Source organism: Ranitomeya imitator, chromosome 2 (assembly GCF_032444005.1).
Source record: "Ranitomeya imitator isolate aRanImi1 chromosome 2, aRanImi1.pri, whole genome shotgun sequence".
Taxonomy (NCBI): Eukaryota; Metazoa; Chordata; class Amphibia; order Anura; family Dendrobatidae; genus Ranitomeya; species Ranitomeya imitator.
The window spans coordinates 502,598,400-502,742,578 of record NC_091283.1 but is presented as its reverse complement, the minus strand read 5'-3'; the positions used below and the strand labels follow the sequence as shown (position 1 = coordinate 502,742,578).

Genomic DNA, 144,179 nt, shown 5'->3' with positions numbered 1-144,179 from the left:
CCGAGCCTTACCATGTGCCCAAACAGTGGTTTACCCCCACATGTGAGGTATTGGTGTACTCAGGAGAAATTGCCCAACAAATTTTAGGATCCATTTTATCCTGTTACCTATGTGAAAATGAAAAAATTGAGGCTAAAAGAATTTTTTTGTGAAAAAAAAGTACTTTTTCATTTTTACGGATCAATTTGTGAAGCACCTGGGGGTTCAAAGTGCTCACTATGCATCTAGATATGTTCCTTGGGGCGTCTAGTTTCCAAAATGGGGTCATTTGTGGGGGAGCTCCAATTTTTAGGCACACAGGGGCTCTCCAAACGTGACATGGTGTCCGCTAATGATTGGAGCTAATTTTCCATTTAAAAAGCCAAATGGCGTGCCTTCCCTTCCGAGCCCTACCGTGCGCCTAAACAGTGGTTTACCCCCACATATGAGGTATCAGCGTACTCAGGACAAATTGGACAACAACTTTCGTGGTTCAGTTTCTCCTTTTACCATTGGGAAAATAAAAAAATTGTTGCTAAAAGATAATTTTTGTGACTAAAAAGTTAAATGTTCATTTTTTCCTTCCATGTTGCTTCTGCTGCTGTGAAGCACCTGAAGGGTTAATAAACTTCTTGAATGTGGTTTTGAGTACCTTGAGGGGTGCAGTTTTTAGAATGGTGTCACTTTTGGGTATTTTCAGCCACATAGGCCCCTCAAACTGACTTCAAATGTGAGATGGTCCCTAAAAAAATGGTTTTGTAAATTTCGTTGTAAAGATGAGAAATCACTGGTCAAATTTTAACCCTTATAACTTCCTAGCAAAAAAAAATTTTGTTTCCAAAATTGTGCTGATGTAAAGTATACATGTGGGAAATGTTATTTATTAACTATTTTGTGTCACATAACTCTCTAGTTTAACAGAATAAAAATTCAAAATGTGAAAATTGCGAAATTTTCAAAATTTTCGCCAAATTTCCGTTTTTATCACAAATAAACGCAGAATTTATTGACCTAAATTTACCACTAACATGAAGCCCAATATGTCACGAAAAAACAATCTCAGAACCGCTAGGATCCGTTGAAGCGTTCCTGAGTTATTACCTCATAAAGGGACACTGGTCAGAATTGCAAAAAACGGCAAGGTCTTTAAGGTCAAAATAGGCTGGGTCATGAAGGGGTTAATGAGTACTTTTTCCATATTTATGCTCGGCACTGATGATTTAGAGTCATCCAGCAACTAGAGGGGTTAAAGTGGTAAAAGGAGACACATGGTGGATAGCACAGTCCCAGGGGATTCTGGAAAAGTTGTTGTGTCCAGGTTCTGCAGGAGAAAGCAGTGTCAGACTAAACTAAGATAAGCTGCCAAGTCCAGTTCTTCCATAGAAGTGACTGCTGTAAGCGTAGAGGCAGTCAGGACAGCCAGGAGAGATCTTTGTTGCCTCAAGAAAAGAGAGTAAGGGCTCATTTCCACTTGAAAGAAAAACGGACGAGTGCAATCCGATAAAAAATCGTATTGCACTCGGACCAATGTTATTCAATAGGTGACATTCCATTTGCGATTTTTTTCTCAGCTGAAATCGGACTGAGAAAAAAATCGCAGCATGCTGCGTATTGCTGCGATTCTCGGACGAGACTCGCCAATGTAAATCAATGGGTGCGAGAAAAAAATCGCACAGCACTCGGACCATGCGAGTGCTGTCCGATTTTTACGCACCGGTGTCCTTTGAAAAGCCGGCGATTCAGCGCAGTGTACAGTAAAATCACACTGGATTCTTGAAAATCAGCACAAATAATTTCTAATATCCATGTATTCGTACCGAATAATGAATCCAATGCAAGTCGATGGGAATGCCGAATATTTTTCTCCTGGACCCAACAAACAGGTCTGGGGGCATGGGAAAAAAGCTGAAATTGATAGGAAAGAGCTAAAACTAAATGGGAACAGCATGGAGAAGATGCCTTCATGCCTTTCTAACTCACGTATGGTATTTGGGAATAATGTTGTCAGACTATTGCGCCGGTTTTACGGATTTTTAAAAAGACCTACCAAACCAAACCAAACCAAAAAATTATTTTAAAGGGAAAAATGCTAAGAAACATTATTTCCTTCATAGTTACATGTATATAACGCAAGATATTATAAGGAAAAAAATAAAATAAAAATTATACCTCTCTTTTAGCATATGTTCAAACAGAGCGTTTTGGCTTTTGTTTTTTACTTTAACATTTGTGAGGGCTCTCACTCCAACATTTCAGAAGACCCTACCTCATGCAAAATAGTTAGCAAGAGAGTGGAATACATATATTCCCCATCCCTTTACAATGCCCATGCGAATTTTGGGCATAGCCCGCAACCACCACCATGGAAACTGCCCAACCAGGCAGAATGTATCTTTTGCATAGTTTTGAGCAAAAATTGCGTGATTACAAGATATGTCCCAGAGAGTGTTGAGGTCTGTGGAGTGTATTACTCAGGTGACATGCTCAGGTAAAGGCCTTAGCGTGGAAATGATCATGTTCCAATATGTATAAAGCTGCAGCCTGAATAGGTCTGTGGAGCGTATTAACCCAGACTCTTAGACATGCTTAAAATATACAGAAACTGGGCAATACCCCACCACCATTTTTTTAAGTGTTACAGAACTGCAACACAGAACTAGGATATAAGGGGGAAAACTGATCCTGCACTGAGACTAGGCTGATACCCAACGATGGAGTGGGTGACCTATTCCTTGCGAATAGACCCACCGACGATCCTAGGTTAATCTCAAGCAAAGACCTATAGATAGGGGGAAGGAGGTCCTTAAAAGATCTAAGGACTGGGTATAAAATGGGTCTTATATGACCTGCAGCTAAATTAGTCTGTAGGTATTCCTTTAAGGCTTCCCTATCGGGAATCGTCAGATTAAATAAACGACTCTTAGGAAGTGTGGCACCTGGGACAAACTCAATAGCACAGTTGTAATCTCTATGGGGTGGTAGAGCTTGCGACTCAACCTCCGAAAATACCCTCCAGAAATCCTGAATGGCTTCACATAGCTCCTTCTTCACAACAGCAGCAATGTGAACATTACAACAATTACCATAACACCCATGACCCCAGGACCTTATAGTACTAGACGACCAGTTCAGCAAAGGATTGTGCATTTTTATCCAGGGTAAACCCAGGATGACTGGGCAAGGTAATTTAGCAAGGACAAACCAGTCTATACACTCCTGATTAGTGATGAGCGAGTATACTCGTTGCTTGGGTTTTCCTGAGCACGCTCGGGTGATCTCTGAGTATTTGTTTGATTTACAGCTACTAGACAGCTTGATTACATATTCCCTAGCAACCAGGCAACCCCCACATGTACTCAGCCTGGGTAATAGCTGTAAATCATTCAGCTGAGGTGATGAAAACTTAATCTCCGAACACTAACAAATACTCGGAGATCACCCAAGCGTGCTCGGGAAAACCTGAGCAACGAGTATACTCGCTCATCACTACTCCTGATGTTCCATATTCACAATAAGTGGGAACCCAGTAACCTTTCGAACAGAAATAGGAGATGTCGATGGTTCAGAATCAAACTTATATTTGTCAAGCAATTGTTGATCAATCAAATTAGGTGCAGAACCACAATCCACCATTATCTGAAAATCAATGGAATGACCATGATATGTGGTATTACCAGAAAAAAAAACTTCTGCGGACCGTAAAAACGCAATACGAACTGAAGTGTTACTCCTACTGACCTTTTATTTTCTTTCCTTATGCGAACCTCACATTGCTTAATAAAATAGTCAGCCTTACCACAATACAAGCAAAGCCCTTCAGAAAACCTCTTCTCCCTCTCCTGGGAACGAGAGTACATCGCTCCAAGTTGCATCAGTTCCCAGCTGTCGACGGGGCTATCCTGAGAGACTGGGTTCAGCATTATAAGAGCCTTCTCTTCATTCTGTCTGCCTCTCAATCTTCTATCCACATGGATAGCTAACTGCATAGCAGTTTCCAAAGTATCGGGTGCAGGATATGCAATGAGCAAATCTTTAACTCTTTCACTCAAACCTGCTAAAAACTGACTCTTGAGCGCTGGGTCATTCCACCTGACCTCTGCGGACCATCATCTGAACTGGGTGCAATAACTCTCAGCATCAACAGAACCCTGTTTAAGCTGTCTGAGCTCAGCCTCAGCTGATGTGACCCAATCAGGATCATCATATAACAACCTCATATCAGAAAAAAATGCTTGTACTGATGTCAAACAAGGATCATCAGGATGTAATGAAAATGCCCAGATTTGGGGTTCACTTCGCAATAAAGACATAATAATCCCCTCATGCTGTAATTCAATCCCTGAGGATCTGGGTCTAAGACGAAAATATAGTAAACATGCATTTTTAAATGTAACAAAATTCCTGAGAATTATTCGGAAACCCTTCCAGGACATGAGATACTGCAACCTTCCTCTGTGCCACCTGGAATCCAAAATGCGTGAAATCTCAAACTCGCTGTCCTCATCAACTGGAGGAACAGTCGGCATCGCCTCCTTATCTGATGTGTCAACTTTCTTCAATAAAGATACATGAAAAACTAAATTAATTCTCCAGGACGAGGGGATGTCTAATCTCACTGCTGCAGAGTTGACAACCTGAATCACTTTGAAGGGTCCAACAAACTTAGCCTGAATAGGTCTGTGGAGCGTATTAACCCAGTCTCTTAGACATGCTTAAAATATACAGAAACTGGGCAATACCCCACCACCATTTTTTTTAAGTGTTACGGAACTGCAACAGAGAACTAGGATATAAGGGGGAAAACTGATCCTGCACTGAGACTAGGCTGATACCCAACGATGGAGTGGGCAACCTATTCCTTGCGAATAGACCCACCGATGATCCTAGGTTAATCTCAAGCGAAGACCTATAGATAGGGGGAAGTAGGTCCCTAAAAGATCTAAGGACTGGGTATAACAGGTCACCTCCTAATAGAAAATAAAGAGAGGCCTGCAGAAACCAAACAAAAACGGAAACTAAGGATAGCAGGACTGGGGGTCCCAGAACTGCACAATATCAAACACAGAAAGCTATCAAAGCACCTAGCCAGAACTCTAGTGGATTAACACTGTTGTCCAGCAAGGAGTGGGAGGCAGGTGCTAGGTAATAAAGGGTGATACAATCACCTGGAAACCAAACACAACAAGGATCCCTAAAATATAACTTTTAATAATTAAAGCTAAAAACTGTTTGTTCCAATATAAGAAACATAGGTATTTAAGAAAAACGCAGCTCATAAAAGCAAAATACAAACTAACTTGCCCTGTCAGGTGCCCTATTACTGGTCCCTACCTGACAGCGGAGGTTGGCACCCTAAGTTTCTGCGGTAGGCGCCCCCGCTCCTTGATGACTGGCCCTAATAGCCCTAAATAAACCCTACATTCCCTAGAAGAGACGTACCAAATACCACTACCCCAGAAAAAATGAAAGAAATATAAAAAATCAAAAAAATACACAAATTAGAATTGAAAAAATCAAAAAAATTAACATAGCAAAAAAAAAAACACATATTTGCTATTTGCCACCAGATAAAAAAGTCCCTAAAAGGGAATAATAGAAAAAAATCACAGCCCAATGGGTAAGAATAATACCAATGTCTCATTTATCCAAAAAATATCAGCGGGCCACTCCATCCCATATTTATACTTTAGGATAAACATATAATTCTGTAAATCCAATGACGTTCCCTAAAAGAGACGTACCCAATACCAATACCCCGAAAAAATGAAAGAAATATAAAAAATAAAAAAAACTGCAAAACTCAGAATGGAAAAAATAAAAAAAATGAACATAGCAAAAAAACACAAATTTGTTGTTTGCCAGCAGACAAAAAAGTCCCTAAGAGGGAATAGTAAAAAGTCACACCCCAATGGGTAAAAATACCAATGTCTCGTTTATCCAAGAAATATCAGCGGGCCACTCCATCCCACATTTATACTTTAACCCCTTAGTGACAGAGCCAATTTGGTACTTAATGACCGAGCCAATTTTTACAATTCTGACCACTGTCACTTTATGAGGTTATAACTCTGGAACGCTTCAACAGATCCTGCTGATTCTGAGATTGTTTTTTCGTGACATATTGTACTTCATGTTAGTGGTAACATTTCTTCGATATTACTTGCGATTATTTATGAAAAAAACAGAAATATGGCGAAAATTTTTAAAATTTTGCAATTTTCAAACTTTGTATTTTTATGCCCTTAAATCAGAGAGATATGTCACAAAAAATAGTTAATAAATAACATTTCCCACATGTCTACTTTACATCAGCACAATTTTGGAAACAAATTTTTTTTTTGTTAGGGAGTTATAAGGGTTAAAATTTGACCAGCAATTTCTCATTTTTACAACACCTTTTTTTTTAGGGACCACATCACATTTGAAGTCATTTTGAGGGGTCTATATGATAGAAAATAACTACACCCCTCAAGGTTCTCAAAACCACATTCAAGAAGTTTATTAACCCTTTACGTGCTTCACAGGAACTTCACATTTTAATTCAGAACCATTTTTTTTATTTTCACAAGTGTAAATACAGAAATGTAACCATAAATTTTGTTATGCAATTTCTCCTGAATACCCCAATACCCCATATGTGGGGGTAAACCACTGTTTGGGCGCACCGCAGAACTTGGAAGTGAAGGAGCGCCGTTTTACCTTTTCAATGTAGAATTGGCAGGAATTGAGATTGGACACCATGTCGCGTTTGGAGAGCCCCTGATGTGCCTAAACAGTGGAAACCCCCCACAAGTGACACCATTTTGGAAACTAGACCCCTTAAGGAACTTATCTAGATGTGTGGTGAGCACTTTCAACCCCCATGTGCTTCACAGAAGTTTATAACGTTGAGCCGTGAAAACAAAAAATCACATTTTTTCTACAAAAATGATCTTTTTGCCCCCAAATTTTTATTTTCACAAGGGTAACAGGAGAAATTAGACCACAAAAGTTGTAGCGCAATTTCTCCTGAGTACGTTGATACCCAATATGTGGGGGTAAACCACTGTTTGGGTGCACCGCAGAGCTTGGAAGAGAAGGAGTGCCGTTTTACTTTTTCAATGTAGAATTGTCTGGAATTGAGATCGGATGCCATGTCGCGTTTGGAGAGCCCCTGATGTTTTTTCCACAAAAAAGATATTGTAGCCCCCAAGTTTTTATTTTTACAAGGGCAACAGGCGAAATTGGACCACAATAATTGTTGTCCAATTTATTCCGAGTACACTGATGTGCCATATGTGGGGGTAAACCACTGTTTGGGCGCACGGCAGAGCTCGGAAGGGAAGGAGCGCTGTTTTGGATTGCAGACTTTGATAGAATGGTCTGTGGGCGTTATGTTGCGATTGCAGAGCCCCTGATGTACCTAAACAGTAGTAACCCCCCACAAGTGACCCCATTTTGGAAACTAGACCCCCCAAGGAACTTATCTAGATGTGTGGTGAGAACTTTGAATGCCCAAGTGCTTCACAGAAGTTTAGAATGCAGAGTCGTGAAAATAAAAAATTTTTTTTTTTTCCACACAAAAGATTTTGTAGCCCCCAAGTTTTTATTTTCACAAGGATAACAGGAGAAATTGGACCCCAAAAGTTGTTGTCCAATTTATCCTGAGTACGCTGATGCCCCATATGTTGGGGTAACCCACTGTTTGGGCGCACGGAAGAGCTCAGAAGGGAGGGAGCACCATTTGACTTTTTGAGCGCAAAATTGGCTGTCGTGTTTGGAGACCCCCTGATGTAACTAAACAGTGGAAACCCCCCAATTCTAGCTCTAACCCTAACCCCAACACACCCCTAACCCTAATCCCAACCCGATCCATAATCCTAATCACTAACCCTAACAATAATCACAACCCTTACCCCAAAACAACCCTAATGTCAACCCTAACCATAACCCTAATCAAAACCCTAAATCCAACACACCCCTAATCCTGATCTCAACCCTAACCTCAAACCTAACCCTATTCCCAATACACCCCTAATCACAAACCTAACCTTAACCCTAATCCCAAACCTAACCCTAATCCCAAGCGTAACCCTAATTCCAACCCTAACCCTAATACCAACTCTAATCCAAACCCTAACCCCAAATCTAACCCTAACTTTAGCCCCAAACCTAACCCTAGCCCTAAGGCTACTTTCACACTTGCGTCGTTTGGCATCCGTCGCAATCCGTCGTTTTGGACAAAAAATGGATCCTCCAAATGTGCCCGCAGGATGCGTTTTTTTGCCCATAGACTTGTATTGCCGACGGATCGTGACGGATGGCCACACGTCGCGTCCGTCGTGCACTGGATCAGTTGTGTTTTGGCGGACCGTCGGCACAAAAAACGTTCAATGCAACGTTTTTTTGTACGTCGCGTCCACCATTTCTGACTGCGCATGCGTGGCCGTAACTCCGCCCCCTCCTCCCCAGGACATAGATTGGGCAGCGGATGCGTTGAAAAACTACATCCGCTGCCCACGTTGTGCACAATTTTCACAACGTGCGTCGGTATGTCGGGCCGACACATTGCGACGGCCCCGTACCGACGTAAGTGTGAAAGAACCCTAACCCTAAATTTAGCCCCAACCCTAACCCTAGCCCTAACCCTAGCCCTAACCCTAGCCCTAACCCTAACTCTAGCCCTAACCCTAACCCTAGCCCTAACCCTAGCCCTAACCCTTACTCTAGCCCTAACCCTAGCCCTAACCCTTACTCTAGCCCTAACCCTAGCCCTAACCCTAGCCCTAACCCTAATCCTAGCCCTAACCCTAGCCCTAACCCTAGCCCTAACCCTAGCTCTAACCCTAGCCCTAACCCTAGCCCTAACCCTAGCTCTAACCCTAGCCCTAACCCTAGCCCTAACCCTAACCCTAATTTTAGCCCCAACTGCTCTTCTCCTGTCGGCCGGCAGATGGCGATAGATGGCGGGCACACTGCGCATGCGCCCGCCATTTTCTTTTCCCCGGCAGCCAGGAGGAGCAGCAGGAGGACCCAGGGACACCGGTGAGTATGATAGGGTCCCCGAATCCCCCTATTTCTCTGTCCTCTGATGTGCGATCACATCAGAGGACAGAGAATTACACTTTGATTTTTTTTAATTTTTTTTTTGTGCGGTCGCCGGTAAACAGTTAATTACCGGCGATCGTAAGACAGGGGTCGGTAAAACCGACCCCGATCATGTTCTTTGGGGTCCCGGCTACCCCCAGCAGCCGAGACCCCAAAGATTCTCCCGGTGCCGGCCGGGAGCCACGAGGAGCATCGGGGGAGATAGGTGAGTATCGGGGGGCTACCTGGGACCCCTTTTCTCTGTCCTCTGATGTGCGATCACATCGGAGGACAGAGAAATTAAAAAGAGATCACGTTTTTTTTTTTTGCGATCGCCGGTAAGCGGTTAATTACCGGCGATCGCAAATGCGGGTTGGTAAAAAAAACCCCGAATCATGTTCTCTGGGGTCTCGGCTACCCCCGGCAGCCGAGACCCCGGAGAAAATCCAACTCTGGGGGGCGCTATTCACTTTTTCCACAGCGCCGTTAATTAACGGCGCTGTGGTTTAAGTACCCTTAGTGGCCGCCGTTAAAAGGCGTATCGGCGGTCACTAAAGGGTTAAGAAAAACATGTAGTTCTGTAAGTCCAAAGGTTTCTCAATAGTCAAATGACTCCCAGATTTACGATGTTCTCAATAGGACAGTGGCCCACATCAGCACAGAGACATCCCAGCAAAAAACAGGGGACCACCAGAGCAGGTTAAAAAACTGTGCAAAAAACACCCCATAGTTCAATACTGTATTAAACGCTTCTACTCATCTGCGTCCCAGAGGCGTTGTGGGTGGTTATACGATCATACAGCTCCGTTAGTCTCCTGCCGGGATATCCTCCCTATTCTGCCCGATGCGTTTTTCCCCCGTGGGAATCCTGGGGGTTCATCAGGGGACATGGAACAATGCCACAGAGATATAAAGGTGCTCCTTCTGAGCTGCGATTTCAGGCTGACCTGTTGTCTACTGTGCCTCATGATTATCTTCCACCTCTTCAGACATCAATTGACCTTCCCCAAGTTCGTTTCTCCTGGCCTTGGTGCTCAAATGTTTGTGCCTCACTGAACTCCACCTCCTCATGACTCTCTTTAGTGGTGCGCTTTCAGAGGCCCGACAAATTACAAGGGAATGTAAACAGTTCCTCAGAGTGGCCAGTGATGGGGTCATATGTCTCCTGGGACTCTTGATGGTGGGAGGAAGAAGGACCAGGTTGAGGATTCAGAGGCCCAGCCTCTTGGTTACTGAGACTGGACGGTGAGGAAGACTTTGTGGTGTTGCTTGTCAACACACTGGAGCCTTTGTCTGCCATCCATCCCCGAACATCCTCGCACTTGAGTTCGTTAGAGGTATAGCGCGCTGACCAAATTTTGACAGGAACCTAGAATGAGATACTGTCACCTTTGGATCTGTCACATAGCCTTTTCAGGCACCACCACATCCCTTTCTCATCTTGAATGCGTTATGTTTATGAAACCAAAGAATACTTACTTTATTTTTCACAAGTACCCTTACAAAGGTCTTATATACAAATTAACTGTATCTAGCAATGTGTGGCTATTTGTTTGGAGATTGGCTTGCTGACACACTCCAAATATGGAGTAATGAAATTATTACCCCTGCTAAATTGTCACGTAAGATTTTGTGTACCTGGATTGTACCAGTTGCACAACTGATAAAGATTTATCTATTTTTTAAACCAATAGAAAATTATGATTTTTTTTAATCGGCTTACTGATACATTCGTAATGCGGAGTAGTGAAGATTATTTCCCCTGCTAAATTGTCACATAATATTATCTGTACCCGGATTACACCAATCACGCAACTGCAGGATAAAGATACACTATTTTTTAAAACAATAGATAATTATGATTTTTTCAATCGGCTTGCTGACACACTTCAAATGCGGAGTAATGGAGATTATTGCCCCTGCTAAATTGTCACGTGCAATTATAGTAACATAGTAACATAGTTAGCAAGGCCGAAAAAAGACATTTGTCCATCCAGTTCAGCCTATATTCCGTCAGAATAAATCCCCAGATCCACGTCCTTCTAAAGAACCTAATAACTGAAAGATACAATATTGTTACGCTCCAGGAAGGCATTCAGGCCTCACTTGAACCCCTCGACTGAGTTCGCCATCACCCCCTCCTAAGGCAAGGAATTCCAGATTCTCACTGCCCTAACAGTAAAGAATCCTCTTCTATGTTGGTGGAAAAACCTTCTCTCCTCCAGACGCAGAGAATGCCCCCTTGTGACCATCATCTTCCTTAGTATAAACAGATCCTCAGAGAGATATTTGTATTGTCCCCTTATATACTTATACATGGTTATTAGATCGCCTCTCAGTCATCTTTTTTCTAGACTAAATAATCCTAATTTTGTGAAATTCTCTGGGTATTGTAGTTCCCCCATCCCCTTTATTAATTTTGTGTCCTCCTTTGTACTCGCTCTAGCTCCATTATATCCTTCTTGAGCACCAGTGCCCAAAACCTTACACAGAACTCCATGTGCGGTCTAACCAGGGATTTGTACAGAGGCAGTATAATGCTCTCATCATGTGTATCCAGACCTCTTTTAATGCACACCATGATCCTGTTTGCCTTGGCAGCCGCTGCCTGGCACTGGCTGCTCCAGGTAAGTTTGTCACTAAATAGGATCCCCAAGACATTCTCCATGTCAGATTTACCCAGTTGTTTCCCGTTCAGTGTGTAATGGTAATATTGATTCCTTCTTCCCATGTGTATAACCTTACATTTATCATTGTTAAACCCCATCTGCCACCTCTCGGCCCAAGTTTCCAACTTATCCAGATCCATCTGTAGCAGAATACTATATTCTCTTGTATTAACTGCTTTACATAGTTTTGTATTATCTGCAAATGTCGATATTTTACTGTGTAAACCTTCTACCAGATCCTTAATAGATATGTTGAAGAGAATAGGTCCCAACACCAACCCCTGTGGTACCCCACTGGTCACAGCGACCCAGTTAGAGACTATACCATTTATAATCACCCTCTGCTTTCTGTCACTAAGCCAGTTACTTACCCATTTGCACACATTTTCCACCAGACCAAGCATTCTCATTTTGTGTACCAGCCTCTTGTGTGGCACTGTATCAAACACTTTGGAAAAATGAAGATATATCACATCCAATGATTCACCTTGTTCCCGTCTATAGCTTACCTCTTCATAGAAATTGATTAGATTGGTTTGACAGGAGCAATTCCTCATAAACCCATGCTGATATGGAGTTAAACAGTTATTCTCATTGAGATAATCCAGAATAACATCCTTCAGAAACCCTTCAATTCATTAAATCGTATGAACATATATTTTAACATATAAGAATGAATAACAAACAATAAACAGTGATTGAAAGGGGACAAAGGAAAAGAAATCAGAGTCTAAATTATGTAAAATATATTGACCAAGAGATCTAGATGTAATTTGATTGTTTGGTCGTCACAATTGTTAATCCTTTAGCATTACCAAGGGTGCACCACGTGGAGGCGGACTAACATTGCACCCCAGAAACCCTTCAAATATTTTACCAACAATAGAGGTTAGACTTACTGGCCTATAATTTCTAGGTTCACTTTTAGAGCCATTTTTGAATATTGGTACCACACTTGCTATGTGCTAGTCCTGTGGAACAGACCCCTTCGCCATAGAGTCCCTAAATATAAGAAATAATGGTTTGTCTATTACATTATTAGTTCTCTTAGTACTCGTGGGTGTATGCCATCCGGACCCGGATATGTATTTATTTTAATCTTATTTAGCAGGTTTCGCACCTCTAAATAAGATTAAAATAGATAAATCTCCGGGTCCGGATGGCATACACCCACGAGTACTAAGAGAACTAAGTAATGTAATAGACAAATCATTATTTCTTATATTTAGGGACTCTATAGCGATGGGGTTTGTTCCACAGATTATCTGTACCGAGATTGCACCAGTCGCACAACTGCTAGTCAAATATTAGGTATTTTAAGTGGAAAATAGCAGAGAGTTGCAGCATTTACTTGCAATGATGAGAACACCCAGCTGCCTTCCACCCACCCTCCCTCTGTCCTATTAAATCTCTCTCTACTAAATCCCCACCTAATGAACAACTAATCTTGACAATCTTCAGCTCTTAAAAGAGCTTTTTGGATTAAATAACACTCACTATAACCTCATATCATTCTCCCTACGTTACTTTCACTCTCTCTACTCTAAAACTACGCTCTCCCTACGCTGTTTCCAGCTGCAATGTGTGCAAGATGGCGCCAGTAGCCTTTAAGTAGTCCCTATGATGCTGGAAGGCCAGCCAATCACAGTAATGCCACAACAAAGATGGCGCCGGCATTACTGTGATTGGCAATCCAACCCAGCAGGTTAATTGGCTGCAAATAAAGCACCAAACATGCTGGGCAGGCCACTCTAATATACTGAAGCGAATACTTAATTACTCACTAAGTAATGAATAGCCCAAATACCATACTATTCGTGCGAGTAGTACTATTCGTGTGAGTAACGAATAGTGACGAATGTATTCGCTCATCATTAGTTTCTACACAATTTACTATAAACTGTTGCCATCAGGTTGGACAATTTAATTAAGCCATGTTCTAGCCTCAAAAAATTAGTTTGTGACTGTCTAAACATGAATAATAGCAAGAGATAATACCGTATTTTTCAGACCATTAGAAGCACTTTTTCTGCAAAAAATTTGGGGGAAAATGGGGGTGCTGTTATGATCTGGTGGTTAGGACAAATAGTGGACTTGGTAGTTAGAGCACCAGAAAAGACCTGATAGCACATTAATACAGGACAAGCTCTGGGAAGTGGAACCTCTGCTGACCGCAATCCCTAATCCTATCACGCACACTAGAAATAGCCGTGGAGCGCTCCTATCATGACCTAGGCGCCTCGTCACAGCCTCAGAACTAGCTAGCCCTAGAGATAGGAAAAATAAGCCTATCTTGCCTCAGAGAAAATTCCCCAAAGGAAAAGGCAGCCCCCCACATATATTGACTGTGAGTAAGATGAAATCACAAACACAGAGATGAAATAGATTTAGCAAAGAGAGGCCCGACTTACTAAACAGACAGAAGATAGGAAAGGTCACTTTGCAATCAGCAAAAAACCCTACAAAAGCCACACAGAGAGTGCAGGGAAAAATACCTTCCGCACAGACTAACGGAGCGGAGGCGCCCCTCTGCGTCCCAGAGCTTCCAGCAAGCAAGGCAAAATTCACATAAGCATGCTGGACAGAAAAAATAGCAAACAAGAAAAAAGCAAAGCAAAACTTAGCTACTGCTGGAGGAAACAGGTAACCAGGAAGATCCAGGAGCGAACTAGACCAATGCTACAACATTGACAGCTGGCATCGGACAAGGATCCAAGTGGAGTTAAATAGGGCAGCCCACTAACGAATTAGCCTCGTCACCTGTAGAAGGAAACTCAGAAACACCCACAGGCATCAGAGAAAGTCCATAGACAGAACCAGCCGAAGTACCATTCATGACCACAGGAGGGAGCCCGAAAACAGAATTCACAACAGGGTGCGTCCTATAGTCGGAATATACCATGCTTACAAATCCTGTGGCAGCAATCCCGATATAGCCTCCCTTCCCAGGCTAGTGCGGCGGTGGCGATGCTCTGTGGTGCGGCACTGGTGAGGCTCTGTGGTGTGGCGGCGGTGACAGGGCTTTGTGCTATGCAGGGGGCTCCGCCGGCATTTCTTCACAGCCCGGAGGCCCCCTGCAGCTCCGTTGCTGCGATGCGGTGACCTCCGGGAAAATGGCTGCTGGGGCAGCGCATGCTCAGATTCAGATCTCGGCAACGAGATCTCATTGCTGAGATCTGAATCTGAGCATGCACCGCCCCCGGCGACCATTTTACCGGAGGCCATCACATCGCAGTAGCAGGGGGCCTCCGAGCTTCGATGTAATGCCAGCGAAGCTCCCCCACACACCACAGATCCCGGCTGCCACCCCAGCACCGAGCGCTGCTGCTGCCCCAGCCCCGAGCGCTGCCGCCCCAGCACCAAGCGGTGCCGCCCCAGCACGGAGCGCTGCCACCCCAACACCGAGCACTGCCACCACCGCACCAGCCTGGGATGGGATTTCCCAGAGGCCACCGCACCAGCCTGGACCACGGAACGACCCCTGTGACCACTCCTCCACCTGTGCTGATCCCTTCCCTAGTAAGCTGAAGACGGACTGTAAGACGGACCCCCATTTGACATATTATTTTTTTTCCCTATTTTTCTTCAGAAAATTTGGGGTGCGTATTATGGTACGAAAAATACGGTAGGTAAGTAAACTATTGTTGTTGCACTGTTATTGTTCTGTCCACGTTCTCCCTGTTGTTACCCGCACATGTTCTAAATAAAGGATTGGTGTTTTTCAGGACCGGTGAGTGCTCTTCTTATTTTTCTTCATTTTGGACTTTTGGACTTTTACCAGGCATATACGGCACAGCAGCGGCAAGTAGCTGTGGAGATTTGGGGTTTTCAAACAGTAGTGGTGCCATGTTATCTTTTCATCATTTTTCGCACTGCAAAGTTTGTTAGCTACATAATTTTTGGTTAACTCCTGTCTTCCGCTATTTGTCACACATATACCTGCACTTTACTGCATTGTGTTCTGTTAACCATTTATTAATCTTTATGTACTTTAGACTGAATATTATCAACTGTTCATTAGAAAAAAAGTAATTGAATAACAGATACTCCAACTTTATGTATGAGATATGGAGATGAAAGCGAGAGAGACTATGGTAGATTAACTGAACAATCACACTAAGTAATCAGGAAGGAGCTATTCAGGTGTGGTATCTCTACAATATTATTGCAATATTTCCTTCTAAAGAATTCCTCCCACACTTCATTAGCCTCCCACACGTTGGCTTCATAAAATGTTTCCCAAGTGGGTATATGATAGATAATACATAGCTCTATATACAGCAGATGGTGCGTCTGCTTCATACCATTACTCCCAAAGTCCAGGTACAAGAGGGCCCAGAGCATGTTGCCCCCTCTTAACCTCTTGCAATAAATTGTACTTTTAGACAGTGGTGTACCCAGTGGCGTAACTAGAAAGTTATGGGCCCTGATGCGAACTTTCAAATGGGCCCCCCCCCCCCAACCATGCAAAATATTTTCCACCCAAATTCAGATTTTCCCTATTCATTTCACACACTATAGCTTTATTGCAAAGTTGTATAGTGTGACCTCAGTGGCGTAACTATCCGGTGCCCCATCCTGGTATATATCTGTCCCCCGTACTGCCATTGTTATGTAATTTATAAAAGAAAATAATCCATTATACTCATCAGGGGCTTACATAGAAGTCATGGGGACCCATTTAAGAAGTATAATGCACCCCCATAGTACTCCTTATAATATAATGCACCCCCATAGTCCTCTATATAATATACTGCACAGTTCATAGTCATCCATATAGTATAATACACGCTCCATAGTCATCCATATAGTATAATACACTCTCCATAGTCATCCATATAGTATAATGCACTCCCCATAGTCCTCCATATAGTACAATAGTATAATACACTCCCCATAGTCCTCCATATAGTATTATACACTCCTCAGTCCTCCATATAGTATAATACACTCCTCAAAGTCCTCCATATATTAAAATACACTCCTCATAGTGCTCCATATAGTGTAATACACTGCTCAGTCCTCCATATTATTATTATTATTTATTGTTATAGCGCCATTCATTCCATGGCGCTTTACATGTGAGGAGGGGTATACATAATAAAAACAAGTACAATAATCTTAAACAATACAAGTCATAACTGGTACAGGAGGAGTGAGGACCCTGCCCGCGAAGGCTCACAATCTACAAGGGATGGGTGATAATACAGTAGGTGAGGATAGAGCTGGTCATGCAGCGGTTTGGTCGATCGGTAGTTACTGCAGGTTGTAGGCTTGTCGGAAGAGGTGGGTCTTCAGGTTCTTTTTGAAGGTTTCGATGGTAGGTGAGAGTCTGATGTGTTGTGGTAGAGAGTTCCAGAGTAGGGGTGATACGCGAGAGAAATCTTGTATACGATTGTGGGAAGAGGAGATAAGAGGGGAGTAGAGAAGGAGATCTCGTGAGGATCGGAGGTTGCTCCATATAGTACACTCCTCAGTCCTCCCTATAGTATAATACACTGCTCATAGTGCTCCATATAGTATAATACACCCCTCATAGTCCTCCACATGGTATAATACACTCCTCAGTCCTCCATATAGTATTATACACTCCTCATAGTCCTCCATATATTAAAATACACTGCTCAGTCCTCCCTATAGTATAATACACTCCTCATAGAGCTCCATATAGTATAATGCACCGCCATCGTCATCCATGTCGTACAATTAACTTCTCATTGTATAATGCACACTATAGTCCTTCATATAGTATTGTATATGTATTCCCCATAGTCCTCAATACAGTATAACGCAGCCCACATATAGAATAATGCAGCCACCCCACAGAGTATAATGCAGCCACCCCACAAAAGTATAATGCAGCCGTACCATACAATATACCGTATATACTCGAGTATAAGCCGACCCGAGTATAAGCCGACCCCCCTAATTTTGCCACAAAAAACTGGGAAAACTTATTGACTCGAGTATAAGCCTAGCGTGGAAATGCAGCATTTACCGGTGAATTTCAAAAAATAAAAATAGATCATTCTTGCCCCATAGCTGTGCCATATAGTGCTCTGCATGTTCATTATTGCCCCATAGCTGTGCCCCACATAGTGCTCTGCACCATTCATGATTGTCCCTATAGCTGTGCCCCATACAGTGCTCTGCACCGTTCATTATTTCCCTATAGCTGTGCCCCATATAGTGCTCTGCACCGTTCATGATTGTCCCATAGCTGTGCCCCATATAGTGCTCTGCACCGTTCATTGTTCCCTATAGCTGTGCCCCATACAGTGCTCTGCACCGTTCATTGTTCCCTATAGCTGTGCCCCATATAGTGATCTGCACCGTTCATTGTTCCCTATAGCTGTGCCCCATACAGTGCTCTGCACCGTTCATTGTTCCCTATAGCTGTGCCCCATATAGTGCTCTGCACCGTTCATTGTTCCCTATAGCTGTGCCCCATATAGTGCTCTGCACCGTTCATTGTTCCCTATAGCTGTGCCCCATACAGTGCTCTGCACCGTTCATTGTTCCCTATAGCTGTGCCCCATATAGTGCTCTGCACCGTTCATTGTTCCCTATAGCTGTGCCCCATATAGTGCTCTGCACCGTTCATTGTTCCCTATAGCTCTGCCATATAGTGCTCTGCACCGTTCATTGTTCCCTATAGCTGTGCCCCATATAGTGCTCTGCACCGTTCATTGTTCCCTATAGCTGTGCCCCATATAGTGCTCTGCACCGTTCATTGTTCCCTATAGCTGTGCCCCATATAGTGCTCTGCACCGTTCATTGTTCCCTATAGCTGTGCCCCATATAGTGCTCTGCACCGTTCATTGTTCCCTATAGCTGTGCCCCATACAGTGCTCTGCACCGTTCATTGTTCCCTATAGCTGTGCCCCATATAGTGCTCTGCACCGTTCATTGTTCCCTATAGCTGTGCCCGATATAGTGCTCTGCACCATTCATTATTTCCCTATAGCTCTGCCATATAGTGCTCTGCACCGTTCATAGTTCCCTATATAAAGCTGTGCCATTGCCGCTGCTGCTGCAGTAAAAAAAAAAAAAGCCATACTCACCTCTCTTGATTGCAGCTCCCGGCGTCTCGTTCCGGCGCCTCCATCTTCCCGGCGTCTCTGCGCTGACTGATCAGGCAGAGGGCGCCGCGCACACTATATGCGTCATCGCACCCTCTGACCTGAACAGTCAGAGCGCAGACGCCGGGAAGATGGAGCGGCGCCCGGCGGCTGGAACGCGGACAGGTGAATATTACATACTTACCTGGTCCCGACGTCCGGCTCCTCCTGCCTGTCACAGCTGGTCTTCGGTGCCGCAGCTTCTTTCTCTAATCAGCGGTCACCGGCAGCGCTGATTAGAGAAATGAATAGGCGGCTCCACCCCTATGGGAGGTGGAGCCGCCTATTCATTTCTGTAATGAGCGGTCCCACGTGACCGCTGAAGAGGGGAAGAAGCTGCAGCACAGAAGACCGTGGGACAGCAGAGACAGCGCGAGGATCGCTGGGACTAGGTAAGTATACCTCAGCGCCCTCACCCCCTCACCCGCCGACCCTGCCACCCACCTTGACTCGAGTATAAGCCGAGAGGGGCACTTTCAGCCCAAAAATTTGGGCTGAAAATCTCGGCTTATACTCGAGTATATACGGTAACTAGCTATTGAACCCGTTCTACGCCCGGGTGGCGAGCATTTATATTAGTATATGGTCTCCATCCTGTCATGTGCTGTTCCTATCCTGCACCCCCATCCTGTCATGTGCTGCTCCCATCCTGCGCCCCCATTCTGTCATGGGCTGCTCCCATTCTGCACCCCCATCCTGTCATGTGCTGCTCCATCCTGCGTCCCCATCCTGTCATATGCTCCCATCCTGCGTCCCCATCCTGTCATGTGCTCCCATCCTGCACCCTCATCCTGTCATGTGCTCCCATCCTGCACCCCCATCCTGTCATGTGCTCCCATCCTGCACCCCCATCCTGTCATGTGTGCGCCCCATTCTGTCATATGCTGCTCCCATCCTGCACCCCCATTCTGTCATGTGCTGCTCCCATGGTGCGCAACCATTCTGTCATGTGCTGTTCCCATCCTGTGTCCCCATTCTGTTGTAATGTGCTGCACCCATTCTGCCTGTTCCTGTTTCCATTCTGCCATATGTTGCTCCCATCTTTATCTCTCCGGCTCTACTGCCCGAGTGCGGGTGGCTGTGCTGGGTGCGGGTGGCTGTGCTGGGTGCGGGTGGCTGTGCTGGGGGCGCTGTGCGTGGCTGTGCTGGGGGCGGCTGTGCGTGGCTGTGCCGGGGGCGGCAGTGCGTGGCTGTGCTGGGGGCGGCTGTGCGTGGCTGTGCTGGAGGCGGCTGTGCTGGGGGCGGCTGTACGTGGCTGTGGCGGCTGTGCGTGGCTGTGCTGGGGGCTGCTGTGTGTGGCTGTGCTGGGGGCGGCTGTGCATGGCTGTGCTGGGGCGGCTGTGCGTGGATGTGCTGGGGGCGGCTGTGCGTGGCTGTGGCGGGGGCGGCTGTACTGGGGGCGGCTGTGCTGTGGGCGGCTGTGCGTGGCTGTGGCTGTGCTGTGGGCGGCTGTGCGTGGCTGTGATGGGGCGGCTGTGCGTGGCTGTGCTGGGAACGGCTGTGCCGGGGGCGGCTGTGCGTGGCTGTGGGCGGCTGTGCGTGGCTGTGCTGGGCGCAGCTGTGTGTGGCTGTGCTGGGGGCGGCTGTGTGTGGCTGTGCTGGGGGAGGCTGTGCGTGGCTGTGTTGGGGGCAGCTGTGCGTGGCTGTGCTGGGGGCGGCTGTGCGTGGCTGTGCTGGGGGAGGCTGTGCGTGGCTGTGTTGGGGGCAGCTGTGCGTGGCTGTGCTGGGGGCGGCTGTGCGTGGCTGTGCTGGGGGCGGCTGTGCGTGGCTGTGGCTGTGCTGGGGGCGGCTGTGCGTGGCTGGCTGTGCTGGGGGCGGCTGTGGCTGTGCTGGGGGCGGCTGTGCGTGGCTGTGCTAGGGGCGGCTGTGCGCGGCTGTGCTGGGGGTGGCTGTGCGTGGCTGTGCTGGGGGCGGCTGTGCGTGGCTGTGGCAGGGCGTCTGTGCGTGGCTGTGCTGGGGGCGGCTGTGCGTGGCTGTGGCTGTGCTGGGGGCGGCTGTGCGTGGCTGTGCTGGGGGCGGCTGTGCGTGGCTGTGGCTGCTGGGTGCGGCTGTGCTGGGGGTGGCTGTGTGTGGCTGTGGCTGTGCTGGGGGCGGCTGTGGCTGTGCTGGGGGCGGCTGTGCTGTGCTGGGGGCGGCTGTGCGTTGCTGTGCTGGGGGCGGCTGTGCGTGGCTGTGCTGGGGGCGGCTGTGCTGTGCTGGGGGCGGCTGTGCGTTGCTGTGCTGGGGGCGGCTGTGCGTGGCTGTGCTGGGGGCGGCTGTGCGTGGCTGTGCTGGGGGCGGCTGTGCTGGGGGCGGCTGTGCGTGGCTGTGCTGGGGGCGGCTGTGCGTGGCTGTGCTGGGGGTGGCTGTGCTGTGCTGGGGCGGCTGTGCGTGGCTGTGCTGGGGACGGCTGTGCGTGGCTGTGGTGGGGGCGGCTGTGCATGGCTGTGGTGGGGGCGGCTGTGCGTGGCTGTGCTGGGGGTGGCTGTGCGTGGCTATGGCTGTGCTGGGGTGGCTGTGCGTGGCTGTGCTGGGGGTGGCTGTGCTGGGGGCGGCTGTGCGTGGCTGTGGGCGGCTATGCGTGGCTGTGCTGGGGGCGGCTGTGCGTGGCTGCGGCTGTGCTGGGGGCGGCTGTGCTGGGGGTGGCTGTGCTGGGGGCGGCTGTGCTGGGGGCGGCTGTGCGTGGCTGTGGCTGTGCTGGGGCGGCTGTGCGTGTCTGTGCTGGGGGCGGCTGTGCGTGTCTGTGCTGGGGGCGGCTGTGCGTGGCTGTGCTGGGGGTGGCTGTGCTGGGGCGGCTGTGCGTGGCTGTGCTGGGGGCGGCTGTGGCTGTGCTGGGGGCGGCTGTGGCTGTGCTGGGGGCGGCTGTGCGTGGCTGTGCTGGGGGCGGCTGTGCGTGGCTGTGCTGGGGGCGGCTGTGCTGGGGGTGGCTGTGGCTGTGCTGGGGGCGGCTGTGCGTGGCTGTGCTGGGGGCGGCTGTGCTGGGGGCGGCTGTGCTGGAGGTGGCTGTGGCTGTGCTGGGGGCGGCTGTGCGTGGCTGTGGCTGTGCTGGGGGCGGCTGTGCGTGGCTGTGCTGGGGACGGCTGTGCTGGGGGTGGCTGTGGCTGTGCTGGGGCGGCTGTGCGTGGCTGTGGCTGTGCTGGGGGCGGCTGTGCGTGGCTGTGCTGGGGGCGGCTGTGCGTGGCTGTGCTGGGGGCGGCTGTGCGTGGCTGTGCTGGGGGCGGCTGTGCGTAGCTGTGGCTGTGCTGTGCGTGGCTGTGCTGGGGGCGGCTGTGCGTGGCTGTGGCTGTGCTGGGGGCGGCTGTGGCTGTGCTGGGGGCGGCTGTGCGTGGCTGTGCTGGGGGCGGCTGTGCGTGGCTGTGCTGGGGGCGGCTGTGTGTGACTATGGCTGTGCTGGGGGCAGCTGTGTGTGGCTGTGCTGGGGGCGGCTGTGCGTGGCTGTGCTGGGGCGGCTGTGCGTGGCTGTGGCGGCTGTGCGTGGCTGTGCTGGGGGCGGCTGTGCGTGGCTGTGGCTGTGCTGGGGGCAGCTGTGCGTGGCTGTGCTGGGGGCAGCTGTGCGTGGCTGTGTTGGGGCAGCTGTGCGTGGCTGTGCTGGGGGCAGCTGTGCGTGGCTGTGCTGGGGGCGGCTGTGCGCGGCTGTGGCTGTGCTGGGGGCGGCTGTGCTGGGGGCGGCTGTGCTGGGGGCGGCTTTGCGTGGCTGTGCTGGGGGCGGCTGTGCTGGGGGTGGCTGTGCTGGGGCGGCTGTGCGTGGCTGTGGCTGTGCTGGGGGTGGCTGTGGCTGTGCTGGGGGCGGCTGTGCTGGGGGCGGCTGTGCTGGGGGTGGCTGTGGCTGTGCTGGGGCGGTTGTGCGTGGCTGTGCTGGGGTGGCTGTGCTGGGGCGGCTGTGCGTGGTTGTGGCTGTGCTGGGGGCGGCTGTTGCTGTGCTGGGGGTGGCTGTGCTGGGGCAGCTGTGCGTAGCTGTGCTGGGGGCGGCTGTGCGTGGCTGTGCTGGGGGCGGCTGTGCTGGGGGTGGCTGTGGCTGTGCTGGGGGCGGCTGTGCTGGGGGTGGCTGTGGCTGTGCTGGGGGCGGCTGTGCGTGGCTGTGCTGGGGGCGGCTGTGCTGGGGGTGGCTGTGGCTGTGCTGGGGTGGCTGTACTTACTGCCTGAGTGCGGCGCTGGCTATAATAGATACAGCACCCTTGCAGCCAGCACAGCGAGGGCTGACTCCGCCCACTCGCGTCACTGGTCACATGCCTGTGGTGACATCATGGAAGGTCCTGGAGCTCCGCTGGGCTCTGCAGCTACCCTGACTGGAGCTGAAGAGCACGGAGCCTCCATGGCCGGTATATTAGGGGGGGATGCAGGGATGTGTGGAGCCCCCATGTCCGCTATATTATGGGGGATATGCGGGTGTGTGGAGCCCCCATGGCCGGTATATTATGGGGGGGGGGGATAAGTAAGTTCGGCTGCGTCACTCTGGTCCAGACTGCGCAGGTGCGGTGCGTCGCGCTTGCGCAGTCTATAAAGTCTTCGGACAGAGTGACGCTCCCACCGTTATATTATAGAATGTAACCCCAATAGAATATAATGCAGCCCCCCTCATAGTTTAATGCAGCCCCTCCATACAGGTGCAGTTAGAAAGACATGGGCAAATGGGGACTATGGGGCAGGGGAGAAGGACACAAGGGGGCTAGGGGAGACAGGCACAATGGTGACACAGGGGGGCTAGGGAGCAAGGAAGACAGGCACAAGGGGACACATGTGGGCTAGGAGGCAGGGGAGAAGGGCACAAGGGGACTAGTGGGCAAGGGAGACTGACACAAGGGGACACACAAGGACAAGGGACACAAGCACAAGGGGACAAAGGAGACAGGCACAAGGGGACACACAGGGACTAGTGGGCAAGGGAGACTGACACAAGGCTACACACGGGAACAAGGGACACAAGCACAAGGGGACTCATAGGGACAAGGAAGAAGAGGAGAAGGGCACAAGGGGACACAAGGGGACTCCGAGGGCAGAGTAGATAGGGATGCAAGTAGACTTGGGAGCAGGGAAGATGGGGGCACAGGGATTACGAGGACAGGGTAGATGGGGAACATACGGTGAGAAAGGGGACAGGGGAGACTTGAGAGTAGGGCAGACAGGTCACATGGGGACAAGGGGCTGGGAATGCATGGGGGGAGCAGGAGGACTCAGGGCATGGGAGATGGGGAGCATTGGGAGACCAGGGGAGGAGTGACAAGGTGCATACGGGGGCCTGGAGTAGCACAATGACCTGAACCTGGGGACCTACGAGGACATGCGGCACGGGAGAGCAGGGAGGAAACGGGGCTGGTGTCACAGGGGGCCGGGGACACTGGGGGCCGAAGATGGCGACACACGGGCAGCAGACACACCTCACTGCCGCTGGTCCCATACACCTTCATGTTCATCCCTGGATCCTCCACATGGCTGAGCGGCTGCGGCATGCCCCTCCTAGGCGGATCGGTCCACGTGCCCCCCGCCAGATTCAGAGCCGAATGTTCCTTGGACCCAGCAGCCACCACAGGCTCTGCCAATATGGCGGCCACCATCACCTGTGCAGATGCTGCACTGCCTGGGTCCTGCAGAGAGCGGGTGCGCGATGAAGTGATGTGATCAGGTACCCGCAGTGTCAGAGGCAGAGGGGAATGATGGGAGAGGGAGCGTCAGCTGACACTCTCTCCTCCATCATTGCTTTGAACTGTACCGGTGTCATAGACGCCAGTATAGTTCAATGCAGTAGTGGGGGGAGTCGGGTGCCTTTGACGTGCCGGGCCCCTGACCTGCCAGGGCCAGTCGCAGCGGCGACCACAGCAACCGTGGTAGTTACGCCCCTGCCTCACACACACACATACTACAGATCACACACACTACAGATCACACACACACACACACACACTACAGATCACATACACACGCACACACTACAGATCACTCACACACACATACTACAGATCACACACACACACTACAGATCACACACTACAGATCACACAAACACACACACACGATACCAGCTCATACACACATCTCACACTCTCCTCTCTGGTACAGGGGAGGTTGATATAAACGTGCAGCTCCTCAGCTTTTCCTGACTACAGCAGCTCTGTCCTGTCCCGCACCTCCCCCTGCTCTCACCTTCTGTCCCAGGGCTGCAGAGCAGGAGAAGCTGTCTCACCGTGCTGACTGGAGCTGCTTCCTATCTCTCACATGCCCTGGCTGCCCCCTCCCCCTAGATACACCTCTGACTGTTGCCGTGAAGGAGAAATCTCCTGCACTGCACCATGGTGTTGGGTGCCTCGGACCTTCCGGGCCCCTGACCTGCCAGGCCAGGTCGCAGTGGTGACCGCTGCAACCATGGTAATTACACCCCTGGGTGTACTGCCAGTGGCGGTAGTCAATGCAGTGACTATGTGACCAGTTAGGGGGGGCATGATGCCAGCGCCGGCATCACACTTTAAACTGGATGCTGATAGAGTTGAAAGCAATGAGAAAAGAAATATGGGGTCGTTATCCCCTTTACCCCCAAAGGTAGTTTGCACGTTAATTACCTTGCCAATTTTTACAACTCTGACCACTGTAACTTTATGTGGTTATAACTCTGCAACGCTTCAACAGATCCTGGTGATTCTGAGACTGTTTTTTTTGTGACATATTGTACTTCATGACAGTGGTAAAATTTATTTTATATGATTTGTGTTTATTTGTGAAAAAATGGAAATTTGGCAAAATTTTTTAAAATTTCTCAATTTTAAAATTTTTCCTTTTCATGCCCTTAAATCACAGAGATATACAGTACAGACCAAAAGTTTGGACACACCTTCTCATTTAAAGTTTGGACACACCTTCTCATTTTTCGGTATTTTCATGACTATGAAAATTGTAATTCACACTGAAGGCATCAAAACTATGAATTAACATATGTGGAATTATATGCTTAACAGAAAAGTGTGAAACAACTGAAATTATGTCTTATATTCTAGGTTATTCAAAGTAGCCACCTTTTGCTTTGATGACTGCTTTGCACGCTCTTGATGAGCTTCAAGAGGTAGTCACCGGGAAAGGCTTTCACTTCACAGGTGTGCCCTGTCAGGTTTAGTAAGTGGGATTTCTTGCCTTATAAATAGGGTTGGGACCATCAGTTGTGTTGAGCAGAAGTCTGGTGGATACACAGCTGATAGTCCTACTGAATAGACTTTTAGAATTTGTATTATGGCAAGAAAAAAGAAGCTAAGTAAAAAAAAAAAAGAATGGCCATCATTGCTTTAAGAAATGACGTGTCCCCATGTGCAGTGGCAAAAACCATCAAGCACTACAAAGAAACTGGCTCACATGAGAACCGCCCCAGGAAGGGAAGACCAAGAGTCACCTCTGCTTCTGAGGATAAGTTTATCCGAGTCACCAGCCTCAGAAATCGCAGACACATCTCTACAACAACTGTTAAGAGGATATTTTGTGCAGCAGGCCTTCATGGTAAGATAGCTGCTAGGAAACCTGTTGTGAATTCTGTTTTCGGGCTCCCTCCTGTGGTCATGAATGGTACTTCGGCTGGTTCTGTCTATGGACTTTCTCTGATGCCTGTGGGTGTTTCTGAGTTTCCTTCTACAGGTGACGAGGCTAATTCGTTAGTGGGCTGCTCTATTTAACTCCACTTGGATCCTTGTCTGATGCCAGCTGTCAATGTTGTAGCATTGGTCTAGTTCGCTCCTGGATCTTCCTGGTTACCTGTTTCCTCCAGCAGAAGCTAAGTTTTGCTTTGCTTTTTTCTTGTTTGCTATTTTTTCTGTCCAGCATGCTTATGTGAATTTTGCCTTGCTTTCTGGAAGCTCTGGGACGCAGAGGGGCGCCTTCCGCTCCGTTAGTCGGTGCGGAAGGTATTTTTCCCTGCACTCTCTGTGTGGCTTTTGTAGGGTTTTTTGCTGACTGCAAAGTGACCTTTTCTATCTTCTGTCTGTTTAGTAAGTCGGGCCTCTCTTTGCTAAATCTATTTCATCTCTGTGTTTGTGATTTCATCTTACTCACAGTCAATATATGTGGGGGGCTGCCTTTTCCTTTGGGGAATTTTCTCTGAGGCAAGATAGGCTTATTTTTCCTATCTCTAGGGCTAGCAAGTTCTGAGGCTGTGACGAGGCGCCTAGGTCATGATAGGAGCGCTCCACGGCTATTTCTAGTGTGCTTGATAGGATTAGGGATTGCGGTCAGCAGAGGTTCCACTTCCCAGAGCTTGTCCTGTATTAATGTGCTATCAGGAATTTTCTGGTGCTCTAACTACCAAGTCCACTATTTGTCCTAACCACCAGATCATAACAGAAACCACTGCTAAGGACAGGCAACAAGCAGAAGAGACTTGTTTGGGTTAAAGAACACAAGGAATGGACATTATACCAGTGGAAATCTGTGCTTTGGTCTGATGAGTCGAAATTTGAGCTCTTTGGTTCCATCCACCGTGTCTTTGTGCGACGCATAAAAGGTGAACGGATGGACTCTACATGCCTGGTTCCCACCGTGAAGCATGGAGGAGGAGGTGTGATGGTGTGGTGGTGCTTTGCTGGTGACTCTGTTGAGGATTTATTCAAAATTGAGGGCATACTGAACCAGCATGGCTACCACAGCATCTTGCAGCGGCATGCTATTCCATCCGGTTTGCTTTTAGTTGGACCATCATTTATTTTTCAACAGGACAATGACCCCAAACACACCTCCAGGCTGTGTAAGGGCTATTTGACCAGGAGGGAGAGTGATGGGGTGCTATGCCAGATGACCTGGCCTCCACAGTCACCAGACCTGAACCCAATCGAGATGGTTTGGGGTGAGCTGGACAGCAGAGTGAAGGCAATGGGCCAACAAGCGCTAAGCACCTCTGGGAACTCCTTCAAGATTGTTGGAAGACCAACTACCTCTTGAAGCTCATCAAGAGAATGCCAAGAGTGTGCAATGCAGTGATCAAAGCAAAAGGTGGCTACTTTGAAGAACCTAGAATATAAGATATAATTTCAGTTATTTCACACTTTTTAGTTAAGTACATAATTACACATGTTAATTCATAGTTTTGATGCCTTCGGAGTGAATGTACAATTTTCATAGTCATGAAAATACAGAAAAATCTTTAAATGAGAAGGTGTGTCCAAACTTTTGGTCTGTACTGTATCACACAAAATAGTTAATAAATATCCATTTCCACATGTGTACTTTACATCAGCACAATTTTGGAACCACATTTTTTTTGTTAGGATGTTATAAGGGTTAAAAGTTGGCCATTGATTTTTCATTTTTCCAGCACAATTTACAAACCCATATTTTTAGGGACCACATCACAATTGAAATCACTTTGAGGGGTCTATATCACAAAAAATACCCAAAAGTGACACCATTATAAAAACTACACCCCTGAAGGTGCTCAAAACGACATTCAAGAAGTTTATTACCCCTTCAGGTGCTTCACAGGAATTTTTGGAATGTGGAAAAAAATGAACAGTTAACTGCTTTTCATAAACTATTTATTTCAGATACATTTTTTTTTATTTTTACAAGGGTAACAGGAAAAAATGGACCCCAAAATTTGGTGTGTAATTTCTCCTGAGCATGCCGATACCCAATATTAGGGAGAAAACCACTGTTTGGGTGCATGGCAAAACTCAGAAGGGAAGAAGCGCCATTTGACTTTTTGACTTTTTGAATGCAAAATTTGCTTGAACAGTCAGTGGATGTCATGTCGCATTTGGAGAACCTCTGATGTGACTAAACAGTGAAAATCCCCCACAAGTGACACCATTTTAGAAACTAGACCCCTCAGAGAACTGATCTGGATCTGTTGTAATTACATTGAACCCTCAGGGGCTTCATAGAAATTTGTAAAGCTGAGCCGTGAAAATATTAAAAATCACATTTTCTCACAAATATGTTTTTAGCCACAAATCTTGCATTTTCATAAGGGTAAGAAGAGAAATTGCACCATACAATTTGTAGTGCAATTTCTCTTGAGTACGCTGATATACCCTATATGAGAGAGAAAACTCCTGTTTGGGTGCGCGGCAGGGCTCGGCAGGGAAAGAGTGTCAATTGACTTTTAGAATGTAAAATTTCCTGGAATCACTAGAGGACGTCATGTTCCCTTTGGAGAGCCACTGACGTGCCTAAACAGTGGAAACCCTCCACAAGTGACCCTGTTTTGGAAACTAGATCCCTCAAAGAATGCATTTATATGTGTGGTAAGGATCTTGAACCCCCAGATGCTTCACAGAATTTTATAACATTGAGCCGTGAAAATAAAATAATCACATTTTCCCCACAAAAAATGTCATTTTGGCCTTAAATTTTGAATTTTCATAAGGATAACAGGAGAAATTGCACCATACAATTTGTTGTGCAATTTCTCCTGACTACCCCGATACCCCATATGTGGGGGAATACTACTTATGAGGCACAGTGCAAAGCTCAGAAGGGAAGATACACCATACTGGAGTTCAGATTTTGCTGGAATAGTTTGAGAATGCCATGTCAAGTTGGCAGAGCCCCTGAGGTGCCAGGACAACAAAAAACCTATATGTGATCTAATTTTACAAACTACATCCCTCAATGAATTCATCTAGGGGTGCAGTGATCATATTGACACCACATGTGCCTCACAGAATTTTATACCATTGAGTGGTGAAGAACGAATAAATTATATTTGTACCACTATGTTGGTTTTTCCCCAAGATTTTAATTTTTCTAAGGGCTAAGAGGGAATTTTTTTTTTACAACAAACTGAGGTCCATTTTTTCCTGGGTGCGTCAATACTCTACATGTAATCAGGAAATATTTTTCAAGCACAGTACAAAGCTCAGAAGGCACGGAGCACCAGATTTTACTGTTATGGTTTGCAGACACCATGACCCATTGGGAGAGGCTCATGAGGTGCCAGAACAGCAGAAACCCCCATAAGTGACTCCATTTTACATACCATACCTCTCAATGAATTCCTCTAGGGGTGCAGTGATCATATTGACACTACAGGTGTCACAGAATTTTATACCATTGGGCAATGAAGAAAATATAACTACATTTTTACCACCTAATTTTTTTTTTTAGCCTCAGATTTTACTTTTTCACACAAGAGGTGGGTAAAAATGTCATCATAATTTGTCCCACAATATCTTCTGAATGTTGAAATACCCCATATGTGGCTGTACAGTACTACTTAGCCATAAGGAGACACTTGGGAAGGAACAGAGCTTCCTGGAGCGCAAATTTTCCTAGAACAGTTTGCAGACTCCATATACAGAGCCCCTAATTGCTAGAAGAGCAGAATCCCCCCTCAAGTGGCCCCATTTTGGAAATTATACTCCTTTGTGAATTTATCTTCAGGTATATTGCCAATTTTGACTCCCTGGGTGTCACAGGGTCCTTCTCCGATAACACATAATCAACAGAGCAAGGGAATAGTGAACAATTCCAAAAGCTTTATTTAGGCAAAAACATGAAAGGTCCATATACGATCCACCACACAAACGATAACATAGTCCAGAAGCCGAAGGCAGTTCAGTAACCGGATAAATGTCCAAGGAGATGAGAGTCCAATAATCCAGCAGACAGAGGATAAAAAATGGTCTATATGCTTCCCCTTCTCTCTGACGTGCTGTGTTCACATCATCATTCCACACAAGACTGATCTCTCAGCTCATGTCCTCCCCAGCCTGCTCCTTATGTCCAGGCGTAGTCAGACAGGTTGGGGTGGTTTTCAGGCCTCCTAGACCTGACAAAGGTGCCTGGGAATAAGGCACTACAGGGCGTCATTGTTTCAACAAGCTAGTTCAATATGTCATTAGCTTATTAGCAAACAGATTTATTCACTGACCCTGTGAGAAGACAACAATGCAGTACTGATATCAGATGGCAACCACAGCCATTCATCAATTAACAAATAACTCCTTCTACAAGAGAACACCATGAAAATAAGTAAAATAGAAATATACACAAAAATGATACCCACATAGCATATCACACCATCACACTGGGTATTGTCAAAAAAGAAAAGAAGCAGAGAATGCTGCAGAAAATTGCAAACTGCTGTTGTAGTGACCAGTATGCTGTAGTGACCAGTACGTTGCAATCACCAGTACGTAAATTCCCAGCTCGTGTTTCTGGATACATGCACCCAGGGCCAGACTGGGACTGAAAATCAGCCCTGGCACACAAACCAAAGCAGCCCACATGCAAATCAATTAAATAGGAGTGTATCTTTTCAATGCAGCATTTTCTGTACAGCTTGCGGGTGAGAACAGTAATAGAGTTAAGTAGGTGAAAAATGATAATATACGCCCCTCCTTGTCATTAGAGATGGGAGATACGGCATTCTATGACTGTGCCTGTCCCTGCTGACATTTTTGGTTTTGAAAAAAAAATAACAGCATGCTGCGAGTGGTCCTGGAATTCGGATCACGAGCACCCATACAAGTCTGTGGGTGCGTATTACACATCGGACACATAATATAATGGCCCCACATATAATCCTGCACATAATATAATGGCCCCACATATAGTCCTGCACATAGTATAATGGCCCCACATATAGCCCTGCACATAATATAATGGCCCCATATATAACCATGCACATAATATAATGGCCTCACATATAGTCCTGCACATAATATAATGGCCCCACATATAGCCCTGCACATAATATAATGATCCCACATATAGTCCTGCACACAATATAATGGCTCCACATATAATGGCATAACGTATAGTTCTGCACATATAATGCACATAATATGTGGCCCCACATATAGTCATGCACATAATATGATGGCCCCACATATAGTCCTGCACATATAATGGTCCCACATATAGTCCCCCATTTATTGTACCCCATTTATAGTATGATATAGTATGATAGCCCCACATATAATCCCCCATATACAGTATGATGGCCTCACATATATCCCCCATATAGTATGACGGCCCACATATAATTCCCCATAAACGGTATGACGGCCCCCACATAATCCCTCCATATACAGTATAATAGCCCCACATATAATTCCCTATATACAGTATGATGGCCTCACATATAATCCCTCATATACAGTATGATGGCCCCACATATAATCTCCTATATATAGTATGATGGCCCCACATATAATATGGTGGCCCCACATATAATCCCCAATATACCGTATGATGGCCCCATATATAATCTCCCATATACAGTATGATGGCCCCACATAATCCCCCATATATTAGGATGATGGCTCCACATATATCCTCCGCCCCCATATAGTATGATGGCCCCACATATAAACTCCCCCATATAGTATGATGGTCAAACATATAACCCCATATAGTATGATGACCACAGATATGAACCCCATATAGTATGATGGCCCCACATATACCCCCCACCTATAGTATGATGTCCCCACATATAAGCCGGCCACATAGTATGATGGTCAAACATATAAACCCCCATATAGTATGATGGTCAAACATATAACCCGTCATAGAGTATGATGGTCAAACATATAACTCCCATATAGTATGATGGCCCCACATATACCCCCACCAACACATATAGTATGATGGTCCCACATATAAACCCTCCATATAGTATGATGGCCCCACATATACCCCATACACATATAGTTTATGTGTCTATGAAGTGCACATAGTACATCACCCAACTTTCCACATAGACCGTCCTCTGCTCCTAGCATTCACATGGTATGCCTTTCAGCTAACCCCAGCTTACCCTGTTATTTATGACCTTGTTTACTCTGGCTTGATTGTATGCATCTGGTCCACCCTTAATTCTCTGACCAAGATGAGCAGAGACTACTCCTCTCTGCTTCACACCTGAATGCACTTAGTTGTACATATATTGCATAGCACAAGTCTGCAATGACTTTAGTCTGCAGTGTGATTCCTATAAGTGTGTCCTAGAAGTGTGAATATTAATTTAGAATTAAAACCAGAATTGAACCAGAAGGGAACTGAAGGTAACTGGCCAGTCACTGTAAACCCGATTAAACCAGACTAGGGGATTATGGTCCATTAGGAGGGAAAACTGTCATCCATACAAATATGTTTGTAACTTTTTGAGTGCCCATACTATTGCCAGGCACTCCTTCTCGATGGCCGCATAGCTCACTTCACGGGGCAGTAGTTTCCGACTCAGGTAAGCTACCCGGTGTTCTTGGCCATTCGGCCCGACTTGGCTCAGTACTGCCCCCAATCCAAACATAGAAGAGTCTGGGCCTCCTCTGAGTGTAATTCCGCCTCCGCAGCTCGAGCTTGTCTCCGGGTGGTCACAAGATATGTCTCAGCTAGAGGGGCAACTGAGAAGGCAGACAACATGGGCCCCAAGTCATTTCCCAGCAAAACGTCTGCAGGCAAATCCTCCATCAAGCCGACCTCAACAAGGCCATCCCCAACTCCCCAGTTCAGGTGAAACCTGGCAGTGGGCAGTCGATGTATGGCTCCCCCTGCTACACGGACTGCCACTGTCCGGTCCGTCTTCTCTTGGTCCCGGACGAGATGCGGCTTCACAAGGGTCAAAGTTGCTCCGGAATCTCTTAGTCCCTGCATGCGTTTCCCATTAACCCACACAACCTGTCGATGCTGTTGTCGATTATCTGCCCGGGCTGCCTGCACGGGGTCTACTTCATGCAGCACTTCCTCCATATCTTCCACCCCTTGGTTAGTTGTAGCCCCCAATGCCGGGTCAGCTTCGCCTTGGTAGCAGTTTACAGCGGCCCGGCGGAAGGTAGCTGTTCCCGCCTTTGGCCACTGGGTATGCTGAGTCCAGTTGGGACATTGTCTTTGCAGGTGGCCCAGCTGACGGCAGGTGTGGCATCGTGCCCCAGGGGAACTGTGGTAGGCCGGGTTTCTAGCTGGTCGCCCTACAATCTTCGGTGGTTTGGGGCCCTCCAGGTCCATGGGTGGACCCCTAGTGACCATCTTTGATCCGGACAACTGAGGCCTCCTGGCGTCATGATGTTCATCGGCCAGACGAGCGGCTTCCTCAAGAGTCATTGGCCGCCTGTCCCGAAGCCATTCCTGTGTCTCGGGGTTTAGTCCATTAAAGAATCGTTCTAACAAGAAGAGCTGGAGGACGTCCTCCTTAGTGATTGCTTGGCTCCCTTGTACCCACTGTAGCAGTGACCGCCGTAATTTACAGGCCCATTCAGCGTGGGTATCGGTTACTCGTTTTATAAGTCCGCGGAACTTTTGGCGGTATGCCTCTGGTGTCAGCGCATACCGGGCCAAGATCACTTCTTTGATCTGCTCTGTTATGATAAGGTAATTCAGTACCACAATGGACATAGGAGTCAGAGCACATACAGTGACCTGACAATAACCCAAAAACATAGAACGAGCTCTGAGACGTGGAAACTCTGCTGACCGCAATCCCTAATCCTCTCCAACACAACTAGAGGCAGCCGTGGATTGCGCCTAACGCTCCCTATGCAACTCGGCACAGCCTGAGAAACTAGCTAGCCTGAAGATAGAAAATAAGCCTGCCTTGCCTCAGAGAAATACCCCAAAGGAAAAGGCAGCCCCCACATATAATGACTGTGAGTAAAGATGAAAAGACAAACATAGAGATGAAATAGATTTAGCAAAGTGAGGCCCGACTTTCTGAACAGAGCGAGGATAGGAAAGGTAACTTTGCGGTCAACACAAAACCCTACAAACAACCACGCAAAGGGGGCAAAAAGACCCTCCGTACCGAACTAACGGCACGGAGGTACACCCTCTGCGTCCCAGAGCTTCCAGCAAGCACGAGAAAACAAATAAGCAAGCTGGACAGAAAAAAACAGCAAACAAAAAGCAAAAGCGGAACTTAGCTATGCAGAGCAGCAGGCCACAGGAACGCTCCAGGAGGAAACAGGTCCAATACTAGAACATTGACTGGAAGCCAGGATCAAAGAACTAGGTGGAGTTAAATAGAGCAGCACCTAACGACTTCACCACATCACCTGAGGAAGGAAACTCAGAAGCCGTAGTACCACTTTCCTCCACCAACGGAAGCTCACAGAGAGAATCAGCCGAAGTACCACTTGTGACCACAGGAGGGAGCTCTGCCACAGAATTCACAACAGTACCCCCCCCTTGAGGAGGGGTCACCGAACCCTCACCAGAGCCCCCAGGACGACCAGGATGAACCATATGAAAGGCACGAACAAGATCAGGAGCATGGACATCAGAGGCAAAGACCCAGGAATTATCTTCCTGAGCATAACCCTTCCACTTAACCAGATACTGGAGTTTCCGTCTTGAAACACGAGAATCCAAAATCTTCTCCACAATATACTCCAACTCCCCCTCCACCCAAACCGGGGCAGGAGGATCAACAGATGGAACCACAGGTGCCACGTATCTCCGCAACAATGACCTATGGAATACGTTATGTATGGAAAAAGAATCTGGAAGGGTCAGACGAAAAGACACAGGATTAAGAACCTCAGAAATCCTATACGGACCAATGAAACGAGGTTTAAACTTAGGAGAGGAAACCTTCATAGGAATATGACGAGAAGATAACCAAACCAAATCCCCAACACGAAGTCGGGGACCCACACAGCGTCTGCGATTAGCGAAACGTTGAGCCTTCTCCTGGGACAAGGTCAAATTGTCCACTACATGAGTCCAAATCTGCTGCAACCTGTCCACCACAGTATCCACACCAGGACAGTCCGAAGACTCAACCTGCCCTGAAGAGAAACGAGGATGGAACCCAGAGTTGCAGAAAAACGGCGAAACCAAGGTAGCCGAGCTGGCCCGATTATTAAGGGTGAACTCAGCCAAAGGCAAAAAGGACACCCAGTCATCCTGATCAGCAGAAACAAAGCATCTCAGATATGTTTCCAAGGTCTGATTGGTTCGTTCGGTCTGGCCATTAGTCTGAGGATGGAAAGCCGAGGAGAAAGACAAGTCAATGCCCATCCTACCACAAAAGGCTCGCCAAAACCTCGAAACAAACTGGGAACCTCTGTCAGAAACGATATTCTCTGGAATGCCATGTAAACGAACCACATGCTGGAAGAACAATGGCACCAAATCAGAGGAGGAAGGCAATTTAGACAAGGGTACCAAATGGACCATCTTAGAGAAGCGATCACAGACCACCCAAATGACTGACATCTTTTGAGAGACGGGAAGATCTGAAATAAAATCCATAGAGATATGTGTCCAAGGCCTCTTCGGGATCGGCAAGGCTTAGCCCGAGCACAAATCCCACAGGACTGCATAAAGGAACGCACATCCCGCGACAGAGATGGCCACCAAAAGGATCTAGCCACTAACTCTCTGGTACCAAAGATTCCAGGATGACCAGCCAACACCGAACAATGAACCTCAGACATAACTTTATTCGTCCACCTATCAGGGACAAACAGTTTCTCCGCTGGGCAACGATCAGGTTTATTAGCCTGAAATTTTTGCAGCACCCGCCGCAAATCAGGGGAGATGGCAGACACAATTACTCCCTCTTTGAGGATACCCGCCAGCTCAGATAAACCCGGAGAGTCGGGCACAAAACTCCTAGACAGAGCATCCGCCTTCACATTTTTAGAGCCTGGAAGGTATGAAATCACAAAGTCAAAACGGGCAAAAAACAGCGACCAACGAGCCTGTCTAGGATTCAACCGCTTGGCAGTCTCGAGATAAGTCAAGTTCTTATGATCAGTCAAGACCATCACGCGATGCTTAGCTCCTTCAAGCCAATGACGCCACTCCTCGAATGCCCACTTCATGGCCAGCAACTCTCGATTGCCCACATCATAATTTCGCTCAGCAGGCGAAAACTTCCTGGAAAAGAAGGCGCATGGTTTCATCACCGAGCAATCAGAACTTCTCTGCGACAAAACAGCCCCTGCTCCAATCTCAGAAGCATCAACCTCGACCTGGAATGGAAGCGAAACATCTGGTTGACACAACACAGGAGCAGAAGAAAAACGACGCTTCAACTCTTGAAAAGCTTCCACAGCAGCAGAAGACCAATTGACCACATCAGCACCCTTCTTGGTCAAATCAGTCAATGGTTTAGCAATACTAGAAAAATTGCAGATGAAGCGACGATAAAAATTAGCAAAGCCCAGGAACTTTTGCAGACTTTTCAGAGATGTCGGCTGAGTCCAATCATGGATGGCTTGGACCTTAACAGGGTCCATCTCGATAGTAGAAGGGGAAAAGATGAACCCCAAAAATGAAACCTTCTGAACACCAAAGAGACACTTTGATCCCTTCACAAACAAAGAATTAGCACGCAGGACCTGAAACACCGTTCTGACCTGCTTCACATGAGACTCCCAATCATCCGAGAAGATCAAAATGTCATCCAAGTACACAATCAGGAATTTATCCAGGTACTCTCGGAAGATGTCATGCATAAAGGACTGAAACACTGATGGAGCATTGGCAAGTCCGAATGGCATTACTAGATACTCAAAATGGCCCTCGGGCGTATTAAATGCAGTTTTCCATTCATCGCCTCGCTTAATACGCACAAGATTATACGCACCACGAAGATCTATCTTGGTGAACCAACTAGCCCCCTTAATCCAAGCAAACAAATCGGATAACAACGGCAAGGGGTACTGAAATTTAACCGTGATCTTATTTAGAAGGCGGTAATCTATACAAGGTCTCAGCGAACCATCCTTCTTGGCTACAAAAAAGAACCCTGCTCCCAATGGCGACGATGACGGGCGAATATGCCCCTTCTCCAAGGACTCCTTCACATAACTCCGCATAGCGGCGTGCTCAGGCACAGACAAATTAAACAGTCGACCTTTTGGGAATTTACTACCAGAAATCAAATCGATAGCACAATCACAATCCCTATGCGGAGGTAGGGTATCGGACTTGGGCTCATCAAATACATCCCGGTAATCAGACAAGAACTCTGGAACCTCAGAAGGGGTGGATGACGAAATAGTCAGAAATGGGACATCACCATGTACCCCCTGACAACCCCAGCTGGACACAGACATGGATTTCCAATCTAATACTGGATTATGGACTTGTAGCCATGGCAACCCCAACACGACCACATCATGCAGATTATGCAACACCAGAAAGCGAATAACCTCCTGATGTGCAGGAGCCATGCACATGGTCAGCTGGGTCCAGTACTGAGGCTTATTCTTGGCCAAAGACGTAGCATCAATTCCTCTCAATGGAATAGGACACTGCAAGGGCTCCAAGAAAAACCCACAACGCCTAGCATACTCCAAGTCCATCAAATTCAGGGCAGCGCCTGAATCCACAAATGCCATGACAGAATACGATGACAAAGAGCAGATCAAGGTAACGGACAGAAGAAATTTTGACTGTACCGTACCAATGGTGGCAGACCTAGCGAACCGCTTAGTGCGCTTAGGACAATCAGAGATAGCATGAGTGGAATCACCACAGTAGAAACACAGCCCATTCTGACGTCTGTGTTCTTGCCTTTCAGCTCTGGTCAAAGTCCTATCGCACTGCATAGGCTCAGGTTTAAGCTCAGGTAATACCGCCAAATGGTGCACAGACCTACGCTCACGCAAGCGTCGACCGATCTGAATAGCCAAAGACATAGACTCATTCAGACCAGCAGGCATAGGAAATCCCACCATGACATCCTTAAGGGCTTCAGAGAGACCCTTTCTGAAAATAGCTGCGAGCGCACCTTCATTCCATTGAGTGAGTACGGACCACTTTCTAAATTTCTGACAATATACCTCTATCTCATCCTGACCCTGACACAGAGCCAGCAAATTTTTCTCTGCCTGATCCACTGAATTAGGTTCATCGTACAGCAATCCGAGAGCCAGGAAAAACGCATCGATATTACTTAATGCAGGATCTCCTGACGCAAGAGAAAATGCCCAGTCCTGAGGGTTGCCACGTAAAAAAGAAATAATGATCCTAACTTGTTGAACTGGGTCACCAGAGGAGCGAGGTTTCAAAGCTAGAAATAGTTTACAATTATTTTTGAAACTCAGAAATTTAGTTCTATCTCCAAAAAACAAATCAGGAATAGGAATTCTCGGTTCTAACATAGAATTCTGAACCACAAAGTCTTGAATATTTTGTACTCTTGCCGTGAGCTGATCCACACATGAAGACAGACTTTTAATGTCCATCGCTACACCTGTGTTCTGAACCACCCAAATGTCTAGGGGGGGAAAAAAAAGCAAAACACAGTGCAGAGAAAAAAAAATGGTCTCAGAACTTCTTTTTTCCCTCTATTGAGAATCATTAGTACTTGGCTTCCAGTACTGTTATGATAAGGTAATTCAGTACCACAATGGACATAGGAGTCAGAGCACATACAGTGACCTGACAATAACCCAAAAACATAGAACGAGCTCTGAGACGTGGAAACTCTGCTGACCGCAATCCCTAATCCTCTCCAACACAACTAGTAATCCAGCCGTGGATTGCGCCTAACGCTCCCTATGCAACTCGGCACAGCCTGAGAAACTAGCTAGCCTGAAGATAGAAAATAAGCCTGCCTTGCCTCAGAGAAATACCCCAAAGGAAAAGGCAGCCCCCACATATAATGACTGTGAGTAAAGATGAAAAGACAAAGGTAGAGATGAAATAGATTTAGCAAAGTGAGGCCCGACTTTCTGAACAGAGCGAGGATAGGAAAGGTAACTTTGCGGTCAACACAAAACCCTACAAACAACCACGCAAAGGGGGCAAAAAGACCCTCCGTACCGAACTAACGGCACGGAGTTACACCCTCTGCGTCCCAGAGCTTCCAGCAAGCACGAGAAAACAAATAAGCAAGCTGGACAGAAAAAAACAGCAAACAAAAAGCAAAAGCGGAACTTAGCTATGCAGAGCAGCAGGCCACAGGAACGCTCCAGGAGGAAACAGGTCCAATACTAGAACATTGACTGGAAGCCAGGATCAAAGAACTAGGTGGAGTTAAATAGAGCAGCACCTAACGACTTCACCACATCACCTGAGGTAGGAAACTCAGAAGCCGCAGTACCACTTTCCTCCACCAACGGAAGCTCACAGAGAGAATCAGCCGAAGTACCACTTGTGACCACAGGAGGGAGCTCTGCCACAGAATTCACAACACTGCTCATAGTCCATACAGTATTCATCGGGTACCGTGCGATAGGCATCCGCTGCCCGGCCTGTCAGCTTGCTGGCCAGAATCTGAACCCGTTCCTCTGGCTTCACTTGATGAAGGGCACACTGCTGCTCAAAGTCCTGCAGAAAGCCATCAATGTCTTCCTCTGCCTCCCCCAACTGTCGGAAGGCATTATACTGGATCTTTTTGTGGCTTACGGTTGAAGGTACCTGGGCTGAGGCCAGAGCTCCCCTTGCTCACTGACTCTCCTCTCTCCGCTCTGCCATCTCCATCTTGGCCAGCTCCACTTTGGTCCACTCTGCCATCTCCATCTTGGTTAGCTCTATCCTGGTCCGCTCGGCCATCTCTTCCTTCAGATCAGTACGCACATCAGCCATCATCTCTCTTATGATCTCTACTGCAGGGTTTGGGCCATAGAACGCCAGTCTGTTCTTCACCTCCCTCTGGAATTCAGTCTCCTCCACGTTCACATTGGGGGGCGCTGCACTGTCGTGTTCCATGATGGCTGCTATCAAATCCGCTTTTGTTTTGTTGCTGGCGATTAACCCTCGGGCTTCCATTCATTCCTTTCCTCCTGTAGAAGGGATATCACATCCCGCTGTCTGCCACCATTGTAACGGGGTCTACCAAGCTGGGGTACCTCTTTCAGTACCACTCCGTTTTTCTTGAGGTCCACTCTGCATTTGCTAGATTCTGAATGAAGGACGCTGGCAGGAATTTCTTGATTACATGAGAGCATATAAAAGCTGACTGCTTCTCCACACAGAATATATAACACAGATACACAGGGCCGGCCAATAGGAAAACAGCAGGCCAGACATACATTACAATAGCCGCAGGGGGCCGGAGCCTGCCGCTCTTTACTGTGGGAATTACAAAGGTGGGGGGAGGTCAGAAAGAGAATATCTTGTCGAGGGGCGCAGCCTGTGGACTGATGCATTTCACATGGAAACTATTATACATACATATACTGCATAACATTCTTGGTGCTGGGGGGTTCTGTAACACTACCAAACTTTCCTTCCTCGCCATCACCAAAACCTGGCTCACCCCTTCTGCCACAGCCTCTCCTGCTGCACTTTCATATGGTGGCTTCCACCTTTCTCACACACCCCGCCCCACCAGCAAGCATGGCGGAGGAGTTGGTTTTCTCCTGTCAGATAACTGCTCCTTCACCCCAATCCCAATGCCACCCTCTGTTACCCTCCCTTCCTTTGAGGTGCACTCTGTGCGCATCTATGCCCCCACCAACCTCCAAGTGGCTGTCATTTACCGCCCCCCAGGGCCAGCCACCACCTTCTTTGACCACTTCACCACCTGGCTACTTCATTTCCTTACTGCGGACATCCCCACTATCATCATGGGCGACTTCAACATACCCATTGACACTTCCCTCTCAGCTGCCACTAAACTTCTATCTCTCACTTCCTCCTTTGGCCTTACTCAATGGTCTTCTGCAGCCACTCACAAAGATGGTCACACATTGGACCTCATCTTCACCCGCCTCTGCTCCCTATCTAACCTCTCTAACTCACCTCTTCCTCTTTCTGACCACAATCTACTCACATTCTCTTCCCTCTCCACTCCTTGTCTACAATCCCAACCCCACAAACTTACACACCCTCGCAGAAATCTTAAACTCCTTGATCTACATTCACTCTCTGAATCCCTCCTCCCTCTCACAGACATAAGCTCCCTACACAATGCGGATGATGCTGCCGCTCTATATAACACCACAATAGCTGCAGCTTTGGAATCTCTTGCCCCTCTCACACATACCAAAGCTCGCAAAATCAACAGACAGCCCTGGCACACCAGACTGACCAAAGAACTGAGGCGAGCTTCCAGTGCTGCTGAGCGGAGATGGAAAAGATCCCACTCTAACGAGCACTTTATCACATTCAAACAGTCCCTCACTAATTTCAAGACCACAGTCACCACAGCAAAACAAACCTACTTCTCATCTCTCATATCCTCCCTGTCTCACAACCCTAAACAGTTATTCAACACCTTCAACTCTCTCCTCCGTCCCCCAGCACCTCCTCCCTCCTTACTCATCTCAGCTGAAGACTTTGCCTCAATTTTCAAGCAGAAGATTGAGAACATCAGAGACAGTTTTAGTCGACAACCCCCAGAGCCCTTCCTCACAACTACCCAGCCCTCCACCTTGAAAACCAACTTCTCCACCATTGCAGAAGATCGACTCTCCACTCTACTCTCAAGATCGCATCTCACCACCTGTGCACTTGACCCGATCCCTTCCCACTTCATCCCAAACCTCCCCACAGTCTTCATCCCAACTCTAACCCATCTCTTCAACCTATCACTAACAATTGGTGTCTTCCCCTCAAGCTTTAAACATGCCTCAATCACTGCTATCCTCAAAAAGCCATCTCTTGACCCATCCTGTGTATCTAGCTATCACCCTATATCACTTCTCCCCTATGCCTCAAAACTACTGGAACAACACGTCCATCTTGAACTGTCCTCCCATCTATCTTCCTGCTCCCTCTTCGACCGCTTACAATCAGGCTTCAGGTCACACCACTCCACTGAAACTGCCCTAACTAAGGTCACCAATGACCTATTAACTGCCAAGAGCAAGCGATACTACTCTATCCTCCTCCTCCTGGACCTGTCCTCTGCCTTTGGCACAGTGGACCATTCCCTATTACTTCAGACCCTCTCATCCCTTGGCATCACAGACTTGGCCCTATCCTGGATCTCGTCATACCTATCTGACCAAACATTCAGCGTCTCCCATTCACACACAACCTCCTCACCTCGCCCCCTATCTGCCGGAGTCCCGCAAGGTTCAGTTCTAGGGCCCCTGCTCTTCTCCATTTATACTTTTGGCCTGGGACAGCTCATAGTATCTCACGGTTTTCAGCATCATCTCTATGCTGTTGACACACAGATCTACATCTCTGGACCAGATATCACCACCCTACTAACCAGAATCCCTCAATGTCTATCCGCTATTTCATCCTTCTTCTCCGCTAGATTTCTAAAACTTAACATGGACAAAACAGAATTCATTGTCTTTCCCCCATCGCACACGATCCCCCCAACGAACCTATCCATTACAGTAAATGGCTGCCCACTCTCCCCAGTCCTACAAGCTCGCTGTCTCGGGGTAATCCTTGACACTGATCTCTCCTTCAAACCGCATATCCAAGCCCTTTCCACTTCCTGCCTCCTTCAACTCAAAAATATTTCACGGATCCGTACATTCCTAAACCAAGAATCTGCAAAAACCCTATTCCATGCCCTCATCATCTCCCGCCTCGACTACTGTAACCTCCTGCTCTGTGGCCTCCCCTCTAACACTCTTGCACCCCTCCAATCTATTCTGAACTCAGCTGCCCGACTAATCCACCTGTCCGCCTGCTATTCCCCGGCCTCTCCCCTCTGTCAATCCCTTCACTGGCTCCCCATTACCCAGAGACTCCAGTACAAAAGCCTAACCATGACATACAAAGCCATCCACAACCTGTCTCCTTGATACATATGTGACCTCGTCTCCCGGTACTTTCCTGCACCCAACCTCCGATCCTCACAAGATCTCCTTCTCTACTCCCCTCTTATCTTCTCTTCCCACAATCGCATGCAAGATTTCTCTCGCGCATCACCCTTACTCTGGAACTCTCTACCACAACATATCAGACTCTCACCTACCATCGAAACCTTCAAAAAGAACCTAAAGACCTACCTCTTCCGCCAAGCCTACAACCTGCAGTAACCACCGATCGACCAAACCACTGCACGGCCAGCTCTATCCTCACCTACTGTATCCTCACCCATCCCTTGTAGATTGTGAGCCCTCGCGGGCAGGGTCCTCTCTCCTCCTGTACCAGTTGTGACTTGTATTGTTCAAGATTATTGTACCTGTTTTTATTATGTATTCCCCTCCTCACATGTAAAGCGCTATGGAATAAATGGTGCTATAATAATAAATAATAATAATATTAATAATAGTTTGATGGCCCCACATATGCCACCTGCACACATATAGTATGATGCCCCCAGAAATAAACCCCCATATAGTATGATGGCCCAACAAAGTACTGATTGATTGATTAAAAATAAATAAAAATACTCACCACTCTTCACTCCCTGCTGCTCCAGGCATGCCGCGTCTACAGTTGCAGCATTCCTATGGCAGGAACGCAAAGAGCAGAATGCACACTCTCTACCCACAGAATGCGCTGACATATGACAGCGTCAGAGCGTCACTGGCTTCAGCCACATGTGCGTCACAGTGTTCAGTTGCTGAACACTGAGCATGCGCCCCCCCCCCGACCCTGGAGTTACTGAAACACCAGAGCCGGAAAATTAAAAGGGCCAGCAGCCATAAAAATGGTCTGGCAACCCTCCAAACTACACCATGGCTCAGAAGGGCAGATTAGCAGTCCGAGCCTGCATGCACCTGTAAGTTAGGAGTGCTCTCATCGCTTCAGAAATGACAAACATTTCGATGCTATACGTGTTTTAGGTACACTGCCGGGCTCAGAAGGGAAGGGGCATTTGGATTTGGGAGTAGAGAATTTGTTGAATTTCTTTTGGAGGGTGAAGAGCTATTTCGCTTTTCCAGAGCCTTTGTGCTACCAATAATGTGGAAGCCCCCAAATCTCCATTAAAAAATGACAGACCTGAATGTGAACTTGTTTTTTTGTGGATTGAGTTGAAGCTTTTATTGGTAACATTTTACATAACGTTTGGGATTCCCCAGTCCCACTAACGGGAGCACTATGGAACGCTCGCTCTGTCTGCAACAAACTTTCCTACATCCATGATCTTTTCATTACTCATAAACTTTCCTTCCTCGCCATCACCGAAACCTGGCTCACCCCCTCTGACACAGCCTCTCCTGCGGCACTCTCGTATGGTGGATTCCACCTTTCCCACACGCCCCGCCCCAACAGCAAGCATGGTGGAGGAGTTGGTTTTTTCCTGTCAGATAACTGCTCCTTCACTCCAATCCAATTACCACCCTCTGTTACCCTCCCTTCCTTTGAGGTGCCCTCTGTGTGCATCTATTCCCCCTCCAACCTCCAAGTGGCTGTCATTTACCGCCCCCCAGGGCCAGCCATCACCTTCTTTGACCACTTTATCACCTGGCTACTTCATTTCCTTTCCACGGACATCCCCACTATCATCATGGGCGACTTCAACATTCCCATTCACACTTCCCTCTCGCTGCCACTAAGCTTCTATCTCTCACTTCCGCCTTCGGCCTTGCTCAATGGTCCTCTGCAGCCACTCACAAATATGGCCACACATTGGACCTCATCTTCACCCACCTCTGCTCACTGTCTAACCTCTCTAACTCGACTCTCCCTCTTTCGGACCACAACCTACTTGTAGTGAAACCTCCACCAGGGGGAGCTGATGAAGGAAGAGAGGTTAAACACTAAGCATAGCAACACAGAGCAAGAGCACAGGTGTCACAGGTAATGAGAGAGTGGTCAGAAGAACCGAGTCAGAAACGATCAGGAACAGAAATACAAGAAGGAACAGCCATACACATAGTCAAAATACTAAGCTGAGGGTCAAAGAGCCAAACATGAGTGTGGGGTCCAAATACGTGAGACGGAAGACGTGGTCAGGGTACAAGCCAAAGAATCAAAAAGCCAGACAGGGAACGTAGCAGCAGAGATGGATACCAAGAGACAGGGTCAGACAAGCCGGGGTCATACACGTAAATACAAGTCAAAGGCAGGAGGATCACCAATGTACAAGGGTCAGAGGCTCTAAATTGGAAGCTTGAGCTAACACTAACACTGGTCAGCAGTCTGTGACCAACTGAAATAGCCCAGCTAGCTCCAGAATGAAGCTGAGTAGATTAACCCCTGCATGACCAGTCATGAGAGAAGAACAAAGAAAATAAACTCCGGACTGGACCATGACACTACTCACATTCTCTTACCTCTCCATTCCTTGTCCACAATCCCCACCCCACAAACTTGCACACCCTCGCAGAAATCTTAAACACCTCAATCTGCACTCACTCTCTGAATCACTCCTCCCTCGTACAGGCATAATTTCGCTATACAATGCAGATGCCGCTGCCGCTTTGTGTAACACCACAATAGCTGTAGGTCTGGAAATCGGTTGCTCCTCTCACACGTACCAAAGCTCGCAAAATCAACAGACAGCTCTGGCACACCAGCCTGACCAAAGAACTGAGGCGAGCTTCCAGGGCTGCTGAGCAGAGATGGAAAAGATCCCACTCTAATGAGCACTTCTTCATTCAAACAGTCCCTCACTACTTTCAAGGCCTCACTTGCTGCAGCAAAACAAACCTACTACTCATCTCTCATATCCTCCCTGTCTCACAACCCTAAACAGTTATTCAACACTTTCAATGCTCTCCTCCGTCCCCCAGCACCCCCTCCCTCTCCACTTATCTCAGCGGAAGACTTTGCCTCATTTTTCAAGCAGAAGATTGCTAACATCAGAGACAGTTTTGGTCAACAACCCTCAGAGCCCTTTCTTCTAACTGCCCAGCCCTCCTCCTCAAAAAACAACTTCTCCACCATTACAGAAGATCGACTCTACACTATACTCTCAAGATCACATCTCACCACCTGGGCACTTGACCCGATCCCATCCCACTTCATCCCAAACCTCACCACAGTCTTCATCCCAAACCTAATCGCTCTCTTCAACCTATCACTAACAATCGGTGTCTTCCCCTCAAGCTTTAAACATGCCTCAATCACTGCTATCCTCAAAAAGCCCTCTCTTGACCCATCCTCTGTATCTAGCTATTGCCCTATATCACTTCTCCACTATGCCTCAAAACTACTGGAACAACATGTCCATCTTGAACTGTCCTCCCATCTATCTTCTTGCTCCCTCTTCGACCGCTTACAATCTGGCTTCCAGTCACACCACTCCACTGAAACTGCCCTAACTAAACGCCAAGGCCAAGCGAAACTACTTTGTCCTCCTCCTCCTGGACCTGTCCTCTGCCTTTGACACAGTGGACCATTCCTTATTATTACAGACCCTCCCATCCCTTGGCATCACAGACTTGGCCCTATCCTGGATCTTGTCATACCTAACAGACCGGACATTCAGCATCTCCCACTCTCACACCACCTCCTCACCTCGTCCCCTATCTGTCGGAGTCCCGTAAGGTTCAGTCCTAGGTCCCCTGCTCTTCTCCATTTACACCTTCGGCCTGGGACAGCTCATAGAATCTCACGGCTTTCAGTATCATCTCTATGCCAACGACACACAGATATCTGGTACATTTCTGGACAAGATATCACCACCCTACTAACCAGCATCCCACAATATCTGTCTGCTATTTCATCCATCTTCTTCGCAAGATTTCGAAAGCTGAATATGGACAATACAGGATTCATCATCTTTTCCCCATCTCACTTGACTCCCCCAACAGACCTATTCATTAAAGTAAATGGCTGCCCACTCTCCCCAGTCCCACAAGTTTGCTGCCTCGGTGTAATCCTTGACACTGATCTCTCCTTCAAACCGCATATCCAAGCCCTTTCCACTTCCAGCCGACTTCAACTCAAAAATATTTCCCAGATCCGTACATTCCTCAACCCAAAATCTACAAAAACCCTAGTCCATTCCCTCATCATCTCCCGCCTTTACTACTGCAACCTATTGCTCTGTGGCCTCCCCTGTAACACTCCCGCACCCCTCCAATCTATTCTAAACTCAGCTGCCTGACTAATCCACATGTCCCCCCGCTATTCCCCAGCCTCTCTCCTCTGTCAATCCCTGCACTGACTCCCCATTACCCAAAGACTCCAGTTCAAAACACTAACCATAGCATGCAAAGCCATCCACAACCTGTCTCCTCCATACATCTGTGACCTCGTCTCCCGGTACTTACCTGCATGCAACCTCCAAACCTCACAAGATATTCTTCTATATTCCCCTCTTATCTTTTCTTGCCACAATCGCATGGAAGATTTCTCCAGCGCATCCCCCATACTCTGGAACTCTCTACCCCAACATATCAAACTCTCGCCTACCGTGGAAATCTTCAAGAAGAACCTACCTCTTGTTGGAAGACCTACCTCTTCCAACAAGCCTACAACCTGCAGTAACCACCGATAGACCAAACCACTGCACAACCAGCTGTAGATTGTGAGCCCTCGCGTACAGGGTCCTGTCTCCTCATGTACCAGTCGTGACTTGTATTGATTATTGTACTTGTTTTTTTATTGTGTCCGCTTTTTATTTCAAATCTAATTTTTTTGCATCTCCAATTTAGAGAGCTATAATTTTTCCATATTTTGGCCCACAGAGTCATGTGAGGGCTTGTTTTTTTGCGGGACGAGTTGACGTTTTTATTGGTACCATTTTCAGACACACACACAAAATTTTTTTATGATCGCTTTCTATTCTGATTTTTGAGAGGCAGAATGAACATAAAACAGAAATTCAGGAATTTTTTTGGGGGAGTGGGGTAAAATTGGTAAGGTAGATTTAATCTTCAGGTCAGTACTAGTACAGCGAGTATCGTTTACAGTTGTGCTCAAAAGTTTACATACCCCGGCAGAATTTTTGCTTTCTTGGCCTTTTTTCAGAGCATATGAATGATAACACCAAAAGTTTTTCTCCACGTATGGTTAGTGGTGGGTGAAGCCATTTATTGTCAAGCTACTGTGTTTTCTCTTTTTAAATCACAATAACAACCCAAAAATCCAAATGACTCTGATCAAAAGTTCACATACCCCATTTCTTAATACTGTAATGTATTGTCTCCTTTAACATCAATGACAGCTTGAAGTCTTTAGTGGTAGTTGTGGATGAAGTTCTTTATTTTCTAAGATGATAAAGCTGCACACTCTTCTTGGCAAAAATCCAGTTCCTGTAAATTCCTGGGCTGTCAAGCATGAACTGCACACTTCAAATCTCCCCAGAGTGGCTCAGTGATATTGACATCAGGAGACTGAGATAGCCACTTGCTCTTGTGTTTTGTATCGTTGTCATATTCGAATGTCCAAGTACGTCCCATGTGCAGCTTCCAGACTGATGATTGCAAATTTGCCTCCAGTATTTGCTAATAACGTGCTGCATTCACCTTTGTTCAACTTTGACCAAGTTTCCTGTGCCTTTGTAGCTCACACATCCCAAAAGCTTCAGTGATCCATCTCCGTGCTTTACAGTAGGAATGGTGTTCCTTTCATCATACGCCTTATTGACCTCTCTCCAAATGTAACGTTAATGGCTATGGCCAAAAAGTTAAATTTTTGTCTCATCACTACAAATTAACTAATTCTAGAGGTTTTGAGGCTTGTCTCTGTGCTGTTTTGCATATTGTAGGCGAGATACTTTGTGGCATTTGTGCAGTAATGGCTTTCTTCTGGCAACTCGATCATGCAGCCCATTTTTTTTCAAGTGCCTCCTTGTTGTGCATCTTGAAACAGCCACACCGCTAGTTTTCAGATAGTCTGTATTTCAGCTGATGTTATTTGTGGATTTTTCTTTGCATCCCAAACAATTTTCCTGTTAGTTGTGGATAACATTTTTGTTGGTCTACCTGATCACGGTTTTGTTTTTACAAAGCCCTTAATTTTCCATTTGTTAATCACAGACTGAACGCTGCTGACTGGCATTATCAATATCTTGCATGTCTTTTTGCATCCCTTTTCTGTTTTATCAATACAATGAAATGATGCCCAGTAGTGTGTGTGGCCTCCACGTGCCTGTATGACCTCCTTACAACGCCTGAGCATGCTCCTGATGAGGCGGCGAATGGTCTCTTGAGGAATCTCCTTCCAGACCTCGACTAAAGCATCCGTCAACTCCTGGACAATCTGTGGTGCAACATGACGTTGTTGGATGGTGCAAGATATGATGTCCCAGATGTGTTCAATCGGATTCAGGTCTGCAGAATGGGCAGGCCAGTCCAAAGCTTCAATGCCTTCATCTTGCAAGAACTGCTGACACTCCAGCCACATGCGGTCTGGCATTGTCTTGCATTAGGAGGAACCCAGGGACAACCAAACCAGCATATGGTTTCACAAGGGGTCTGAGGATCTCATCTTGGTATCTAATGGTAGTCAGGCTACCTCTGGCGAGCGCATGGAGGGCTGTGCGGCCCTCCAAAGAAATGCCGCCCCACACAATTACTGACCCACTGCCAAACCGATCATGCTGAAAGATGTTGCAGGCAGCATATCGCTCTCCATGGCATCTCCAGAGTCTGTCACATGTGCTCAGTGTGAACCTGCTTTCATCTGTGAAGAGCACAGGGCACCAGTGGTGAATTTGCCATTCCTGGTGTTCTGTGGAAAATGCCAAGCGTCCTGCACGGTGTTGGGCTGTGAGCACAATCCCCATCTGTGGACGTCAGGCACTCAGACCATGCTCATGGAGTCAGTTTCTAACCGTTTGTGTAGACACATGCACATTTGTGGCCAGCTGGAGGCCATTTTGCTGGGCTCTGGCAGTGCTCCTCCTGTTCCTCCTTGCACAAAAGCTGAGGTAGCGGTCCTGCTGTTGTGTTGTTGCTCTCCTACGGCCCCCTCCACATCGTCTGGTATACTGGCCTGTCTCCTGGTAGCGCCTCCAGCCTCTGGACACTACACTGACAGACACAGCAAACCTTCTTGCCACAGCTTGCATTGATGTGCCATCCTGAATGAGCTGCACTACCTGAGCCACTTGTGTGGGTTGTAGAGTCCGTCTCATGCTACCATGAGTGTGAAAGCACAACCAACATTCAAAAGTGACCAAAACATCAGCCGGAAAGCATTGGTACTGAGATGTGGTCTGTGGTCCCCACCTGCAGAACCTCTCGTTTATTGAGTGCGTCTTGATAATTGCCAATAATTTCCATCTGTTGTCTATTCCATTTGCACAACAGCATGTGAAATTGATTGTCAAACAGTGTTGCTTCCTAAGTGGACAGTTTGATTTCACAGTTTAATTTACTTGGAGTTATATTCTGTTGTTTAAGTGTTCCCTTTATTTTTTGGAGCAGTGCAGTTTTTTATGTTTCGGCACTTTTACAAAATAAAAACTATTTATAGAAAAAGTTAGTATTTTTACAGCACTTTATTCTGAGAGCTATAACTTTGTTATTTTTCCACTGATGGAGCTGTATTGTGGCTTGATTTTTGTGGAACAAGATGACATTTTCAGCGGTACCTTGATTATTTATATCCGTCTTTTATGATCATGTTTTATTCCACATTTTGGTTAGCAGTATGATCATAAAGCATTGGTTTTTTACTTGTTTTTTATTTATTTTTTGATGGTGTTCACTAAAGGGGTTAACTGGTAGGACAGATTTATAGGTCAGGTTATTCCAGTTTTTCCATACAAATATTTATTTATGTGTACAATATCTTTTGATTTTTTTATTATTATTTTTTGATTTAAAAAAAAAAATAATTTTACAATTATTTAAAAAAAAATATCTTTTTTTCATTTTTAACTTTGGGACTATCATTTTTTGCAGGCTGATCGCTTGTATAGCATGGGAATGCAGCAGCATCCCCATGCTAAGGAAACTGTCCGTTCTGTTCTGCACTGACAGAGAAAGTTGGTGATGCTGCCATGTGCATGATCTAGCAACTTTACTAGCTCTGGTGACCCGGATGTCATCATGAGGACATCGGGTCACTATGGTAACGATCGGGACCCACGTGACACCCCATGGTCTCCAGTCCAATGGCAGAGGGGCTGTCATCCCTCTGCCTGCTCCCAGAATGCTGCAATCGCTGTCAGAATCAGGTGACACCTGGCGTTGATCGCACGTGCACAACCTGTGTGTGCGCACAATCGCCTGGATGTAATGATCCATCCCGCATCAATAAGTACCAGGGTGCATGGACAAATTATTACTTCCAATATAAGAAAAGGGTTATATTATATAGAAGGCAATATGGGGGCAATTATATTATATGGAAGGAAATATGGGTCCATTATATTATATGGAAGGCTATGTGGGTCCATTATATTATATGGATGGTTATGTGGAACCCATTATATTATATGCAAGGCAATTTGGGGGCCATTATATGATATGGAAGGCAATGTGGAGGGGCATTATATTATGTGGAAGGCCATTATACTGTTTGGAGGGCTATGTGGTGGCGATTATACTGTTTTAATGGCTATGTTGGGGCTATTATACTGTTTGGAGGGCTATGTGTGAGCTATTATACTGTTTGGAGGGCTATGTGGTGGACATTATATTGTTTGGAGCACTATGTGGGAGATATTATACTGTTCAGAGGGCTATGTGGGGGCTAGTATACTATTTGGAGAGCTATGTGGGGGCAGTTATACTGTTTGGAGGGCTAATGCAGGCCAATAAACAGTGTGGAGGTATGTGTGGGGTCCATTATCCTCCTCAGATCCAGAAGTCTTATAATCAAGTTTTTTTTGTACACTACAGTGTACGTGAGGACAGTGTGGAAGTTTGTGTGATGCCCATCTAATAATACCGAGGAGGCTACATCAGTTAAGTAGTGATGAGCGAATATACTCGTTACAATAGAACAAGAGGACTTTATGAGCCAATGCACACTTTATTGTTATGTTTCAACCCAAGATACTTGCAGGCTAGATAATGAAACAATCAGCTAAAAAGGAGATCTTAACATGTATTTTGGGGCTGGATTGTGAGGAACTAACATATCACAGCAGCCCCACACCAAAATGATAACATAAAGACACTGCTGAAGGCCACCAGATGGCATTGTGGTAATATAATGCTGTGCCAAGTGGCTCACCAGAAACAAGGCATTACATATACTTAATAGTGATGAGCGAATATACTCGTTACTTGAGATTTCCCGAGCGTGCTCGGGTGTCCTCCGAGTATTTTTTAGTGCTCGGAGATTTAGTTTTCATCACCTCAGCTGAATGATTTACATCTGTTAGCCAGCATAAGTACATGTGGGGATTCCCTAGCAACCAGGCAACCCCCACGTGTACTTATGCTGGCTAACAGATGTAAATCATTCAGCTGCGGCAATGAAAACTAAATCTCCGAGCACTTACAAATACTCAGAGGACACCTGAGCGTGCTCGGGAAATCTCGAGCAACGAGTATATTCGCTCAGTCACCACTATTAAGTATATGTAATGCCTTGTTTCTGGTGAGCCACGTGATACAGCATTATATTACCACAATGCCATCTGGTGGCCTTCAGCAGTGTCTTTATGTTATCATTTTGGTGTGGGGCTGCTGGGATAAGTTTGTTCCTTACAACCCAGCCCCAAAATACATGTTAAGATCTCATTTTAGCTGATTGTTTCATTATCTAGCCTGCAAGTATCTTGGGTTGAAATATCATGGTCAAGACATAAAAATAAAGTGTGCATTGGCTCATAAAGTCTTCTTGTTCTATTGTAATGAAGTGGTGTCCGATACTTAACTCTACGTATCCTTAATGTACCTCACTATGACTAATCAGTTCTTTTTTTATGTGGCACTAGATTAATGAACCCATTCACTTGCCTGCTTCCGTTCTTTGTTATGCACCAGGTGCCACCATGTCTCCTCAGCGCTATATTCCTACATCAAAGGGAGATTTCACCTTACACAGGTTACACACTTTTGATGGATGACAAACTAATACTTTGACACTTTAAGTCATTCTTTCTCTTTCAAAAGGCTTTGTTGTGCATGGCCTCATGCAGGAAGCCCCTCTATGAAAACTCTGTGTCCTAGTAGAATGGGGTATATGGAATGAGGTTGTCCTCATGAGGTCATCTCCATCTATAAAACTTACCACACACAAGAAGGTTTTCCCCATCCAACTAATGTTACAGTATATTTTACTCTAGTGATTCCTAGCATTAAAATGGTGATATTTAAAAAAAATGATTTGCAAAGATAACATTTTAAGAATAGAGGGGTCCCCTCGTTGTATTTTTTAATTAGTTAAATAAGTAATTTAAAAAAAATGGCGTGGCTCCCTGTTGTGAATTCTGTGGCAGAGCTCCCTCCTGTGGTCACAAGTGGTACTTCGGCTGGTTCTCTCTGTGAGCTTCCGTTGGTGGAGGAAAGTGGTACTGCGGCTTCTGAGTTTCCTACCTCAGGTGATGTGGTGAAGTCGTTAGGTGCTGCTCTATTTAACTCCACCTAGTGCTTTGATCCTGGCCTCCAGTCAATGTTCTAGTATTGGACCTGTTTCCTCCTGGATCGTTCCTGTGGCCTGCTGCTCTGCATAGCTAAGTTCCTCTTTGCTATTTGTTTGCTGTTTTTTTCTGTCCAGCTTGTCAATTTGTTTTTTTCTGCTTGCTGGAAGCTCTGAGACGCAGAGGGTGTACCTCCGTGCCGTTAGTTCGGTACGGAGGGTCTTTTTGCCCCCTTTGCGTGGTTTTTGTAGGGTTTTGTGTTGACCGCAAAGTTACCTTTCCTATCCTCGCTCTGTTCAGAAAGTTGGGCCTCACTTTGCTAAATCTATTTCATCTCTACGTTTGTCTTTTCATCTTAACTCACAGTCATTATATGTGGGGGCTGCCTTTTCCTTTGGGGTATTTCTCTGAGGCAAGGTAGGCTTATTTTCTATCTTCAGGCTAGCTAGTTTCTCAGGCCATGCCGAGTTGCATAGGGAGCGTTAGGCGCAATCCACGGCTGCCTTTAGTGTGGTTGGTGAGGATTAGGGATTGCGGTCAACAGAGTTCCCACGTCTCAGAGCTCGTTCTTGTTTTTTGGGTTATTGCCAGGTCACTGTATGTGCGCTGACCTCTATGTCCATTGTGGTACTGAATTACCTTTCATAACAGCTCCCCCCCATTTTTGAAAACCAGCCTTGCTAAAACTCACTGCTGGGAGCTGATATTCTCAGGCTGGTAAGAGGCCATTGATAGAAAAATTCTCACAGTGATCTGCTGTGAAGACACTGACCTTGAACTGCGGTGACCTCATTACTGACTTTTTCCCATGGTCCTCAGGTTACCGCAGTTCAAGCTGGCTGGGAACGCAGCCTCAGTGACTTCACTGAGGCTGCGCTTACAGCACCTTATTCACCAGTGGTCGCATCTTGGCACCGTTCAAGTTGAAAACTAATTATCTCCCAGACAGAACGATGGACAGGTTTGGTATATTGTTGTGTTTTTATTTTATTTATTTTTTTACAGAAGAACGAAGGCTTCGGTGGAATTAGGAGAGGTTGTTAGTATGGTTTAAGTGAGAATATTAAAGGAGTCTGTGCCATTTTTTCAATTAAAGGATTTAATTCTGGATATCTGTGTTTTCTTACAATGTGACTAATCTTGCTGAAGCTGACAGCTGAGGGTTATAGCCCCCAGCTGTGAGTTTTGCCTGGTTGGTTAAAGAAAATAGGGGGGAACCCCCTCTGGGTTTTTCATTCATTTATTTAGTTATATCGCAGGCGGCGGGTGAGGAATACCCTGATCATCCGCTCCTACTATCACTTTTATTAGGAAGAAGGTGTCGGAAGATGGGAGCAATAGTCCCAAAAGTCCCCACCTGTTGTCATCGTTCTGACTTTAATATAACTCTCATCATTCTCTTCTGCTTGCGCAGATCGCTGGCAGAGCAGGGGAGAATGATGAGAGCTGTCTTCAGCACCTGCCGCCGGGGAACAGCGCTTACTGTATTGCTTCTTCCCCGGTGCCGATGCGTGTCACATCGATGACATCAATGTGTGTTCTCTGTGTGCACGTGTGCGGGACGATTTGCTGCCCGTGCTGACGGTAAAAAAACGGACATGTCTACGTGTGGGGCACACGGACACATGGTCCGTGGAAGCACACTGACATGTGCACAGACCCATTCATTTGAAAGGGTTTACGTGTGTCAGTGTCTCCAATACGTGTGAAAACTGTCACCACACGTCCGGAGACATGGTTTGTGAAAGTGACCTTAAATATACAACATGTCATTTTTTCTTGCAGATTCACTGAGTTTTCTACAAAGGGGATGTTCATGTACTAAGAGACTTCAGATAAAAGATGCAGGCTATGTTTAGACTCTACCCAGTGTCTACACAACAGAAAGTAGAAATATTAATTGGGGAATTGAGTGAAGCAGCACCTTATCCAAGCACGCTCACTCATCACTAATTGTGATCTTATGCAAAGTAGGACTACAAGGTCAAAACTATGATGTCCTGGTGGAACCTGGCCAGCAAAATGGTGGTGTCCATTGTGGTCTCATCGAGTCTAGCTGCGGTAAACAGAGGGAGAGACACTGTTTCCTGAATCTCTGTAATCAGCAAGTGAAGCTGAGAAAGTACTGCAATGTTGCCAAACTGTGGAGATTGCCCTTCCAACATAGCTCCCATTCATCCTGGATTTAGCGGGACTGTCCAATTTGAGGGCTCAGGCCCGCCGCATCAGGGCATTGTCCGGACTTCTAATACTCACCTCTCTCCACCTTCGTCATTGCTCCGTTGCTCCTTCTCCTCTTGGGTGGGGCCCCATCTCACTGTTCTGATATAAATTAAATTATCATTTTCATTTCTCTTGTGATCGGCTCTCTCCAGGAACGCAAACTTACTTTTCCATGTTTGTAGGCAGGAACTCTAGCTATGAGCCAAAGTCCATAATGATGTAGCTAGGAAAATTTGCTAGTATTGACTTGTATTGCAGACAACAAACCCAGAAGCAGATTATATACCTCTCTGGCAAAAATTAAGAGACCACCACATCAAAACCCTGTCATGGGCAGCCCAATCTCCAGACCTGAACCCCATTGAAAACCTCTGGAATGTAATCAAGAAGATGATGGAATGTCACAAGCCATCAAACAAAGATGAGCTGATTAAATTTTTGCGCTAGGAGCAGTGTGAAAGACTGGTGGAAAGCATGCCAAGACACATGAAAGCTGTGATTAAAAATTGTGGTTACCGTGCTGTAACATAGTAACATAGTAACATAGTTAGTAAGGCCGAAAAAAGACATTTGTCCATCCAGTTCAGCCTATATTCCATCATAATAAATCCCCAGATCTACGTCCTTCTACAGAACCTAATAATTGTATGATACAATATTGTTCTGCTCCAGGAAGACATCCAGGCCTCTCTTGAACCCCTCGACTGAGTTCGCCATCACCACCTCCTCAGGCAAGCAATTCCAGATTCTCACTGCCCTAACAGTAAAGAATCCTCTTCTATGTTGGTGGAAAAACCTTCTCTCCTCCAGACGCAAAGAATGCCCCCTTGTGCCCGTCACCTTCCTTGGTATAAACAGATCCTCAGCGAGATATTTGTATTGTCCCCTTATATACTTATACATGGTTATTAGATCGCCCCTCAGTCGTCTTTTTTCTAGACTAAATAATCCTAATTTCGCTAATCTATCTGGGTATTGTAGTTCTCCCATCCCCTTTATTAATTTTGTTGCCCTCCTTTGTACTCTCTCTAGTTCCATTATATCCTTCCTGAGCACCGGTGCCCAAAACTGGACACAGTACTCCATGTGCGGTCTAACTAGGGATTTGTACAGAGGCAGTATAATGCTCTCATCATGTGTATCCAGACCTCTTTTAATGCACCCCATGATCCTGTTTGCCTTGGCAGCTGCTGCCTGGCACTGGCTGCTCCAGGTAAGTTTATCATTAACTAGGATCCCCAAGTCCTTCTCCCTGTCAGATTTACCCAGTGGTTTCCCGTTCAGTGTGTAATGGTGATATTGATTCCTTCTTCCCATGTGTATAACCTTACATTTATCATTGTTAAACCTCATCTGCCACCTTTCAGCCCAAGTTTCCAACTTATCCAGATCCATCTGTAGCAAAATACTATCTTCTCTTGTATTAACTGCTTTACATAGTTTTGTATCATCTGCAAATATCGATATTTTACTGTGTAAACCTTCTACCAGATCATTAATGAATATGTTGAAGAGAACAGGTCCCAATACTGACCCCTGCGGTACCCCACTGGTCACAGCGACCCAGTTAGAGACTATACCATTTATAACCACCCTCTGCTTTCTATCACTAAGCCAGTTACTAACCCATTTACACACATTTTCCCCCAGACCAAGCATTCTCATTTTGTGTACCAACCTCTTGTGCGGCACGGTATCAAACGCTTTGGAAAAATCGAGATATACCACGTCCAATGACTCACCGTGGTCCAGCCTATAGCTTACCTCTTCATTAAAACTGATTAGATTGGTTTGACAGGAGCGATTTCTCATAAACCCATGCTGATATGGAGTTAAACAGTTATTCTCATTGAGATAATCCAGAATAACATCCCTCAGAAACCCTTCAAATATTTTACCAACAATAGAGGTTAGACTTACTGCTGGCCTATAATTTCCAGGTTCACTTTTAGAGCCCTTTTTGAATATTGGCACCACATTTGCTATGCGCCAATCCTGCGGAACAGACCCCGTCGCTATAGAGTCCCTAAAAATAAGAAATAATGGTTTATCTATTACATTACTTAGTTCTCTTAGTACTCGTGGGTGTATGCCATCCGGACCCGGAGATTTATCTATTTTAATCTTATTTAGTCGGTTTCGCACCTCTTTTTGGGTTAGATTGGTGACCCTTAATATAGGGTTTTCATTGTTTCTTGGGATTTCACCTAGCATTTCATTTTCCACCATGAATACCGTGGAGAAGAAGGTGTTTAATATGTTAGCTTTTTCCTCGTCATCTACAACCATTCTTTCCTCACTATTTTTTAAGGGGCCTACATTTTCAGTTTTTATTCTTTTACTATTGATATAGTTGAAGAACAGTTTGGGATTAGTTTTACTCTCCTTAGCAATGTGCTTCTCTGTTTCCTTTTTGGCAGCTTTAATTAGTTTTTTAGATAAAGTATTTTTCTCCCTATAGTTTTTTAGAGCTTCAATGGTGCCATCCTGCTTTAGTAGTGCAAATGCTTTCTTTTTACTGTTAATTGCCTGTCTTACTTCTTTGTTTAGCCACATTGGGTTTTTCCTATTTCTAGTCCTTTTATTCCCACAAGGTATATACCGCTTACACTGCCTATTTAGGATGTTCTTAAACATTTCCCATTTATTATCTGTATTCTTATTTCTGAGGATATTGTCCCAGTCTACCAGATTAAGGGCATCTCTAAGCTGGTCAAACTTTGCCTTCCTAAAGTTCAGTGTTTTTGTGACTCCCTGACAAGTCCCCCTAGTGAAAGACAGGTGAAACTGTACAATATTGTGGTCGCTATTTCCTAGATGCCCAACCACCTGCAGATTTGTTATTCTGTCAGGTCTATTAGATAGTATTAGGTCTAAAAGTGCTGCTCCTCTGGTTGGATTCTGCACCAATTGTGAAAGATAATTTTTCTTGGTTATTAGCAGAAACCTGTTGCCTTTATGGGTTTCACAGGTTTCTGTTTCCCAGTAAATATCCGGGTAGTTAAAGTCCCCCATAACCAGGACCTCATTATGGGTTGCAGCTTCATCTATCTGCTTTAGAAGTAGACTTTCCATGGTTTCTGTTATATTTGGGGGTTTGTAACAGACCCCAATGAGAATTTTGTTACCATTTTTCCCTCCATGAATTTCAACCCATATGGACTCGACATCCTCATTTCCTTCGCTAATATCCTCCCTTACAGTGGACGTTAGACAAGACTTTACATAGAGACAAACCCCTCCTCCTCTCCGATTTTTACGATCCTTTCTAAACAGACTGTAACCCTGTAAGTTAATTGCCCAGTCATAGCTTTCATCTAACCATGTCTCGGTTATTCCCACTATGTCAAAGTTACCTGTAGATATTTCTGCTTCTAGTTCTTCCATCTTGTTTGTCAGGCTTCTGGCGTTTGCGAGCATGCAGTTTAGAGGATTTTGTTTTGTTCCAATCTCCTCGCTGTGGATTGTTTTAGAAATGTTCTTACCTCCCTTCTGAGTATGTTTTCCTGGGTCTTCTTTGTTCAAGTCTAATGTTTTTCTTCCCGTCCCCTCTGTACAGTGGTAACGGATCATATTGTGTTAACGACAAGACTCCTATTAGCTAAACATTGGAAAACAGATGTTATTCCTAAGAAAGAGGCCATAACTGAAGCTGTTAATACCATGTTTATTTTTGAAAAAATGCAAGCCCACAAAAATAACGCCTTACAGAAGTTCACCAGGGTTTGTCAGGCTTGGGAAGCCGTGCAGTCAGCGAGTCACAGTTGACCAGTCAAATTAAGGTTGGGAGCGAGCACTGGGGAGGAGAGGGTTGAGACCGGAGCTCTTTGTTTACACTGCAATGGCTGTATAATTACGCATTTATGTTACTTTGACCTGTGTTGCACATTTGTGCTAATGTTGTATTAGGCTGGGTTCACATTGCGTTAATAGCAGCCCGTTAACGTATGTGTTTAACGGGCTGCTGTTAATGCAAATGCCGTTATGGGAACACTCTAGCACAGATAGAGCATCTGCTAGCTCTATCTGCGCTAGCGGTGACGGACCCGGAAACGCTGCAGCCCGCATCTCGGGGTCCGTCACTCAATGACAGCACATGGCTAGCGCACGCTCATTGTGGGCATGCGCTAGCGATGCGTCCGACATTGCATTCAATGGTGGCATTACCGGACTACGTTACACTGCATGATGCCGTGGTGTAACGTAGTCCGTCTAACGGACTGGGGGGACGCAATGTGAACCCAGCCTTATAATATCTACTATATAAAGCTGAATGTGTGTGTGTGTGTGTGTGTATGTGTGTGTGTATGTCCGGGACTGGCATCTGCACCGTCGCAGCTACAGCCACAAAATTTTGCACAGTCACACGTCAGGACTAGGGTTGAGCGAAACGGGTCGTTCATTTTCAAAAGTCGCCGACTTTTGGCAAAGTCGGGTTTCATGAAACCCGATCCGACCCCTGTGCGGGGTCGGCCATGCGGTACGCGACTTTCGCGCCAAAGTCGCGTTTCAATGACGCGAAAAGCGCCATTTCTCAGCCAATGAAGGTAAACGCAGAGTGTGGGCAGCGTGATGACATAGGTCCTGGTCCCCACCATCTTAGAGAAGGGCATTGCAGTGATTGGCTTGCTGTCTGCGACGTCACAGGGGCTATAAAGAGGCGTTCCCGCCGACCGCCATCTTACTGCTGCTGATCTGAGCTTAGGGAGAGGTTGCTGCCGCTTTGTCAGAAGCAGGGATAGCGTTAGGCAGGGTCCATTAACCACAAAACCGCTTGTGCTGCAGCGATTTGCACTGTCCAACACCACCCTCGGTGTGCAGGGACAGTGGAAGTTTTTTTTTTTTTTTTTTTCCCCTCAGCGCTGTAGCTCATTGGGCTGCCCTAGAAGGCTCCCTGATAGCTGCATTGCTGTGTGTACGCCGCTGTGCAAACCAACTGCTTTTTTCAAAGCACAAATCCTCTTGTTCCTTCCTTTCTGCACAGCTATCTTTTTTGTTTGTCCACACTTTTTATTTCATTTGTGCATCAGTCCACTCCTTATTGCTGCCTGCCATACCTGGCTGAGATTACTGCAGGCAGGGAGATAGTAGCTGCCTGCCATACCTGGCTGAGATTACTGCAGGCAGGGAGATAGTAATTGTAGGACATTCCCTGTTTTTTTTTTTTTTTTTTTTTTTGGTGGGAGATTAAGATTGGCAATTTGGCATTTCTGCTAGAGTGCCATCCCTGTGTGTGCCATCTCTCTCACATAGTGGGCCATAGAAAGCCTTTTCATTTTTCTGTATTTTTTTTTGTGGGGTGTATAAATTCTCCCTGATAAAAATACAGTGGGAGATTAATATTGGCCTTTGGGCTTGTGTGCCAGTCCTGAGTGTGCCATCTCTCTCACAAATAGTGGGCCATAGAAAGCCTATTTTATTTTTTTTTGGGTTTTATAAATTCTCCCTGAAAAAAAGGGAGATTAATATTGGCCTCTGGGCTTGTGTGCCAGTTGTGAGCGTGCCATCTGTGCCAGTCCTGAGCGTGCCATCTCTCTCACAAATAGTGGGCCATAGAAAGCCTATTTAATTTTTTTTTTGGTTTTATAAATTCTCCCTGAAAAAAAGGGAGATTAATATTGGCCTCTGGGCTTGTGTGCCAGTTGTGAGCGTGCCATCTGTGCCAGTCCTGAGCGTCCCATCTCTCTCACAAATAGTGGGCCATAGAAAGCCTATTTTTTTTTTTTTGTGGGTTTTAGAAATTCTCCCTGGAAAAAAAAAGGGAGATTAATATTGCCCTTTGGGCTTGTGTGCCAGTACTAAGCGTTCCATCTCTCTCTCTCTCTCAGTCAGTGGGCCATAGAACGCCTATTTTTGGTTTTATTTGTTTTCTAAATTCTCCCTGAAAAAATCATTTTATTTTATTTGGTTTCTAAATTCTTCCTGATAAAATCATATTTTTTTTATTATTTTTTTTTCTAAAGTCTCCCTGAAAAAAAAAAAAAAAAAACAGTGGGAGATTAATATTGGCCTTTCTGCTTGTGTGCCAGTCTTGACTCCTGGGTGCGTCATCTCTCAGTCAGTGGGCCATAGAACGCCTATTTTTGGTTTTATTTGTTTTATAAATTCTCCCTGAAAAAATCATTTTATTTTATTTGGTTTCTAAATTCTTCCTGATAAAATCATATTTTTTTCATTATTTTTTTTTCTAAAGTCTCCCTGAAAAAAAAAAAAAAAAAAAAAACAGTGGGAGATTAATATTGGCCTTTCTGCTTGTGTGCCAGTCTTGACTCCTGGGTGTGCCATCTCTCTCTCTCTCTCTCTCTCTCTCTCTCTCCAATTGTGGTCCATAGAAAGCCTATATTTTTTTTCCTTGATTTGGGTTCCAAAATCTACAAGAGAAAATAACTACATCAATCATTGGTAGAAAAATATTGGCCTCTGGGCTTGTGTGCCACTCCTGACTCCTGTGTGCGTCATCTCTCAGTCAGTGGGCCATAGAACGCCTATTTTTGTTTTTATTTGTTTTATAAATTCTCCCTGAAAAAATCATTTTATTTTATTTGGTTTCTAAATTCTTCCTGATAAAATCATATTTTTTTTATTATTTTTTTTTCTAAAGTCTCCCTGAAAAAAAAAAAAAAAAAAAAAAAACAGTGGGAGATTAATATTGGCCTTTCTGCTTGTGTGCCAGTCTTGACTCCTGGGTGCGTCATCTCTCAGTCAGTGGGCCATAGAACGCCTATTTTTGGTTTTATTTGTTTTATAAATTCTCCCTGAAAAAATCATTTTATTTTATTTGGTTTCTAAATTCTTCCTGATAAAATCATATTTTTTTTATTATTTTTTTTTCTAAAGTCTCCCTGAAAAAAAAAAAAAAAAAACAACCAAAAAAAACAGTGGGAGATTAATATTGGCCTTTCTGCTTGTGTGCCAGTCTTGACTCCTGGGTGTGCCATCTCTCTCTCTCTCTCTCTCTCTCCAATTGTGGTCCATAGAAAGCCTATATTTTTTTTCCTTGATTTGGGTTCCAAAATCTACCAGAGAAAATAACTCCATCAATCATTGGTAGAAAAATATTGGCCTCTGGGCTTGTGTGCCACTCCTGATTCCTGTGTGCGTCATCTCTCACTCAGTGGCCCATAGAAAGCATATAGTTTGTTACATTTGTTTTCTAAATTCTCCCTGCAAAAATCAATTTTTTTTTTTTGGGGGGGTTTCTAAAGTGTTCCTGAAAAAAATAAAAATAAAAAACAAATAATAGTGTGACATTAATATTAACATTTGTGCTTCAGTGACAGTCCTGCGTGTGGGGCATCTCTCTAATTTGCAGCCACCAAAAAAAGAGTGTGTAACATTGTGCCTGATTTTCGCGGTGGTCTCACCAACCTGTAAAGGGGTAGCTAAATCATACTGAAGTTATAGCTCACCGTGTAAGTTGTGTGACTGCAACAAATAACGTTAGTTTGGTTACGTTTTTAAAACAATGAGGAAGTCTAGTGGAAGAGGTCGTGGCCGGGGGCGTTCATTGTCAGCTGGTAATGAGGGTAGTGGTAGTGGTGGAGCATCAGGTGGTCGTGGGGAAAAAAATATTGCACCTAAGTCTGGAGCTGTGGAGCCAGGTTCGTCGTCCGGCTACACAAGGCCTCGAACGCTCCCTTTTCTGGGATTAGGAAAACCGCTTTTAAAGCCGGAGCAGCAAGAGCAAGTTTTGGCTTATCTTGCTGACTCAGCCTCTAGCTCTTTTGCCTCCTCTCGTGAAACTGGTAAAAGTAAAAGCAGCGCGTCGTTAGTGGATGTTCACGGTCAGGGACAAGTCACTTCCTTGTCCTCTTCAGCAAAAACAACAACAGAGAAGAATGCAGCAGGCGACACAACGGGTTACTCCATGGAGCTCTTTACACATACCGTCCCTGGCTTAGAAAGTGAAGCAGTTAACAGTCCATGCCCATTACAAATTGAATCTGACATGGAGTGCACTGACGCACAGCCACAGCCAGACTACTATGCTGGTCCTTTGACTCAGACCACAACATTGCCCTCGCAGGGTGCTGATCAAGAATCAGACCCTGATGAGACTATGTTGCCCCATCACGAACGCTATACCACCGAACGACACGGTGACACAGACGAAGTTGCGCAGGAGGTACAAGAAGAGTTATTAGATGACCCAGTTCTTGACCCCGATTGGCAGCCATTGGGGGAACAGGGTGCAGGCGGCAGCAGTTCTGAAGCAGAGGAGGAGGAGGGGCCGCAGCAGGCATCAACATCGCCACAGGTTCCATCTGCCGGGCCCGTATCTTGCCCAAAACGCGTGGCAAAGCCAAAACCTGGTGGAGGACAGCGTGGCCATCCGGTTAAAGCTCAGTCTGCAATGCCTGAAAAGGTATCCGATGCTAGAAAGAGTGCAGTCTGGCATTTTTTTAAACAACATCCAATTGATCAGCGCAAAGTCATCTGTCAAAAATGTTCTACTTCCTTAAGCAGAGGTCAGAATCTGAAAAGTCTCAATACTAGTTGCATGCATAGACATTTAACCACCATGCATTTGAAAGATTGGACTAACTACCAAACGTCCCTTAAGGTTGTTGCACCCTCGGCCAATGAAGCTAGTCATCAACGCAACATCCCTTCCGGCAGTGTAGGACCACCATTTAGCGCACCACCTGCTGTATCTGTGCAGGTATCTTTGCCAGGCCAAAGCAGTCAGGGTCAGGGAATCACCAGTTTCGTAGTAGGAAACACTGCATCTAGGGCACCAGCGGCAACAATACCATCTCCCACCGTCTCTCAGTCTGCCATGTCCACCGGCACCCCCGCTAGTTCCACGATCTCCATCTCTCCAGTCCAGCTCACCCTACATGAGACTATGGTTAGAAAAAGGAAATACTTAGCCTCGCATCCGCGTACACAGGGTTTGAACGCCCACATAGCTAGACTAATCTCGTTAGAGATGATGCCCTACCGGTTAGTTGAAAGCGAAGCTTTCAAAGACCTGATGGACTACGCTGTACCACGCTACGAGCTACCCAGTCGACACTTTTTTTCCAGAAAAGCCATCCCAGCCCTCCACCAGCATGTTAAAGAGCGCATCGTCCATGCACTCAGGCAATCTGTGAGCACAAAGGTGCACCTGACAACAGATGCATGGACCAGTAGGCATGGCCAGGGACGTTACGTGTCCATCACGGCACACTGGGTAAATGTGGTGGATTCAGGGTCCACAGGGGACAGCAAGTTTGGGACAGTTCTGCCTAGCCCACGGTCTAGTAAACAGTTGTCTGTAGCCGTTCGCACCCCCTCCTCCTCCTCCTCCTCGTCCTCCTGCAGAAGCAAGAGCTCGTCCACAGACCGCAGTCGCACAAACACTCCATCCGCACCTGCCACTGTTGCACACCAGGTCTCCCATTATGGGGCAGCTACTGGCATACGTCAGCAGGCTGTATTGGCTATGAAGTGTTTGGGCGACAATAGACACACCGCGGAAGTTCTGTCCGAGTTCTTGCAGCAAGAAACGCAGTCGTGGCTGGGCACTGTAGATCTTGAGGCAGGCAAGGTAGTGAGTGATAACGGAAGGAATTTCATGGCTGCCATCTCCCTTTCCCAACTGAAACACATTCCTTGCCTGGCTCACACCTTAAACCTGGTGGTGCAGTGCTTCCTGAAAAGTTATCCGGGGTTATCCGACCTGCTCCTCAAAGTGCGTGGACTTTGCGCACATATCCGCCGTTCGCCTGTACACTCCAGCCGTATGCAGACCTATCAGCGTTCTTTGAACCTTCCCCAGCATCGCCTAATCATAGACGTTGCAACAAGGTGGAACTCAACACTGCACATGCTTCAGAGACTGTGCGAACAGAGGCGGGCTGTTATGTTTTTGTGGGAGGATACACATACACGGGCAGGCAGTAGGATGGCAGACATGGAGTTGTCAGGTGTGCAGTGGTCGAAGATTCAAGACATGTGTCAAGTCCTTCAGTGTTTTGAGGAATGCACACGGCTGGTTAGTGCAGACAACGCCATAATAAGCATGAGCATCCCCCTAATGCGTCTGCTGATGCAAAGTTTGACGCACATAAAGGATCAGGCGTCTGCACCAGAGGAAGAGGAAAGCCTTGATGACAGTCAGCGATTGTCTGGTCAGGGCAGTGTACATGACGAGGTACCGGGCGAAGAGGAGGTGGAGGATGAGGAGGATGATGGGGATGAGTATATTTTTAATGAGGAAGCTTTCCCGGGGGCACGGGAAATTGGTGGCGTGGCAAGGCCGGGTTCTGGTTTTTTGAGGGACACAAGTGACGTAGATTTGCCTGCAACTGCCCCTCAACCAAGCACAACCGCAGATTTGACAACGGGAACTTTGGCCCACATGGCGGATTATGCCTTGCGTATCCTCAAAAGGGACACACGCATTACAAAAATGATGAACGATGACGATTACTGGTTGGCCTGCCTCCTTGATCCTCGCTATAAAGGCAAATTGCAAAATATTATGCCACATGAGAACTTGGAACTAATATTAGCAACAAAACAATCAACTCTTGTTGACCGTTTGCTTCTGGCATTCCCTGCACACAGCGCCCGTGATCGTTCTCACACGAGCTCCAGGGGCCAGCAGACCAGAGGTGTTAGAGGGGCAGAAATCAGAAGTGGCGTTGGCCAGAGGGGTTTTCTGACCAGGTTGTGGAGTGATTTTTCTATGACCGCAGACAGGACAGGTACTGCAGCATCAATTCAAAGTGACAGGAGACAACATTTGTCCAGTATGGTTACAAACTATTTTTCATCCCTTATCGACGTTCTCCCTCAACCGTCATTCCCATTTGATTACTGGGCATCCAAATTAGACACCTGGCCAGAATTGGCAGAATATGCATTGCAGGAGCTTGCTTGCCCGGCAGCTAGTGTCCTATCAGAAAGAGTATTCAGTGCTGCAGGTTCAATACTAACAGAAAAAAGGACTCGTCTGGCTACCCAAAATGTAGATGATCTAACCTTCATTAAAATGAACCACAACTGGATTTCAAAATCTTTTGCCCCACCCTGCCCGGCTGACACCTAGCTTTCCTATGAAAAGGTCTTGCCTGTGGACTATTCTGAATGACTTTTCCAATCTCGTAATTTTCTTCACCTGATTGTCCAGCATACGACATGTTTCCACCTCACGAAATGGCCAAACTCCCCACACGGGGCCGTGCTATCGCCACTTTGCGCTTGGACCCTTGAGAGTGCTGTTTGTCTGAAGAGGTGGGTGTGGCCGCTTTTGGTCGACGGCACTGCCACTGGGTCCCTCATAGTACAATAAAGTGTCTCTGGCGGTGGTGGTGCGCACCCAACGTCAGACACACCGTTGTAATATGAGGGGCCCTGTGCCTGTACCGCCGGCCACAAGACAGTTCCCCCCCCCAGCTCAAACAGTGCGCTACCACTAGCAAAATTATCTCTCACAGCTTCACCAATGTGTAGTCTAGGCGCTGACATCCTTCAATGCCTGGCACTGACAATACCATTGTTTTGACATTTTTGTTATGTTAGGCCTTCGAAGCCTGTCTGCGGTCCCTTCTTTCTACAACTACTACACTGACCAGGCCACTGCTGGCCGTGTTACCCTGGAACCAATTTAAAAGTGCCTACAGTCAGCCCAATTTTGTTATGTTAGGCCTTCGAAGACTGTCTGCCGTCACTCCTTCCACTAGACTTCCACTGACCATACACTGCTGCCCATGTACCCCTGGAACCAATTTAAAGTGCCTACAGCCAGCCCAATTTTGTTATGTTAGGCCTTGGAAGCCTGTCTGCGGTCACTCCTTCCACTAGACTTCCACTGACCAGACCACTGCTGCCCGTGTACCCCTGGAACCAATTTAAAAGTGCCTACAGCCAGCCCAAGTTTGTTATGTTAGGCCTTGGAAGCCTGTCTGCGGTCACTCCTTCCACTAGACTTCCACTGACCAGACCACTGCTGCCCGTGTACCCCTGGAACCAATTTAAAAGTGCCTACAGCCAGCCCAAGTTTGTTATGTTAGGCCTTGGAAGCCTGTCTGCGGTCACTCCTTCCACTAGACTTCCACTGACCAGACCACTGCTGCCCGTGTACCCCTGGAACCAATTTAAAAGTGCCTACAGCCAGCCCAAGTTTGTTATGTTAGGCCTTCGAAGCCTGTCTGCGGTCACTCCTTCCACTAGACTTCCACTGACCATACACTGCTGCCCATGTACCCCTGGAACAAATTTAAAAGTGCCTACAGCCAGCCCAAGTTTGTTATGTTAGGCCTTCGAAGCCTGTCTGCGTCCCGTTCTTTCAACTACAACTACACTGACCAGGCCACTGATGGCCGTGTTCCCTTGGAACCAATTTTAACTTGCCTACAGCCAGCCCTATGTTATTATGTTAGGCCTTCGAAGCCTGTCTGCGGTCACTCCTTCCACTAGACTTCCACTGACCATACACTGCTGCCCATGTACCCCTGGAACAAATTTAAAAGTGCCTACAGCCAGCCCAAGTTTGTTATGTTAGGCCTTCGAAGCCTGTCTGCGTCCCGTTCTTTCAACTACAACTACACTGACCAGGCCACTGATGGCCGTGTTCCCTTGGAACCAATTTTAACTTGCCTACAGCCAGCCCTATGTTATTATGTTAGGCCTTCGAAGCCTGTCTGCGGTCACTCCTTCCACTAGACTTCCACTGACCATACACTGCTGCCCATGTACCCCTGGAACAAATTTAAAAGTGCCTACAGCCAGCCCAAGTTTGTTATGTTAGGCCTTCGAAGCCTGTCTGCGTCCCGTTCTTTCAACTACAACTACACTGACCAGGCCACTGATGGCCGTGTTCCCTTGGAACCAATTTTAACTTGCCTACAGCCAGCCCTATGTTATTATGTTAGGCCTTCGAAGCCTGTCTGCGGTCACTCCTTCCACTAGACTTCCACTGACCATACACTGCTGCCCATGTACCCCTGGAACCAATTTAAAGTGCCTACAGCCAGCCCAATTTTGTTATGTTAGGCCTTGGAAGCCTGTCTGCGGTCACTCCTTCCACTAGACTTCCACTGACCAGACCACTGCTGCCCGTGTACCCCTGGAACCAATTTAAAAGTGCCTACAGCCAGCCCAAGTTTGTTATGTTAGGCCTTCGAAGCCTGTCTGCGGTCACTCCTTCCACTAGACTTCCACTGACCAGACCACTGCTGCCCGTGTACCCCTGGAACCAATTTAAAAGTGCCTACAGCCAGCCCAAGTTTGTTATGTTAGGCCTTGGAAGCCTGTCTGCGGTCACTCCTTCCACTAGACTTCCACTGACCAGACCACTGCTGCCCGTGTACCCCTGGAACCAATTTAAAAGTGCCTACAGCCAGCCCAAGTTTGTTATGTTAGGCCTTCGAAGCCTGTCTGCGGTCACTCCTTCCACTAGACTTCCACTGACCAGACCACTGCTGCCCGTGTACCCCTGGAACCAATTTAAAAGTGCCTACAGCCAGCCCAAGTTTGTTATGTTAGGCCTTGGAAGCCTGTCTGCGGTCACTCCTTCCACTAGACTTCCACTGACCATACACTGCTGCCCATGTACCCCTGGAACAAATTTAAAAGTGCCTACAGCCAGCCCAAGTTTGTTATGTTAGGCCTTCGAAGCCTGTCTGCGTCCCGTTCTTTCAACTACAACTACACTGACCAGGCCACTGATGGCCGTGTTCCCTTGGAACCAATTTTAACTTGCCTACAGCCAGCCCTATGTTATTATGTTAGGCCTTCGAAGCCTGTCTGCGGTCACTCCTTCCACTAGACTTCCACAGACCAGACCACTGCTGCCCGTGTACCCCTGGAACCAATTTAAAAGTGCCTACAGCCAGCCCAAGTTTGTTATGTTAGGCCTTGGAAGCCTGTCTGCGGTCACTCCTTCCACTAGACTTCCACTGACCAGACCACTGCTGCCCGTGTACCCCTGGAACCAATTTAAAAGTGCCTACAGCCAGCCCAAGTTTGTTATGTTAGGCCTTGGAAGCCTGTCTGCGGTCACTCCTTCCACTAGACTTCCACTGACCATACACTGCTGCCCATGTACCCCTGGAACAAATTTAAAAGTGCCTACAGCCAGCCCAAGTTTGTTATGTTAGGCCTTCGAAGCCTGTCTGCGTCCCGTTCTTTCAACTACAACTACACTGACCAGGCCACTGATGGCCGTGTTCCCTTGGAACCAATTTTAACTTGCCTACAGCCAGCCCTATGTTATTATGTTAGGCCTTCGAAGCCTGTCTGCGTCCCGTTCTTTCAACTACAACTACACTGACCAGGCCACTGATGGCCGTGTTCCCCTGGAACCAATTTTAACTTGCCTACAGCCAGCCCAATGTTAGGCCTTTGATGCCTGTCTGCCGTCAATCCTTCCACTAGGCCTCCACTGACCTGTCTATTGCTGCCCGTGTACCCCTTGAACCAACATCATTAAATATAAAAAAAATTAATTTGATTAAAAAAAATAAGATCGTGTTGAGATCTCAAATGCAGACATTTTAACAATCAAAACAAACACACAACAAATATCTGGAACTGTACTACAAAGGTCCAACAGCTACAATTTCTTTCTCCTGCAAGAAGTTAACTGAAAGTTTTTTGGAGTTGTTAACACAGATATGGCATCCACCGAGTGTTGTCCTGTCGCGTCTCCTTTAAATTATTTCCAATAAGATGTTAAACTATTAATTTAATAAAATCAATAATTAAAAAAATAATTGAGTAAGTCAAAAGCACATTGCAAATAAACATTAATTACAAATCAAGAAGCATGGCGCGTCCGAGGGTGAGTAGATACCGAATAAGAATATAATCACCCTCGGACGCGCAATGCTTATTTACAACAGCCTTCCTTCCTAAGAATCAGCCCTTCCGTGGTGTAGAGAGAGGTTGTGTTACACTCCAAGGTGTTCCCCAGGTTGCCTTTCCTGAGCTTCGATCTTCCGGCTCTCGTTTAGTAGCTGTTGGAAACTACGCTGCATTAGGCCTACTAATTGTGTATGGGGTGTAGAGACAGGTTGTGTTACACTCCAAGGTTTTCACCAGGTTGCCTTTCCTGAGCTTCGATCTTCATGCTCTCGTTTAGTAGGTGTCGGAAAGTAGGCTGCATTAGGCCTACAAATTGGGTATGGGGTGGAGAGAGATGGTGTGTTACACTCCAAGGTGTTCCCCAGGTTTCCTTGCCATTGCTTCGGTCTTCCGACTCTCGTTTAGTAGTTGTAGAAAAGTACACAGCATTAGGCCTACAAAATGGGTATGGGGTGGAGAGAGATGGTGTGTTACACTCCAAGGTGTTCCCCAGGTTGCCTTTCCTGAGCTTCGATCTTCATGCTCTCGTTTAGTAGGTGTCGGAAAGTAGGCTGCATTAGGCCTACAAATTGGGTATGGGGTGGAGAGAGATGGTGTGTTACACTCCAAGGTGTTCCCCAGGTTTCCTTGCCATTGCTTCGGTCTTCCGACTCTCGTTTAGTAGTTGTAGAAAAGTACACAGCATTAGGCCTACAAAATGGGTATGGGGTGGAGAGAGATGGTGTGTTACACTCCAAGGTGTTCCCCAGGTTGCCTTTCCTGAGCTTCGATCTTCATGCTCTCGTTTAGTAGGTGTCGGAAAGTAGGCTGCATTAGGCCTAAAAAATGGGGAATGGGGTGGAGAGAGATGGTGTGTTACACTCCAAGGTGTTCCCCAGGTTTCCTTGCCATTGCTTCGGTCTTCCGACTCTCGTTTAGTAGTTGTAGAAAAGTACACTGCATTAGGCCTAAAAAATGGGTATGGGGTGGAGAGAGATGGTGTGTTACACTCCAAGGTGTTCCCCAGGTTGCCTTTCCTGAGCTTCGATCTTCATGCTCTCGTTTAGTAGGTGTCGGAAAGTAGGCTGCATTAGGCCTACAAATTGGGTATGGGGTGGAGAGAGATGGTGTGTTACACTCCAAGGTGTTCCCCAGGTTTCCTTGCCATTGCTTCGGTCTTCCGACTCTCGTTTAGTAGTTGTAGAAAAGTACACAGCATTAGGCCTACAAAATGGGTATGGGGTGGAGAGAGATGGTGTGTTACACTCCAAGGTGTTCCCCAGGTTGCCTTTCCTGAGCTTCTATCTTCAGGCTCTCATTAAATTGTGGTTAAATGGAACAACTGCATTTGGCGTACTAGTTGGTTTGGGGCCTACTATCGGTGTCTGCCACTCCTTGCTGTTCTCCTGGTTTCCTGTCCTGAAATACCATTTTCAGCCTCTCGTTAAGTAGTTGTTAATGTTAGACTGCATTTGGCCTACTAGTTGGGTTGGGGCCTACTATCGGTGTCTGCCACTCCTTGCTGTTCTCCTCCACTGAACAAAGCTGTGCCGCCTGTTTACTACGGTTGCCAATTTTGAACTGCATTTCGACTACTTACTGATTTGGCCCTACTCTCTGTGTCAGCCTCTCATTCCAGTTGTCCTCCACTGCAATGCCCCCTGGTTATTCCTGTGTTACCAATTTTGAACTGCATTTAGCCCACTTTCTTCTTTGGGCCTATATCTGTGTTTCCACTTCATCGTGCCCATTGCCCAGCCAGTGATAGATGAGTCTGCTGGTACATTGACCCATAACGCAACATTCCCCGTGCACGCTACACAACAACATTGTGACCCTGCTGAAAGTCAGGTTGCTCTTCCCGCATACCATACCACCTTACACGGGGACAAAGAGGAAGGTGCAGATGAAAGTGCAGGTTCCTTCATCAGGTGGGGGGAGGAATACTAGTTGGCGACGTCACTGGCACAGGGCCTCTCATAGTACGCAAAAGTGTTGCTGCCGGTGGGAGGCGCCCCCGCCGTGCAAACACACCGCTGTACTTTGAGGGGCCCTGTGCCAGTGCCAATGCCAACGAGTGGGCCCCCCCTGCTTGCTCAGGTTCACAGCACTTGCAAAGTTGAAATACTTACCTCTCCCTGCTCCACTGCCGTGACGTGGTCCAGATTTCCTGGGCCCACTAATTACTTGAACCAGCCCTACCCCCCACAACTTTAGCCAAATGACCCCCAATTTCAAATGCCTTCCAATTATTATAAGGTAAATTACGCTTGACAAGCTTCATTAAGAAGAATGGATGGTTTTGACATTAAAATGGGCACTCTAGGTGTTTTCCTGGCCCCCACTCACTGCCGACTATGCTGCCCCATTGACTTGCATTGGGTTTCGTGTTTCGGTCGATCCCGACTTTACGTCATAATCGGCCGATTTCACTCGACCCGACTTTGGACATAGTCGGGTTTCGCAAAACCCGGCTCGACTCTAAAAAGGTCAAGGTCGCTCAACTCTAGTCAGGACCCCTAGAGCGTCATAGGCTATAATGTGAGGCAAAATTTTAACCCCGCGTGTTCCAATTCACCAAACAATTTTGCCCCTATCTACATAATGGGGAAAAAAGTGAAAGGAAAAGTGTTGGAAGCGTCGCAGCTACAGCAACAAAATTTTGCACAGTCACACGTCTGGACCCTGAGAGTGTCATAGGCTACGTTGTGAGGTGAAATTTTAACCCCGCGCTTTCCAATTCACCAAACAATTTTGCCCCTATCTACATAATGGGGAAAAAAGTGAAAGGAAAAGTGTTGGAGGCGTCGCAGCTACAGAAACAAAATTTTGCACAGTCACACGTCTGGACCCTGAGAGCGTCATAGGCTATGTTGTGAGGTGAAATTTTAACTCCGCACTTTCCAATTCACCAAACTATTTTCCCCCTATCTACATAATGGGGAAAAGTAAAAGGAAAAGTGTTGGAGGCAAATTGACAGCGGCCAGATGTGAACAAGGGGGACTTAAAGAATGAGAGCGATGGCGCAAAAGAGTATATACCGATCAGTTGCTAAGGTGGGGCACCAACATGAGATACTCACCACACATGGGGATATGAACACACACACAAAATGCGCCACACACTACCACGTGCTTGAACACATATACCACCCTCAGCACACATTTCACCACACATACACCAACCTCGCCACATAAAAGTCGAAACACAAAAGTCGCCGCTCAAAACTCGCCACGTGCAAAACTCGCCACATGCAAAAACTAGGCTCACGCAAAACTCGCCACAAGTGCAAAACTCACCTCATGGAAAACTCGCCACACGCAAAACTTGCACACGCGGAAAAATTGCCACATGCACAAAATTTGCAACACATGCAAAAGTTGCCTCACACAAAACTTGCACATACTCAAAAGGCACCAGACATAAAAGTCACCACGCGCAAAACTCGCCATGCGCAAAACTTGCTGCACACAACTTGCTACACTAACCTGTTACATGCAACTCGACACACAAAAAGTTGCTACACGCATGTTGCCACACAAAACTCATCTCACAAAAGTCGCTACATGCATGTCGCCACACACAACTTAACACACATAACTTGACAAACGAAACTCGCCCTAAAACACACACAAGTCTGGTATTAGCCTTCAAAAATAAAAATCTGATTAATAAGCAGACAAACTACAAGAGCAACAAATGTACCATATAGGAAATACAGCAGCTGTCAGTCACATGACCTGTCTATTATGTGTATGTGTGAGCTAATATATACTGCCAGGGGAAGGGCTTTCTGTTGGCTGGGGATTTATCAGGCTGCCAATTTATCTTACAAATACTGAGGTAAAAATACTGAGCAAATAACGTGTTAACGAGGTCTAATACAGGAGATCACACAGGTATATACTATATACAGGGGAGATTACACACACATATATACTGTATACAGGAGAGATAACACACAGGTATATACTATATAGAGGAGGAGATGACATACAGGTACATACTATATACAGGAGGAGATGACATACAGGTATATACTAAATACAGGAGGAGATGACACACAGGTATATACTATATACAGGAGCAGATTACCTACAGGTATATACTATATACAGGAGGAGATGACATACAGGTATATGCTATATATAGAAGATGACATACAGGTATATACTATATACAGGAGGAGATGACACACAGATATATACTATATACAGGGGAGATGACACACAGGTATATACTATATACAGGAGGAGATGACATACAGGTATATACTATATATAGAAGGAGATGACATACAGGTATATACTATATATAGGAGGAGATGACATACAGGTATATACTATATATAGGAGGAGATGACATACAGGTATATACTATATATAGGAGGAGATGACATACAGGTATATACTATATATAAGAGGAGATGACACACAGCAGGTATATACTATATACAGGGGAGATGACATACAGGTGTATACTACATATAAGGGAGATGACAAACATGTATATACTGAGGTGAAAATGAGAGGCGTGAGGTGAAAATGAAAAGGTGCGAGTGCAAAATGAGAGGAGTGAGGGAAAATAGTGTAGTGATCGGAAAATGACAGATGTGAGGTCGAAATGACAAGTGTTAGGCGGGAATGAGAGGAGTGAGGGAGAAAATGAGAGGTGTGAGGGAGAAAATGAGAGATGTGAGGGGGAAAATTAAAGATGTGATTGGGAAAATGAGAGGCGTGATGGGAAAATAAGAGAAGTGACGTGCTATAACTAACCACAGATATTTACTATGCCCAGGCAACGCCGGGCTCTTCAGCTAGTCTAATATATAAAGCTGAATATGTATGTGTGTATGTATATATGTATGTAGGTGTGTATGTCCGGGATTAGCATCTGCACCGTCGCAGCTACAGCCACAAAATTTTGCACCGTCACACGTCTGGACCCCGAGAGCGTCATAGGCTATGTTGTGAGGCAAAATTTTAACCCCGCGCATTCCAATTCACCAAACTATTTGGCCCCTATCTACATAATGGGGAAAAATTGAAAAGAAAAGTGTTGGAGCCAAATTGACAGCTTCCAGATGTGAACAAGGGGGACTTAAAGAATGAGAGCGATGGCACCAAAGAGTATATACCGTTCATTTGCTAAGGTGGGGCCCCGACATGGGATACTCACCACACAAGGGGATATGAACACACACACAAAATGCGCTACACACTTCTACGTGCTTGAAAACATATACCACCCTCAGCACACATTTCACCACACATACACCAACCTCGCCACATAAAAGTCGAAACATAAAAGTCGCCACTCAAAACTCGCCATGTGCAAAAGTCGCCACATGCAAAACTCACCACATGCAAAACTAGGCTCACGCAAAACTCACCACACATGCAAAACTCACGTCATGGAAAACTCGCCACACGCAATACTTGCACACGCGGAAAATTGCCACTTGCACAAAAGTTGCAACACATGCAAAAGTTGCCTCACACAAAACTTGCACATACTCAAAACGCCCCACACATAAAACTCGACACACGCAAAATTCGCCATGCGCAAAATTTGCTGCACACAACTTGCTACACTAACCTGTCACATGCAACTCGACACATAAAAAGTTGTTACACGCATGTTGCCACACAAAACTCATCTCACAAAAGTCGCTACATGCATGTCGCCACATGCAACTCAACACACACAACTTGACACATGAAACTCGCCCTAAAACACACACAAGTCTGGTATTATCCTTCAAAAATAAAAATCTGATTAATAAGCAAACAAACTACAAGAGCAACAAATGTACCATATAGGAAATACGGCAGCTGTCAGTCACATGACCTGTCTATTATGTGTATGTATGAGCTAATATATACTGCCAGGGGGGAGGGCTTCCTATTGGCTGGGGATTTATCAGGCTGCCAATAGCAACCCATCACAGCTCAGCTTCTATTTTGCTACAGTTAATTAATCTGAGCGCTGATTGGTTAATATAGGCAACAAAGGACATTCTTAGTATAACAAAGCATTTGTGAGGTAATAGCATGTCAGTTAGGGTGTGTTGGTGGAAAGGCTGATGTCAGTCACATTACCTCTATTGAGAGGATATAGAAACTGCCAGTTACAGACTATTTTTACCACAATAATGCCTCATAAGAAAAGGAATTCCATGGCACGAATGTCAGCTGATGCGAAAAGAAAAGCTGCATTACGGGCCAATAAAAAATGTGAAGACTGAGAAACAAGGCTGACACACAAGAACAGCAGCTGCTTCCTCAAGAGTCAATGAACTTTCTGAGCAGAGAGAAGCGAGGCTTGCAGACAAGAGAACAAGAGCTTCTTCCTCAAGGGCCAATGAACTTTCCGAGGAGAGGGAAGCGAGGCTTGCAGACATGAAAACAAGAGCTGCTTCCTCAAGAGCTTAAGTGTCTTATAGATGCTTCTCCATTACTAAGCGGTGGGGTTAATGTCACCAGTGACATCAACCCCACAACTTTTACCCCACTTGCCACCGCCACAGGGCAAGTGGGAAGAGCTGGGCAAAGTGCCAGAATTGGTGCATCTAATAGATGTGCTTTTTCTGTGCAGCAGGGAGCTGCTATTTTTAGGCTGGGGGCTCAATATCCATGGACCTTACCAGCCTAAGAATACCAGCCCCCAGCTGTGAGCTTTAGCAAGGCTGGTTGTCAAAAATGGGGGGACTCTATGCTGTTTTTCTTTAATTACTGATTTAAATAATTAAAAAAAATATGGTGTGGGGACCCCTCTAGGGTTGCAGCCCCCAGCTGTGAGTTTTGTCTGGCTGGTTATCAAAAATAGGGGGAACCCACAACGCTTTTTTGTAATTACCGTATTTATTTACAGTGCAGGAGCGGCACATGAATACATGACCTTAATGAGGGGTACCATGTGACCACTGAGCACAGGAAGAGCTATAGGCAGGCGTCGGCGGCAGAACGAGATGCAGTGCCAACTGGGCGCGCAGGTAGGTGAGTATGATTTTTTTTGTTTTTTTTTTAATAGGAAACATGCACACAGAGATAGGGGATAAAGAGGCATGCATTCAGGGACAGAACGAGGAGGCATGCATACAGGGGCAGAACTGGGAGGCATGCATACAGGGCGGAACGGGGAGGCATGTGTACATGGACGGAATGGGGAGGCATGCATACAGGGACGGAAAGGGGGAGGCATGCATACATGGACGGAATGGGAGGCATGCATTCAGGGATGGAACGAACGGGGGAGGCATGCATACAGGGATGGAACAGGGAGGCATGCATACAGGGGCAGGGACGGGGGAGGCACTCATACCAGGACAGGAAAGGTGGAGGCATGCATAAAATGACAGAACGGGGGAGGCATTCATACCAGAACAGGGAAGCGGAAAGCATGCATACAGGGACTGAGCGGTGGAGGCATGCAGACAGGGGCAGGGACAGGGATTCATACCAGGACAGCGACAGGGGAGCCACACATAGCAGAACAGTGGTGAGGGGACAATGCATACCCGGCTTATACTCAAATCAATAAGCTTACCCAGTTTTCCATGGCAAATATAGGTGCCTTGGCTTATACTCGGGTCGGCTTATACTCGAGTATATACGGTATGTTTCTTCCAATAAAAACAATTTTATCACTCATCACAAATTTTCATAAATAAATGTAAATGAAGTACAACATATCTTGAAAAATCAGTCTTAGAATCACGGAAATATGTTGAAGAGTTCCAGAGTTAATATCTAATAAAATTAATCATATCACATTTTAAAAATGAGTTACGATCATTAACATACCAAGTGGCTCGGTCCTTAAGGGGTTAAACTGGATGTTCTTGTCAGGGGCTGACACTGACAGCTTGGGGCCCCTGTGCAAGAAATGTGTCTGGGCCCCCCTCCTTTTATGGCGACAAATCTCTCTCTCTCTCTATATATATATATACTAGCTGTACTACCCGGCTTCGCTCGGGTTAATAACTGCTTCATTGGCTCTTGAGGAAGAAGCTCTTGTTCTCTTCTCTGCAAGCCTCGCTTCCCTCTGCTCAGAAAGTTCTTTGGCTCTTGAGGAAGCAGCTGCTGTTCTCATGTGTGTCAGCCTTGTTTCTCGGTCTTCACATTTTTCATTGGCCTGTAATGCAGCTTTTCTTTTCACATCAGCTGACATTCGTGCCATGGAATTGCTTTTGTTATGAGACATTATTGTGGATGGCAGTTTCTATATCCTCTCACATAGAGGTAATGTGACTGACATCAGCCTTTCCACCAACACAAGCTAACTGACATGCTATTACCTCACACAAGCTTTGTTATACTGAGAAGTCCTTTGTTGCCTATATTAACCAATCAGAGCTCAGATTAATTAACTGTAGCAAAATAGAAGATGAGCTGTGATTGGTTGCTATTGGCAGCCTGATAAATCCCCAGCCAACAGGAAGCCCTCCCCCCTGGCACTATATATTAGCTCACACATACACATAATAGACAAGTCATGTGACTGACAGCTGCCGTATTTCCTATATGGTACATTTGTTGCTCTCGTAGTTTGTCTGCTTATTAATCAGATTTTTATTTTTGAAGGATAATGCCAGACTCGTGTGTTTTAGGGCGAGTTTCATGTGTCAAGTTGTGTGTGTTGAGTTGCGTGTGGTGACATGCATGTAGCGACTTTTGTGAGATGAGTTTTGTGTGGCGACATGCGTGTAGCAACGTTTTGTGTGTCGAGTTGCATGTGACAGGTTAGTGTAGCAAGTTGTGTGGAGCAAGTTTTGCGCATGGCGAGTTTTGCGCGTGGCGAGTTTTATGTGTGGTGCGTTTTGAGTATGTGCAAGCATTGTGTGAGGCAACTTTTGCATGTGTTGCAACTTTTGTGCATGTGGCAATTTTTCGCGTGTGCAAGTATTGCGTGTGGCGAGTTTTCCATGAGGTGAGTTTTGCGTGAGCCTGGTTTTGCATGTGGCAAGTTTTGCATGTGGGGAATTTTGTGCGTGTCGACTTTTGTGTTTCGACTTTTATGTGGTGAGGTTCGTGTATGTGTGGTGAAATGTGTGCTGAGGGTGGTATATGGGGACCGACGCTGCTTTAAGGGGTCCTCTGGGGTGATGTTATGGCAGCTAGATGTTATAACTTCCCACAGTTGAAGTATGTCCCCAGGGCTTCCGGTGTGTAGATGGAAGATGGTGAATGGCGCAGTAAAGAACGAGGACACGGGTTTGCAGTCTCTTTACCTGGTTTACTGAAGACTTCAGGCAGCCACAGTCCAGGGTACCAGATCACAGGGTAGGCAGGGTCCGGCTGGCTTGGAAGCGAATCCAGAGTCCTCTTTACCAGGTGGAGTTAAAAGCCTTCCTCAAAGCGCGGTGGTGTTGTAGTCCCTTACTGCCTATGGCTCAGATAAGGTCCTCACTGTTTTTCTCTGTCCCCCATATAGGATAGGACAATACCTGCATGACAGGTAACTCGAGCCTTTTTACAGGGACTCTATCAAGCCCCAGGCTCTATGTGTTACTGTGTCTCAGGTGTGTGTGATGGACAGGTAACTTGCAGTTCAGCTGTCCTGCCGGTCTCTGCTGTAAGTCGTACAGTCCATTACAACCTCGGTGGTCCGGCTACCGGTTATCTGCGCTTCAGAGGGAGGCAGCGTGCTCTTATCTGGTCTCCCCCTGATATCACTCTCCTGTGCTTTGCTTTCCTGCACGCTCACTGAACAATGTCCTTTCCTTCTGTATGTCTCTTTCTTTAGGAGCTGTAGTACTTCAGATTACACTGCCCCTTCAGACCTTCTGACACTCTATGTCGGTCTGCTCTCTTCTGTCTCTCTGAGAATGTGCCACTCGTTCCCTCCAAACCACAATATACTGTATATACAGTATATAGGGGAGTCACCCAGTATTAGGATGAAAAGCTCCCCCTTGTGGCCTGGAGTGTGAACATGTTGTATGTATGGTGATTACCTGATAAAAGATATCCTTCATCGCTTCCAAATCCAACGTCACTCTCCCCATGAGGAAAGCAATGCCACTGTCACCACCAGGACCCTGGGGCGCCACACACACCCACAGAGCACATCTCCGCACGCTCTGCCGCAGCGTTACCGTCGCCTTCCTCTCTCTGTCACAGCCAGCCACTGAATGATGACGTCATACAGCGGCGCTTCTGTCTGTGTGAGAGGAAGCGCGGGCAGGAAGCTCCGCTGCTATTTTCTCTTGTAGGCATCGGAGCTGCAGGGATCTCTCCCTGACCGCCACACATGAGGGCAATCTGGCCAGGGGCCAAATTGCCCTCATTATTAGCCACCCTGCAGGGGCCCCCCTCCACCTCTGGGCCCCGATGCAGCTGCACAGGCTGCACATGTGGTATGTCCACCCATGGTTCTTGTGTATTCTTACAAGTAAATGTTTGCAATTGCAACATTGTCAGCCCTGTTTTCTGGACTATTTGGAGTACACCCCATTACACTCCACTAGCAGGAAGTAAATATTAATTAATTGCACCCTTTTTTGTCACTGCCATTGTGGAATAGTAACTTCCGCACACCACATAAGAACAAGTAATAAACAATGGCAGATTCAGGAGAACAGTAGTATTTACCCCAGTTAAAAAAAAATTACGCATTTATGACAAGTGACTGGACTTCTTTAAGTGTATGTCATTCTCATAAAACATAAAGGTATTACAAAAAGCAGGAAACACTTTTACGTATATAAAAAATGAAAAATATCACTGTCTGAGGGAGAAAGCATTCGGCATGCGCCAGCTGGCCCTCTCTGTCGTCACGCTCTATAATCTCAATTATGCCTATTACAAGGGATTTCGAAGAAAAATTCTGACATCTGATTATTTAAATCACAGAGGCTCCTAGGAAAATGATTCATGCTCCTTCCCTTACAAAACTTGCATAAGTAATGGCACGTCCCTCTGGAAATTACTCACAGACGTGTTTCCGATAGGAAATATCAAATGTTTCCCCCTCCCAATCTTCTGTCTGCGGCTTTTATGCGCATAGCTGTCTTTAGGGGAACTGCCTAAAAGGTGAACACCTTACGGGCACTCCTTGATTCCTGCATGTTTGATCACTGGCACCTCTTTAACTCTGTCAGGCCAGAGGGATGGCACACATTCCAGCAGCTGTGGAGGCTGCTGGCATCCACCTCCTGTTCTTGAGATATCTGCACAGCAGTCAGAGTGGGGAATTAGGATCCTACCCAGCATTTTGTGGCTGTTTTGACTGTTTTATTCTTCCAAGGCTTGACAGATGTTGAGAGTTATTTGCCTTAGATAAACAAGTCTTTTTCTGATTGCTGCTCACTGAGACTGGCCATTGTTATATAATAAAAGGTGTTTAACCCCTTGCAGTTTAAACTATCTGTTTCCTTTACAATTGTTTAGGTTTGAAAAAAAAATTAAAGAAATTAAAGGGAACCTGTCACCCCGTTTTTTCAGTAGGAGGTAAAAATACCGTTAAATAGGGCCTGAGCTGTGCTTTACAATAGGGTATTTTTTGTCCCCTGATTCCCTACCTATGCTGCCGAAATACCTTACAAAAGTGGCCTTTTTCGCCTGTCAATCAGGCTGGTCAGGTCAGATGGGCGTGGTCACAGCGCTGTTTCTCCCCCACATCTTGCTTATGTTCCCGTTGGTGGCGTAGTGCTTCTCGCATGCGCAAGTGCCGAATGCACTGCGCAGCTGTAGAAAAAGAGCGCGCTCGCCGCTATTCAGCGGTTTCTCGGTGGGCGCGGCCATTTTCCTGAGGCCGCGCGTACGCAGATGGAGTCTCCTGCTTCCCGGGGCTTCAGGAAAATGGCCGCGGGATGCCGCACGTGCGCAGATGGACATCGCGGCGGCCATTTTTCTGAAGTAAAAAATTTGTGACCTACCCACAGAGGAAATATGTACACACTGGCTAATCTCCCCGCAACCCGGGCTCCTTAGTTTTTCTGCGGCTGTTTGCTATTATGTATGGAGAGATAAGTACCCACAGCAGGGTCGTACTCAAAGCAGCCCAATGGCATCAATGGAGCATGGCTGTGGGGGATACAGAGACGATACACCTCCCACCGAGGACAGCTTGTCATTGTCTCTGGGCAGCCTGGCACACATGACCAAATACAGGCTGCGGTGCCTGGCTTGTACTAGTGCTGATAACTGGGTGGGCAGTAACAACACAAAAACAGTGTTGGCAACCTCCTTTTCCTCCTCCACCTCCTTCTCCTCCACTAGAACCTCCACCACCCGGTTCAAGTTTTTTATATATTTTTTTGTTTTAGTCTATGTAATTTTAAGTCATTTCCCTATCTACATTTGTTTGCAGGGTAATTGTTCTGCTCTTACCTCCATTTTGCTTCCTTTTGCAGCTGCCTAGCCCTTACTACAACCATTTTACAGTCGTATTACAAAGTTTGGTCCCCATTGACTTCTATTGGGTTTGGGTTCTGGTAGAGTTCTTTTACTCGAGTCTAACTTTGGACTACAGTTTGGTCAAACTCAATGAACCTCAACATCCATCGGTCCTCTCAACTGTACCAAAGTTGTATTCATACATTCCGTGCTTTTCCACCATCAGATGGCTTCTTTACAAACTGCAGAATGCCTTTTCCAACATATTTTTCAATATTTTTTTAAAATGAATATAAACAGAGAAAGCCACAAGTGGATAGAAAGACTAAGTGAAAATGCATGTAAACTACACAGTGAAACATATGAAATTTACAAAGCGTTACGTTTTAGTGCGGTTTTCTGCTTTTGTAGATGTAGGCACCAGAAATGAATGATCTAGGCATGATACTTTCATAACTGCCAACCTTTGCAGAAAGTAGAGAGGGATAAACTCTTGACTAAATCCCTAGCCATACCCACAAGCCACACCATTTACCATTTCTTTCTACCCTAGCAGAAGGAGATGTCAAATTAGGCATAGTAGCAGTGAGGGACATTCGGCGAAGCGCCTGGGAAAGTAGGGCTTAGACCCAAATCTGGGATTATCATGCTTTACCCGGGACTGTTGGATCCTATGGATTTATTTTTTTGTTCAGTCATTCATTGTTGTAGAAGCCATAACTTTCTCATTTTTGTATAAGCTTTAAAAGATGAGGACTTGCAATTATGTGTCTGTAAGGTCATGTTCAGAGGTAGCGTAAATATAGCATTTTGTTCTGCATATTTTCTGAAGGTATCTACACCAAACTACGCAATAGCAATCTTCTCTGGTTATTGCATTTTTACTGCATTTTTCATCCAGAGTTTGTGGTGCAGATTTATATGTTTTTATAGTGCAGAAAAGCTATGATTGTGCACTTAACTAAACAAATGCGCTCTTTTACATGTTTTTTAAGCACTTTTTCTTCAGGCAACCCATTGAAGCCTATATATATTATAAGCGTATAATACAGACGAGTGCTATGCGGGAAAAAAATTGCATAGCTCTCAGACCAGTATTAATACAGTGGGGCAAAAAAGTATTTAGTCAGTCAGCAATAGTGCAAGTTCCACCACTTAAAAAGATGAGAGGCGTCTGTAATTTACATCATAGGTAGACCTCAACTATGGGAGACAAACTGAGAAAAAAAAATCCAGAAAATCACATTGTCTGTTTTTTTAACATTTTATTTGCATATTATGGTGGAAAATAAGTATTTGGTCAGAAACAAACAATCAAGATTTCTGGCTCTCACAGACCTGTAACTTCTTATTTAAGAGTCTCCTCTTTCCTCCACTCATTACCTGTAGTAATGGCACCTGTTTAAACTTGTTATCAGTATAAAAAGACACCTGTGCACACCCTCAAACAGTCTGACTCCAAACTCCACTATGGTGAAGACCAAAGAGCTGTCAAAGGACACCAGAAACAAAATTGTAGCCCTGCACCAGGCTGGGAAGACTGAATCTGCAATAGCCAACCAGCTTGGAGTGAAGAAATCAACAGTGGGAGCAATAATTAGAAAACGGAAGACATACAAGACCACTGATAATCTCCTTCGATCTGGGGCTCCACGCAAAATCCCACCCCGTGGGGTCAGAATGATCACATGACCGGTGAGCAAAAATCCCAGAACCACGTGGGGGGACCTAGTGAATGAACTGCAGAGAGCTGGGACCAATGTAACAAGGCCTGCCATAAGTAACACACTACGCCACCATGGACTCAGATCCTGCAGTGCCAGACGTGTCCCACTGCTTAAGCCAGTACATGTCCGGGCCCGTCTGAAGTCTGCTAGAGAGCATTTGGATGATCCAGAGGAGTTTTGGGAGAATGTGCTATGGTCTGATGAAACCAAACTGTAACTGTTTGGTAGAAACACAACTTGTCGTGTTTGGAGGAAAAAGAATACTGAGTTGCATCCATCAAACACCATACCTACTGTAAAGCATGGTGGTGGAAACATCATGCTTTGGGGCTGTTTCTCTGCAAAGGGGCCAGGACGACTGATCCGGGTACATGAAAGAATGAATGGGGCCATGTATCGTGAGATTTTGAGTGCAAACCTCCTTCCATCAGCAAGGGCATTGAAGATGAAACGTGGCTGGGTCTTTCAACATGACAATGATCCAAAGCACACCGCCAGGGCAACGAAGGAGTGGCTTCGTAAGAAGCATTTCAAGGTCCTGGAGTGGCCTAGCCAGTCTCCAGATCTCAACCCTATAGAAAACCTTTGGAGGGAGTTGAAAGTCCGTGTTGCCAAGCGAAAAGCCAAAAACATCACTGCTCTAGAGGAGATCTGCATGGAGGAATGGGCCAACATAGCAACAACAGTGTGTGGCAACCTTGTGAAGACTTACAGAAAACGTTTGACCTCTGTCATTGCCAACAAAGGATATATTACAAAGTATTGAGATGAAATTTTGTTTCTGACCAAATACTTATTTTCCACCATAATATGCAAATAAAATGTTAAAAAGACAGACAATGTGATTTTCTGGATTTTTTTTTCTCAGTTTGTCTCCCATAGTTGAGGTCTACCTATGATGTAAATTACAGACGCCTCTCATCTTTTTAAGTGGTGGAACTTGCACTATTGCTGACTGACTAAATACTTTTTTGCCCCACTGTATATGGGAAACTCAGATCGCCGTTTAGTTTTCCCGGGTGTATTCAGCATGTGAGTGAAATCGCAGCATGCTGCAATTTTACGCATATATTGTCCGAGTCTCGCTAATGCAAGTCTATGGGTGCGAGAAAAAAATCACACACCACATGGACCATCAGTGTGACTTGCGAGAAATACGCAACCATTTTTCTCATTTCAGCCCATTGAACCATTAAATTCAATAAGTAAAAGCAGTGAGAAATGTAAAGCCATACGGATGTCATACGGATACATAGGTGCGAGGAAATCGCATCATCGCATTGCAAACAAATTACATACGGATCACCATACGTAGAACATTTGTGCTGGAGAATCGGACCGATTTTTCGTACGCCGGCCTTACATGCATAATGGGCCAGAGTTGTCATGAATTCACATCCACTTTGCTTTGACAGGTAAACACAGCAGGATTTCTGCACAATAAAATGTAGTAGAATAAATGAAGTATTTATGCTACCTGTAAGCACAGCCTAGCTCTCTGAGCAAAGTGGATGTGATTTAATGAAAACTCCTGCAAACTATGTGTTTAAAAATACTGTTGAACGTTTTACTTTTTTTATGGGTTTAATGGAAAAAAAAAATCAGTCAAGCCATTTTTTTATACCATTTACCTATCATTGTAAATAATCTGTTTACTGTATTGTAAAGGATATTACGATTACAGAGATGCTACGTAATTATGTGTTACGTTATTTACTGATTTGGGATTTTAAAAAAAATGTCATTATTCTAATTGTTTTTCATTACTTTTTAGTACCGTATATCCTCGTGTTTAATGCCCCCCTTGGCTTATACATGAGTCCCATAAGGTCAGCAGGGGAGGGGGAGCGGCGGAGCTGCGACCGGAGCCGGCGGCTGTGACATCATACTCACCTTCCTAGGTCCGTCACTGAATGTCCCTGCAATCTCCGTAGTACCGGCACCAGCCTGCAGCTCTTCCTACGTGGTACCGCTCATTAAGGTGATGAATATGGGTGCGTCTCCACTCCCATAGTCGTGGAGCGCATATTCATTGCCTTAATGAGCGGTACCACATGACCGCTCAGCACAGGAGAGATGCCAGTGCCTCGTCAGTAGAACAGAGATTGCAGGTAGTGATAGGCAGTCTGGCTCTTTTTGGTGATCTGGCTCTCATGGCTCTGATCCCTATTAAGTATGTGGAATGCCTGCCAGGGCCGTGGGGTACTCAGTACCTGGTCCGGTACTTAAAGGGGATGTGTCACGGCGGTCCGTAGCCCTGGGCACCCAACTAAATGGGACGGTCTTTAAATGGGTTTGAATAAAGTTTGTTCTTGATGCCACCTGTGGTACTTGGTCAAGGGTGACTATTGCTGCTTAAAGGGGTCCTCTGGGGTGATGTGGAAGCAGGGATTGTATGGCTTCCCACAGGTGAAGCTGGGTCCCCAGGACTCCCGATGTAGTAGGGACAGGTGGTAGGTGGTGTAGAAAGAAATGGAGGACACAGGGTTGCAGTCTCTTTACCTCTTTACTGAAGGGTTCAGGCATCCACAGTCCAGGGTACCGGATCACAGGTAAAGATATGGTCTGGCCAGCTTGGAAGCGAGTCTGGAATCCCTTTTACCAAGTGGAGTTGGAAGCCTTGTTTCTAGCGCTGTGGTTAGTCCATTGCTGCCTTAGGCCTCTCACAAGGTCCTCACATTCTCTCTGTCCACCCTTGTTGTTAGGACACTACCCGTACGACAGGTAGCTCGAGCCCTTTTACAGGATCTCTATCACGACCTGAGCTCTATTCTGCTACAGTGTCCTCAGCTGTCAATGGTGGACAGGTGACTTGCAATCCAGCTGTCCCGCTGGTTTCTGCTGTGAGACGTAGAGTATTTCACAACCTCGGTCTTCCGGCTACCGGTATCTGCACTCAGCATGGAGGAAGCTCAGTCGCAGCTTCTCTCCAGCTATTCACTCTCCTGTGCTCCACTTCCCCTCTCAGTCTCTTCACATACTGCTCTGCTTTCTCTTTGCTCTTCCAGGAGCTGCAGAACCTCACGTGGCTTTACGGCCCCCTCTTTCTCTCTCAGACTCTGTCTGACTCCACTCTCCTCTCACAGACTGTCCGCTCTGGTCTCCCTGGACCAACTGCCTAACTCCTCCTCCAGACCAGAATATATATCAATATCTAGGGAAGCTCCCCTGAAACTGGGTTCAGAGCTCCCATTTTTGGCCTGGAGTCAGAAAAGTGGTGTATGTGCTGAATACCTGATAAAAGGAATCCTTCATCGCTTCCAAGCGTCACATCACTCTCCCTGTGAGGAAAGCAATGCCACTGTCACCACCAGGAACCTGGGGTGTTACACTTGTATTTTAAAAAAGTGAATGTTGCAGAAACTCCACCCACCCTTGGCCAAAACCCCGCCCTCTTACAGATAGCCAATTAAATTAATGAATGGGAGGAGTTTAGGTCAGGTGGGCGGAGTTACGTTAGCAGAACACAGGAATTTTACACCCAGTGAGAGCCATTTAGAGAATTCAGTGGCTCTCGCTAGGGTGCCGGCTCCCATCATTCACAGCAGGGAGCCGACTCTTTGTACCGGATTCATCATGAATGACCCATCACTATTGCAGGAACATGTAGCAACGGACCGAGGAGGGTGAGAATGATGGGGGAGCCATACATATGATGGGGGAGCCACACATAATATGGGGGAGGAAGGGGGAGCCACGCATATGATGATGGAGTACAGGGGAGCCACCCATATGACGGGGTAGGATGGGGGAGCCACCCATATGACGTGGAGGACGGGGGAGCCACGCATATGACAGGGGAGTATGGGGGAGCCAACTATGGGGAGGAAGGGGGAGCCTTACATATGATGGGGGAGCCACGCATACAATGAGGGGACCGTTGGAGCCACACAGAGCATGACAGGACGGGGAGAGCCACACAGAGCAGGACAGGGATAAGGAGACAATGCGTACCCAGCTTATAGTCAAGTCAATAAGCTTACCCGGTTTTCTGTGGCAAAATTAGGTGCATCGGCTTATAGTCGGGTTGGCTTATACTCAAGTATATACAGTAATTTTGAAGGAAGAAAAAAAATGTTTATTTCACTCTTAGGATACAGGTACATAGAAATACACTGCTATATAGAGATGTATCTCTATGAACAAGTACAATTTGCTTACAATTTAGGAAAATACTATGCACATTCATATAGAGAAAATTCTCCTAAGCTAGTGCAGCGCCCCAGGGTCCTGGTCGTTGCAGTAATGTCATTCTTCCACCAGGGGGAGTGATGTTACGTCTGAAGGCAATAAAGGAGATCACCTTACCAGGTATCACAAACCACACAACACACTTCACACTCCAGTTCACCAGGGGGAGCTATGCTCCTATCTAGTAGGGCACTCCTCACAATTAGGTAAAACTGGTGGCTTGGATAGGAAGTTAGAGAGAAGCTTACTGGGCTTCACCCAGGCAGCACCTGTCAGGCAGACAGGGGAAAGGAGGTACATCAAACAGCTGCAGACAGAGAGGTCCCTGACAGGGGTGGGATCCTGTCAGAGGCCTAGCCAGAGGGTTACGGAGCTGCGCCTGCCCCACGTGCGGCAGCATCCTAAGAAAGGACACGAAGAGAATTGCGTTGCTGAGAGTGAGAAACAAAGTCATAGCACAAGGAGAGGAATCAAGAGGGAGTTCTGCCCTGCAATAAGCTGCCTCCCTCTGAGGCGCAGAAGCCGGTAGCCAGAACACCGAGGGAGTAAGGAACTCTATGCTTTACTTCAGAGACTGGCAGGACAGTTAATTCCATGCTAGCTGCCCGACCTTACACCCAGGAGGCACGGTGGCAACTTGTGGGGGCTGGGGCGTCGTAGGGTCCCTGTAAAAAGCCTCAGACCATCAGTCATACGGGTTGTTCCTATCCATCTGGGGGACAGAGAGAAAGAGACATAACATCTAGAACACCAACATCAGTTGTGAGGACCTCACCGAGAATCTCAGCAGGGAGGTACTACAACACTCAGGCACTAGAGGAAGGCTACTGATTTCCACCTGGATAAGGGGACTCTGGAATTGCCTTCAGACCGGCCGGACTCTGCCTGCCCTGTGATCTAGTGCTCTGGACTGTGGACGCTGAAGACTTCAGTAAAGATAAAGAGACTGCAACCTTGTTCTTGTTATTCACTGCGCCTTACAATATCCACCATTCTCCATCTACACTCTGGGAAGCCCTGGGGATACACTTCACCTGTGGGAAGGTAAACCATCTAGCTGCCATAATATCACCCCAGCGGACCCCTAAGCAGCGTCGGTCACCCTGACCGAATACCACAGGTGGCATCATGAACACTATCCCTTTAAAGACCTTTCCCCTCATTTTCAACGGACGTCCCCCTAGGGCCACGGACCAGGTCAGCCACCGTGACATCCCCATTGAGAACAGAAGGGCTCGGATCCGAGTACCCCATTGCCCTACTGGGGGGGGGGGGGTGCTCCACTAGTCATAAGCCTATGGCTTATAGATTTTGCTGCTGCTTTCATTGATGCAGGTTGTATAAGTATACTTACAAAGTGCCCAGTGCTTTATAGTATAGATGCAGCATACCACCACCCCTGGGGGGTGTTACCATATCTAGTTTGGAAGTAATTTTTGCTTTAAAAAATATTTTTCGGACTGTGTTTCAAAACATAAAGAGAGAAAGGCTGACCTCACCTTTAAAGACAGGGGAGAAGAAAGAGGAAATGTGAAGCAGTGAAGGTAGCAGGATACACTTTGCACAGAGTGTGTGGAAGTGAGGACATAGCTCTGATTCCCTGGGGTAGCAGGACAGCTCGCACTAATTGGGAATGTATTGCTAGATCCAGAATGATTGGGAGCTAAGTATTTTAGTGATGGGGTCATTTGCAACCTAAGAAAAAGAACCGTCTCCTTTCTGGGAGTCAGCACCCCAGTGAGAACCACTGAATTCTCTGAATGGCTCTCAATGGGTGTAAAATGACAGTGTTCACAGATTGAAACCCCTCCCACCTAACACAAATCAGGGATTTCAATCGTATGTGGGGCTTTGGCTGCCTTAATTTAGTCTTAAATGTGTGTTCACCTGGGGTGAACACATATTTTATAGGGATACATTTAGGATCCAAAAGAGTCGGCTCTTTTTGGTGAACGAAGCCAAGTGATCCAGATCACCAAAAGAGTCGGATTGCCCATCACTAATGTATTTGGGATATACATCTTCTGATAAAGGGGCCTGAGGAACACCAGAATGAGAGTCCTTGTGTCGTCCTCAGCCCCTCAGTCTTGCATGAGGAGCGTAACTATAGTGGGTACAGGGGTTGCAGTCACACTCGGGCCTTGGAGCTATGGGGCCCCAAAAGTCGGATTGACACATTATGAAAAGACAAATATTATTAAAGATCTGTTTGATACTTTGCATTCGGACCAGCAACCTTCAAGTTACGCCACTGGTTATCATCAAGCATTCATGTAGTGTATATAAATGAGACAGCTTGTAAAACATCTGGTGAGGAATACCTCTCAAGGAACCCTAAATTGTATTTAATGCTACACTATAAAGGGAACCTGTCAAGTCCCCCAAGTCCTCAAATCCAGCAGCATTCACCTGTGCATGTGTCACGCACAGTGTAGGACAGACTAAGTACAGCACAAAGGGATAAGGGGAAGGGGCCCAACACTAGGGAAGCGATGGAGTGGATACCTCTAGGAAGATCTAACATCTCCCTGTCTGCCCTAAGAGACCCTAAATAGGTTCCGCACCTATTGCCGCCCAGGATATCTAGTCCCTGTCAGACCCTAGCGGTAAGCCCTGCTTAGGGAAGGAAGGGGTAAATGCCGGTCGAACCCCACTAACGCTAAAGACAGCTAGGATGCACAAAACAAAGGGGACACTTAGCTGGAGTAGACTCAGAGAGAAACACTGTTGCCCTATAAACTCCAAAGAGGATGCTAGCCAACTGCTGCAGCTCCAAGCCTCAACTGGGAGGTGCAAATTAAAAATATCACCAGCAATTCCCAACAGCAAGTTGGGAGTTATAAACACCCAAATCCAGGTGTGACCATTAGAGCCAGGGGAGGTGGCCACTTGGTCCTAGCATCAGAAGGACCAGGCAGAGGTCTGCAGCCTCTGACACATCCGTGACAGTATGATTAAACGCTCTGCCTAACCAGCCCTGTATAACGTAATTCAGTTAAATAAAAGCTTCAAGAAAATCATTTATAATAATGTCACCATTTCCTATGCTAATGAGGGCTTGGACTAGTCGATGTGGCATTAGTGTCCCAAGACTAGTCAGCCCTCTTTCCATGTTATCATGCCCTTGTGGGAGTGATCGAATAATTTGCATGAGCCGGCCTCATCGCCAGCTAATGCAAATCTAGCACATGGGCGCCGCTCATTTTGTCAGCGTCACTGCACCTCTGCAGCCAGGTGTACGCTTCCCGGCTTGAATGACCGGAAGCCATCTTCTGAACTTCCGGTGAAGCTCAGTACATCTCTGAAACCAGGAAGCGTACACCTGGCTGCAGAGGCGCAATGGCGCTGCCAAAATGAGAGGTGCCCATGCGCTAGATTTGCATGAGGGCTGACTCGTCAGGGGAACCGACGCCCCATCAACCAGTCAAATCCCTAATTAGCATAGGAAACAGGGACATTACAATTATTTTTTAAAGCAATTATTTACCTCAATAACGGTACACAGGGATGGTTAGCCAGGGAGTTTACTCATACACGGGTGAATGCTGCTGGCTTGGAGGGCATGGAGGCCTGACAGGTTTCCTTTAACTCTTAACTACAATCGCATAATGAAAGGTTCAGGAGGGATTTGGAGTCGTGCTATTCCTGCTCACTTTCCTCTACCCAGCCATGCACTTATGCATCTCTCACACGGGCAAGACAGAATTTAATATCTGGGTCTAAACAATGATAATATGAAAATTCCTATTGAATGACAGCAAGCAGAGATGAAAAAAAAAACATGAGGAACTCATAAAGAAACTAAAAAAGAGAACTGTATAACTAATCAGTATTTATTGAAACCTGAAGGATTTTTTGACGTACAGCTGTTACCGAATCCTGTACTATGCGCAGATTATTGTAAAAAAAAATGCTCTTTTTTTGCGGAGACCCAAATATGGTGGTATGAAAGTACCTCACACAGATGTATGAATGCTGCCTAATGGGAATGCGTCATCACAAAATGATCCATTGTTAGAATCAGGTCTTCATGATAAACCAATTCTGTCATGAGCTTTTTTTCTTATGGATATATAAAAAGAATCTTAAAATCACAAGTCTGTCCAAAAATGTGCAATTTTTGCTTTGAAAAAAAAAAAAAAACTCCTAAGGTTGCCGTCACACTAGCAGTATTTGGTCAGTATTTTACCTCAGTATTTGTAAGCCAAAACCAGGAGTGGGTGATAAATGCAGAAGTGGTGCATATGTTTCTATTATACTTTCCCTCTGATTGTTCCACTCCTGGTTTTGGCTTACAAATACTGAGGTAAAATACTGACCAAATACTGCTAGTGTGACAGCAGCCTAAGGTTCCCCTGCGAAAACAAGCAATCACCTATCCACAGCAGGATAGCTTGTAACTGGTTGATCTATGTGGGTTCGACCACAAGGAGGCGCACTAATCTGCAGAACAGGGATTTTTTATCCACATTAGAATGGCGCAGCAGGGCGAATGCTCGAGCGTTGCTCCATTAATTCTCTATGGGGATGCCAAACATTGCACTCAGCTTTTTCCGCTAGTCCCACAGAGAATGAAACAGGGATAAAAGTTCCCTGTTTTGTTGATCGGCGTGGGTTCCAGTAGTTAGACCCCCATCGATCAGTAAGATATTACCTTTCCTGAGGATAGGAGATAACTTGTTTTCATAGGAGAACCACTCTAATATTAAAGGGGTTGTCCACTACTAGGAAAACCCCTTCTTAACCTAAATGTTTGGCGCCGAGTAACAAAAGGCTTCTACTCCCCTTCCATCCCAGCGCCTTTCTGATCACATTCTTGTCCATCAGTATGTAGAAGAAAGCTGTGCAGTCTGCGAGGAAGGCTACTGTAACAAGTGCAGGAGGAAATCCCCTTTAAAAGGGGTAGTGCACAACCCTTTAAATGTCTAAGGTCCAAAATAACAGTGTTACCAAATGCCCAGGCGGCATGTACATAAAATAACAGGATAGTGCTACAGCTTTGCAATGCAGCACTATTTTTCTGTTCTTTGTCCTTCCATTATTTTGTGGGTAAATTTGCTCCAAGTTGTTTATGTCGGTTATCTAAGGCTTGTAGCCAAATACTGTGATTTCAATGCACTGCTAATTTTTTTAGCACATGTTCACATATAAAGTGGTGATTTTTATGTAATAAAATTAGTTTCTTATACTAAGGATTTTTTTTTTTTTAAATTATTGAATGCATGTGGTTGTGTTATACAAAATTATGGTCTGATGGCCATCTTCTGGTGAAAGACGGCATTGCAATAACATGTGATAGAGTGCATTGGCAATATAAATTGAGGAATATTGCCACCTGCTGGCCAAAGAATGCAGTGCACCCACCATCTGGATTGATTAGAAATATAATAATAGTTTTATTTGTAGTCTGCAGCATTTTAAAATTCAGGGAGGACATGTACAGACAAAATAAGACAATATAGAATAACACCTAATTCAACATTTACAAAGAGGAGTAAGGGCATTCAAGTAAAACTGCATATTTGATCCCTTGCTGATTTTGTAAGTTTGCCCACTGACAAAGACACGAACAGTCTATAATTTTAAGGGTAGGTTAATTTTAACATTGAGAGATAGAATATCAAAAATAAAATCACACTTAATGAATTCTGCTTTTTATGTGCATATTATTTGTAAGTTTCTGTACCAAACTACTAACAATCTTCACTGCTTATTGCATTTTTGATGCATTTTTTAGGCAGGTAAACAAAGTGGATGTGCTTTCAATAAAAACTTCTGCCCACTGTACGTCTAAACACACTGCGTAGATTTTGTGCATTTTTTTCTTTATAGGCTTCTATGGGTGGCCTGAAAAAAAGTTTGTAAAATGCATTAAAAATGCTGCTTCACATTCGCAGAAAAACGTTTCAAATAAAGGGGAAAACGTTTAAAGGGAATCTGTCAGTATGATCAGCCCTCCTAGGCTGGGGATCTCTGCGATATTCTCATTCAAATCAGGGTCCGGCTCATATATTTTAACAGCTCTTTTACATATAATAAAAACGTGGATTTTTCAGTAAAAAAAGACATCAGATCGCAGATATCAAGATATCATTTTATTCAGCCTCCTATGACCTGCATGTTCATATAGGAGGGCTGATGATACCGACAGATGCCCTTTAAGGTGCATTAAAACGTCATTATAGTATGCAGGTATGTAGAAATGCATACCTTCCAACCAGGGCCGCCATCAGGGCACTACTGCCCTGACTGGCGTATGGGGCCCGGTGGGTAAAGGGGGCCTGCATCAGACCCTGTCTCTTCTGCTCATCGGGTCCGGGCCTCAGCGGCAGGCTTTTGCCGATGCAGGTTCAGTTACTCTATTGCCGTGCAGGCCAGGCCGGGCCGAGCCCATATGGCAATAGTGAAAGCCGCCAGCCAATCGGAGGCTGGCAGCTGACGTCAGCGCGCACGTCGGCATGCTTGAAGCGCGGCAAGGTAATAAGAAAGGCTTTAAAAAAAAATTATTGAAAACAGCAAGCAGCAATGTTTCACCGGCAGGATGGAGACACATGGACCATGTGTCTCCATCCTGCCCGGCGCAGAATGGAGACAAGGGGCAGGATGGAAGTCACGGGGGCATAATGGGAGACTCAAGGGCGGAATGGAGACACGGGGGCAGGATGGAGACATGGGTGCAGGATGGAGACACGGGGGCAGAATGCAGACACGAGGGCAGAATAGAGACAAGGAGGCAGAATGGAGACATGGGGGCAGGATGGAGACACAGAGGAAAGAATGGAGACACGGGGACAGGATGGAGATGGGGCAGAATGGAGACAGAGGGGCAGGATGGAGACACGGGGGCAGGATGGAGACATGGGGGCAGAATGCAGACACGAGGGCAGAATAGAGACAAGGAGGCAGAATGGAGACATGGGGGCAGGATGGAGACACAGAGGAAAGAATGGAGACACGGGGACAGGATGGAGATGGGGCAGAATGGAGACAGAGGGGCAGGATGGAGACGAGGGGGCAGAATAGAGACACGGGGCAGGATGGAGACACAGGGGGAAGAATGGAGAGACGGGGCAGAATGGAGACGGGGCAGAATGGAGATGGGGGCAGAATGGAAACACATGGTGCAGAATGGAGACACGGGGCAGAATGGAGACAAGGGGGCAAGATGGAGACACGGGACAGGATGGAGACACGGGTGAAGGATGGAGACAGAGGGCAGACTGGAGACTAGGGGGCAGGATGGAGACACGTGGGCAGGATGGAGACAAGGGGGCAGGATGGAGACACGGGGCAGAATGGAGACACGGGGGCAGGATGGAGTCACAGGGGGAAGAATGGAGACACGGAGGTAGGACGGAGACAGGGGACAGAATGGAGACAGGGGGCAGAATGGAGACACAGGGGAAGGATGGAGACACGGGGGCAGGATGGATACAGAGGGCAGAATGGAGACAAAGGGGCAGGATGGAGACACGAGGGCAGGATGGAGACACGGGGCAGGATGGAGACAAGGGGCAGAATGGAGACAGGGGCAGGATGGGAGACTAAAGGCATCCACACGAGGATGGAGGATGGAAGACACGGGGGCAGGGTGGGAGACACGGGGGCAGGATGGGAGACACAGGGGCAGGATGGGAGACACGGGGCAGAATGGGAGACACGGGGCAGAATGGAGACACGGGGCAGGATGGAGAGTTGGGGCAGAATGGAGACACGGGGGCAGGATGGAGACACGAGGTAGAATGGAGACACGGGGCAGGATGGAGACAGGGGGTAGAATGGAGACAAGGGGGCAGAATGGGAGACACGGACAAGATGGGAGACACGGGGCAGGATTGGAAACACGAAGCAGGATGGGAGACATGGGGGCAGGATTGGAGACACAGGGGGGCAGGATGGAGACAGATGGGGCAGGATCATGGTTCATGATGGAGACATGGTGCAGGATGGAGACAGATGGGCCAGGATGGACACAGGTGGGGCAAGATCATGGGGTAGGATGGAGACAGATGGGACAGGATCATGGGGCAGGATGGAGACAGATGGTACAGGATCATGGTACAGATAGGGCAGGATCATGGGACAGGTGGGGCAGGATGGGACATCACATGGGGGCAGGATTAGAGAAAATATGGCTGGAGCCAGGAATGAGACACAAGGGGGCCAGGATGGGGGATATTATTACCATAGGTGCTAGTTAAGGTATATTTTTACTGCATTGATGTATTTATTTTATTTTTTGAGGATACTGTTTTAAATGATGGGGGGGGGGGGCGGTCCTGTTACTGTGCAGAGCGACACTGTTGCCTTTTTTTCTTCATCTGATGTAGTTTAGAATTTGGGAAAAAATTAAGTAATGTGTTCTGCAAAGGGAACTCTGGATAACTGTGTCATTTCCTGCAGAGACGAACCCTGCCTGGATGAAGATGAAAAGCAAGGATGAAGGACTCCACCTAGAGACATCACGGGTGAGTCAGTGTGTTACCTGTACACTGACACTATATATTGTATACTTTATACAGCGGTCCTGTGTATAATGTCACCAGTGATCACAGTATTACCTTGACACTATACACTATATACAGAGCTCCGGTGTATAATGTCACCGGTGATCACTGTATTACCTGTACACTGACACTATATACAGAGCTCCTGTGTATGTCACCGGTAATCACTGTATTACAGACCTGTACACAGACACTGCATACTAAGTCCAGTTCTCCAGTGCATAACGGCACTTATAGTGATATTAGTATTGTGTATTTTTTTTTATTAATGATGAGTATTGTTGTATTCAGTCACTATGTGGTGGTTATATCTTGTCCAGCCATGGTGTGGTGGTATTTGTTCCTTGTATGTGCTATTATTTGGTCACTGTGTAGTGGTAATATGTGGTCTGGCCATGGTGTGGTGGTATTTGTTCCTTGTATGTGTGTTGTGAATTCTGTGGCTGAGTTCACTTCTGTGGTCACAAGTGGTATTGCAGTCTCTGGGCTTCCTCCCTCAGGTGTTTTGGTGAGCTCGTTGGCTGCCTTGCTATTTAGCTCCACCTGAGTCTGTCTTCCTTGCTCCTTGTCAATGTTCCAGTGTTGGATCTGAGCTACTGCATCTTTCCTTGGCCCTGCTGCTCTGCTAGATAAGTGCTTCTAGTTTGTTTTCTGTTTTTTCTGTCCAGCTTGCTATTAACTTTTGCTGGAAGCTCTGAGAAGCAAAGGGGTGCACCGCCGTGCTGTTAGTTCGGCACGGTGGGTCTTTTTGCCCCTTTGCGTGGTTTTCGTTTTAGGGTTTTTTGTAGACTGCATAGTTCTCTTTGCTATCCTCGCTCTGTCTAGAATATCGGGCCTCACTTTGCTGAATCTATTTCATTCCTACGTTTGTCTTTTCATCTTGCTAACAGTCATTATATGTGGGGGGCTGCCTATTCCTTTGGGGTATTTCTCTGAGGTAAGTCAGGCTTGTATTTCTATCTTCAGGCTAGTCAGCTCCTCAGGCAGTGCCGAGTTGCATAGGTAGTGATAGGCGCAATCCACTGCTGCTTATAGTTGTGTGAGGATAGATCAGGTACTGCAGTCTACAGAGATTCCACGTCTCAGAGCTCGTCCTATTGTTTTTGGTTATTGCCAGATCTCTGTATGTGCGCTGATTACTGCACGCTGTGTTGCCTGATTGCCAGCCATAACATATGTGGTATTATTCGGTCACTGTGGTGGTAATATTTTGTCTGGTCATGGTGTGGTGGTATTTATTCCTTTTATGTGGTATTATTCGGTCACTGTGGTGGTAATATGTGGTCTGGACATGATGTGGCGGTCTTTGTTCCTTGTATGTGGTATTATAGGTCACTATGTGGTGGTAATATGGTGTCTGGTCATGGGGTGGAGGTATTTGTCCCGTGTATGTGATATTATTAATCATTTTGTATGGGCTATTTTAACAAATGTTTAGTAACTTACAGTAGTGTAGACCCCTGCAAAAAAAGTTTACCTTGTCGTTTTGGCGACTTACAAAACCATTTGGCCAAAACAAAAGCTGCTGGCTATATGTGTGATCTGGTGATGTGAACTGTTAATGTGTGATTGGTGAGAAGTGCAGTTTTTCCAAGAGAGAGTGGTGGGACTGTGGACAGTTCGAGGGGTGGAGGCGAGGCTGGGGTGGAGCCTGGGCGGAGTCTCAAGGGGGCCTCAAAAATGTTGCCAGTATGAGACCCCGAAATTCCTAGTGACAGCCCTGCTCCCAACTTTTGAAGAGTAGAAAGAATGACAAATTAAGGACACACATATGGTCACAACCAACCCTTGCCCATTTACTATTGCCCAGGCAGAAGGATGTCAGAGGGGCGGTGGCAGCGAGGGACATTCAGAAGATGTCCAAGACTGCAGGGTGTAGACCCAAATCTAGAAGTTCCGCTGTATCCGGGATGAGCAGCTCGATTCCCAGAACTGTGGTCCAGCATCCAGATCAGTGCAACCTGGCTCCTGGACGAATCTTTTATCGTCCTAAATCTCCGGCACAGTTTTTGGTCACCCAGGGACGTCATCTGTGTGTCATACTTATCTGTAGTTGGGACCTATGGATTTTTTTTCCCTTCATTCTCAGTCGTAGTCAGAACTGTCTCATTTTCCTTGGCTTCCTTATAATAGGTCTTGCTATTTTGTGTCTGTAAGGCTAAGTACACATTAGCGTATGTGTGCGCAGCGTTTCTTCTGTATTAGGAAACGCATGCCAAAACGAATGCGAACAAATGGTTACGCTGCGTTTTTTATCCGCATCATCTTACGTATGATGTCTCATGGGGATTCTGTATATAAACCCTACACAGATGAAATCCTTATCTTTTGCTGCTGTATACTGCTGCAAGATGGATCTTGGCATGGAGAGCTTCTATTGGAATCTGGATTTGTCCTTGAAATTGGCTTTTTCCTTCGCTGTGGCTTGTGAAGAAGAAAGAAGGAGAGAAATACGGAGACGACATTGTCGTCACTATTGGCAACACTCCATTGTTGAAGTTCGAGAGACCCATGGAGCCTACTACTCATTGTGCAGCGACCTACAGGAAAACCCGGAGAAGTTTTACGACTACACCATGATGTCATATCAGAGCTTTGTTGACTTGCTGCAATGTGTTGGAGGATCCATCACCAGGCAGGACACCCAACTACGTAGAGCTATTTCTGCTGAGGATCTTCTGTTGGTGACCCTGAGGTACGTAATTTTGAAAAACAAACACCTGCCATTACTATTATTGTTAGAGAAGCCATGAAATGATTTTTTTTTTCCTATGTCTGTTCCGCAGATTCCTGGCTACTGGAGAGACATTATCACCTCTACATTTTCAATTCCGGATTGGAGTGTCCAACCTTTCTGGGATTGTTGAAGACACCTGTCATGCTTTATGTGAAGTTCTGTGGGAAGAATTAGGCCGGCGTCATACTAGCGAGTTTTACGGACGTATGAGCGCATTAAATACGTCCGTAAAACACGCATTACACACGGCCCAATTATTCTCTATGCCCCAGCTCCTATCTGCCGTATTTTACTGATCCATATTATACGGCTTTCAACGGCCGTAGAAAATCGCAGCATGCTGCGTTTGTCACCGTATTGTGCAAAAAAATCACCAATGCAAGTCTATGGGGGCCCGAAAAATACGGATTACACACGGACCAGCAGTGTGACTTGCGAGAAATACGCAGCGGTGTTAGCGAGAAAAGCCGGCAATTCAGTGCGGTGTACAGTAAAATCACACTGACAGCTTACAATAGAATAGATAGAATAAATGTGTACACATAGAATAGGTATATATATATATATATATATACATATATATATGTATATATATATATATATATGTCAGTGAGACACATATATGTATATATATTAATATTTCATCCAGCGCTAGATAGCTTAAAAGCCGGTAATTCAATTGCCGGCTTCTGCTATCTCCTTCTTAAACCCGACATGATTTGAGACATGGTTTACATACAGTAAACCATCTCATATCCCCATTTTTTTTTACATATTCCACACTACTAATGTCAGTAGTGTGTATGTGCAAAATTTGCCCATTTTAGCTATTAAATTAAAGGGTTAAATGGCGGAAAAAACTGGCGTGGGCTCCAGCGCAATTTTCTCCGCCAGAGTAGTAAAGCCAGTGACTGAGGGCAGATATTAATAGCCTGGAGAGGGTCCATGGTTATTGGCCCCCCCCCCTGGCTAAAAACATCTGCCCCCAGCAACCCTAGAAAAGGCACATCTGGAAGATGCGCCTATTCTGGCACTTGGCCACTCTCTTCCCAGTCCCGTGTAGCGGTGGGATATGGGGTAATGAAGGGTTAATGTCACCTTGCTATTGTAAGGTGACATTAAGCCAGATTAATAATGGAGAGGCGTCAATTATGACACCTATCCATTATTAATCCAATTGTATGAAAGAGTTAAAAAAAACACAAACACATTATTAAAAAGTATTTTAATGAAATAAACACACCATTAGTTGTAATATTTTATTGTACGCTCAATCCACCTGAAGACCCTCGCTCTGTGACAAAGAAAAAATAATAAACCAACAATATACATACCTTCCGAGGATCTGTAACGTCCCACGTTGTAAATCCATCTGAAGGGGTTAATTTTTTTACAGCCAGGAGCTCTGCTATAATGCAGCTATGCTGGTGGCTGTAAAACCCCAGGGAATGAATGGAAACTAGGTCAATGACCTGTAGTTACCTTCATTCGCGGTGAGGCGCCCAGGCATCCAGAGTCTTGAGAATAATAGAATTCCTGTTTCCAGACCCCCTTTTATACAGCAGGCATTTTGCATGTGATTACATCTTTTCCTGGAGATAATTAGTAAGTAGTACGCATGCGTATCGAATGTATGCATCCGCATGTCCTTGCGTATCAATGCGTTCCCACAGACAGTAATGTGTTGTTTTGATGCACTCATCCGCATGCGTATGTCTGCGTATAATTGACGCCTATTTGGTGCCTCAAAAACACATGTCTGTTGTGAATTCTGTTGTCAAGCTCCCTCCTGTGGTCGTGAATGGTACTTCGGCTGGTTCTGTCCATGGGCTTCCTCTGGTGGTTGTGAGTGGGGCTGCGGCTTCTGAGTTTCCTTCCACAGATGATGAGGTTAATTCGTTGGCTGGCTGCTCTATTTAACTCCACTTAGATCATTGCTCCATGCCACCTGTCAATGTTCCAGTATTGGTCTTGTTCTCTCCTGGATCGTTCTTGTGACCTGTCTTCCCAGCAGAAGCTAAGTTCCTGCTTGTTTTTCTTTGTTTGCTGTTTTTCTGTCCAGCTTGCTATTTTGATTTTTGTCTTGCTTGCTGGAAGCTCTGGGACACAGAAGGAGCGCCTCCGCACCGTGAGTCGGTGCGGAGGGTCTTTTTGCGCCCTCTGCGTGGTCTTTTTGTAGTTTTTTGTGCTGACCGCAAAGTTGCCTTTCCTATCCTCAGTCTGTTCAGTAAGTCGGGCCTCACTTTGCTAAATCTATTTCATCTCTGTGTTTGTAATTTTCATCTTTACTCACAGTCATTATGTGTGGGGGGCTGCCTTTTCCTTTGGGGAATTTCTCTGAGGCAAGGTAGGCTTTATTTTTCTATCTTCAGGGCTAGCTAGTTTCTTAGGCTGTGTCGAGTTGCATAGGGAGCGTTAGGAGCAATCCACGGCTATTTCTAGTGTGTGTGATAGGATTAGGGATTGCGGTCAGCAGAGTTCCCACGTCTCAGAGCTCGTCCTATATTATTAGTAACTATCAGGTCATTCCGTGTGCTCTTAACCACCTGGTCTATTATTGTCCTAACCACCAGGTCATAACACATGTCCCTGCGTACACCATGTTAAAGATATGTACGCATGACGCATGCGGATCTATGCGGATCAAAATCAGTGTGGAAAAATCCGCACACCTTTCCGCAACGTGTGCACATACCCTTAGAAGCACCAGTCTTCATGAAATCACATCCACTTTGCTTGGACAGTTAAACACAGCAGAATTTCTGTGCAAAACAAAAAGCAGCAAAAAGCAACATTTACGCTACATGTGAACATGGTCTAACTATCCAAGCAAAGTGGATGTGATTTCATGAAAACTCCACATTATTTGTGTGTATAAAAATGCTGCTGCATTGTGAGGCTTTGCTGCTAATTTTCTCTATAGGCTTTTATAGGGAACCTGACAAAAATGTAAGGAAGAAAAATGGCGTTTTTATGCATAGAATCAAAGCTTTTCTCTAGCATTAAAGGGACACTGTCACCTGAATTTGGAGGGAACAATCTTCAGCTATGGAGGCGGGGTTTTTGGGTTTTTGATTCACCCTTTCCTTACCCGCTGGCTGCATGCTGGCTGCAATATTGGATTGAAGTTCATTCTCTGTCCTCCATAGTACACGCCTGCGCAAGGCAAGATTCTGAAAAATTCTGAACATACCATTACAGCATCTCTCAGTGTTTCAGGCAATCAGATTAGAGCACCGATCTTAAGGTACCGTCACACTGAACGATATCGCTAGCGATCCGTGACGTTGCAGCGTTCTGGCTAGCGATATCGTTCAGTTTGACAGGCAGCAGCGATCTGGATCCTGCTGTGCCATCGCTGGTCGGTGCAGAAAGTCCAGAACTTTATTTCGTCGCTGGACCTCCTGCAGACATCACTGAATCCGCGTGTGTGACGCCGATTCAGCGATGTCTTCACTGGTAACCAGGGTAAACATCGGGTTACTAAGCGCAGGGCCGCGCTTAGTAACCCGATGTTTACCCTGGTTACCAGCATAAAAGTAAAAAAAAAAAACACTACATACTTACCTTCTGCTGTCTGTCCTCCGGCGCTGTGCTTCTCTGCACTGTGAGCGCCGGCCAGCCGGAAAGCAGAGCACAGCGATGACGTCACCGCTGTGCTTTCCGGCTGGCGCTCACAGTCAGTGCAGGAAAGCACAGCGCCGAGGGACAGACAGTGGAAGGTAAGTATGTAGTGTTTGTTTTTTTTTACTTTTACGCTGGTAACCAGGGTAAACATCGGGTTACTAAGCGCGGCCCTGCGCTTAGTAACCCGATGTTTACCCTGGTTACCAGGGGACTTCAGGATCGTTGGTCGCTGGAGAGCTGTCTGTGTGACAGCTCTCCAGCGACCAAACAGCGACGCTGCAGCGATCGGGATCGTTGTCTGGATCGCTGCAGCGTTGCTAAATGTGACGGTACCTTTAGGCTGGTGCCTGGCAGCGCCAGACATGGCCTTGGATCCGCTCTGATTAGCACGATTAAATCAGTTGCGCCAATCACAGGGCACAACCAAGGTGTGACCGTGCTGTGACTTGGCTGTGCCCTGGCTGTGACCTGCCTAGGATCGGAGCTGTAAGGCTGCCGTCACACTAGCAGTATCTGGTCAGTATTTTACATCAGTATTTGTAAGCCAAAACATATGCACCACTTCTGCATTTATCACCCACTCCTGCTTTTGGCTTACAAATACTGAGGTAAAATACTGACCAAATACTGCTGGTGTGACGGCAGCCTTAGAGCACTGATCCTAGGCTAGTGCCTGGCAATGCCATCGTCACCAGGGCCAGCTCCGATTGGTGCGATAGAGGTCATCGGCGATCGCACCAATCACAGGGCACAGATACGGTGACATAGTCTCTTAAAGTGCAGTAGTTGCAATAAAAAAGGACATAATTATAAGTAAAATGATCAAATGACAGTCAGACGCCTATGTGCAATCATAAGCAGCTGCAAAGCAAGGAAAGGTGTCATGTTACTTACATCAGTGTTAATCCTGGCCACAGACACACCACAGCTACGACCCCGACAGTGCCGTTTTACCTATCTGGCTTCTTCCAAAGAGGTTATTTGTGTTGTCAGTGTAATGTACACATTTAAATTGTGAGAGTAACAGATGTTGCACATGTTGGACAAATCAGGGGGTTATTCTGCATGCGCAGATCGCCGGACCACCTCTCTGCGAAAAGTGACTTCGGATCCCAGTGCTTGGAACGTGGCACTGGTCAGAATTCAAAAATTTGGCCCGGTCACTAAGGGGTTAAGGGAATCTATAGTTAATCTGCAAGAGCGATGAAATCATGCCTGCTTGCCTTAATGGAGCAGCGGCTACAGGGAAAAAATTAAATTTGATTCACCCTGCTGGTGCTCAGTTCCATTCTTTGGGGCTGGGCAGGGGAATGGTTGCAGTCACCACTCACTAGACAGTGAGCGTGCTCTAATCATTCCTCGGTTATTGATTGACAGCCTGCTCTGCAGTGTGTGTGTGCAGTGTATGTATGCAAAGCAGGCTGTAAATCCAAGTGCCGGACAGTAATAACAGCATGCTCAAAGTATAGTGATATACAGGTGCTTCTCACAAAATTAGAATATCATCAAAAAGTTAATTTATTTCAGTTATTCACTACAAAAAGTGAAACTCATATATCTATGCAGGCTTACCAAGCGCCTGCTCTGAGCAGGCACTTGGTAAGCCACCTCCCTCCCTGCAGGACCCGGATGCCGCGGCCATCTTGGATCCGGGCCTGCTACAGGGAGGGAGGTAAGGAGACCCTCCCAGCAACGCGATCACATCGCGTTGCTGCGGGGGTCTCAGAGAAGCCCGCAGGGAGCCCCCTCCCTGCGCGATGCTTCCCTATACCGCCAGCACACCACGATCATGTTTGATCGCGGTGTGCCGGGGTTAATGTTCCGGGGGCGGTCTGTGACCGCTCCTGGCACATAGCGCCGGATGTCAGCTGCAATAGGCAGCTGACACCCGGCCGCGATCGGCCGCGCTCCCCCCGTGAGCGCGGCCGATCGCCCTGGACGTACTATTCCATCCATGGGAATTAAGGCCCACCCCACATGGACGGAATAGTACGTCGGATGGCAGAAAGGGGTTAAGCTTAATGTTTTCTAAAAATTGTTTTTTTTTGCATCAGCTATTTCAGTTTCATATATCTAATAACTGTTGGACACAGTAATGTTTCTGCCTTGAAATGAGGTTTATTGTACTAACAGAAAATGTGCAATCTGTATTCAAACAAAATTTGACAGGTGCATAAGTATGGGCACCCTTATCATTTTCTTGTTTTAAATACTCCTACCTACTTTTTACTGACTTACTAAAGCACTTTTTTTGATTTTCTAACCTCATTGAGCTTTGAACTTCATAGCCAGGTGTATGCAATCATGAGAAAAGCTACTTAAAGTGGCCACTTGCAAGTTGTTCTCCTGTTTGAATCTCCTCTGAAGAGTGGCATCATGGGCTCCTCAAAACAACTGTCTAAGGATCTGAAAACAAAGATTATTCAACATAGTTGTTCAGGGGAAGGATACAAAAAGCTGTCTCAGATATTTAACCTGTCAATTTCCACTGTGAGGAACATAGTAAGGAAATGGAAGAACACAGGTACAGTTCTTGTTAAGGCCAGAAGTGGCAGGTCAAGAAAAACATCAGAAAGGCAGAGAAGAAGAACGGTGAGATCAGTCAAGGACAATCCTCAGACCACCTCCAGAGAGCTGCAGCATCAACTTGCTGCAGATGGTGTCACTGTGCATCGGTCAACTATACAGCGCACTTTGCACAAGGAGAAGCTGTATGGGAGAGTGATGCGAAAGAAGTTGTTTCTGCAAGCACGCCACAACCAGAGTCGGCTGAGGTATGCAAAAGCACATTTGGAGAAGCCAATTTCTTTTTGGAAGAAGGTCCTGTGGACTGATGAAACCAAGATTGAGTTGTTTGGTCATACAAAAAGGCGTTATGCATGGCGGCCAAAAAACACAGCGTTCCAAGAAAAACACTTGCTACCCACAGTAAAATTTGGTGGAGGTTCCATCATGCTTTGGGGCTGTGTGGCCAATGCCGGCACCGGGAATCTTGTTAAAGTTGAGGTACGCATGGATTCCTCTCAGTATCAGCAGATTCTTGACAATAATGTTCATGAATCAGTGACAAAGTTGAAGTTACGCAGGGGATAGATCTTTCAGCAAGACAATGATCCAAAACACCGCTCCAAATCTACTCAGACATTCATGCAGAGGAACAATTACACTGTTCTGGAATGGCCATCCCAGTCCCCAGACCTGAATATCATTGAACATTTGTGGGATCATTTGAAGAGGGCTGTCCATGCTCGGCGACCATCAAACTTTACTGAACTGGAATTGTTTTGTAAAGAGGAATGGTCAAAAATACCTTCATCCAGGAACTCATTAAAAGCTACAGGAAGCAACTAGAGGCTGTTATTTTTGCAAAAGGAGGATCTACTAAATATTAATGTCACTTTTCTGGTGAGGTGCCCATACTTATGCACCTGTCAAATTTTGTTTGAATGCAGATTGCACATTTTCTGTTAGTACAATAAACCTCATTTCAAGGCAGAAACATTACTGTGTCCAACAGTTATTAGATATATGAAACTGGAATAGCTGTTGCAAAAAAAACTATTTTTAGAAAACATTAAGCTTAAGATTAATAGGGGTGCCCAAATTTTTTCATTTAACTGTACTATACATAATATATACACTGGATTATAATGGATCAAAGAGGCTCAGGACTAAGAACACATGTACAATATATTAAAAAGAGATCATCTATGACCTATGTGACACCTAGAAAGAGAAAGAAAATGGACATAACTGATACCATTTGAAGGAAATACAATTTATTACAACAACTTCATTCCCCTCCAAAATACAAAAACACATATTTACAATACACATATATGACTGCTATATACTGATCTCTGTATGCACAACTCATGTCATACAGTTTAGTTTCTGTAGCTTTCCTATAATTTGTCACTGTATTTTGGTGGATTCTGTATATTTAAAAAGATGAATGCGATGTAATCAGTCACCTGCACCAAGCACTAAGTTACCATATATTACAGGCGGCACCTTTGACTCTTACGTAACATATATATTGTGATCCATCATTTATTCTTAAAGCATTTCTTACCAAAGCACAAGGATATATATTATTACTGCTAAATAATAGCATTGCAGATTGTAACAGGATTGCAACAATGTGGCAATTTTACAAATATCCCAATATATGAAAGCTGCAGAGAAATTCAGCATATGCAAGTATCTGACACCCTCTTATGTGTGAAATTCACATATCTTCTATGTTAGCACATTGTGAATATTGTCATGATACTGTTACGATGTTGTAAATTGTCTAAGGCTGGATTTACTCATCCATATTAAACAACCATGGATCTATTGACCTAAACTCCTCACCCTTATAGACATATGAGGGTGTTAAGAGAATTTGTCACTAGGTTTCTGCCACCTAATCTAAGAGCAGCATGATAGGGGCAAAGACCCTGATTTCAAAGATGTGTCACTAACTGAGCTGCTTGCTGTAGGTTTGATAAAAATCACAATTTTAATTTAACAGCAGAAGATTATCTCTAGAGGACTGGTAAACCTGCTGCGAAGTGGTCCTTCATATTCATGAGAACTGTATAACCCCTCCACTGATTGGCAGTTTTCTGCCTATGTACAGTGTATACAGAAAGAAGCCAATCAGAGTTGTGGGTGGGGTTGATGTGTCTGACATATGGGGATCTCCTGGGTTTAGTGTATCCCTCATATGTTCACCAATGCCATTTTTCAGTGTTGTTATTGTGCATCAAACATACTGGACCTGACATCGCATTATATGAGCTATACTATGGGTAGGACTACAATCGATGAATGATGTATAGTATTGTTTAAGTGCAAAACAATGTAACCGCTGTTGTCTCCTTGATGTACTTGCATAAGCTACATCCCCTAGAGTTCATGCAGAAGCCCATGCAAATCGATACGCAATGCACAGACTGGCAGTGGCTCTCCCAACCCGCGTGCCATAGCCTCATAGATATATATAAAGCTGTCACACTTGGGTTGGGAGAGCAGTGGCCAGTCCATGCACTGCGGTCTCGGGCCAATTTGCAAGGACGTGTAAATGAGCCCTTAATCTGTGACCAAGTACATTGCAATTTCCAGTACGATCTTGGCGATACCATATTCCTACAGTCCTCAACTTCTAGTGGTCAATTGGCGCCCTGAGCATAGAACAGTAGCTAGGTCCCGATCTGTATATACAATAGGGAAGTGGTAATAAATGTAACTCCATAATTTATCATAATCTGACGCATTTTTTCTCTTTGTCTACATAAATATTTGTCTCTAGTTTTTTGGTTTGCCTTTCTTTTTCCATGTGTAAAGCACTCATACACATTAGATAGCGCCTGGCTGAATGATCATTTGCCTGACAGCTATCTTTCCTGACTACAAAGAGGCTTGGTTGAGCGTTCCTGTGTTCTAGATGAGAGAGACGCTGCCAGAATCATCTGACAGAGGCATTATCTCTAGTGATGAGCGGGTTTTCCAAGCAAGCTTGGGTGTTCTCCGAGTATCTTGGGCGTGCTCGTAGATTATGTTTGAGTCGCCGCAGCTGCATGATTTGCGGCTGTTAGACAACCTGAACACATGTGGGGATTCCCTAACAGGTAATCCCTGCATGTATTCAGGTTGTCTAACAGCCGCAAATCATGCAGCTGAGGCGACTCAAACATGATCTACGAGCACGCCCATGATACTTGGAGAACACCAGAACATGCTCGGAAAACTTGAGTAACGAGCACACTCTCTCATCACTAATTATCTCCTCTTCCAAAAGAAAGATCAGACAGTTGAATGCCAGCTGCCCGAACCTTATGTCCTCAGGATAATTTGTCAGTGGACAGGCAGGCCCCCATATATATTAGATGGTCCACTGATCCAGCCGAAATTGTCAGATTCGACCGACTTTTATGTAACGTGTATGGGGCCTTAAGAGTGGTCAACAAATCTTTTAGGTATGTTCCCACATTGCATTAAAAATGGTTTGAGTTTCACCAAATATCTTTTGAGTGTTCATCAGAGTTTGGTCAATGTCAATTTTTACCATTAGAGTTTCATCAGTTTTTCCATATGAAATAAATAACTAATGGAGGTTTCTCAAACTTCTCAAACAGTCCTTGAAAAATGGACAGCACAAGGATGGCATCTGAGTACTGTTCGATTTTTTTTCAGACTCATAGACTTGCCTTGGGGAGTTTGAACTGACACTTGGACATGTGAACAGCCCCACAGACTATCGTAGGTACGAGTGCAATTCGTGAAAAATATGGCTAGCAATCATTCGAGAAAAACTGATGTCTGAAAGAGCCCTAACGGGGGCCATACACATTAGATAGTAGATTAAACCAAGCACTAACGAACAATCACTACACCAAGGCAATCATACACATTTAAGTCCATATTGGCCATTACAGTCTTTCAACCTGGACATACACAGACGATGACACTTGGCAAAAAATGACATTTTGGGGAAAGTTCTGGATGGGGACTAGTGATTATCAGACAAAATTATTAAGTGTGTCTGACTTAATTCTAGATGAAGATTTATAACAATCTAAAAGATGACATTTTTGGGAAAGTTCTGAATGGGGACTACTGATTCAGACAAAATTATTGTGTGTGTCTGACTTAATTCCAGATGAAGATTTATAACAATCTTTACTATTCTGGCAGGGCCTCCTACAGATGTGTCTCTTTAGTCAGAACTGAGTAATATCAAGACAATATTGGAGGTTACCGGGAAATTTATCTTTTGATAAACAGTTTTTTGTTGAGTTACAACCAGTCATTCAGGCACCAATGAGATAAAATATGACAAATGTCAACTGTTCTATTTCTGAGTTTTATGGCGATGATTCATTTTTCTGATGAAAAAGTAAAAAAAAATGTTAATGTCAGTTTGAAGAGCAAAATTCGTGGAAATAAAATACATATATGGTTGTATTCGTGTATATTCTTTTCCATTTTTGAAAACCATCTAACGAAACCTCTCCGAAGACCACCTGTTTGAAGATTACTGCCTACAACCTAGGCTTCATTTTTCTGAGACAGACTTGAGACTTCAGTTCATTACGTATAGTAGTACTCTTCCTTGAGAGAGCCATCCCTCTTGAAGTCCATTTTTTGGGGTTTACTCTTAAGTGGTTGTCCCAAAGAATTATCAATGTATATATATATATTTAAAGGAAATAGGAATATCAAGGAGAATAGGTGGTGGTTGTCTCTGTCTCCATTGCAAAAGAGCTTCTCTTGCTAGGTTTGCTTGTAGACCATTTGGAGAACTTCTCTTGACTTAGGCAGCCCAAATCTTTGAAGAATTTACACATGTCATTCCTGAACTTAATTCCAATTATAGCATATAGAAAAGGGTTAAGGCAACAACGCAAGCATGCCAGGCTATAGGTTATATCATCAGCTATGTCCAATTTTTTGCTCACGGTGCAATCGCTGCTGTTGTAAAAGTTCTTCACCAACAAGACACTATTGTATGGCAACTGGAAGACCACAAATGCAATGACGATGGCAATAATGACCTTGATAGCTTTGTACTTCTCAAAATTACGTGCTCGTAGCAGTGTTCTTATAATCATACTATAGCAAAAGGACATGATGAGAAAGGGTAGAAGAAATCCCAAGACCATCTGGATGATCGTCAGCATTGCATTGAAACTCTTGAAATCTGTTGGTAATATGGTACAAGTTTCCTTCCCATACATGATCGTGACACCACTGTTGATCATCTCAGGTATGGATAATGTGAAGGCCAGGACCCAGATGCAAACACTGGAGAGCTTGCTAATGAGTACCGTCTTGGATCTGTGACGATGAGCAGAAGGTGCTTGGACTATTGCGAAGTATCTTTCAATACTTACACTCAAGAGTAGAAACATCCCACTGATAAAGCTCATTTTGTACAGAGAGTAGATGACTTTACACATCTCCATACCAAAAACCCAACGATAACTAATGCTCACTGCCCAGAAAGGAAGGGTGAAGAGGAAAACAATATCTGCAATTGCCAAGTTCAGCATGTAATAGTCTGTGCCTGTTTTGAGTCTCTTGAAGTACAAGTATCTTAGTAGGACCATGCCATTTCCAGATAATCCGACAATGCAGATAATGAAGTACATTAACGGCAGGAAGATGGAACTGAAGTCTCGAACGTCACCCTTTTTACATTGCTCTTGATAATCATCCATAATCAGTGTCAAATAGTCGTCTTCAGTGGTCATGTCGGTGGAATTTCCAATCCCATCACTAACCTGAGAAATTAGAAATGTTAGATGTTATTTTAAATGCTATGGGCCCCAAAACAGCTGCATACAGGTTCGGACTGGTTCACAGGGCAACATTCCCTTAAAGGCGTTTTCCCATGAATAAAAGTTAATTTTAATCAATAGATTTTGGAACAACAATTTCCACAATTAGATGTCCCTGTGCTGAGATAATCTTATAAATGAGCCCCCGCTGTGTACTGTGTAATGGCCGTGTCTGACTGTACAGGAACATGGACCGATCATACCACAGCTCCTGTGAAGGGGGGAAGAAAAATAATATACAGATAGTACAGCATGGGATCGAAGTTGATTTTTTCTGTGAGGAAAAACATTTCCCTGCCTAATTTTAAACAATGTTTTACTTTAAAGAAAGAATCATTTGTAATCCCATTCTGTAATGTCTGTGTAATCCCCCTCCTCTGCCCAGGAGATGTGATATGATCAGACCATATTCCTGTACGGTCAGACACGGCCATTACACAGTACACAGCAGGGGCACATTTATAAGATTATCTCAGCACAGGAACATTTTATTCAAACACATTCGATTGTGGAAATTATTATTATTCAAATATCTACTGATAAAAATGAACTTTTGTTCATGGGAAAACCACTTTAAATTAGCAGTAGCTTAATTTTTACTCTTCCTTTAATTTAAATCTATATTAGTCAACTGGGCATGGTCCTAAAAATGAACCCCATAAAGAAGTTTTTAGGACCACACTCATTTGGAAAATTAGACTAAATATATATAGAGGGAAGGAAAGGTGGGGAACAAAAGAAAAACAACTCCACATTCAGAAGGACAGCGGCACATACATTTGGCCAGAAGAATACGTATTTATGGTAAATGACAGGTCCTCCTTAAGCCAATTCTGTGTATGTTTTGAGTATTTGGTAAGAAGTAGCCATATTTATGGCATCTGCAGCCTGGGCTGCGGGTATCTGTCCATGGCAGTCTGTAAATTTGACAATCTCCTGAGAGACACGCATGATTGCATGCGTGTCTGTCATAACCTGCAGCACATTAGTGAACATTTGCACATTTTTTATTCTCTGAGCTTCTCTAAGCCACATCCTGCCTCACCTGGAGTGAAAGGACAGGAAGCCACAGATTCACAATTCAAGTTGCAAAATTACCTGATGCATCTCGTCTAGGTGCTAACATTGTGCAAGATTGGCAGTCTAAAAGAGGGGAGGATTATAAAGGGACAATTGCCAAGGGCCTCCACCAACTTTTATCTGGCACTGCTCTGACATCAATTCAGTGAAATATTTTCATTTTAAGATATGGATGGCTTTCAAACAATAAATGGAGGCCCACTAACCTGTCAATGGTAGATCTAGGGCAGACCAATCTGGAGGATGTCTGCTCTGTTCAATGGCTGCAGTGGTCAAGAGACTGGAAGAGTGCGTAATTGGATGTTTCTTTAAAGGGGTTTTCTGGTCCAAATCAATAAGTCTACAGTCACTCAGTGTGGCTGCAGACCAAGGCCAGACTGGCCATCTGGCAATTCTGGCAATTGCCAGATGGGCTGGTCCAGTTGTGGTAGCATTTTCTGCTCTGCTGTTAACAGTATCAGCTTCATCAAGATGCAGTTGAGACGGAGCATCAGGGGGAGGAACAACATGGGCCTACCTGCTTTCAAATACCAGAGCTGAATTTCACTTCCAGTCCATCCCTGCTGCAAACTGATCAATCCACCCAATAAGCACTGTGCGCTGTAGGGATTCGCCAGTTTCTGGGGAACGGAGGAGGGAATGTATGAGTTATACATAATCCCGGAGAGTGGACGCGGCCTCGCTTCCATACATTTGTATGGAGCGAGGCTGTGCCCTGTAGTCAGCCTGCCCAATGGACAGCATTGTTACTAGACAGGCCGTGGCCTCTCTTTATACAAATGTATAGCGCGAGGCCATGTCCACTAGACAGGCCCTGGCAGGGAGTATATATAACTCATACATACCTTTCGGTCACGGGTCAGAAACCGGAGTATGTGAGTGTGCTGGGAGGATTCATAAGTTTGCAGTCACACAGAGTGACTGAAGACTAATCGATTTGGACCGGACAACCCCTTTAATAATGCATTCTTGTAGTCACCTGACTGCTGCAGCCAATCACAGTTTGCAGCAGTCTGGTTTAACCCCACAGGGGTACTGTAAGGTGAGTATGCCTGATATGACTGTATAAGTAATTGTAAAATCCACCTCCTCAGGCTTTATACTGCATCTCAGATTAATCAGATTGGCTGCTGTGTATGAACTGAAGCCCGACCCAAGCTCAGTACAAAGTTAGTCCATACTCACAGGAGTGAAGGGGCTGATGCTGCTGTTTGCAGAGTTATTGGACTCAAGGTCTGCTTTGGTTGAGTGTACCTGTAACATTAATAAGTAATATTGTACATAGGCGTGATTAGCTGAAATATATTACAAATGTATTATTTAAAGAGGATCTATCACTTTCCATAAATATGTATTTTTTCTACCTGGGGTAAATGCCGCTGTTCTCCTGAATTTGGCATTTTTTGTCTTTGGTTCCTGCACCTCTCTGTTCCTGAGATATGGACCCCTTTTGCCTGTGGATAAATCTAGTCTTGTCAGCCAAATGGGAGTGGTCCTCAATGAGACACCCACAGAGAAGATATGAGGACCAAGAAAGACTTGATTTATATACAGGGAAGAGGGACCGTATCTCAGGAGCGAAGAGGAGCAGGGACAAAAGAAAAACCACACCGGATTTAGGAGAACAGCAGCATTTACACCAGGTTAAAAAAAAAATGGATTTATGGCAAGTGACACGTCCTCTTTAATTCGATATTAGAATGTGACATGCTGATGGCTCTTTTGTATTATTATTTTAAAATATCATATCAATTATCGTGAGTTATGGGCCTCAGCATATGGGAAAAACAAAGCACTGTTCTGCAAAAACACGCCCTCGTATGAAGGGGAGTAAGTTATGGGAAAAATGGCCCAGAAGGACAAGTGTTAATGACCTGGTACACAGTCAATGAACAGTCCCCGTGTTCTTAGTGGTTTGCACGGCGGTTAGGAATTTTTTTTATTTTTAATACTTTCTTTCATTTTAAAGCAGAACAATAAATTTCAACATTTTGACAGTGTAATTATTGTCTACCGTGGTATTGTGGATTACATAAGATCACAAGACTGCTGAGATCACAGGACTGTCACACATCCTAGCACAGAGAACTCCCTACCCCTATTATTCCTGGTGAGACAGCAATGCCCGTGGTGGCCTCTTTCCGAGACCCATAACATTTTAATTTTTGGGATATTTAGCCATGTGAGGGCTTCTTTTTTACATCCAGAGTCAATGTTTTTATTAATATCATTTTTTGATATATACAATGTTTTGTTATTACATTTTTTTCTGTTGTTGCAGCTGCCAAAAAATGCAATTCTGGCGTTTTGATTTTTTTTATCACTACGCTGTTTACCGATTGGATTAATCTATTTTATATTTTGATAGACTGAACTTTTGCGAACTCAGCGATAGATACCAATTATATGTTTTTTTATTCCTTATTTTTTACGGGTGGAGGAAAAGGAGTGATTTGAACTTTTAGAAAAAAAATTTTCACAGGGCCGGATACCAGTCAATGCCGGCTGTCAGTCAGTGCCAGGGGCGTGGTTACAGCCGCCACTCTATACATACTGAGCAGTGACTGAAAGCCGTGCCGACACCGCCCCTATGACTGAAACCGGAATGCTGGCGGGGGGAATAAAGTCAATTTCTTCCAGGCAGCAGGCTACGGGCAGGATCACAATGCTAATAACTTGCAGACTAACCCCATATCTGCAGGTTAATACCATTTCTCAGGCTCTTTTTAAGTGTTAGAGAAACTCTTTAAGGAAAAGTTTCTTTCCACTTGAACTTGAGGATAAGTTACCCTTTATAACGTCTACGAGGCCTTCAACTTGAGAAGAATACAAGTCTGCATTGTTGTGAACGCGCCCACTGTTCTGTGTGTCAGTCTACACTGTAGTTATGACATTGTAGCTATGAAACAACAGAATCGGGATGAACAATGGTACAGGTCATCAGTGCATGGAGTTGGGTGAGGACGGAAGGAAATCTGGTCACTTTTGGGGGCTTTTTGTCACAGATGATAAAAATATTAGCAAAATCGAGCAAATTTCTGACTTGTCTTTCGAAGAATTTCTCAGTGGAGTTGATGACTTAGATTAGAGTGAGGGGTATCAGTGGTTCAGAAGATGCTGGTCGTTTTAGGCACGGCAGTCTATAGCCCCTGTGTGGTTAGAAGGGTATGTATCTCATGGGCGTAGTCCCAGGTACTGCTAGACTCATAGAGATAATGTGTGGGTGAAGCTTTATTCTGGATTCTGCCTTTGATGTTGAGCTCTTTTGACAGAAGGAGCTAAGATAGTAAATCAAGAAAAAAAAACGTTAAGAAGAAGCTGTGGTTAAAAGGAATAGGTAGAAAGTAAAAAGAGCAGTTGTCGGTAAGGAGGGGTTCGTGAAGACAGTGCCACAGCAACTAATCAATGTGGTGAGGCGCCCCCATACAAGAGACTGCGGTCACACATAACCTGGTTCCCATCACTTGTCTACAGTACACTTACCTGCAGGACGGCCAGGACGAGAACCACGAGTAGAAATTCTGAAAATGAGAACACAAATATTTTATAAAACCTTCCCATTCTTGTAGCTATGACCTTATGTTATTTGGATGGGTTGGCCGAGCACCCGATGGATATGGCCAGATTAATACAGTAAAAAATGGTCTTGGGGGCACAAATTTGTACCAGTTTTGGAAAATCACTCTAGATAGATAATGGACTTAAAGGCAATAAGCAGCACCACAGTGGTAAATCATATTTAAAGGGAATCTGTCAGTAAGATCTACCCCCAAACTACATATATGACCATGCAGGTCTTTGACATATAAATCCATTAATATCATTATATCTTCTGCTTGTTTCTGCTTTACCAAGTAACTTTGCCTATTCATTTATATCCAAATGAGGTATGAAGTGCTCTGGTCCTGACACAGCGCTTAAAGGGAATCTACCACCAGGTTTTTGCCGTCTAATATGAGAATAGCATATAGTAGAGGCAGAGACCCTGATTCCAGTGAGGTGACACTTACAGGGCTGCTTAGTGTAGTTTTTATAAAATCTATATTTTATCAGGAGGAGATTATCACTAGAGGACTAGCAAACATGCTGCTGGGTAATCCTCCATATTCATGTGATCTGTGTTAGGCTACTTTCCCACTAGCGTCGGACTCGGCCCGTCGCAGTGCGTCGGGCCGAGGTTCCGACGCTAGCAGTGAAACGGAGGCACAACGGAGGCAGCGGATGCATTTCTCCGGTGCATCCGCTGCCCCATTGTAAGGTGCGGGGAGGTGGGGGCGGAGTTCCGGCCGTGCATGCGCAGTCGGAAAAAGCGGTCCGTCGGCAGCAAAAAACGTTACATGTAACGTTTTTTTGCTCCCGGCGGTCCGCCACAACACGGCGCAACCGTCGCACGACGGTTGCAACGTGTGTCAATGCGTCGCAATGCGTCGCTAATGTTAATCTATGGGGCAAAAACGCATCCTGCAAACAACTTTGCAGGATGCGTTTTTTTCCCATAAACGACGCATTGCAAACGTATTGCAAAAAACGCTAGTGTGAAAGTAGCCTAACCCTGCCCCCGATTCTAATTCGCAGCTTTCTGTGTACACTGTAAATAGGTAGAAATCTGCCAATCAGTGGTGTGGGTGAGGTTATAGAGGGTTCAGCATTTAGAGAACTGCTAGATCTGCAGCAGAGAAAACAGATGTTAACAAAATGACAGTAAGCAGCCCAATTTGCTGGAATCAGGGTCTCTGCCGCTAAATTATGCTGCTTTTAAATGGGATAATTACTGGTGACAGATTCCCGTTAACAAGCCACTGCCTTCTCAGGATGTTTTCCCGTCTAACACCATCTTCTTTAGCTTGATTGATAAGTAATTAGAAAGTTACTCAACTTTGCACATAGGAAAAAAAGAACAATTCTGTGCTAAGGTTTGCATAGCCTTGTGCTGGCCATATTATAAAGGTATAATAAGCATGTGATACCATCATTTAAGCATCCATGTGCCTTTTATAGGGTGGCAAAGTATATTGGTTGATACTTCTGCATTGCTTAGCATATATTAGTTCTGGATAACACATATACAGTAGCATGCTGCTTGTAGGGTCTCGTCAAGTCATGTAGACTTGCTTGTCAGCGTCGTCATCAGTACAGTCATTTCTGATCGGCAAAGCTTGTTTTTGTAAGTTAGTGCATTCATATCATGTGTGCTAAACCAGACAGCTCATGGGGATTCTTGTAAGTTACAGTGAAAATAGTCAGAGTGCTAAGGGATCAATAAATGTCACTCGGCAGCACTACCGGGCATAGCCTGCCATATAGATGACCCTGTGCCTGAGTAAAATGTTAAATTGTAACCGTCATTTTATTTTAGTACACATGAAAATGAGACATTTTGTGATATATCTTCTTAGAGAAACCAGCTTCTCTTCCCTCCTGGATTGTTCATTGTCAAAATTCTCAATTCACAGGTAAAATGTGTCTTCAGTGAGGACAGATTTTTCCATTACTGAGATAGGAGTTGGTGCTCATGAAGTTCTATGGAAGCAGCAGCAGAATGTCTGTGTCGGCCTCGAGCTCCTCCCTCCTGCATAGAAATTTAAAAGCACCAACTGTCCTATCTCGGTAATGGATAAATCTGTCTTCACTGAATACAGATTATACAGACTTTAGCCCTGAATTTAGAGCGTAAGATCAGTCCTGTTAGAGAAAGAAGCGGATTTCTTTGATAACATATTAGAAAGTTTCTTATTTCCATGCATAGTATTGCTTTATGAGATAAAAATTACAACAATGGTTACTTTTTAAAGGTACCGTCACACTAAGCGACGCTGCAGTGATACCGACAATGATCCGGATCGCTGCAGCGTCGCTGTTTGGTTGCTGGAGAGCTGTCACACAGACAGCTCTCCAGCGACCAACGATGCCGGTAACCAGGGTAAACATCGGGTAACTAAGCGCAGGGCCGCGCTTAGTAACCCGATGTTTACCCTGGTTACCATCGTTAAAGTAAAAAAAACAACCACTACATACTTACCTACCGCTGTCTGTCCTCCGGCGCTGTGCTTCTCTGCTGTGGCTGTGAGCGCCGGTCAGCCGGAAAGCAGAGCGGTGACGTCACCGCTCTGCTTTCCGGCCGCTGTGCTCACAGCCAGAGCAGAGAAGCAGAGCGCCGAGGACAGACAGCGGTAGGTAAGTATGTAGTGGTTGTTTTTTTTACTTTAACGATGGTAACCAGGGTAAACATCAGGTTACTAAGCGTGGCCCTGCGCTTAGTAACCCGATGTTTACCCTGGTTACCAGCGAAGACATCGCTGAATCGGCGTCACACACGCCGATTCAGCGATGTCAGCGGGAGATCCAGCGACGAAACAAAGTTCTGGACTTTCTTCCCCGACCAGCGACATCACAGCAGGGGCCTGATCGCTGCTGCCTGTCACACTGGACGATATCGCTAGCGAGGACGCTGCAACGTCACGGATCGCTAGCGATATCGTCTAGTGTAACGGTACCTTTAGGGACAGTGACAATCTATTAATTTTATCAGTTCCGCTAGCTGTCATAGGACCAGTACGGAGAATGGCCACCGGCTAAAGTTGCCTCTTTCCTTTCTCCCCAGGGTTGCTTGACCCTTTACTACAGATCTCAGAGCAATGTCAGCAAATGAGAGTGTGGGAAATCTCGAAAAGAAACTTACATGTATGTTTAGTATTTATAGTTTTAGCATGTTTAATATATTTAATATCATTTTACAGACCCGGAATACCATTTTAACCCTTAGTTCTATTATGAATGTTCTGTCCAGGTTCGGGGATAAACTCTGCATGTTCTCCGCAAACAGAGGAGCGACTGGATGGTTTCTGCAGCAGCAAGTTGCTTCCCAGCAAAAGACTAAGCAACATCGAGCTTCACCAGATCATAAAGTGAAGAGCGTTAACAGTTGTGTTACCACCAGATTAGAACATTGATGTGAATAGTTTCTGTATACCACAATGCTGATGTAAAATGTGGATAAAATAAGGCTAGGTATACGTCGCAGTCAATAAACCCACAATGCACTGATCACATCTATGTCTGGTACAGCTCGGTTCCATCAGTCATCTTTATCTGGCAAATTGTTAAAATGCCTGATTATCATCCTTAGTTATATCTGATGTGTGGGAAATCTGGGTCACAACCGATTATTTACAGGTGTTGAAGTGGTGTGAGGTTTGATAATGAACCCAGTGGATTCAGAGAAGTCATCAAGTTCCTTTACTTGAAAGGTCGCTCACCAAAGGAGACGTTCGAAGAGATGAAAGAGGTTTATGGTGATGATTCCTCATCATATGATGTAGTCAAGAACTGGCATCGTCAATTCAAATGTGGTCGGACTTCGGTGCAAACAGCTCCAATTCCATGGCGGCTCCACGCTGCTATTGATGAACACACCATCAAGCAACTGGAGGTCGCCATTTTGGAAAATCGCCGCCTAACCATTTGCCACCTAGCCCAAAATGTCAAGATTAGTGTAAGGTCTATGGAAAAAGTCATCCAAGACCATCTTCACATGCATAAGGTATTTGCTCTCTGGGTTCCCCGGCTGCTCACGCATTTCCTGAAGCAGGAACGAGTCGAATGCTCTCAGGCTCTATTGTCGATGCGCCATGGAAACCAGGAGGACTTTTTCAACAGACTGATCACACAGGATGAAAGCTGGGTCCATCACTATGATCCTGAGACTAAAGTCCAGTCGATGCAATGGAAACATCATGACTCACTGCCTCCAAAGAAGGCACGTGCCCAACCCTCAGCAGGCAAGGTCATGCTCACAGTATTTTGGGACCATCACGAAGTAATATTGATGGATTTCCTACCAAAGGGTACCATGATCACTGGGGCATACTACACTTCACTGGTGTGGAAATTGCAGGAGGACATCAAAACCAAGAGACGTGGCATGCTCACCAAAGGTGTCCACCTTCTGCAAGACAGTGCACCAGTTCACAACTCACATGTTTCCCAAATGGAAGCATGCCCCTGTGGCTTTGAAATTCTACCGCATCCCCTTAATTCACCCGAACTCGCACCATCGGACTTCCATCTTTTTCCAACCATGAAGTTATTTTTGAAGGGTAAGCATTTTCCAGATGATGAGACTGTGATTTCCGAAGTCACAACGTGGCTTTTGGAGCAACCTGTAGATGTCTACAAGCGAAGTGTTTACAGTTGCTTAAAAAGATGGGAGAAGTGTGTGTCCCTAGGTGGCTCCTATGTAGAGAAGGACTAATAACTGTGAAAAGTTTTATTGCTCTCAGTCCACAGGAAGAGGGTTAGGGGAAATCTTTACTGAACGCCCCTCGTAGATGGAGTTTCTGGGTGACAGCCCAATAAATGCAACCTAAGCCTCTGTTCACATCTGTCACATGAGCTGAATGTCATGCTATTTTGTTCAGTAATATGCCGGACGCCATGATAGAATTCCTTTACAGTTAGTGGGGTAAGGTGGATGCTACTGCTTTCTGTCTGGTGGATCCGACTCTGCCATTAATTTTACACACAGGTATATCTCTACCTTACTTATTATAATCTAGGCTTGCTAGTAGTGATGAGGGAGTATACTCATTGCTCGGGTGGTCTCCAAGTATTTTTTAGTGCTCGGAGATTTAGCTTTCGTCACCGCAGCTGCATGATTTACGGCTGCTAGACAGGCTGAGTACATGTGGGGGTTGCCTGTTTGTTAGGGAATTCCCACATGTAATCAAGCTGTCTAGCAGCCGTAAATCATGCAGCTGAGGCAAAGAAAACGAAATCTCCGAGCACTAACAAATACTCGGAGATCACCTGAGCGTGCGCAGGAAAACCCGAGCAACGAGTATACTCGCTCATCACTACTTGCTAGAAGAAAATAAACATCACTTCTAAGGCCACGTTCACACATTCAGAATTTGGTCAGCATTTTACCTCAGTATTTGTAAGCCAAGACCAGGTGAGGAACAATCAGAGGAAAAGTATAATAAAAAAAGTCACTATTTCTGCATTTATCACCCACTCCTGGTTTTGGCTTACAAATGCTGAGGTAAAATACTGACCTCAATACTGAGGTAAAATTCTGACCAAAAACTGAATGTGTGAACGTGACCTTACTGTGACAGAACTGGACAACTCAATGAGTTGCCTTCACTCTTTTTTTACCTTTTAAAGTTCACCTGTAACCAAAGGGTAATTCTTTAAGAGAGTAATTTTTTAAAGTCAGTATTGTTTGTGTTTGCGTTACCATTATTTGTTGCAGAATATTTGATAAATTTGCAGCTTACGCTACCCCCTGCTGGAACCAAGCACTGAGGTTATCAGTTATCCATAGATAAGCAGTACGAGACCGCTGCGCTCAGTGATTGGCTAAAGTGGTCAGACATGTCAAGCAGCGTGAAAAACTCTGTATACGCAGGGATCCAGAATTTTATCACCTAAAGAAACACTAAACACAGAAAATGTGCCAAAATATTAAAAACTATCCACTCAATTCTTCCTTTATTCTTTTCCTAGTTTAACTCATGTTTTAGAAATCTTGTTGTGTCTAGTGAGATCAGCCATGTCCCCCTCTTCCAGCTCTTGACTTTCTTGTGTCTGGCTGTAAGACAACCAGCTGCAGTAAAACAAAGAAATAGCCATTACTTACTCATTTTAACCCCCTCCAGTGTGGCTACTCACGTGCCAGACATCATCCATGTGACTGCGACAGCCATTTACTGGATGTACTGCACGTAGCTACTGAGGGCAGTGATTGGCTGCAGTGAGTGATGTCCAGCACACGATCACTGCTATGGAGGCAGCAGCACTGGATTAATGCGGAGATACAAGGAGTCAGTAACAGTTATGTAAAACTTCAGAATTTTCTGCAGATTTCATCCTTCTACATTGAAATCTGCAGCAGAAAATAGCGAGCTAGAGAGTAAAGAACATGGAGATGAGATTTGGTGAAATTATATTAATGTGATGCTCTGCGCAGCTTTTGCACTGAGTGTGCGTTTCTCCTGAAGGGTGATAGAGCGCCCTTCCTTAAAAGTCAGAAATATTAAAGGGATAGTCAACAATCTTGAAAACCATACCAGTCACATAATGACCACAATATATACCACTGTCACTTTGACGTGACACTGCAAGTACCACAATCCTCTATATAATTATCAGCGAAGAAGGTAAGAAGAACGTTGACTCATTCTTCTCATGTGCTCTAAGACGGAGAACTGGGGATTCAGTGGTGATGATGCTTACCGAGACACATTAAAAACATCTGACCATAAACCAACTTTCTCACTTTCATTTTTCAAAGTCACTTTTTCCATTTACCTCAGGCTGGAGTTTACGACTAACACAACGAGAGTTTCGTTTCAACTCATTTCACAAGAACTCTAAAAAAAATCCCTTTTTGGCTATTGTAAAGCATTTGTTATATTTTGTAATAATATATTTGCGAGACAAGTAAAAAAAGAAATTATCTGTGTTTTTTTAATTATATGTTTGTGGAAAAAAAATATTTGGGAAGCTTTGACAGCCATTTTTGGTATTGTCAAGGCTATCCATGCATTGACATTTAGTGGCAATACATGCTACATTGCAAATTGGCAATTAGAAATATAGTATAGTTTTTCTGATTACCTATGTCGCTTACCCCATGTGCAGGGCATTGTAGTAGCTTAGATATCCATGGTTACAACCACTAACAACTAACTGTCACTATTTGAATGGTTGTAACCATGGATACCTAAGCTACTGCAATGCCCTGCACATGAGGTAAGCAACATAGAGAATCAGAAGAACTATACTACATTTCTAATTGGAAGTATTTGCTAATATTATTAATTTTACACCTACTATATATTGGGATAGGGTCTTGGAGATGAGAATAACCCTTTCATGGTCTGTTTACAGCAATCCCAATTCAATGCGCACATAATGATAGTTAAAAACAATTGTTCTGTGCTCATACAGTATCATGTTATTAGCAGCACATGATCTGTATACATGGGGCAATGTATGCTGCCATAATGATGATTTAGAAGCTGTCTTAAAAATTATCGCTGGCCTGATAGTCAGGCATTACCAAATATATGAAGGACTGTTCCCCAATAATGGGCCTCTTTGACAGCACCACTGAGCTGTATGAAATTTAATTAATGGCACCATAATATTATGTAATAGCACCACATGAGATAGCTGTCTGCCCGGATATATATATATATATATATATATCAGATGGTCAAAGGGGAATGTGTCACCAGCTTTTCACACTCTTAATTGCATACATTATTAAATCTAATCCTGATGATACGAGTATACCTACTGTGAAAATCAAGGTAAGAACAGATGTATACATCATTTTGAAAGTTTTCCTGCCTGCTATTAATATGAGCATATTAGGAGTCGAACTCTAGCTGTGATCTTAATATTCAGGTTATTCCTAAATGGAATTTCATAGTAAGTATACCAGTTTCACCAGGTATAAGAAACCTATTAATTAATGAATACAGTTTGTACTGCAAAATTTGGTGTCAAGTTGCACACAATGGATGTGGCGTGAGGTAGTGAGGCAGAAAACTTATTACATAAAGAAAAAATATTGAAAAGTAGATACATGAGTGACAGTGGCATTTTAAGGTAGTGCTGTATGAGCCATTGGTGAGATCCGATACAAGCGCTCCCCTATCCGTCTCTTCATTGCTATTTTTTAACATAGAGCTCAAAGATCTAGTCACTTGTCCAGTTAGAAGGGAAGCGCGATCATACCCAAGGTTTCTATATGGCAGATGCCATGGGCTGTGTATAACACTCGTATCTAATTTACCGGCACATGGGTCATTGTCTTAAATGAAAGGCTCCAATATTAATTAACTGACCTGAACCCCCACCCAAGATAATTCATTCATGGCGACCCCATCTTTCGACCCCCCAAATATTATGGTTTAACATTTCTAAATCGCGTATCTGTGAATTCTTATATGACCCCCCCCCATTATGTTACGGTGGACCCAAACTAATTATTGGGCACATTCAGCAGGGATATAACATTATTTTACATGGACATAATGTTGATGTTACAAAAGACAAAGAAAATATAGCAAATTGTGACATGAAAATACCAAACACAAGTGAGATATCTGGGCATCCTCTAATCCTGCATTATCGTCAGTGCTGCCATTCTGTAAATCACTGCCTGCAGCCTGTGGCGCCGCATTGTCGCCCCCATGGGCCGGCTACTCACCACTTCCGCGCAGCTGCAGCATGGTGGTAGGTGACTGGGATCCTGTCTGAGCTGTGAAGTCAATGAATGTTTCTCCTCCTTGTATCATGAGTATCTGCAAAACTTAGAGAACCTCCCCTTCTTCCTGAATATGAACTCATCATCGTACAATGTGGTGCCCTGCATCGCCAGGCTGTGAGTACCACCTATAGATATGACATGCAAAGTGCTGGCGCTCTATAAAGATCAGTATTCTTATTAACAGCCTCTCTGCTAATTAGAAACCATGATTAATAATTATGCTTACTAAAAATCTATCCATGTCTTTTAACCAGATCCATTATTTTCATTCTAATCACTTAGGCGAGGTGCAGACGAGAGTATTTTTGTCATCTGAGAAGATTGGAGAAATTATGCAAATAACACTCTGATCAGAGTGTGATCATAGCGCGATCCGATACGCTCAGATGAGGAGAAGTTAGAGAAAAAAAAGTCTCCATTGTGTCAGGAAGTGGAAATCGGACTGCACTCAGATGGCATCCGAGTGCAGTCCAATGGATTTTCATGAACTCATTGACTTGCATGGCCGACTGAGGTCCAAATGTTGGATCAAACTTGGGCATGCTGTGATATTTTCTTTGTACAGACCCTGTCAAAGGAAAAAAATTGGTCATGTGCACCGTCCCACAGCCCAATATCGATCTGAGTGCGATCCGATGCTCTGCCGCCAATAATACAGTCACCTGCCCCACCCCTTATATAGCATATATTCCATCATATTCCACAGTGCTTTGTACCCATTGGGGCTCACAAAATAAATTCCTTATCAGTATGTCTTTGGGGTGTGGAAGATACCCGGAATGACAGGAGGAAACCCCCGCAAACACAGGGAGAACATACAAATGCCTTGCAGATGTTGTCCTTGGTGGGATTTAATCCCTACTGTGTATGCCAGTTGCCTGCTCTCAATGCCTTGTGACAGGAGGTCCTTGGTATCCGCAAGGTCTATTAGTTTGCCTGGGAAATATTTACCTTGGCTCCTCAATATTGAAGGGAAGATTTAACTTTAAAGGGAATTTGCCACCTAATCTCAGAGCAGCATAATATAGAGACCGAGACCCTGATTCCACGATGAGTCACTTATTGTTCTACTTGCTGTAGTTATGATAAAAACACTGTTTTATTAGCAGGAGATTATAACTAGATGAGTAGTAAACCTGCTACCAGGTAGTTTTCCATATTCATGAACCCGCCCCTCCACTGAATGTCAACTTTCTGCCTATGCACAGTGCAAATAGAAAACTGCCATTCAGTGGTGTGAGTAGGCTTATATGGTGCTCGGAATTCAGAGAATTAGTAGATCTGCAGCAGAGAAAAAAGTGATTTTATGAAAACTTCAGCAACCAGTAAAGTAAGTGATATATTGATGGAATTAGCAGGAACTTTATCCCTAAATTACACAGTAAGCTGCGCAGAAAGTGATACTTCACTGGAATCAGTGTCTCTACCCCTGTAATTCCGTTTTGCTCGTGGCTGCATTGGCTTTATTGACGACAAATTTATCAGAGTGTTTCACCATCTTCGATACATTTGGTACATGTTTAGATATACAACACTTCTGTCTAGAGCCGTTTTCCTTCTTTTTATGCCGCTCTCCTAGTGAATTGAGAATTGTGACTTTTTAATACATAAATGTGGCTCCGAACTATTTGCATATCAAACTCCGCCCACTTTCCCACCCTCATGTTTGAGCAAAAATAACATGCAACAAAACTTGCACCAGTTTAGAATTAGAAAATGAATGTTTTTAAGGCAAAAAAAGGAGACTTGGTGTGGGAGTGTAAAAAGGTTCTAATGGTAGTTCTCAATAGGAAAGAATATTCACTTAACCATTTAATCTCCAAGCATTGCAAAATTATGAATTTGTGTCCTATATTTCATTATATTTTGTGGATTATAGCGTAGGGCTCTTGCTGAGAAGCAGTTCAAAGCAGCTTTTAAAGGAGCATAAACAGGGGATTCAAGCAGCATTTCAGCAAAGTGCTTGGAAGAGGAGTAAGCATGATAGGTTAATGAAGTAGTGCATATTTCAAAAATTAATAACTTTGCATTGACCAGAAAGTAATTAAATAAAAAATAAATAGAAAAGTTTAGTTACCCTTTAAATGCTATTCGTATCCCTAACGTCTGTGATACATACTATGTTTGAGTAACCTCAAAAATTAGGAATAGGTCCCTTTTTAAAAAAAAAAAAATTGTATGATGGTAGAAGTAAAGCTTCGGCAATTTACCATGGGTTAAATTATCTAGATAGAGTGAATTTAGTTTGTGGTTCAAAAAAGGATGCGGTAAAAGGTGTTCGATCTACCCCCACAATACGAAATAAAGTGCTCCGCTAGTAAATAACCTTTATCACATGTGATCATCCACGATAACTCTGATGTAGAGCAGCCCATGGTTTTCCTTGTCTAGCTGCTATTTATATTAGTTTATGGTGCACAAAACAGCTTTCCTACGTACAATTTTTAACCTCTTAGTGACCAGAGGTATTTTTGATTTAGCATTTTCATTTTTTATTCCCCTTCTTCCCAGGGCCATAACTTTTTTACCTTAGAGGTCACGTCTGTAAAAGTTGCACAACAAATATGGCAGACATTTCAGCTTTATGATGGGTTTACATTCAGCTTTTCCAGACACCCGAGCCGCAAGTCTACACAGTTACCATACATATTGATATGTGTGCAGTTGTGGCCACAACTTTTGATGCTGACACCAATTTTTGATTTCATAAGTTTTGCTTCTCCATTTTTTGCAGTCACAATTTGCATTAACCCTAGATTGTTATGAAAAATGATTAGATGAATTGCAGTTATTCCTTGCCATGAAAGTTAATCACAAAAAAAACTAATTTCCACTGAAATTAAAGGATAGTCTGATTAGCTCAGGAGAAGATGTTAAGGGGGTTGTCCACTACTCAGACAACCCCTTCCGATTCCCTGTGTTCCCCCCCAGTAAAATAACACTTATACTGTGATTGTGGTACATTGTTATTTCACTGGATCCCTGCAGCCAATCAATGCTGACATCTCTCTCCCCTCCTTGGAACAAATCAAGACATTCAAAGAAAGTGAGAGAGTAGAAGCAGTCCCACTTCCTCCAGATGTCAGTTAGGTCCTTAGGATAGGAAAGTGACTGCAGGGATTGCATGTCATAACAATGTCATGTGATCCCCGGGAAAGCCGCTGTTGGATCAGAGCCTGCATCGAAGGTTGACAACCCCTTTAAGGAAGACAAGGCAGCTGATATCACTCTGGCATAATGATTGATTTATAAGAGTAGACTAGTTGCTTTACATGGGGGCTGTGTTTGAAATCATCATATCTTGTTAACCATGGTTACTTGCAGTCATTGTTGCTTTGCATCCAGGGCCGGCGTCAGCACCCGGCGTACCCGGGCACGTGGCGTGGCGCTGGCGAGACAGGGGGCCCATTCATGGTCGGCGTAAGGGGCGGGCAGCTGCTTAAGGTCCCCGCTCTCCCAGGAGCCCTCAACTAGTGGCACATCAGCAGCCGCTATGGGGCCTCTGTGAGGCAGGGGGGCCCGCCTGTCGCCAGCGCCAACTCCCCCACCGCCGCATTGAACTATACCGGCGGTGTCTGCCAGTAAAGTTCAAAGCAAATGATGTGTCTCCATTCTGTCTAGGACTTTCAGAAGTACATCTTATTAGCTTTTTGGAAGCTGAATCAGTTAGTTTATAACTTTGCACAAGATGGCTACTAGAGCCAACATGGCTGTTCAGTGTATTATGGCTGACCAATCTCTTACAAAAAAGACTTCAGGAAAGGCAGGAGGCAGGTGTGAGTGCATCTGGGAGCACAGTAAGGCAAAGGCTTTTGAGGTGAGCCTGGTGTCAACAAGGGCAACAGAGAAGACACTATTCTCCAAAAGACATCAAGAAACGCCAAGAAAAGACTGATACTCTAGTTTACGGGCTGTGGGAAAGGGACAGGTGGAGTCTGGCTCTCCAAGTTGAGTAAGGGGTTATTACTAAATATCTTTGGCCATAGAGCCTATGCCAACCGTTTGGCCAATGTACTCCAGACCCTCTTTGGAGTCATTTTATGTACACCAGAAATGTTTTACTTATCCCAATGGTCTCGAATCCTCATTTACTCTTCTTTTAGATCTGTGGTATTTACTGACATTTCTACGTTCTTTCATAATGTCAAAGACATTTCTTAAATGATCGTAATACATTTGTGATACATTTTATGACTTTATGGGGGGATTAAACAATAGCAACTCCCTCTATGGCAGACTCCATATGGCCATACTTTACATGGCGCCCATTCCTTTGATTGGGTGCTATATAATTCTACATGGGAGATGTGATCAGCCAGAATTTTCCCAACGTTCTATGTTGTTACTACAGTAGTTGCCAGTCCAATAGTGGTTGTCGTCTGGAGGCGGTATACTAAGGGCATATGCCTTGATTTTGGATGCCAGAGGAGGTCCACCACAAGCTACAGTGGACAGAGCATTTCGAGACTTATAGGAATGAAATAGATATTTTATCAATTTGAAGAAAATCCTAGTTAAGCCTTTGATGTTGCCCACCTTGTCCAGACCATTGTACGACAAGTCCGCCTCAATATGCAGAAATGTCCATTATCTGTTCATTGCTCTATATTATAGCTTATCTACGTAGACTTCTCATTCAGAAGCTTTACAATGCTTGGTAGCACCCAGAACCAAATTGTATTCTGATTCATTTCATAACAAGCCAGGGGTGGACGCATCATTGCTGCACCCTTTGCACCCGCACAGGGCCAAAAAGGTGAGGGGGCCCATTCCTACCTCCAAAACAGCAAGCAGCTGCTGTCACAGACATGTTATTGGACTGCAAAGGGCCAACATCCTGTTCTCGCACCGGGCCCTTTTCTGCCTATGTCCATCACTATAATAGGACTTTGCAGGAATTGGGGCTCCATTTTGGGGGGCAGAGGACCCAATAACCATACTGTGTATTGCCCACCTTCTGTACTGCAACAATCCCCACCTTTGAATACATTCTGGACCTCCATCTAGCAACAGCAAGAATTCATCATGCACTTTTAGAAGCAGCTCTCGATCATGTCTACTAAGAGGGCAAATACTTTGGGGGATGATTCCCGTCAAGGGAAAATCACGTATTAAGTGCGCGGTGCCGAATTTCCAGTATAACTGGAATAGGAGTTCAGGGGCCACCTGACTAAGCTAAAAACTACTAGATTCAACCCAAAGTAAAAAGAAGACGTGCAGAACAAATTGGTATAAAATTGTATTGTGCATAAGGTTTATTAAAAATGGCCCCAAAGAACAAATTTTGAGAAAAAGAGGGACAGAGATGCTGCTTGTCCCCTAATATGTCTAAAATGTCAGGACGGAGGAAGCAATCACTTTACGGTCAGTGGTCCCTTATGATTTCGGTTTCTCAGATAGTCAAGATTTGGTGCATTAAAGATAAGCGACAGCCAGTGCCTATATACTCACCGGGAAGAATATATATTGTAATTTCGGCTCATTCCATGGCTGTGTGCCCCATGCCACCAGGAACCGATAATACGTACAATTGTGGTGCAGGGTAGAGGACGGTGACATCTGGATGACTGGTCAATATTAATGACTTAGGAAGTTGGTGGACAGGTTGGAGGTGACGTGGCAGCTGTGTGACACTAAAACAGGAAGAGCATAAAACTTCCAGGACATAATGGAGGTGTAGATGACATGTGTCTGCTGGGGGTCACTACAGATGTAGGCACAGGACATATGGAGGGGGTACAAAACTAATTACATTGTGAAAGTGACAGCAAAGGTCAGGATGCTTTGAGCTACAGTACCCTCAGCACCAAGAATATGGAATTAATTACTTTAATCCAAGATTAAAAGGTTTTCCATGACTTTTAAACATGATATCAATGGGTCCAGAGTGGTGCAAAAGTAAAAATTAATAACCAAACTCACCTATCGGACAGGTGCAGCTCCTCCAGTCTGCTTTCGGTGGTCTCTCCAAGCTCCTGTTTTCCTCTTAAAGGGGTAATCCCATCTCTAAGAATACTATCTGAACAGGTAGTAGGTATAATAATATAAGTAAATTAAAACTGTAGCATAGTTCTTCTGATAAGCTATGTCATTTACCCCATGTGCAGGGCATTGAAGTAGAATAGTTTCCCATGGTTATGACCATTAACAATTAACAAATTTACTTACTGTCACTATATGAGTTGAAGTAATCATGGATACCTAAGCTATTGCAATGCCCTGCACATGGGGTGGATGGCATAACTTATCAGAAGAACTATACTTCATTTCAACTTGGAAGTATTTGCTAATATTATTATTATTACACCTAATACATATTAGGATAGGATCTTGCAGATAAGAATTAAAGGGACACTGTCACCTGAATTTGGAGGGAACAATCTTCAGCCATGGAGGCGGGGTTTGGGGGTTTTTGATTCACCCTTTCCTTACCCGCTGGCTGCATGCTGGCTGCAATATTGGATTGAAGTTCATTCTCTGTCCTGTGTAGTACATGCCTGTGCAAGGCAATCTTGCCTTGCGCAGGTGTGTACTATGGAGGACAGAGAATGAACTTCAATCCAATATTGCAGCCAGCATGCAGCCAGCGGGTAAGGAAAGGGTGAATCAAACACCCGAAAACCCCGCCCCTATGGCTGAAGATTGTTCCCTCCAACTTCAGGTGACAGAGTCCCTTTAAGCAGCTCGCCCAAGACCAGGCCATTTACTGACCAGGCACATTTTTGGTGTTTTTTGTACATGCAGTTTAAAGAGCTGTAATAATTTTTCTAGTTTGAATATTCAAATCATTTTCACATCTTTCATTGATATGTTGGACCTATTTTTTTCATTTATTTATTTTCATTTCTTTCACATATTGTGCCTCCCATAAGGTCATAAAAGACTTTTGGGGGGCATTTTAACATTTAAATACTTTTTTTAACCGCATTTTCCCTGTTACTGCAGCTCAAACATTATCCACAGCTATTGTGGAAATTTAGCCTCATGGTTTCATAGCACAGTTAATTAGTGATGAGCGAGTATACTCGTTGCTCAGGTTTTCCCGAGCACGCTTAGGTGGTCTCCGAGTATTTGTTAGGGCTCGGAGATTTAGTTTTCATCACCGCAGCTGAATGATTTACAGCTGCTAGACAGCTTGATTACATGTGGGCATTCCCTAGTAACCAGGCAACCCCCACATGTACTCAGGCTGGCTAGCAGCCGTAAATCATGCAGCTGCGTCAACAAAAACTAAATCTCCAAGCAGTCACAAATACTCAGAGACCACCTGAGTGTGCTCTGGAAAACTTGAGCAAAGAGTATACTCGCTCATCACTACAGTTAATTTCCTAAGACTCTCCTTATTCCCAGTGATCGCATGATCATTGGGTCTGGAGGAAGAACATGCATTTCCTATTACTGTATTCTGTGTTTATTGCTGTATATACAGTGATCATTAATGCAGAGATGGAAAGAAACCAACTCCCATTTCTCTATGAGGAATCCGCTGTGTCTGACTGCCTGCTCCCCACTCCCTCATCTGCACGATTGTGTACAGCTACTCTAATATGCACTGACATTTTACCATGTACCTAAAGAGTAGAATGCTGATTACCCCAACATTTATTGTCTATGGGCACTCTGAAAGTGGTTAAATATACAGCTCTGGCAAAAATTAAAAGACCACTGCACAGTTTTTCTAAAAATCAGCATCTCTACATGTCTGACAGCCATTCCATTCCAGCGTCAGTTGAATTTCAACCAGAGTACACCTCATTCTACTTACCGTAATCTGCTTCTGATTAGGTGATCACCTGAACCAAATCTTATTCAACGAGGGAAAGTATAAAAAACACTGCTGTGGTCTTCACAATCCTCTTGCAATAGGGCAAGCTGGATGGCCAAACAAGTGCTAGGAATAGCCCAAAAATAATTTGAATGCAAAAATATGTTTTAACCATGTCAAAGGAGTTGAAAAGAAAAGTCTTGACTGAGTAAAGGAAGGGTCAATTCTGGCTTCACTAGCAGAGGGACACAGTGAGCATCATGTTGCCTCCATCTGTAAAATTTCGAAGTCGTTAGCCCATTACAACAAGGTCAAGCAGCAGACATTAGGGACAACAAAGCTACTGACCGGCAGAGGGTGAAAGCGACTCTTCACTGACCGGGCTGACCGTCATCTTATTTGAATGTCACTCAGCAACCGCAGGATGACATCAAGTGACCTACAAAAGGAATGGCAAATATCAACTGGGGTGAAGTGCATGGCAAGAACAGTTTGTAACAGGCTCCTAGAGGCAGGACTCAAGTCATGTAAAGCTAGAAAAAAGCCTTTCATCAATGAGAAGCAAAGGAGAGCCAGGCTGAAGTTTGCCCAACACCATAAGGATTGGACCATGGACGACTGGAATAAGGTAATCTTCTCTGATGAGTCTAATTTTCAGCTTTGCCCAACACCTGGTCGTCTAATTGTTAGACGGAGATCTGGAGAGGCATACAAGCCCCAGTGTCTTGCACCCACTGTGAAATTTGGTGGAGGATCGGTGATGATCTGGGGATGCTTCAGTAAGGCTGGAATTGGGCAGGTTAATATTTGCGACGGACGGATGAATCAAGCCGCATACAAGGTTATCCTTGAAAAACACTTGCTTCCTTCTTCTCAGGCAATGTTCCCCAACTCTGAGGACTGTTTTTTTCCAGCAGGACAATGCCCCATGCCACACAACTAGGCCAATCAATGTGTGGATGAAGGACCACCACATCAAAACCCTGTCATGGGCAGCCCAATCTCCAGACCTGAACCACATTGAAAACCTCTGGAAAGTAATCAAGAGGAAGATGGATAGTCACAAGCCATCAAACAAAGAAGAACTGCTTAACTTTTTGTGCCAGGAGTGGCATAAGATCACCCAAAAGCAGTATGAAAGACTGGTGGAAAGCATGCAAATACGCTTGAAAGCTGTGATTAAAAATCATGATTATTCCACCAATTATTGATTTCTGAACTCTTTCTGAGTTAAAACATGAGTATTGTTGTTTCTACATGAATAAGAATGTTTTCTTTGCATTATTTAACGTCTGAAAGCACTGTTTCTTTTTTATAATTTTGTCAATTTCTCATTTGCTGCAAATAAATACAAAATTTGTAGCTTTAAATTTCAGAGACATGTTGATCCGGAGGAGGTCCAGGGTCCCGATGTCATCAGTGATCCTGAGATGTCCGGTCGTGGGTCCTGGATCCAAAAAGAGAGCCGGTGGAGAGATGAGAGTCCTTTCTTTCAAGCGCTGGCACAGCTCTGTAGTATGCGGGAGCAGATATCTCAGGCCCCCGTATTAGGTCTGGGGCCTGGTTGTCTGGTCTCGAAGTGCACCCCTTGCGGTCAGGTCATGAAGAGGAATCACTAATGCTCAATGGCGTTACGGGAGTCATAACTGTCAGGGATACCGGGAGGTGTCTCTGCCTATCATATCCGGTAAGTCTCCATGGGCCCCTCGGGCTTGGGCCTACTTTGTCCTGACTACTCAGCAAGGGAGGACTCACAGTCAACCTCTGGGCACTACAACTTCCTGCCGCCACTCTGCTTGTTCCCGCGCACTGTTGCCCTTTTATATCCTCCATGCCCCGCGGTCTCAAGTTCAAAGGTCTGTCCAGAAAACTAAGCTTACCCCCCTGCAACATGGGTGACAGCACTGATGGTTCTGGACTCGTCCCGGACAAGGCACATCAGGGTCAGCTCTCCTCCTTACATTTATCCTATAAGTAGGATAAGTCATCAGTATTAGACCATGTGTCTGAGACCCGTCTGTATTCCACTGTCTACAGATAAGAGTAGATAGCAACTGGCCTGTGGGGGAGGTCGGTGTTGACCCCCACGTATTTGATATTGATGACTTATCCTATGGGTGCAGTTAGATGGCCCTATAATTCAGAGTGAGATTGGAACGCAGTGAGCAGGCTGGTTGGTAGCACTGCATATCCAAGAGTGACAGATTCATAAAAATACTTGACGCTGCCATGCTCGGGTCAAAAGATCCACCGTGCACTGTGTTCTGATCTCACTCCGATTTATATGACTGTCTTACTCTGCTCATTAATATCAGAGTTCCGGACCACCTCTTTAATGCAGGACTGCAGACTACCCTGTTGTATATGGGTATGTCATAGTAATTAAGTCATCATCATTGTAAATCAGGAGACAACAGGAAACTGCTCGATGTGTTTGTTTCTAGACTAATAAGGAAGTAAAGTCACAGGAAAGTTCATAATTTTAAAGATTGCTGACATTTAATGGCCACCTGACATAGAGGACATCAGTAAATCTCCCCACCACATGTAAAAGCAGGAAACAGATGGGGCTCTCCCATGTCACTCGACCAAATGACTTTTCACATGCCATGGGGGATTCCAGGACATTAAGAGGACGGCAATATTCTGTGCTTTATGATATAAATACACACGTCTAATATTAATACTTTATAACCAAATGTCCAGCATTTTACACGGGCACTTACCCTAAATTCTTCATCTTCATAATAGTGCGATCACTTGATATACATTTTACATAACAGTTAGATTTGATTTGTTTGTTTATATTTTTCTATATTTTTTTGTATTGTCGGCTCTTAGGTTGATCCTATGAAATTTTAGGGGGCACACACTACATTTTCCTTTGTTAATCAGATCTCCAAGTATTTCTAGAGTGGGAATGTTTTAGGTAATTAGTCATGACTTTTGGATATGGGATGGACCCCACTCCTTCTTAAAACCACCATAACTACTGTAAACCTAGGTACTAAAATAAATACACAAAACACATTATTTTGGTTGTCAAAATGGCCACAGCTTTTATTCAAATCACAGGATTAAATAATCACAGTAGGAGTCAGGTGGAGTGCTAGTACATTGGGATTCACAAGTACTGCGATATCCCCAGCTGTCTGACATACAGCACCAGGACAGACAGCCATAAAGGGGCGGCACGCACTGGCTTGCCATTCAAGCAGAGCCAGTAAACTTTCAGGGCACCAATGACCCTATTATCCTCACTCCTGTGCTTAATTACTGTGCCCGCCCCTGATTGATGTTACCATTAAAACGTCCTTGAGGCTGGCCACCAAAGCCGAGCCTGCTCACCACCATGAGGTTTTACATCCTCTATTAGTTAAAATGAGTCCACCTTAACTTGTCTGCAACTTCCACCTGACTCCTAAACCGCAAAGCCGTGACGGGTTATAAATTCCAAGTCTCATTTGACACCTTTTTTTTTTTTTTTTTTATAATTAAATCATTTTTGCAAACTTAAAAATTAGGAGTCCCTGCAAAAGCATTAATGGGACTAAACTTGGCAAACCCCCGACTCACAAAGAGTCATCCTACAGCGCTCAGGAGAGGAAAAAACCCCTGTGGAGGAAACCTCCAGGGAACCATGGCTGAAGGATTGCCCTTCCCTTGGGCTTAGAAGGTTGCCACAAATAATAACTCTTTATAGCCAATATACAATTGAACCTGGTACAAGATATACAATGACAAATTCAAAAATACAATAAAGCATTTATCATTATACAAGCAATAATTAAAAAGTTTAAGGACAGAGATTATAAACAGGGCGGGAGGGCGGGTAATGTTTCCTCCTGTCCATCGTGTGAGAGAAAGAGGGAGAGCCAGAGTTGCCTCCCCTGTTGTGGATTCTGTTTTTGGGCTGGTTACAGATGGTACTGGGTGACTTGTGTTCTCTGCGGTCTCTGGTGTCCACCTGTTCTATCAGGATATGGGAGTTTCCTATTTAACCTGGCTTTCTTGTCATTTCCTCGCCGGCTATCAATGTAATCAGTGTTTCTTGTTACCTCTGCTTCCCGCTTCTGTATTCTTCAGGACAAGCTAAGTTTTTGATTTTCCTGTTCCACGTTTTGCTTAATTTTTGTCTTAGTCCAGCTTGCAGATATGTGATTCCTTTTTGCTGGTTGCTCTAGTGGGCTGATATTACTCCTCATGTTCCATGAGTTGGAACATGAGTTCAAGTAATTTCAGGATGGTTTTTTGTAGGGTTTTTCGCTGACCGCGCAGTTCACTTTTGTATCCTCTGCTATCTAGCTTTAGCGGGCCTCATTTTGCTGAATCTGTTTTCATAAGTACGTATGTGCTTTCCTCTCATTTCACCGTCATTACATGTGGGGGGCTGCTATTTCTGTGGGGTGTTTCTCTGGTGGCAAGAGAGGTCTGTGTTTCTTCTAATAGGGAAAGTTAGTTCTTCGGCTGGCGCGAGACGTCTAGAATCATCGTAGGCACGTTCCCCGGCTACAGCTAGTTGTGTGTTGAGGTTCAGGATCGCGGTCAGCTCAGTTTCCATCACCCTAGAGCTTGTTTTGTTTTTTGTGCTTGTCCTTTTGTGATCCCCTGCCATTGGGATCATGACAGTATAGCCGGCCAAAAAGTGGTAATCGTATTGGCTGAAGTAGGAGGAAAAGTAGTCTGAGGAAGTTTTTTTTTTTTTTTTTTTCACCTCAGAGTTTGCTGCATAGCCTTAATTGCAGCCTGGCTGCGTCTTACCTCCTCTTAATCCTTGAATGGCTCTGACCTCAGCTGTTTATCATGGACATCCAGAGTTTGGCTTCCAGCCTGAATAATCTTGCTGCTAAGGTTCAAAATATACAAGATTTTGTTGTACATGCTCCTATGTCTGAACCTAGAATTCCTATCCCAGAGTTTTTTTCTGGAGATAGATCTAGTTTTCTGAATTTTAGGAACAATTGCAAGTTGTTTCTTTCTTTGAAATCTCGCTCTTCTGGAGACCCTGCTCAGCAAGTCAAGATTGTTATATCTTTCCTGCGGGGTGACCCTCAGAATTGGGCATTTGCATTGGCACCAGGGGATCCTGCGTTGCTCAATGTGGATGCGTTTTTTCTGGCATTGGGTTTGCTCTATGAGGAACCTAACCTAGAGATTCAGGCTGAAAAAGCTTTATTGGCTCTCTCTCAGGGACAAGATGAAGCAGAAATATATTGTCAGAAATTTCGGAAATGGTCGGTGCTTACTCAGTGGAATGAGTGCGCCCTGGCTGCAAGATTCAGAGATGGCCTTTCTGAGGCCATTAAAGATGTCATGGTGGGGTTCCCTGCGCCTACAGGTCTGAATGAGTCTATGACTATGGCTATTCAGATTGATCGGCGTTTACAGGAGCGCAAACCTGTGCACCATTTGGCGGTGTCTTCTGAACAGGCACCTGAGACAATGCAATGTGATAGAATTCAGTCCAGAAGTGAACGGCAAAACTATAGGCTGAAAAATGGGTTGTGTTTTTATTGTGGTGATTCAGCTCATGTTATATCAGCATGCTCTAAACGCACAAAAAAGGTTGATAAGTCTGTTGCCATTAGTACTTTACAGTCTAAGTTCATTCTGTCTGTGACTCTGATTTGTTCATTATCAGCCATTTCCGTCGATGCCTATGTGGATTCAGGCGCTGCCCTGAGTCTTATGGATTGGTCATTTGCCAACCGCTGTGGGTTTAGTCTGGAGCCTCTGGAAGTCCCTATTCCTTTGAAAGGAATTGACTCTACACCTTTGGCTATGAATAAACCTCAGTACTGGACACAAGTGACCATGCGTATGACTCCCGTTCATCAGGAGGTGATTCGCTTCCTGGTACTGTATAATTTACATGATGTCTTAGTGCTTGGTCTGCCATGGTTACAAACTCATAACTAGTGTTGAGCGATACCTTCCGATATCGGAAAGTATCGGTATCGGATAGGATCGGCCGATATTCAAAAAATATCGGATATCGCCGATACCGATACCCGATCCCAATGCAAGTCAATGGGACCAAAATATCGGAATTAAAATAAACCCTTTCTTGCCTTGTAGGTTCATTCTACATGAAGGAAAACAACTAAGAATAATGCCGGATGTATTTGGGGAGGTGGCGGAGACATTAAAGTCATAGAGGTTTATCCCAATCAAATAGAATAGCATGTTTTTTGGGTTTTTTTAAGACGTTCGGAGTGACAAAGATATTGACTATGTAAATTTTTTTTTTATTTTGTCAGATATTGATGTTTCACTATTCCTCGCCCTTCCCCTTCTTTTTTTTTACTTTTCCCACACTTTCATCTTCATCATCATCAGCATCTTTGACATCAACTTCTTCTTCACCTTATTCATCTTCTTCTTCATCCTTTACCTTTTTTTTTTTTTTAATACATTCTTCATATTCATTTTATTCAACTGTTATTATTCTTCCTATTCTACTTCTTCATCATATTCTCATTTGTGACAGGCATTCCCGTAGTTGTTATCTATAAAAGTTGGAAGATTACACCTTCCGTTCTGCCAGTCACAAAAGTTACATTTGTCCGCGTTCAGTTTCGCCTGCAGCATCAGGCTTTATCCAGGGGCACCACGAGGAGGAACGGACTCACCCCCATACACTGCTTAGTCTTCTTCTGCATATAATTTAGATAATATCTTTTGCTCTGATATTAAGTCTTATGCTTAATGTTCTTCTGCTCTTTGTTCTGCAGCCTCTTGTTCTTCTGCTTCTCGGTCTTCCATGTCGTCGTCTCCGCCGTCGTCGTCTCCGCCGTCGTCGTCTCCGCCGTCGTCGTCTCCGCCGTCGTCGTCGTCGTCATCGGGGTGGTCTTCTGGGTCGTCGTCATCGTCATCGGGGTGGTCTTCCGGGTCGTCGACTTTAGGGTCTTCAACTTGGAAATGTAGCAGAAGGTACAAGAAGGCTGAGAAAATGCCAAGAACCAGCTGATGGAACTGGAACTCGGATGGCTACCCGAAGGTTCAAGAGCCTATGGAACTACCGAGGACCAGCTGACGTTACTGGAACCCGGTTACTAAGCAGGAAGTACCCGTGCTAAAAAGCACTACCAAGGACCGCCTGACGTTGGCGGAACTCGGATACCCAGAAGGAGGCACCTAAGCCAAAGGCTCTGCCCGGAACCAGCTGACGGTACTGGAACCAGGATGGGGAGCAGAAGGTACAAGAGCAAAAGACACTGCCGAGAACCAGCTGACGGTACTGGAACCCGGATGGGTAGCCGAAGGTCCAAGAGCCAATGGAACTACCGAGGACCAGCTGACGTTACTGGAACCCGGTTACTAAGCAGAAGGTACCCGTGCCTGAAAGCACTACCAAGGACCACCTGACGTTGGTGGAACTTGGATACCCAGAAGGAGGCACCTAAGCCAAAGGCTCTGCCCGGAACCAGCTGACGGTACTGGAACCAGGATGGGGAGCAGAAGGTACAAGAGCAAAAGACACTGCCGAGAACCAGCTGACGGTGCTGGAACCAGGTGGTGGACCTGAAGGCCCACAGGAGAGGAGACAACAGCTAGGCCGCGAGGCAGCCGCAGTTACCGAACCCCAACAGTCCTACAGGGGGAGCTGGGCCTACTGGCACTACAGAACCAGCCTTGACTACCAGTTCACGCAGCCCACATAGGAAGCTCCTAAACTGGAGGCACCCTGGAGTTGGCTAACCCGACCGCAGCACGACGGGGCAAGCATAGGCGTCTCAGTGAACTTGACACAACCCGGAAACAGCTGACGGTGCTGAAACCAGGCTTGGCACGAGGGAGTACCTGTGACAAGAACACTGCCGAGAACCAGCTGGCGTTGCTGGAACCCAGATGCGTTGCCCCAGTGTGCAAGAGCCAATGGCACGACCGAGGACCAGCTGACGGTGCTGGAACCCGGTTACTAAGCTGTAGGTGCCCGCGCTTAAAAGCACTACCAAGGACCGCCTGACGTTGGCGGAACTCGGATACCCAGGAGGAGGCACCTAAGCCAAAGGCTCGGCCTGGAACCAGCTGACGGTGCTGGAACCAGGAGGTGGACCCGAAGGCCCACAGGAGAGGAGAGAACAGCTAGGCCGCGAGGCAGCCGCAGTTACCGAACCCCAACAGTCCTACAGGGGGAGCTGGGCCTACTGGCACTACAGAACCAGCCTTGACTACCAGTTCACGCAGCCCACATAGGAAGCTCCTAAACTGGAGGCACCCTGGAGTTGGCTAACCCGACCGCACCACGACGGGGCAAGCATAGGCGTCTCAGTGAACTTGACACAACCCGGAAACAGCTGACGGTGCTGAAACCAGGCTTGGCACGAGGGAGTACCTGTGACAAGAACACTGCCGAGAACCAGCTGGCGGTGCTGGAACCCAGATGCGTTGCCCCAGTGTGCAAGAGCCAATGGCACCGAGGACCAGCTGGCGGTGCTGGAACCCGGTTACTAAGCTGTAGGTGCCCGCGCTTAAAAGCACTACCAAGGACCGCCTGGCGTTGGCGGAACTCGGATACCCAGGAGGAGGCACCTAAGCCAAAGGCTCGGCCTGGAACCAGCTGACGGTGCTGGAACCAGGAGGTGGACCCGAAGGCCCACAGGAGAGGAGAGAACAGCTAGGCCGCGAGGCAGCCGCAGTTACCGAACCCCAACAGTCCTACAGGGGGAGCTGGGCCTACTGGCACTACAGAACCAGCCTTGACTACCAGTTCACGCAGCCCACATAGGAAGCTCCTAAACTGGAGGCACCCTGGAGTTGGCTAACCCGACCGCACCACGACGGGGCAAGCATAGGCGTCTCAGTGAACTTGACACAACCCGGAAACAGCTGACGGTGCTGAAACCAGGCTTGGCACGAGGGAGTACCTGTGACAAGAACACTGCCGAGAACCAGCTGGCGGTGCTGGAACCCAGATGCGTTGCCCCAGTGTGCAAGAGCCAATGGCACCGAGGACCAGCTGGCGGTGCTGGAACCCGGTTACTAAGCTGTAGGTGCCCGCGCTTAAAAGCACTACCAAGGACCGCCTGGCGTTGGCGGAACTCGGATACCCAGGAGGAGGCACCTAAGCCAAAGGCTCGGCCTGGAACCAGCTGACGGTGCTGGAACCAGGAGGTGGACCCGAAGGCCCACAGGAGAGGAGAGAACAGCTAGGCCGCGAGGCAGCCGCAGTTACCGAACCCCAACAGTCCTACAGGGGGAGCTGGGCCTACTGGCACTACAGAACCAGCCTTGACTACCAGTTCACGCAGCCCACATAGGAAGCTCCTAAACTGGAGGCACCCTGGAGTTGGCTAACCCGACAGCACCACGACGGGGCAAGCATAGGCGTCTCAGTGAACTTGACACAACCCGGAAACAGCTGACGGTGCTGAAACCAGGCTTGGCACGAGGGAGTACCTGTGTCAAAAACACTGCCGAGAACCAGCTGGCGTTGCTGGAACCCAGATGCGTTGCCCCAGTGTGCAAGAGCCAATGGCACGACCGAGGACCAGCTGACGGTGCTGGAACCCGGTTACTAAGCTGTAGGTGCCCGCGCTTAAAAGCACTACCAAGGACCGCCTGACGTTGGCGGAACTCGGATACCCAGGAGGAGGCACCTAAGCCAAAGGCTCGGCCCGGAACCAGCTGACGGTGCTGGAACCAGGAGGTGGACCCGAAGACCCACAGGAGAGGAGAGAACAGCTAGGCCGCGAGGCAGCCGCAGTTACCGAACCCCAACAGTCCTACAGGGGGAGCTGGGCCTACTGGCACTACAGAACCAGCCTTGACTACCAGTTCACGCAGCCCACATAGGAAGCTCCTAAACTGGAGGCACCCTGGAGTTGGCTAACCCGACCGCACCACGACGGGGCAAGCATAGGCGTCTCAGTGAACTTGACACAACCCGGAAACAGCTGACGGTGCTGAAACCAGGCTTGGCACGAGGGAGTACCTGTGACAAAAACACTGCCGAGAACCAGCTGGCGTTGCTGGAACCCAGATGCGTTGCCCCAGTGTGCAAGAGCCAATGGCACGACCGAGGACCAGCTGACGGTGCTGGAACCCGGTTACTAAGCTGTAGGTGCCCGCGCTTAAAAGCACTACCAAGGACCGCCTGACGTTGGCGGAACTCGGATACCCAGGAGGAGGCACCTAAGCCAAAGGCTCGGCCCAGAACCAGCTGACGGTGCTGGAACCAGGAGGTGGACCCGAAGGCCCACAGGAGAGGAGAGAACAGCTAGGCCGCGAGGCAGCCGCAGTTACCGAACCCCAACAGTCCTACAGGGGGAGCTGGGCCTACTGGCACTACAGAACCAGCCTTGACTACCAGTTCACGCAGCCCACATAGGAAGCTCCTAAACTGGAGGCACCCTGGAGTTGGCTAACCCGACAGCACCACGACGGGGCAAGCATAGGCGTCTCAGTGAGCTTGACACAACCCGGAAACAGCTGACGGTGCTGAAACCAGGCTTGGCACGAGGGAGTACCTTGTCAAAAACACTGCCGAGAACCAGCTGGCGTTGCTGGAACCCAGATGCGTTGCCCCAGTGTGCAAGAGCCAATGGCACGACCGAGGACCAGCTGACGGTGCTGGAACCCGGTTACTAAGCTGTAGGTGCCCGCGCT

At 45.7% G+C, this 144,179-nt stretch overlaps 1 protein-coding gene and 1 long non-coding RNA gene across 2 annotated transcripts; one reads left to right on the top strand and one right to left on the bottom strand.

The window, feature by feature from the left end:
- Positions 1-25,096: 25,096 nt before the first annotated feature.
- LOC138664687 (uncharacterized) lies at positions 25,097-120,665 on the top strand. Its single transcript, XR_011318377.1, has 3 exons — positions 25,097-25,174; positions 120,122-120,201; positions 120,308-120,665. It is a non-coding gene; the product is annotated as an uncharacterized lncRNA (long non-coding RNA).
- CCR7 (C-C motif chemokine receptor 7) lies at positions 107,873-125,841 on the bottom strand. The gene is made up of 4 exons (XM_069751599.1): positions 125,744-125,841; positions 117,004-117,041; positions 114,706-114,774; positions 107,873-112,383 (listed from the first exon to the last, which is right to left on the bottom strand). The coding sequence occupies exons 1-4, from the start codon at positions 125,829-125,831 to the stop codon at positions 111,319-111,321; spliced, it is 1,260 nt and encodes a 419-aa protein (XP_069607700.1). The 5' UTR covers positions 125,832-125,841; the 3' UTR covers positions 107,873-111,318.
- Positions 125,842-144,179: the final 18,338 nt, after the last annotated feature.

Coding starts and splice junctions, on each gene's coding strand:
- CCR7 (XM_069751599.1), bottom strand. CDS start 125,831: ATGATACAAGGAGGAGAAACATTCATTGACTTCACAGCTCAGACAGGA. Junction 114,775..117,003: donor TCGTCCTGGCCGTCCTGCAG/GTAAGTGTACTG, acceptor TTAATGTTACAG/GTACACTCAACCAAAGCAGA. Junction 112,384..114,705: donor GCATCAGCCCCTTCACTCCT/GTGAGTATGGAC, acceptor CTAATTTCTCAG/GTTAGTGATGGGATTGGAAA.